At 36.1% G+C, this 118,253-nt stretch overlaps 1 protein-coding gene and 1 pseudogene across 1 annotated transcript; both read left to right on the top strand.

Moving 5' to 3' along the window:
- The first annotated feature begins 29,806 nt into the window (after positions 1 to 29,806).
- Positions 29,807 to 31,204, top strand: LOC114045685 (E3 ubiquitin-protein ligase TRIM11-like). Its single transcript, XM_027865777.1, has 2 exons — positions 29,807 to 30,315; positions 30,565 to 31,204. The coding sequence occupies exons 1-2, from the start codon at positions 29,807 to 29,809 to the stop codon at positions 31,202 to 31,204; spliced, it is 1,149 nt and encodes a 382-aa protein (XP_027721578.1).
- Positions 31,205 to 32,301: 1,097 nt separating this feature from the next.
- Positions 32,302 to 108,511, top strand: LOC114045810 (annotated as a pseudogene).
- The last annotated feature ends 9,742 nt before the right edge of the window (positions 108,512 to 118,253 follow it).

Genomic DNA, 118,253 nt, shown 5'->3' with positions numbered 1-118,253 from the left:
ATCTATCTATCTATCTATCTATCTATCTATCTATCTATCTATCTATCTATCTATCCACATATTTTTTCCCTCCAACTACCCTAATACTGACAAAGGTCTCATGAGTTACAAATATCATCTTTCCATGTAGGAATGTAAACAGTTCAACCTTAATAAGTCCCTTATGATTCCTCTTTCCTGTTTACCTCTTCAAGCTTCTCTTGAGTCTTGTATTTGAAAGTCAAATTTTCTATTCAGCTTTGGTCTTTTCATCAAGAATGCTTGAAAGTCCTCTATTTCACTGAGTGTCCTTTTTTTCCCTGCCGGATTATGCTCAGTTTTGCTGGGTAGGTGATTCTTGGTTGTAATCCTATCTTCTTTGACCTCTGGAATATTATATTCCAAGTCCTCTAGTCCCTCAATGTAGAACCTGCTAAATCTTGTGTTATCCTGATTGTGTTTCCACAATTGTTTCTTTCTGGCTGCTTGCAATATTTTCTCCTTGACCTGGGTAGTCTGGAATTTGGCTACAATATTTCTAGCAATTTTCCTTTGGGGATCTCTTTCAGGAGGTGATCAGTGCATTCTTTCCATTTCTATTTTACTTTCTGTTTCTAGAATATCAGGGCAGTTTTCCTTCATAATTTCTTGAAAGATGATGTCTAGGCTCTTTTTCTTTTTTGATCATGGCTTTCAGATAGTCTAATAATTTTTAAATTCTCTCTCATGGATCTATTTTCCAAGCCAGTTGTTTTTCCAATGAGATATTTCACATTGTCTTCAATTTTTTCATTCTTTTGGTTATATTTTACAATGTCTTGATTTCTCATAAAGTCACTAGCTTCCATTTGCTCCATTCTAATTTTTAAGGAAGTATTTTCTTCAGTGAGCTTTTGGACTTCCTTTTCCATCCGGTCAATTCTGTTTTTGAAGGCATTCTTCTGCTCATTGGCTTTTTGGATCTCTTTTGCCATTTGGGTTAGGCTATTTTTTAAGGTGTTATTTTCTTCAGTATTTTTGGGGTCTCCTTTAGCAAGCTTTTGAGTTGTTTTTCATGATTTTCTTGCATCATTCTCTTTTCTCTCCCCAGTTTTTCCTCTACTTCTCTTACTTGCTTCTCAAAATCCTTTTTGAGCTCTTCCATGTCCTGGGACCAATTCATATTTTTCTTGGAGGCTTTGAATATAAAATCTTTGACTTTATTGTCTTCTTCTGGTTGTATGTTTTGATCTTCTTTGTCACCAAAGAAAGATTCTATGGTCTGATTTTTTTGTGCAGTTTGCTCATATTCCCAGACAATTATTTAAGTTTTAAATGCTTTGTTAAGGTAGGGGTCTGCATCCAGTGTGGAGAATGTGCTGTCCCAAGCTTTGGGGGTTTTGTGCTGCTGTTTTCAGAGATACTTCTAGGGACCTGTAAATTTTCATTTCTTCCAAGGTGGAATGATCAAAGGTGAGGTGTTTACCCCTTTCCTGGACTGTACTCTGGTCTATGAGTGATAACAAGCACTCTTTTCTGCCTTGGAACTGTGAGGAAAATTCCCTCTCCACCACCACTACAAGCTCCACCACGCCAGCACTCCTCCTCACCCCAGGACTGCCACCTAGAATTTCCACCCAGATCCAAGCACAGGCAAAGCAAGAGAATCCTGCCTCAGCACCAGCAAAAAGATCCCTGCAATCCCCCTCTGATGAGCCATTTAATTCCCACTCCATCTGTGGGCTGAGAGCTCTGGAAGTAGCCGCTTCCCTGGGACTGTGCTAGGACTGGGGCTGGGACAGAGGCTGGGATTGGGCTTCCCTCTCACAATGGTCATAGACCTTTCCTACTGTCCTTCTAAGTTGTCTTTGGCATTTGTGGGTTGAGAAGTCTGGAAACAGCCACAGCTGCCTGTGATTCAGTCCTCTAAGGCCAGCTCCAGGTTCACTGAGGCCTGGTTTTTGCCTACGTGCCCGTGCTGAACTGCATTCCTCTCCCAGTCCTGCACAATAGACCTTTTTAATCAACCATCCAGGTTGTCTTGGGCTGGAAATTTGTTTCACTCTGTCCTTTTGTGGGTTCTGCTGCTGTATAATTTGTTTAGAGACATTTTTTAACACGTATTTGTAAGGCTTTGGGGGAGAGCTCAAGCAAGTCACTGTTTTCATTCTACCATCTTGTCTCTGCTCCCCATTGTTGCTTTCAAAACTAAGTCTTTGATGAAAATCTAGTTCACAAGGATTGTTGCTTCCTCTACTTTCTAAAGGATAAAATTCTCAGTAAAGCAAATCAGGTATTCCACAGCTCCTGTGATATTAGCAGAAATAGGTCTCCAGTAGATGTCTAGGCACTTAAATTCCCCCATCACTATTGTAACCTGCCTTCCTGTCAGCTTTGCATTTTGTTCCATTATTCACTCAATTTCTTCTTCTGCTAGGGCAGCTTTAATATACTTCCACAATAATCTCTTCCATTTCTCCATCCATTGAGCCCATTTTTCTCCTCAGAATTTCTTCACGTGTATGTTATGTTGTTACATAATGGTGTTCCATAATCCATTTTATTTTATCTGTTCATTTTAAATAAAATTAGATTTTTCTTTGCAATTGTCCAGTCATGATTCATATTTCTTCAAGTATTAGTTATACATACAAAATTATATTTATCTTCACACATTAAGATCTCTAGTTTAATTTATTTATAATATACCTATATCCATAATGTTCATTTGTTTATTGACATCTAAGGCCATTAGCATATTAAATTTCATAGAAAATATCTTTCATAAATAACTAACATCCTCACTGCTATTGTTTTACCATGTCATATCTGTGCTGTATCTGACTTTAGTAATATAGTTTTCCCCATCTTCCCTCCCCCCATTTTCAGTTTAAAATCCTCATTATGAAATTTGCTATTGTCCACGTGTTCTGGTATGGGACTAGTTCAGGCCAATGTAGTGATTCATGTTCAGAATTGGAAAGCAATAAAATACTTATGTACCATACAATTCAATAATAAAAGAAATATTTCCCCAAAGATTAAAACAATACAATTGACTAAAAATGAACACCAGTCACCTCTGCTTCTGCATTGTCAGGGCATCAACAGTATGTCAGAAAGATGTCCCACAGGGCAGTGGCCAAACCTCAGGAAAATCAGTCTCATAGTCTGGGCTCTTTAAGACTCAGATGACAAGGATGTCATAGCAATAGAACAAGCTTTAGTCCCTGGAACCAACTGAAACTCAAGGATGCCTTTTCTTTTTTAAAGAGAAACCAAAAGCCTATGTAAAACAGATCTTGCTCCCATGGAATAGTGGATAGGGCACTAGACTTGCCTTAATCAATTATTATCTCTGTGCCTCTTGCCATAATATTTAACCTTTTTAATGTGAGCTTCCTCATCTATAAAATGAGGGGGCTAGACTCAATGGCCCCTAAGGTCCCTTCCAGTTCTAATGTATAATCGTATGATCCCTGCTATATTCCTTATCTTTTTTGTTTCTTAGGTCTGATCCAGAAATCCCCACACCTATTATTTTATTTCATAATATTTCTAATTAATTTTTCAAATGAAATTCATCTTTGCTCCCTTTCTTCTCTCCCAATGAGAAAGCAAGAGAACAAAATTCCCCTTACAAATGCATCCAGTGGTGTTAAACTCAAATAGAGAGAGATCCCTGCAGGTTGCATCTATTGACTTAGAAACTCACAAATTCACATCATCTTTGTTGTATTATATTTTTGTATATTTGGTAAACATTTCCCAATTACATTTTAATCTGGTCTCTGCAGCACTTGGAAGTTTTGTGGGCAGCTTGCTGCTTGTCAGCCAAGAGTTTGACACCTCTGGGTAGTCAAGCAAAACAAATTCCCACAATGACCATGTACAAAGAAATATGCCTCAGTCTGAACTCTGAGTCCATCACTTCTCTATCAGGACATGGGTACTCTGTTCCATTGTGTGTCCTCTGGAATTCTTTTGGTTATTGTGTTGATCATAGCTCCTAAGACTTTGAAAGTTGATTATCTTTACAACTTTGTCATTGTATAGATTATTCTCTTGGTTCTGCTCACTTCACTCTGCCTCAGTTCAAACAAATCTTACAGGGTTACTTTCATGTCATCCCCTTCCTTTTTATAATAACATTACACCACATTCATATGTTATAACTTGTTCAGCCATTCCCTTTATGATGGAAACCCTTTCAGTTTCTAGTTCTTTGCCACATCAAAATGAGCTGCTGTAAATACTTTTGTACACGAGTCCATTTTCTCTTTCTTTGAATGCTTTGGGGTATAGCTCTAGTAGTAGTATCACTAGGTGAAAAGTATCAAAGTGGTGTCACTAGGTCACATTTAATAGCTTTTTGGTTATAGTTCCAAATTGCTTTCAGAACAGCTAGGCCAATTCACAATGCTACCAATATAAATGTATTTGTTTTCCACAGCTCTTTCAACATTCGTCATTTTCTTTTGTCAGCTTTGTTAATCTGATGCATGTGAGGTAGAGCCTCAGAGTTGTTTTAATAAGCATTTCCCTAACTATTTTTTAGAGATTTTTTTTTCATATGGCCATTGAAAGCTTGGATTTCTTCCTCTGATATTCCAATTTTAAACAGTGTCTAACTTCTCATGCTTTCTGTTCTTTTGTGAAGTTCCTAGCTTCAATCTTCAGCAATAATGAAAGTCCTCTGGTGGAGAGAAAACACCTCGCCCCTTATCACACCATCTTGGAAGAACTGAAAATTTACAGGTCCCTAGAAGTACCTCTGAAAACAGCTGTACAAACCCCCAAAGCTTGGGACAGTACACTCTTCATATTGGAAGCAAACTTTTACCTTAACAAAGAGTTTAAAACTCAAGTAATTGGTTGGGATTATGAATAAGCAGCACGAAAAGAATCAGACTATATTATCTTACTTTGGTGACAAAGAAGATCGAAACATACAACCAGAAGAAGACAACAAAGCCAAAGCTCCTACATCCAAAGCCTCCAAGAAAGAATCAGGCCCAGGCCTTGGAAGAGCTCAAAAGGGATTTTGAGAAGCAAGTAAGAGAAGTAGAGGAAAAACTGAGAGTTTTGCAAGAAAATCATGAAAAACAAGTCAACACCTTGCTAAAGGAGACCCCAAAAAAATACTGAAGAAAATAACACCTTAAAAAATAGCCTAACCCAAATGGCAAAGGAGGTCTGAAAAGCCAATGAAGAGAAAAATTCCCTAAAAAGCAAAATTGGGCAAATGGAAAAGGAACTCCAAAAGATTACTAAAGAAAATACTTCCTTAAAAATTAGAATAGAGCAATTGGAAGCTAGTGACTTTAGGAGAAATCAAGACACTGTAAAACAAATCCAAAAGAATGAAAAATTAGAAAACAATGTGAAATATCTCATTGGAAAAACAACTGACCTGGAAAATAGATCCAGGAGAGAGAATTTAAAAATTTTTGGACTATCTGAAAGCCATGATCAAAAAAAGAGCCTAGACATCCTCTTTCAAGAAATTATCAAGGAAAACTGTCCTGATATTTTAGAACCAGAGGGCCAAATAGAAATTTAAAGAATCCACCAATCTACTCTTGAAAGAAATCCCCAAAGGAAAACTCCTAGGAATATTGTAGCCAAATTCCAGAGTTCCCAGGTCAAGGAGAACACATTACAAGCAGCCAGAAAGAAACAATTTAAGTATTGTGGAAACACAATCAGGATAACACAAGATTTAGCTGCTTCTACATTAAGGGACCACAGGGCATGGAATATAATACTCCAGAGAGCAAAGGAGATAGGATTACAACCAAGAATCACCTACCCAGCAAAACTGAGCATAATCCTGCAGGGAAAAAAATGGTCATTCAGTGAAATAGAGGACTTTCAAGCATTCTTGATGGAAAGACCAGAGTTGAATAGAAAATTTGATTTTCAAATACAAGACTCGAGTGGAACATGAAGAGGTAAACAGGAAAGAGAAAATCATAAGAGACTTATTAAGGTTGAACTATTTACATTCCTGCATGGAAAGATGATATTTGTAACTTATGAGGCCTTTGTCAGTATTAGGGTAGTTGGAGAGGAAAAAATTATATGTACATATATAGAGATATAGATAGAGGGCACAGGGTGAGCTGAAAATGAAGGGGTCATATCTGGAGAATAAAATTAAGTGGTGAGAGAGGAATATACTAGGAGAAGGAGAAAGGGAGAGGTAGAACGGGGTAAATTATCCCACAAAAAAAACAACACAACAGAAAAGAAAAGGCTTTTATAGCGGAGGGGAAACGGGGGAAGGTGAGAGGGAATGCGTGAATCTTATTCTCATAGGATTTGACTTAAGGAGGGAATAACATACACACTCAATTGGGTGTGAAAATCTGTCTTACCCTACAGGAAAATGGGGGGTGGGAAGGGGATAAGAGAGTAGGGGAATGATAGAAAGGAGGGCAGATTGGGAAAAGGAGTAATCAGAAGCAAATCCTTCTGAGGAGGGACAGGGTCAAAAGAAAGAATAGAATAAATGGGGGGGGCGGGATAGGATTAAGGGAAATAGAGTTAGTTTTTCACAGCATGTCTATTATGGAAGTGTTTTGCATAACTGCACACATATAACCTATATTTAGTTGCTTGCCTTATCAATGAAGGTGGGTGGGGAGGGAAGAAGGGAGAAAATTTGGAACCCAAAGTTTTAAAAACACATGTTTAAAAAAAATGTTTTCACATGCAACTGGGAAATAAGAAATACAGGAAATGGGGTACAGAAATCCATCCTGCCCTACAGGAAAATTGAAGGGGAAGGGGATAAGAGAAGGGGGGGAGTGATAGAAGGGAAGGCAGACTAGGGGAGGGGGTATTTAGAATGCATGCCATCTTGGGGTACCGGGAGGGGCAAGATGGGGTGAAAATTTGAAACTCAAAATCTTGTGGAAGTAAATGTTGAAAACAAAAAAATAAATAAAAATTACCATTAAAAAATAAATAAATAATAAAATAAAGTAAAATTAAAAAAAACTTTAAAAAAATGTAAAAAAAAATAATGAAAGCCCTCCTTAGGACACTGGAATCTTCATTTTTCTGCCCAAGGTATCAGGAACCCTAGAGATTCTTTCTAGGTTCCATTTCGCAGTATCATTTGTCCTTATGTAGTTCAGCAGAATTGGTTTTCAGATCCATCAAATCTCTGGAGATACTTCATCATGTCCCAAATACATACCCCAGGAAAACGGTATACCTTTTTATTGTTCATAGCAGTTCAACACTTTGCTGGTTCTGTGACCCTCAGATGGAATATTTATTTATAAACAAGGCTTATTTTTTGCTTTTTAAAAGCTCTGTTCAAAAAGCTTCAGGGCACAAATACAGTAATGTACTCTAATGTAGTAGTGGAGAACTCTGTGTAGTCTTTACCTCACAGAGTGGATATATACTAAATTATGTCTGACAAAATCATGACAGAATAAAATCTAGCAATACAGAACACCATTTCACATTGTTTCTCCATTTGTAAAATGGTGTGTTTTGTACCTGGCCTTAAAAATCAAGAAAATTGAGTTTTTGTAGGCAAGTTATTATACATAGATAGGACTTCTATAGAGAGTTTGGGGTAGTTTTTTGCTAGATCATAAATTGGAAGCTTTCCAGGGTTGGGTGGGCTCAATTTACCTCAACACTTTGTCAATATTTCTCCAGGTTTTTTTTTAATTATTTCTTTGCTTATGCAAGGCAATGAAAAAATGTTAGTGAGGATACAGGTAGAGATATTCCTTCTGTGGAATTGATTTTAAGAATAGCACATTTACATAACTCGTTTTGTGGTCTGTTTTCTTGGTCTAATGCTTTTCCTCCCTATATTTCTCTATATATTCTAGAAGAGAGTTATTTTTGTCTCATGGTCATTATTTCCAGGCAAGAATAGAACTCTTAGAAATAATTTTCTAGGATTCATATGATATATTTCAGACATAAAAGAAAGAAATTTTAAAAAATTCTGATGTGCATTATGATTGAATCTTATACAAGTCCAGAAATGTGTGTTCTACAAATAGCAAAATATGGTGCGAGTTTGTTGTCAAGTAGTAATCTATAATTTAGATTGTTTGACAAAACATGTTGTACTTTTTGCAAATTATTAATTTCCTTTATTCAGAAAGCAGTTATTAGCAACACATTGTATGCAGAACACTGTGGTAAGATTAAAGGAAGGTACAAAGTTTAGAAAAATTATAATCCCTGCCTTCGTAGAGCTCAAAGAGAGGCAAAATAAAGTAATATGTGAGGTCTGGGGGAAAATATCATTTGCAATCAAAGATATCAAAGAATTTGTTGTGAAGGGTGAATAGAGAGCTATTGAAGATTTGGAGAAGAGTGTGACATGTTGAAAGTTACACTTTAAGACTATCCATTTGATACCTACGTAAAGGAATAGTCCAAGTAAGCAAAGATTGAAGTGGTCGATATTGGAGAGTTTGTGTGAAGCCTGAGACACTGATACTAACATTATTGGTGGAGATGTAAATTAGCCTCACAATTCTGGGGGGAAATGCAATTGTGAAGAAATAGGACTCAGCTGTTCATGCTATTTTGCCTAGTGATCTCAGCATTGATCCCAAGGTAGTCAAAGATGCTAAGAAAGGTCAACGTAATCCAAATATTTAGAGTAGTGATTTTGTAGAAACAAAGAACTGCAATCAGAATCCATCCATTGGAAAATGGCTGAAGAAACTTTGGTATATGAATATAATTGTCTATTGTGCAAGAAGACATGATAAACATGAGGAATTCAGAAAAAAATCAGATTTTATAAGAACTGCTGCAAAATTAAAGAAAAAAGAGCCAAAAGAACAATATTCGTGAAAATTACATTGATGTAAATGAAAACTAAGTGATAACCAAAATCTGAATAACTGTAAATTCTAATTTTAGTCCTGAAATAGGGATAATGGAATACACCTTCCTTCTTTTGGCAAGGGGCTATGGGAATAGAATGTTGCATATATTGATAGATATGGTCACTATTGATTATTTGAATTCAGCTGTTTTTATTTGCTGATGGGGCAATTTTGAGGGGAAATGATTGTGATATAAAAAAAGCATCAATGCATTTTTCAAAGTAGGTGAAGAAAGAGGTTATAAAGATATGAATTAGCATAGCAGGTGAGTGAATCAAAAGATAGGATGGAGTCAAGGTGTTTTGGAGGTTGGAACAGCCACACTTGGAAATGGATTGGATTTGGGGTTTAAGGGAAAGGATGGAGTCAAGACTGCCAAGTTTGTAGATCCGGATGAATAAAAGGCTGGTGGTATTATAAACAGAAACAGGGAAGTTTAAAGGAAGAATGAATTTAGTTTAATATAATACATTCTATTTTGACCATCTTGAGTGTCAGATGTTGACAGAATATTCAAGGATAAATATACAGGTACTGTGAAATTGCAGTGTAGCAAGTATTAGAGTTGCTATTTGAACTCAGGCCCCCATACTCCAGAATACTACCAGAATCATACTGGTGCTCTTTATACTTTTTCCTAGCCATCTTTCTTGATACTGCTCCTAAAGACATTAACCCAAATGGGTATGCAAGATAATTGATGGTATTTGATTATCAATTGATCTTCTCTAGGGCCAGTTGGGCTTCTCATATAGCTTCTGAAGAAGAGAGGAGAGAGAGAAGAGCTAAATTGAGACCAGAAGAGAGCTGCTACCAAATGTTATTTTGCTTCCCAGGAAAAAAAAAAAACAAAGTGTATTCTTAGGTCCATCCTACTACTTCTGGTTTAAACAGGTCAGGCATAATTATCTTCCACCTCATAGAATATCTGTACCCTATTCCTCTTTATTTCTTAAGAGTTAAAAACAAAATAATACCATCTGCATTTCAAGTTCTAGATTCTATGTTGAGGTCTTTGGTAGATAAAATCTGAGTTTGGAATCATAGCTCACCAATACTCTTAACCATACATTCTCAATTTAGTCGAGAGACTCATCACCTTCCTGATTTTCTGAAGCCTATTATTCTGGTTGAAACCAATGGATAAAGTGTAAGTTTATTATGTCCTTATTCCAAAAAGTGAGCTGGTAAATGAAAATGACAGTTTGTCAAGTATGCCAAGCAGGCAGGCTCCTAACAAGGGTCATTTATCAAAGAATGAAAAAACCAGTGTGTAGACTTTTATCTTATATAACTAATAATTGATCTTTGCTTCAACTTCCTCTAAACCCTTTGAAATGATGGTAGCAGTAGATTAAATTTTGGCTTTGGAGACAGGAAGTCAAATCCTACCTCAGACATTTACTAGCTGTGTGACCTTTGTCAAGTCAGCCTCAGGTGACACAGTGTATAGAGTACCTGGCCTGAAATTAGGAAGTCAGGCCTGACTTCAAATCTAGCCTTAGATGCTTACTGACTGCGTGACCCTGGGCAAGTCATAGAACCGGGTCTACCATAGTTCTCATCTTGTAAAATGAGGGAAATGTCAAACCAGTATCTTTGCCTAGAAAATCCTAAATAGGTCATGAAGAGTCAGACATGACTAAAAGAACTGAACAACAACAAAAAAGGAAGTGGTTGGAGTCATAAGTCTTTAAGGGCCCTCCCAGCTCTAAATCTATAACTATGAGATAAGATAAATGCTACCCTGTCAACTTAAGAGTAGTTTAATATATTTTTGGCTTAATATATTTTTACTTATTTTGTTAACTCTTTCTGAATTGTATGTAAAATTTTATTAACATTCATTTATAAAAAGTTTGAGTTTCAAATTCTCATCTTCCCTCCTAAAGCTTCCCCACCCTTTGAGAAGGCAAGCACTATGATATTGATTATTCTAGGGAAGTCATACAACACATATTTCCATATTGGAAAGAAAACATATAAACATAAAAACAAGAAAAACAAAGCAAGTAAAAACAAAGTATGTTTCAATCAGCACTCAGAAAGTTCATCAGGTTGCTCTCTGGAGGTGAAAAACATTTTTCATCATAGGTCTTTTGGAATTGTCTAAGATTATTGTCTCGATCAGAATAGCTAAATCTTTCACAGTTGGTTATCCTTACAATATTGCTGTTACTGTGTACAATATTCTTCTGGTTCTGCTAACTTGATTCTGCATCACTTCACATAAATCTTTCCAGGTTTTTCTGCAACTACCCAGATTATCATTTCTTATTTGTTGCTCTTTAGTCATTACAGTCACGTCTGACTTTCTGTGTCCCCATTTGGGGTTTTCTAGGTAGATATATTGGACTGGTTTCCATTTCCTTCTCAAGCTCATTTTACAAATGAGGAATGGAGGCAAAGGGTTAAGTGACTTGCCCAGAATCACACAGTTAGTACATGTCTAATGCTGGATTTGAAACAGGTCTTCCTGACTCCGGGCCCAATGCTCTATCCACTGGGTAGACTAGGTGCCTTATCATGTTTTTTTTTAATTTAAAAAAATTTTTTTCTATCATTTTTTAATAGAACAATAATATACCAGAACTTGTTCAGTCATTCTCTGAAGGATGGGCATCTCCTTTATTTCCAATTCTTTGACACCAAAAAGAGCTGCTACAAATATTTGTGTGCAAATAGATTCTTTTCTCTTTTCTTTGATCTTTTTGGGATATAAACCTATTAGTAATATTGCTGGAGCAAAGGGTATACATAGTTTTATAGCTCTTTGGGCATAGTTCCAAATTACTCTCCAGAATGGTTGGACTAGTTTACAACTCCATCAACAATGTATTATGCCTCAATTTTTCCATATCCCCTCCAGCATTTATCACTTTTATTTTTGGTTATATTAGCCAATCTAATAGGTTTGAGATGGCAACTCAGAGTTTTTTTAATGTGCATTTCTCTAATAAGTAGTGATTTAGAGTATTTTTTCATGTGACTACTGATAGCTTTTATTTCTTCTTCTGAAAACTGCCTGTTCATATCCTTTGACCATTTATGAATGGTGAATAGCTTTTTTTTTTATAAATTTGACTCAGTTCCCTATGAATTTGAGAAATGAGGCCTTTATCAGAGAAACTTTCTATAAATTCCAGTTTCTTGTTTTCCTTCTAATTTTGCCCACATTAGTTTTGTTTGTGCAAAAAACTTTTGAATTTCATGTAATCAAAAAGATTCATTTTACTTTTCATGATCTTCTCTATCTCTTATTTGGTCATGAAGTCTTCCCTTATCCATAGATCTGACAGTTATATTTTTATGCTCCCTTATTTATATTACCATTTCTGTTTAAATTACTTAACCATTTTGACATTATCTTGCTATACAGTGTGAGGTGTTGGTCTATGCCTAGTTTCTCCCAAACTGTTTTCTGGTTTTCCCAGCAATTTTTTTCAAATGGTAAGTTCTTACCCCCAAAACTTGAATCTTTAGGTTTATCAAACACTAGATTAGCATGGTCATTTACTACTGTGTATCATGTACATAATTTATTCCACTGATTCACCACTCTAGTTCTTAGCTAGTACCAGATTTTTTTTTCATAATTAACACTTTGTAATATTGTTTGAAATCTGGTACTGCTAGACTGCCATTTTCACATTTTTTAAATTGATTCCCTTGGTATTTTTGACCTTTTATTCTTCCAGATGAATATTATTATTTTTTCTAGCTCTATAAAATAATTCTTTGGTAGTTTACTTACTGAATAATTAACTTAGGCAGAATTGTCACTTTTATTATATTGGTTTAACCTATCCATGAGCAATTAATATTGTTTAGATCTGTTTTTATTTGTGTGAAAAGTATTTTTTATGTGTTCATATAGTCCCTTGGTTTGTCTTGGCAGGTAGACACTCTACTATTTTGTACGCCTGCAATTGTTTTAAATGGAATTTCTCTCTCTCTCTTTCAACTGGGTTTTGTTGGTAGTAAACAGAAATGCTGATGGTTTATGCGGGTTTTTTTTTTGCATCTTGCAATTTTGCTCATTGTTCATTGTTTTGATTAGTTTTTTCATTGATTCTCTAGGATTCTCTAAGTATGCCATCATATCATCTGCTGAGTGATAATTTTGTTTCCTCATTGCCTATTTTTATTCCTCCAATTTACTTTGCTTATTGCTGTGGCTAGCATTTCTAATACAATATTGAATAATAGTGGTGATAATGAACATCTTTAATTCACCTCTGATCTTATTGGGAAGGCTTTTAGAAAGGCTCCATTTAGACTTATACTTTCTAGTGTTTTTAATAGGAATGGGTGTTTGCATTTTGTCTAAAGCTTTTTCTGCGTCTATGAATATAATCATATGATTTTTCTTGTTTTGTTTTTCTTATTGATATGGTCAATTATGTTGGTACTTTTCCTAACATTAAATCATCCCTGCATTCCTAATATAAATCCCAGCTGTTGCTCATGTATGGTCTTTGTGATATATTGCTGTAATTTTCTTGCCAGTATTTTATTTAAAAATTTTACATCGATGTTCAGGAGATAAATTGGCCTATAGTTTTTTTCTCTGTTTTTTGCTCACTCTGATTTAGCTATCAAAACCATAATTGTGTCAGAAAAGGAATTTGGAAGGAGTTTTTATTTACTTATTTTTTTCAAATAGTTTATAGAGTATTGGGACTAATTGTTCCTTAAATATTTTGTAGAATTCACTTATAAATCTATGTGGTCTTGAGGATATTTTCTTAGGGAACCCATTGATGGCTTATTCAATTTCTTTTTTCTAAGATGGGATTTTTAAGTATTCTATTTACTCCTCTATTAATTTGGACAACTTATATTTTTGTAAATATTCATCCATTTCACTTAGATTGTCAATTTTCCTGGCTTATAATTGGGCAAAATAACTCCTACTAATTCCTTTAATTTCATCTTCATTGGTGATGCGCTCACCCTTCTTAATTTTGATACTGGTAATTTGATTTTCTTTTTTTTTAAATCAAAATAACCAATGTTTATCTATTTTTTTAATAAAACCAGCTTCTAGTTTTACTTATTTATTAAATGGTTTTCTTTACTTTCAATTTCATTAATATCTCCTTTTGTTTTTAGGATTTCCATTTTGTTATTTAATTTGGTATTTTAAATTTGTTCTTTTTCTAGTTTTTTTTGGTTACATATCCAATTCATTGATCTGCTTTTTTTTTTTATTGATGTTTTCATTTAGATATATACATTTTCCCCTAAGTAATGCTTTGGCTGCATCCCACAGATTTGGATATATTGTCTCATTGTTGTCATTCTCTTTAATGAAATTATTGATTATTCCTAGGATTTGTTCTTTGACTCATTCAGTCTTCAGGAGTGGATTTAATTTCCAATTAATTTCAGTGTATGCTTCTATGGCACTCTATTAAATGTAATTTTTCTTGCATTATGGTCTGAAACATTTGCATTTAATATTTCTGTTTTTCTGCATTTGGTTGTAAGGTCATATATCATAAAACATGGTCAATTTTTGTGAAGATGCCCTGTATAGCTGAGATAAAGGTATATTCCTTTCAATTCCCATTCAATTTTCTCCAGAGGTATATCATACCAAACTTTTCTAAGATTTTATTCATCTTTTTAAATTTTTCTCATTTATTTTATGGATAGCTTTATCTAGATCTGTGAGAGGAAATTTGAGGGCCCCAACTAGTATATTTTACTTTCTATTTCCTCCTGAAATTCATTTAACTTTTAAGAATTTGGATGCTATGCCATTTGGTACATATATGTTTCATACTGATATTACTTCATCATCTATGGTGCCTTTTAGCAAGATACAGTTTCCTTGCTTATCTCTTTGCTTTGTCTGAGATCATGATTGCTACCCTTGCCTTTTCTACTTCAGTTGGAACATAATAGATTTGGCTCCAGCCCCATAATTTAACTCTGTGTGTGTGTCTGTTTTAAGCATGTTTCTGATAAACAATATGCTATTGGATACTGATTTCTAATCCATTTTGATATCTGCTTCCATTTAATGGGTAAGTTCATCTCATTCATATTTATAGTTATGATTACTAACTGTGCATTTCCTTCCATTATGTTTTCTTCTGTGTCTTTGTGTCTCTCTTTCTGTCTGTCTCCTTGGCTCTGCCTTTCTTTTTATTCTGTTACTCCTCTAAAGTCTATTTTGCTTTTGACCATTGTCTTCTTTTATCCACCTTCCCTTTAATCACCCTCCCTTTCTTTTGTCCCTTTCCCCTCCTAATTCTTTGTTGGTTAAGGTAGATTTCTATGGTCATTTGAGTGTGTGTGTGTGTGTGTGTGTTTCCTTCTTTAAATTAGTTCCCCCTATTATTCCTCTCCCTTTCCAGGACAATCCTCTTTCTCAGACATCTATTTTTTTTTTTACATAATTATAATATAATCTACCCATTCCTGTGCCCTCTATCTATGTTGGTTGGTTGTTGTCCTTCTTTCTTGAAGAGGACCAAAATGACATCACTATGCTAGAGTCAAGTTTCAGTGTTTCCCTCTGTGGCTGATCAGACCAACATGAGCTCAGAATGCTCTACCACAGATCAGGCACAAATAGTTCACATGAACATTTGCATGTCCTGTATTTCCTTTGAGCTGTTACAATTCTGCTTTGCTCACAGAGCACAGCACCTTCTCTGATGTGGGCATGCCATTCTGAGCAGTCCTGTGCCACTCTCGCCCATGTCACACAATCAATTCCAAAGTTTTTAAGAGGGATCTTGAGAGTATCCTTGTATCACTTCTTTTGACCACCATGTGAATGCTTGCTCTGTGTGAGTTCTCCATTAAATAGTCTTTTTAGCAAGCATACATTTTGCATTCAAACAACATGGGCAGACTATCAGAGTTGTGCTCTCTGAAGCAGAGTTTGAATGCTTGGCAGTTTAGTTTGAGAAAAGACCTGTGTCTGGTATCTCATCCTGCTAGGTGATCTTCAGAATCTTCCTAAGACAATTCAAATGAAGGCGATTCGGTTTCCTGGCACGGTGCTGGTATACTGTCCAGGTTTCACAGGCATACAACAATGAGGTCAGCACAATGGCTCTGTAGACCTTCAGTCTGGCGGTCAGCCTAATACCGCTTCTCTCCTACACTTTCCTTAGGAACCTCCCAAAGACTGAACTAGCTCTGGCAATGTGTACATCAACCTCATTATCAATGTGTACATCCCTGGAAAGCATACTACCAAGATAAGTGAACTTATCCATAACATTCAAAACTTCTCCATTTGGTATAACCAATGGTTCCATGTTTGGATTGTGTGGTGTTGGCTGATGGAGCACTTGTGTTTTCTTGGTGTTAATTGTTGGGCCAAAATTAGCCCAAGCAGCAGAGAATCAATCAGTACTTTGTTGTGTCTCATCTTCAGAGGTTGCACTGAGTGCACAATCATCTGCAAACAGAAAATCATGTGCCAACACTCCTTCTATTTTGATCTTGGCTTGTAGTTTTTTCAATTTGAAGAATTTACCACCAGTGCGGTAGCTGATCTTGATGTTGTGTTCAACTTCATTGAACGCATTTGACAACATGGCTGAAAACATTATGCTAAAAAGCATGGGAGCAAGCACGCAGTCTTGTTTTACTCCATTGGTGACTGGGAAAGCAGGGAACCATTGTTCATTATCCAGAACCTGGGCAAGCACGCTGCCATGAAATTGATGTACAATGCTGATGACCTTCTCTGGGCAACCAAATTTTGACAATTTTCCATAATCCCTCATGACAAACAGTATCAAAAACCTTGGTCAGATAATATAATCTACCCACTCCTGTGCCCTCTATCTATGTAGATTCCTTATAGCTGCCCTAACATTAGCAAATTTCTTAGAAGTTGAATGTCTCTTCCCATATAGGAATATAAACTGTTTAACCTTATTGAATCCCTTATGATTTCTTTCATATTTACCTTTTTTTAAATGATTCTCTTGAGTCTTGTATTTAAAAGTAAATTTTTCTATCTAACTGATCTTTTCACCAAGGAATGCTGGAAAGTTCTCTATTTCATTAAATATCTCTTTTATCCTTAAGGGATTATACTCAGTTTGCTAGATAGTAATTATTCTTGGTTGTAATCTGAGCAATTTTGTCTTCTGGAATATCATATTCCAAGTCCTCCTTTAAAAAGGTTGTTGCAAAATCTTGTGTGATCCTAACTGTGGTTTCATGATATTAGAATCATTTCTTTCTGGTTACATGAAGTATTTTCTCTATGACCTAGAAGTTCTTGAATTTGGTTATAATATTTCTGGGAGAGATTTGGGGCCTCTTTCAGGAGGTGAGTTCTTTCAATTTCTATTTTACTGTTTGGTTCTAGGATATTGGAAGGTTTTCCTTTATAATTTCTTAAAATATGATGTCTATGCTCTTTCTTTGATGATGGCTTTCAAGTAGTTCAATAATTCTTAAATTATTTCTCCTTGATCTATTTTCCAGATTAGTTGTTTTTCTGATGAGATATTTCACATTTTCTTCTATTTTTCATTCTGTTGACTTTATTGTTATTTGATGTTTTATAAATTCATTAACTTCTGCTTGTTCAATTTTAATTTTGGAGGAATTTTTTTTCCCATGAGCTTTTGTAGCCCTTTTTCCATTTGGCTAATTCTGCTTGTTTAGCAATTATTTTCATCAGTGAAGTTTTGTACCTTGTTTCTCATTCAGCCAAATTTTTTAAAGTTTTTTTCAGTATTTCTTATTCTTTTGCCAAACTGTTAATTGTCTTTTCATAATTTTCTTCCCTTGCTGTCACTTCTTTACTCATTTTTCCTCTACCACTATTATTTGATTTCCAAAATAATTTTTATCTGAGTTTACATCTTGATCTTTCCTGTAACTCTAGTATCTTTTAATGGTCAGGTCCTTTTTTGTTGTTTACTCATTTTCCCAGCCTGTTTCTTAACTTTGAACTTTATGTTAAATTTGGGCTCTGTTTCCTGAATGGATGTGGAGGAGGATGGGTAATGTCTAAAGCTTCATGCTTTCTAGCCCTCTTGTTTTCAGAATTAGTTTTGGGGCTTTGGAAGTTCTGTGTTTCCAAGGCTGTGTGATCTGGGGAGGGGTGTGGTCACTGCTTTCTCAGTTTGTGCTCTGGTCCTAACCCAGTAAGGCCCCTGATTCATTGGGATTGCAATCAATACTTCTCCTCAGGGTTTCTGATCCCTTGTGTCTGAAAGAGATACTGTCCCTCAGGGTCCATTTTTCTCATGATAGGAAGTGTTCCTTTCTACCCTTGAACCCTGACCCAGAAGTGGGTATAGGTAATGAAGCTGCCAAACAGAGTCTAGTCCTGCATCCAATGTTAGCACAGGTGTCCCCTGTATCTCTTTCTGACCAGTTGACAGGTTGCCTTTCCATTTCTCGCTTGAGAGCTCCTGAAGCTATTGCTGCTTCTGTTGCTACCACCTACTCTGACTAATGGTGTTGCATCAATGTGGGGTCTGGGCCAGCCTCCATCCCTATGTCACAAATCTCTCCTTCCAACCTTCTAAGTTGTCTTGGACTAGATGAATGTGAGACCCAGACCTTTTGTTGGATCTGATATTCCAGAATCAACTTGAGGTGTTATTTTGAAGTTATTTGAAGGAGAATGTTGGGAAAGATCATCTGAGTAGTTCCTTTACTCCACCATCTTGGTTCTGCCCTTGGAAGTAAGAAACACATTATTGAACAATCCCAAAGCCTCATATATCAAACATTTGCCTACTGATCCTTTTGGCATCAGCTGTTTCATAGCAGTTATATGTATGATTCTAGGGGTAAGTTAATATTCTTCTATAGCACTTTCCAATTCATTGAGTACCAACTCTGTTTCAAAGGTCAAAAACAAGATTTGAATTCCTAATGGAGACAGAATTTTTTTCACTAGTTTTTGGCATTTGTCCAAAGTAAAAATAAATGTTTCATGGAATGCTTTTCTGTTTAATCCCTTCTTATCTCAAAATTATAACTTCTAGGCTGAAGATTTATTGTTAATGTTATTAACACTGTTTTTTCCTTGTTAAAATAAACAAAAATAGCTGAATTTTTTTTGGCTCAAACACAGGAAGGAAGAATAAGTACCATAGCTATCTATAAAACTGCTTAATTTGATGAATAATTTGGTACCAAAAAATGACTGTTCTAGGCTCTTAGTAAATACCTGCTGTTGAATACCTTAAGAAATTTAAAATCCTATTTCAAATGAAAGAATGAACTAATGATCTGACAAGGAATATTCACAGTATTGATTGATACCTACTACCTCAATCCTATAATATTTCTCCATTCAGTTGGATCTGGACCTTTTTCTCTATTACTTTCCTTTTCTTATTTTCTTTCATTCTCCCCCACCCAATACATTCAAAGTTATTTTCCTCTACCATATGTCCACTCTACCTTAAGTAATTTGAGGGTTAGCCACTGTATGTTTTTGTGGCTAATGCCACATCACTATATAGTAACATTAACAGATTACAACATTATATCATAACAGACATTTTAGCCATCTTAAGAAGTCATCACATGCCCTTTGGATAAAGAGACCAAACCTGATCTAAATTAATCACATCTCCTTTATGTTGCTCTGGTTATTTTGGTCTTATTGAAACAATCTATATCCACATAAGAGATAACAACATCTTTATTTCAATTCTATAGTTGTTTCTTTGAAATATAAGGTTTAATATGAACTAGTTATAAACTTACCTTTTGCCATGATGATGATGTTGTCTATTGTCTATTTTCTGAATAAGGTGGCTTTAAGTCACAGTATTGAAAACTGGCTTTCTCAACATATACTTTTGACCCTCAGGAGAAATCAAGTTTTAAGAGGATTTTTCACCAAATTTGAGGGTAGTGACAAGTACATAAACCAAATAGTTCTCTCTCCTATTTCACATTTTGATCTTTTTTGACATAAAATCAGAATGAGTCAACACATAATACAGATCTTAGATTAAAGGAACTGAAATTAACAATTCAAGGCAAAATGATACTTTGGTTCTATATGTTCTTAACTGTTTCCATCTAAAATTGTGTTGCGTCTAAAGAGTATGGCATCTCTGTTTGAATCCTTACTCTGCTACTAACCTTGGAAAAAGAGCAACATCTCCTGCCCCTGGGTTTCTCCTCTGTGAAATTAAGAGGTTGGATTAGATAATCTTTGAAAACCTTCGCAGCTTTAAATCTGAAATCCTGTGACCATATAACAAAGTGTAAAGGGTACATTCTACTTTGTCTTTAGTTATAGACCTTACTTACTTACAGAGGTATTCTTATACCTTACTTAGTTATAGATTTATTTTTTTTAATTACCAGCTTTCCTGAATTTAAATAGAAACATTCATTTTTAAACCCCTTTCAAAGACCTCTTTCTACAGAATTAAAATCAAATTGTTTCAAAGCATAAGCATAAAATTCTACAAATGGGGGTAAGAAATGCAGACAACTGTACATGGTGCAAAACACAGTAGAAGACAACCAGAGAAACTTTTAAAAATTAATCTTTCTAAATGTACATATTTTACCTACTAGAAAATTCTGTTCTTCATAGCAGTTAGGTAATTGTATTGGGAGTAGTCAAACTGAAAATGTTACAGGTAAGGATCAAAACCTCTGGTGGATCATAGCATACAGGTGGATGTAGTTTTCAGACCTTGCCTATAGCACAAAAATGCTGCATATTGGCTATATGCCTGAACCAGTGCACTTGCAGTGTGCATATGCGTGCACACAAAAATATTCATCATAAAATCAGCACAGGGCAGATAAAGTTTAATGCAACAAAACAACAGTGATGTTATAAAATATTGGGTGCTTGGAGACAGCATGTTGTAGAAGGAAATGTACAGGAGATGGGATTTGAACTACTACCTCTGCCAAAATTGCTTAATCATGCTAGGCTTCTGTTACCTTATTTGTAAAATAAAGGGATCGGATAAGGTGACTTCCAAAGTCCCTTTGAGATCTAGATCTATGATCCTAATATGCTATGAGTACTTAGTAGAGAAGAAAGATAGATAAATCATCATGAAACTCCAATGAGCTTTGATTTCAAACAATTAAATCAGTGAAGATTTGTAGTTACTTAAGATCCATCCCAGGAAATAAACAGTTCTTAGAGACAGAGATTGGAGAATTAAAAAAAAATTACAACTAATGGAGGAACCATTTATTACAAGTATTTAACTTGCCAAATTGGGTGACATCAAGACAGTGTTGTCGCAGCTGTGTATGTAATTGAATCTTTTTTTTATGAACCATAATTATAGGATTTGGGAAATGATAGAAAAGTTAACAGAATGACATTTATGTTTAGCTGGAAGGATAGCAGAAATTGATGTATGTGCTTCTTGGAAAAATCCCAGGTGTTGTCAGAATGCATTCTAGAATTATGTCAGGAAAGAACCAAAGCAAATGTCAGCTCTTTTCCTGGTAACTACAAAACATCTTTAGAGATAGCCATCTTCTAAGATCCTATTGTTTGGTGCAGCATGAATTATTTATTTTGATTGAGGTATAAGTATATTGTACAAATGAAATCATCTTTAAAGAGCTAAATTTTTTTCATATAATGAAAATTTGCAGATCCTTTAATCTGATCTATTTTAAAGGTAGTCTCATTGTGTGTTGAAGTATTTGTCCAGAAAACATAGTGTTCTTTAAACTAGGCTATTTTTTGTAGGCTGCTTGCAAAAACATTTTTAAGGGTAGTTCTTTAAAACTGTTTTTAGGTACTTTGGGGAGCCAAGATTATTGGGTAAGCAGTAAATTGCAGTAACTCTTCCATATGCACCTCCAAACAACCATAAAATAGCGCTCCAAAACAAATCCTAGAGCAGAAACAGAAAAAAGATGGGGTGAAATAATCTTTGAACCCAAGAAACTTGGAAGATAGTCAGGAAAAGTCTATTTCACTCAGGTGAAAGGGGAGCGAAGTCCAGGACAGGAGCATCCCATCAAGCTAGCAGCAAGCCCCACCTCAGCAAACAGTGGGAGATCCTGAGCCCTTGTGCAGTGGAGTAGGCAAATGCCAGGACTAGGAACCCCCACATGCCTCAGCATAACTAGGGGAACAGGCAGACTCCAGCTATGAGAAATGCCAAGTCCTTTAGCACAGCTCCAGGCAAATAAGCCACCCTCAGTGGCCAGACTCCATGTACTTCGGCGTAGCCCCTGGCAAACAGGGAGAGGCCATTGGGTGCCTAAGCAAACAGGCTGCTGTCAGAGTAAGGCCCTGCCAAGTGCTTCAGCTTAGCCCTAAACAGTCAGCCACCACCAGCCAGACCACCAGTGTATCCCTGGGTTAATGCAGAACTCTTCTCCCCCTCCTCTTCTCTCCCTCAGCATATACCAGAAACCAGCCCTCGACCCCAACTCACCACCACCCACGCACCCCTTCAGCACAGCTCCAGACACAGGGGTCCTCTGTTGACCTTAGGGAAACATCAAAACAGCACCGGGTAAACAACCAGGGCCTACAGCCCCTGGCACAAGAAGCCTGAGACAGTACCCCTTCTTCCATAGGAGCAGAGTTCAAATTTAAAAGAAAGGAAAAAGACCAAAACAGATGAGCAGGAAACAACAACAAAAAAATCTGACCATAGAAAGTTATTATAGTGACAGGGAAGATCAAGACACAAACTAAGAAGAGGATAACAATGTCAAAACATGTATGGGCAAAACCTCAAAGGAAAAATGGGAAGTGGCCTCAAGCCTGGAAAGAACTCATGGAAGAGCTCAAAAAGGAGCTATCCACATTCAGATAAAGAACGATGCAGATCAAAGCATTTTATTTTCACTTACTTCATTATTTTCATGTTTTTTTTCCTTTTGATCTGTTTCTTCTTTTACAACTATGACTAATATGGAAATGTTTTACATAATAGCACATGTATAACCTATATCAAATTGCCTACCATTCTCAGAAGAGGGGAGGGGAGGGAGGGAGAAAAATTTGGAACTCAATCTTATAAAAATGAATGCTAAAAATTATTTTGACATATAATTGGGAAAAATACTATTAAAAATAAAGCTGTATTTAAAATGTATCATTACTGATACTATTCTATTAGAAATTATTCATCATCCTAATTTCAAATAGAAGGGAACTGAACTGTCATCGTATTTATATAAGCATAAATACAGCCAATTTTACATTGTATGCATATGGATGATCTGTTTGAGGAATTAGCCTTCCCTAACTTCCCAATTAAGTATCTTTTCAGGTAAAAACAAAACTTGAAAGAAAAAATAAATCTGCTTTAGCCATCATAATATAACATATTTTAAGCCAAAATGTAAATGCTATTTAGGTTATTTGCTGTTCGAACTCATTTGCTTCAATGATCCCTTTTATTATCATAGATAATAAGGATTGGCCATAGCCACATATTGAGTCTGGAAAGATTCTACTTTACTTGAATTTTCTATAAGAGGTAGGGGAAACGAGAGGAATTTGAAATAAATAAATTTTAGGGAGACTAGAATTGTGATTTTGCTGGTTTAGGGAATTCTCAGTAAGGAAACTCTCTCTATCAATAGAAATAAACAACTGGTACACAATTAATGCTCTTAGAGAGTTGCTTTGGGCCATAGAGCTAGTATCTGTCAGAAGAGTGACTTAACTCAGGTCTTCCTGACAAACCATTCAATATTTGTCAAACCTCTATTTCAGTGTTTCTTCTATTTATCAGTCCATAAAGTTTCATTGTCCATTGTTCAACTGTAGCCAACTACTTTTTCCAGCTCCTTAACATGTATATGTATATGTATGTATGTATAGGTATATACACACATATATAGTCCCATAAAACACTAAGACACCTATTCTTCTTTTGGGATCATATGACTTGTCATTTGACCTTTCAGTTGCTATAAACTCAACAAATGTGAATCAAACTAGTCTCTCCAGGGAAAGAAAGTGAGCTTTCAACAAGAAGGGGAGAAGACTTTCTATTTCAATAAACCCTTGGTATAGGAACTGGGCTGTTTCCAGAAGCTAATTTCTGAAAGGAAACATTTGCTGGGGATCCTCTAAGGTCCAAGATAGGCCCATGATTATAAAGATTCTCTGAAGTCAATGATGGGAACATTGGGATACCCTCTGTAGTTCTTACGAGGCTTCATTGTCAAGCTACCAAAGTTGCATGCAACCCATTCTGCCTCAAAGAACCCTATGCCAATATCCCAAAAGAGTTCAAATAACTCTTGTAAAGCCTTTTAAAAGATTCCTTTGCCTTCCACGTGTCATTCTGTGGCTGCTAGTGCTTCTTTCAAATTATCATATATTATATATATATATATATATATGTGTTGACATATAAATATGTTTCTTTGAGAGAATATAAATTGCTTGAACGTAGGGTTTGTGTCTCTGTCACACAGTAATCACTTACCAAATGTTTTTTGATTTATTATCTTAAAACTAGATAGCTTGGCTAATGGAATAAGACTGTGCTTTGATGCATGGGAACATTGCCTTTACTTCAAAATGTTCTAAGGGAAAGTGTCAAAACACTTCCTTGATTCTAAAACCCAAACACATTCAATATCTAGGAGGTGCCTAGCCTCCCACCATGCTGCATTATTGAGATGCCCATAGCTTTCCATTTTAAAAGTTTTCCATTTAAAAAATACACACACAAGCACAAATCCTGCATCAGTTTCTATGGAAATTCAAAGAGAAAATTAGCCAAGTACCAACCATCCTCTTGAAAAGCTTATCACTATATGTACGTGATTTAAGAAGAACAACTTGATTAATTAGTTGAAACTCACTATTGATAGCTATGGTATGGACTAAACTCTATCAATAAAACACTTTCTCAAAGGTTAGGGAACAGACCTGTTATTTCACTGATATAGGTAACTGTCAGGTGAAGACATGTCCTATACCAATGCATTTTGGCATCCTTTACAACTTAAAGTCCTAGAGAATTTCTTAAAGCATTGAGAAGTAAAATGATTTGTCCAGGGTCACATAGTTCCAGTGCCAGAGGCAGGAGGTGAAACAGATATTCCTGATTTTGAGGTTGGATCTCTCCTCACTTACCACACAGATTTCTTCCATAAAGCCTGTTAAATTTCATTCAAAAAATTAAAGTTAGCTTTCTGTCCATATGGACTGTTTTGATTTTTAAAATCTAATTCTAATATTATGGGCACCAAAATGACTTCTTAATTTAAAAAAAAAACAAGAAGATGATTCTTTTGTGCTTCATATAAATGTTTTTCTCATTTGATTTCAAATAATAAAACCTTCAAATAGTTTCCATTAATATTCAATATTTTTAAAAGAACTATAGAGACAGCCAGGCGGCGCAGTGTATAAAGCTACAGCCTTGGAGTCAGGAGGTCCTGAGTTCAAATCTGGACTCAGACACTTGACATTTATTAACTGTGTGACCCTGGGCAAGACCCTTAATTTAAATTTTAAAAAATTATATATACACCATCATATGCATATTTTACGAATCTGTGATTTGTTTAGTTTGGAGATCCTCTGCTTCAGTGCTATTCACAGCCCTTTTAAGAGTTTACAGATTGTCTTTTCTGAGTTGTTGTGTCTTAAAAAAACAAAACAAAACCTTGTGGCTTGCCTTCTGTTGATTAGCTTCTCCAAACTTAGCAAGACTGATCTTTAGAAAACAGACATACAGTTCATGCCAGACCTTCACTTCAAGGCTACTCAGCTTAGCATTACCTTTCAGAAATTACAGTATTCTGACATTGCCTTTGAGAAGGCAATGTTGAGATTCATCACCTTGCTTGATGTAGCTGTGAATAAGCTCCACAACCTCTATGTGAGCATTGAAGAAATCCTCAGCTACCTTTATTCCTACTTCCTTGTGATCATGCTCTAACTTTTTACCTTGCATTTTATTATTTCTGGCCTTATTTCCATGGAAGTGGTATAGACTTTGAGTATTCTTGGTGAGTATTCCATGTGAAACTTGGGAATTCTGCAGTCATGGCAGCCCCTGGAAATTTTTTGTATCCTAATCTTTCTAATAACCACAGTGATCAAAGGTGTTGTATTACAACTAACTCAGAATGGAGAGATTGCAAATATAGTTTGCCTACCATATTGTACTATACTCAAGCTGAATGTGGGAAATTCAGAGAGGGAAAGGATAATTTATATGAATTAATATCAAATTAGGTAAGCAGAACCAGGAAAAGATATAGAGAATAAATGTAAACATAAACAGAAAGACTCACAACGAAATAAATTTAAGGTAGTAGAATTATAACGATCAACTCTAGCCCCAAAGAAGAGATGAAGAAATGTACTTCTCCTCCCTTCTTTAGAAAGGAAAGCAAAAATTGGCATGAAATGCTGAATGTATTTAGTGTGTATGTTAAATAGTTTTAAAGAACTATTTTCCCCCCTTGTTTCTCTTTTCTTTATTGTTTGCCTCCCAGGATCTCTCGTTGGATATTGAAAAGCAAGAATTACAGAAATTAAGGAGCTATAAAAATAAAAGTTATTAATGAATGTTATTCTTTCAAAAGAATCTTCATACTAAAAATTTTCAAAGAACATCCAGGGAAAATCTCTACTCTGCTACCCAGACATTCTCATATCCCTCTAAGCAAATGTGATTATTTTAGTTGTTAATAATTCTATTTGCAGAGCATTGGATTATATTATTTTTTCAAAAAACTTTTAAAACAGAGATGAAGATATGAAACTATGTGGAGACAAATGAGGTGAAAGGGCTAGGTGAGCAGTGTGAACTCTGACTCAATCCATGTGTTGAGGTTTAGAGTTGGGAGAGCTGGTTCAGGTGTGAAAGAATTTTTTTAGACCTTCTCTGTAACTATGGGAGCTTTATTTATACAAAAGCATCGGGCTAGCCCTGGAAAGAGGACTAGCAACTTTCAGAGGGATAGGGGCCTGTTTTATCTTACAAGATAAGGGGAATTTTCAGGACGTAGGATGAGGAAGATGGATGACAGGATAGGGGACCCACGATAAGGAAGACAGGGGAAATTTTATGTCTCAGGATGAGGGAGACAAAGAATTTTCATGATCCAGGATAGGGGGGACGTTTTATGGTATGTCAAGATAAGGGGAAGAGACTCTAGGACACCCTCAAGCTCATGAGGGGCCTCACAAGGTACTGGAAAAACAACTCTTAATTAATTTTTTTAAGTGTTTAGGGTATTTACATAATTTCCCCATTCAACCACGAGGCCGGAGAAATCTTTTGGGGCGGGGGAAGGGGTGAAGGTCATTGTCTTCAGTAGCTGTTTCCTGCTGAACAGGGGTAAAGAGTTCATTTCCAGGGCCCAGAAGAGGTTGAGAAGGGGTGGTCAGTGTGGGGTTGCAGAATGCAGTGCCAGCTGAATCCAGGGTGGAGAGAGGCAAACCATTCAGGGACATCAAGGGTAGTGGTTGATATCCTAAGAGTTGAAAGTGGAATTTCTGCAGGCGAGAAGACACAAATCAGACCAGGAGGTGAAACAAGCATGGACCAAATATAACAGCAAGTAAAATGATTAATAACTGAATCAGAATGGGGGAAAGAAGGGAAGAAACCATGAACCCCAGGAGGAGGTAGGGGGAGATATCAGGCTGGAGTGGATCTCACACACACACACACACACACACACACACACACACACACACACACACACACACACTAATCAATTACCATCTTTAGGTTTTAGCATTAAAACAATACAAATCTCATAAGTCATAACAAAATTTTTAGCCGTAACACAAAACAATAAACTTCAGAGGACAACAACTTCGTTTCCAGATCATATAAAAATTACTGATAGAATAGGCAGATCCTAGGAAAAACACAGGAGAACATGGCCTCTGGCACAGACTTGAGTAGACTTAACAAGTGCAGACGCTGATTGGCTTCTTTACCTTGACCCATCCCCCTTAACTCTCTCTCCACAGCTGTGTACTAGAACAGACTTCCAGTCTGTTACTGCTGCCCCTCCCCCTCCTTCCTTTCACCAGGTGGGGGAAGGTGAATTTGCAGGTGGGGGTGGAAGGGTGAAACTCTCTTTTCCTAATCTGATCTGGGATGAGAGGGGTTAACAGAAAAAACCCTGGGCTGTTAGGAGTCCCCTCCTTGAGATACCCTCTTGACTCAGGGGGAGGGAAGTGGCAAGATTGTAAGGAGTTTGTTACAAAATTCCTTAATGATCAATCTCAAAACTTCCAGAATCTGCTAAGATGTTTTAGCTAGACCTAGGTCTGCCTAGGTCTACCCCTTAAAAACTTAGAGTGGGGCACTGAGCCTTTCAGACCTACATTCATGAGACCAGTGTTCTTTCTTATGGTACCTGAAGCATGAACCATCTGTTTCTCTGAAAGCACCCATTTAAAGTCCATCCAAGGATACAACAAACCTCGGAATGAAACTTGGAAAATTCACAGTAGACTTGGACATAATTATTATCAATATCAAGGTACTATTGCAACAAATTAGCTTGCAAATGGAAATTTAGTAGGCCTTCTAAGAATCAAACAAAAAGATTTTGCAAAACATTTCTTTGTAAAAAGTATTTCCCTTTCTTAAAAAAAAAAGCTTACGATTTATCCTGATGTTAAAGAAATAATCACTAAACTTTCATGAAGTAAATTAGCTGGAAACCTTAAAGATTGGAATTTATCAAAACCAAGTTGGTGTAAAATGTCTTTTAAGTACCACAAATTCCCAAAGTGCCATAAAGCCAAAATTCTCCATAATCACAAATTCCTAAGTACCAAAAGGTGTTTACCTTAGGAAGTTCAGTTTTTTTCTGAGGTAAGAACTTACTAGCCTTATAACAGTAACAAAGTTTACCAGGCCTTTAAAAATTTACTCAGTAGGAATTCCAGTATAGAAGACTGCACAGTGTTGATGAGAATTTATGACTAGATAGTTCCAAAAATCTTTAGTCTTAGTTAACAACCTCATAATCTGATAGTACAATTCTTACAATACAATCTAGATTATAAGAGAAATTGCTTTTCTAACAACACAGGTGATGTAATTGTTAACCAAATTACACAATACAAGAAAATTTAGAAATATAGCCACACCACAAGCAATTATCGAGTATTTAAAATCTGAAACAAAACCAATTCATTACCAATCAAATGACCTTAATTTAGTTGTATGAGTAATTCAGATCTGGATTCGTAACCACTAAGGTAACATTTTAATTTCTAAAATCCAATACTCTTAGCACCATAAAGGGAAAGATTATTATAATCCATAGATCTACTTTTTTTAAAAGACACTTGGTGACAATTCCCAGCTCCAAATAACCTTTTACTTCCTTGAGTTAGAGTTCCCAGGAGTCTTGGGGTGTAGAGGGAAGGGAGTACTTGCAGTTTTCCCAATTCCCTAGTGCCAAGAGCATTTCCAGATGCAGACCTCCACCTGTAATAGTCACATTCTCTCTGAGTAGCTTGTGGCATTTTTCTCAGATGGTGGATTATTGACTATTGATTATGGATGGATTTTTTGTGATCCATCGGACAACTCAAAACACAATTTGTTGTGGTCCCATGAGCTTTTACATCAGATGGCAAGTTTCACTAATTAAAAATTTACCAGGACTCATATCTCAAATTTAAACTTGTACTTGTACAAAAGCCAATCACTAGAGATCATTTCTATATACTTGCAAATTCTCAGCCAGCTAAGTTTACTCTTTAGGAACTCCGTAACCCAAACAAGCTTCTTAGAGCTGCTGTGGGCTGTGAATCCCTTGGTTTTTGTCTCTACCACTTAGAACTTTGTAGGGTGTGAACACGTCTCAGAATCAAGAGAAGATCAAAAGAATTCACACCTTAAAGGAAGGAGGGGCTTCTGGGTGCCAGGCCCTATATAAACCTGGGTATAAGGCAGACTCAGATATTCCCCCTACTGAGAGCAGAGCTAAAGACTGAGAACTGTGAGACTGAAGAAAAAATCCCAGGAGAAACACAGGAGAACATGGCTTCTTGCACAGACTTGTATCAAGATCTCCAGGAGGAGCTCATCTGCCCCATCTGCAGGGAGTACTTCACAGACCCTGTGACCATTGAGTGTGGCCATAGTTTTTGTCAAAGTTGCCTTCTCAGGAACTGTCAGGAAGCTTTTCCCCTCTTCTACTGTTTAGAGTGCAGGAGTGTCTCCCAGCTGAAGGATTTCCAAGTCAATGTGTGTCTCGGGAAACTGGCAGCCATTGCCAAAAAATCAAGACCCCATTCCTTGCAGAACCCTGAAGGGCATGGCAAGTATGAGGTACATGAGGAAGTCCAGAAGCTGTTCTGTAGGGATGACCACAGCCCGATCTGTGTGTCCTGCTCTCAGTCCCAGAAGCATGAAGCTCACATACTCTCCTGTATTCATGAGGCTGCTGAGGACTTCAGGGGGAAACTCGACGAAACTGTGAATGATTTGTGGAGGAAAAGTGAGAAAGTTGCACAAAAGATGGCTAATGGGAAGGCCATATTCAAAATGTTGGAGGAAGAGATAGAGACTCAAAAGAAAAATATATTGTCTGAATTCCAGAAAGCACAACAGTTCCTGGATGAGGAGGAGAATGAGTGTCTGTCAACTGTGCAAACACAGGGAAGGGCCAATTTGGATGACCTGGAGAAGAGAATTAGAGGACTATCGAACCAGAGTCAAGAATTAAGGAAGAGAATCATAGAGTTAGAGGAGATGTGCGAGAAACCTGATGTAGATTTGCTCCAGAATGTGACAAGAGTATTAAAAAGAAACGAATCTGTGCTTAGTGAAGAAATAGAAAATTTCCACATCAGGAGGATTGCTTGTCCCATCCCTGGAATTATAGAAGCAATTTCCAATTTCAAAGTGGACATCACTCTAGATCCTAGCACAGCCAGTCCAGATCTCATCATATCTGAAGATTTGAAAAGTGTGAGCTATGGAGGAATAGAAGAGAAGGAGTCCAGCAGCAATAGGAGATTTGGAGAGTTGGTCCTTGTTCTTGGTACTCAGTTCTTCATTTCAAAGAGATACTATTGGGAGGTGAACGTGCCAGGCCATACTTGCTGGTGTGTTGGTGTCTGTAGAGTATCATCCCTGATAAATGGCTATTTTGCACTTATGGCTCTGCCTGAAAACAATCGCTACTATCTTTATGCCATATCTGAGAACCATATTCATCAAAAAATCCGTGTGAGATACCTCCAGATCAGTGAATTAAAAATGGTTGGGATTTTCCTCGACTATGATCATCGAGAGATATCATTTTATCATGTGAGAGAAAATTATCTTATTTATACTTTCCCTACTGTGTCATTCTTAGGACCTCTGAGGCCCTTATTCTCTCTTTCTAAGAAAGTTTTGATGAATGATGGCTCTCTAACAATCTGCCCCTAATTGAGAATTATCGAGAAATATGTACAGACTTATTGGCCAAATGGCCTTCAATCCCTGTGTACTTTGCTATATGAAAGTAATTGTACCTACTTGACCTACCTGTCAAAGATCATAATTATTCCTCTATCACATCTGTAATACTCACTGACTTTGGGCTAATATTGTTGTGAACTTTCCTCCATTAATTTATAAAAAAAAAATCATAAGATTTTAATGCTGCAAGTTTCCTGAGAGGATCCATAGTGTGATCCAAATATGCAGATAATATAACAATATAATTTTAGAGAGGTAAAAATTGCTAGCCTACCCTAATTATGGTTTCCTAAACCTTTCTCCCACCCCTAACTAAATTATATTGTATTTACATTGCATGAATTTTGTATTTGTTTAATTTGTGTATGTTTTCTTTGTATCCCAGTAAGCCATTTAAATCCAGGATCTTTTTCCTTTTTGTATCTATATCCCCAGAATCTAACTGGTCCTTAATAAATGTTGAAATGGAAAAAACAGAAGGCAATGTCATTTCAATGGTAGACAAATTTAATACTGGTGAATAAATATACAAAAATATTACTGCAAGTGTTTCCATTTACCTATTTATTTGCTGATATGTTGGAACATATAGTAGTAAGCAAGGTTTTTTCTTTCTTTATTCTTAGGTGGTAAAGTTTTGTTTTACAGTACTGTCACCAAAATAATGATTGCTATCATTATCAGTATTAGATAACAGTCCCATAATTTGAGGCATGCTTGCATCTTCTACATTTAATTAAAATATTTTACTTCTCCTATAAATTGCATGCTGCTTTCTTCAGGTTCTTAAAAGCTGTGTAATTGCATTGAACTAAAACCTCTAAGTAGTTTATTGGAGCATGTACTTTTTAGGATCAGTAAGTGGATCATAAGGGAGTGATAAAAGTTGACTTTGTATAAGCCTACATTCTAGGTAATCATAGAAGTTTTGAGTTGGAAGGACTTCAGGTATAATCTAGCAAAACCACTTCATTTTACAGAAGAAGAAACTGAGGTTTAGAGAGGGCAAGCAGCTTGCCCAGTGTTTTGTTACAGCTACATAATTAGCCTTTAGAGTTTTTGAAATGCCAATTAAAGAGAAGGTTCCTTGCACTGAGTGGGGCGTGGGGCGGCGGCTAGGTGGCAGACGGGATAGAGTACTGGGCCTGGAGTAAGGAAGATTCATCTTTTCCAGATAAAAAGTAAGGTTTCCTGTTATATCTCCCAGTATGTAACCTAGCATAGTGCTTTGTGCAATAACATTCCAGTTCAAAAGCTTTTGAGAACTTATTGTAAGGTCTGTATTCTAGGCTTTCTAGAACATCTCTGAGGAACAATAACCTGGGTAAGAAGGAGAGGTCTTGACCTTAGCCTTGATCAGGTCTTATCCTTTTCTAACCTCAAATTCTCCACCCCCACCCCAACACATTCCTTGGCAGGGGTTGGGGGGGACCTTTCAAACTTCAAGAAGTCTGGGAAATTTCAGACTTCCTGTTGTAAGGGACAAGGTATCACGCTCCCACAATTTATGATGACCTTTGACATCTTTCAACATCAGCAAAGAAGTTACATTGTTTTAACAAGCTTGTAAAACCTTGAAAGGGCAAGTCAATGAGAAGGGTCCCAAAGTTCTAGAGGGCAGATGCAGTTTTAACGAGCCCTAAGTAGGACAAAGGGCATGGGCTTTTGGATGAGGCGGGATGGGGGAGGCAGGTCAAGGGGACATGGGATGAGTGGATGTGTAAGATTGTAACCTGGCAAGGAACGGACCAATCTGGGCCTGGAAGGGAGGAGTCACAGCGTTCTAGCAGTATAAAACTTTTTCTTAATTCTGTAATCAGTGTAATCTCTTCCCAGAGGTTTTTCCCAGTTCTCCCAAGAACCGTAAAATAAATGAATCTCCACTCACTCCGAGCTTAGTTTCGTTTTTAACTAGAAGGCTTAATTTCTCTAAGGCCTTATTTCTAACACTGTTACTGTCCTCGTAGTATCCCCAGATTAACTATCTTCTGTCTCTACATTAGCAACCGAGGAAGATGAACTCAGATCTACTATACTTGAAAGGAACTTTGTGAGAAATCAAACCCCAGATGGGAGAAAAGGATTTCTAGCAACAATGATCCATGCGTCCTTTACCATATGTACTCTAAGTTTGAGCCCACTTCTCCCTCTATGTACTTGTAGGAGAATGTAGTCACATACTTTGGGGGGAGTATTTTTGTACACAAACTGTTCTTATTGTAACACCTTAATAAATATACTTTTCTAAAAACTTTCTAAGACTGGTTAACTAAAAGATACTCAACTTGGAGGCAAGCTGACTGGTATAGACTCAAGCCAGTAGCATCAGCGAATACTGAGAATCCTTGAGCCACTGGTATCCGGAGAATCCCTGATCCCTCAGGAGTTCTCTTAGAATGCTAAGAGAGAGGAGTAGCCAAGTTCTGGGAACCTGAATTGTAAGTAGGAGTGGCAGTTGGGATGAAAAGAGTTGATAAGCAGTTTATATGGAGTACAGTCTTTTCTATTCCTTTTTTAATTTGGGGCCCAACATTCTCTACATGTTCATACATACACACACACACATAGACACACACACACACATCTTGCCCACCAGTGTATGCATATATACATGTATATGTATATTTGCACATATACAGTATACATGAGTATATTATATCTATGTTACATATGTATATGCATGTACATACAAACTGTGTGTATGTGTAGAGATAGAGGCAGATACAGACACACACAGAAGTTATCTAGGTTATTCAACAGCCTTCAGACTGAAATTTCGGGCTGTAATCCAATCTACCCTTCAATACCTCAAGGAAGTTTCAAAATTCTTGCAGAGACTCCACAGATGCTTTAAAAACATAATCAATAAGCAGTCATCATAGTGGATTCATATGTTGTACATATTTTTAGCCAATTTTGTAATGGTAAAGATGTGATCTATTGTGGAATTTTGCTTGTGAAAACTGCCAGTTCCTTATTGTCATCAACAAGGTCTTTGATCTGTGTGTAGATATTCTTGTAAAATACCTAACATATAGGAAAATTGTCATAGTTCTGCAATTTTTATTCCCTTCTCACTTTTTGAGGTATTAATTAGGTACAGATTCCACCCCCCCCCCATGCTTTTAGTGTCTTCTCCTCCTTTATAACTTGTGAATTCATGCACAGTGCTTCACATTTGTGTCACTTTCAGCATGGATATTCTCTATCCTGTTTGTCTAATTCAATCTTTGTCATTTCTATTTTTCTATTTTTTGTATTTCTATTTTTCTTCTACTTTTTTGCTCTGCTTCCATTTTTTTTCTTAAATAACTTTGGGATGATCACCTTCTTTCTCAGTAAACTTTATTTAGACACTTTCCTCAACTGCTTCTCTCTCTTTTTATGAGGTTATACTTTTCGTGATTTTTCATGGGCCTCTTTTATCTAATTTTATAGATTAGATTATGATCTAAATTGGTAATATCCTTAGCTGCCATATCTCTCCACCGGACAAATAAATCAACTGTTTACTTTTGGTCACCTTGTAGCAATTAGTTTACATTTTTTAAACCTTCATATAAAATGTGAGAGATGATCTCTCAGAAGTGAAGCCTTCTCAAAGGGTTAATAGTTCTTGTTAATAGTTCTCACAAAGGGCAGCAATTAGGAGATCACTGGTCATTTGGAGAGAGAGAAGGTCAGAAGCCAGATAGTAAGAAGACTGGGAGGAGAGAAATTGGAGGCACCTGTTGTAGATGGCCTTCTCAAGGAATTTAATTATATTGTTGAAAGACACTCCCTTCTGACCTTGTCAAAACCCCCTCAGACCCTGTCTTTAAGCACAGTAGCAGAATAGCCCTAACCCCAACCTGCCCTTGTAAGAGTTTCTGCCTTTTCTTGTCTCTGGGCAAACTTGTATACTCTGCTGCTGGGGAAGATTTCCGTGAATAGATTGTGCCCCCTGAAGCCCAGCCAATGGGATAAGGGGAAGGGGGTTTTGGAAAGAGGAACTCGTGTTAGGGTATAAATAAGCCTTGCTTTCTTTAACCAACTTGTACTAGTATGTGTCCTCCCTGGCCAGTGCCATTAGGGTGACCAGGGGCGATACCCTTTCTCATGAGAAAGCAATAAGCTCCTTTCTGCTTTCAAGGTAACTAAGTCTTCATTTTGAATTTGAGTAGTGGTCTCTGTCCCACACATGAAATTAATGAAGTCTCTGTCTATATCTCTCCATCCATAGCTCATTATCATTAATACATGGTCTGAATAGGTTAAGACTGAGTAGTTTTAATATCTTTTTCTCATATTTATTCTTTTTTTAGCTTTATACAAATTTTTTTTATTTTATTTTTTTCAGCCAAAGACAAGGTTTATTAGAACATCAGTCATATTGGGCAGACTCTTAAGGAGTCTGAACATTAGTGAGCTTTGGCTAGATTATAAGAATCTAAGCAACTTAATGGAGAGAAGATGAACCTTATATACAGAAAGACTATGGGAGGGATCTAGGAGTGACCAAGTAGTCTATGAGGTATTAGAACTCCAGGGACCTGGATCCAGTGGCCCAGAGAGAATGGAGCCTAGATAGAATTAAGAGTGGAAAGTGGCCTGGGGCCATAGGGAGGTAAGACAATGGAGGGCTAGGCTAGGTTAAGGGTAACAGAATTGAGAAAGTGGGTGTAGCCACAATGAAAGGCCAGTTGATGTGATTATAACCTCAGAAGAAAGCCAGAGATTTGGCCATGTGGTAAAGTCTGGGTTTTTTTCCTATGGGGGGGGGGTTGGTCTAGATCCCAACCTCATCATTCCCCCCTCAAACAAATGAGACCCAAATTCTTTTGGGGTAAGGGGCAAAGGTTTTGACTTCTAAAACTGCTTCCTGTTTACAAGGAGCGTAGAGCTAACCCTGCCTGAGGGAGTCCCATAGAGGAGGTTGACTGGAACAGCACAGGCTGCATCCAGGGAATGATGGGTGGACATTGGCTGGTACTTGCTGTTTGCTACCAACTGTAGGTGAATGGCCTGTAGTCTGAAAGACACAAATCTGACAGAAAAGACTGCAGGGCCCAGATATAAAGCAGGGACTAGATTTAGGGCCCAACTCTGAGAGGATAAAACATCCTTAGTTCTGTTTGGATTCAGATAATTCAATTTTCAACTATGCAGTATCAAATCCACCTCATAGACATGTGGGTAATATTCCCTTTCAAAGAAGCATAATGAGGAAACTAAGCCAGGAGGATCCCATCTTAGGCTGAGGCTAAAATTGTCCTCTCAGCTTTTCCTGATGCTGACTTCCACCAGTATCACATTTTCTGAGTAGCTTGTGACATTTCTCTTAGATGGTGGATTATTAATTATCAGTTCTACCCAAGTCGTCTTTCAGCCAAAGACAAGGTTTATTAGAACATGCACCATATTGGGCAGACTCTTAAGGAGTCTGAACATTAGTGAGCTATTGGCTAGATTATAAGAATCTAAGCCAGCTTTATACAAATTTAGACTTTTGCTCTAGAAAGTTGGTGGTCAGACAGCTGATTCAGGAATGATTCTTCACAGCAATAATGGATCATTTCTGGTCTATTAAAAATATAAAGCATTTTAATTTTCTGATATTATTTGCTGCTTGCCATTTCCAATACCTTCTTATTCTTTTCTTGCAGAAAGTATTAATGATGTATGAGTATGAGGCTTCCATATAGTCAATTAATATTTCTCTTCCCTCATTCTAACTTTTATTTTCTAATAGATTTCTCATTATTCTTACCTATTTCTAGGTTTGTTCTAGGTTAGCTCTGATTCTAGGAAAGTAAATTTGATATGTTGCTAGAAAATAGTCAAAGGCTTTTCAGTAAGGATCTAGTCAGAGTTCAACCATACCTGGCAGAGTCACCTCCAAACCATGATGAAGCATAAGGATAGGAGTTTATTGAATTTTTATTATTATTTTACATAAAAAATATGTTATTCCTTGTGGTACAACTGGTTAGACTGGAGCTGTGTTTTGATCATTCAATCATGTGTTGGCACAAAGATGGGTAACAAACAATATGCCAGTTTAGCACACACTGAATTCTGTTAGAACTTGTGGTCCATGGAAATGGTATTTATTTAATTTCCTTTGTGACCTTTTGTTTGTTTTTAGAATTTTAAGTGCATCTAAATATGAATCAAAAATATTTCTGCCAACAAATGCTACCTGGAAGAGTCCTATCTATGTAGCTCAAGTGACATGCATTTTTGTAGAAAATATCTAGATAATTCAGTCACTTCTCTAATCTATTCCCACTTTAATAAGAACAAAATTCATTGGAACATAATCTATCAGAGCAATTATATCTTCCGAATCTGAACATTAAACTATGGAATTGGTTTAAAATGTTCCTGTTTATGTCATTATTGCATAGTAAAGGGAAGCCAAATGAGGTTGCCATATGTGATGTAATGATAATGAAAAATTCAATATGGGCTTAGAGGATGAAGTGCATATTTGACTAATTAAAAGAAAAATGATTAATTTATAGCTCAGAATTATTTGTTTTTGGCATGGATTCCAAGTACTTACTTATTGGACCTAAGAAGAGTAAGTTCCCTTCATATTAAAAAAAAAAAATCAAGTCATTACAGTAATCCAGCAGAAAGAACGGTGATTAATGACATTTTGACTAAATTGCTGTCCATCCTTGGTTTTTGAAGAGGACCAATGACATTATAGGTGATGTCTTGATTTGTGGAGGAACTGGATTTAAGTGATGTAGAGCTGCACACAGTTATCAGCCTAATTCTTCCAGCCTTATTATTCTAGTTATCGAAGTCCAGTGGCAAGACAGATATTAAGAGAACTGGCCATGGCTCAAGATGCAATGGATGACCATGGTGTCGTCGATGTCTATCTAATTTAACTAAGTAATATTAACAGCATTGGTAGCATTTATGCTGAATGGAAACTGTTTGGCTTTCAATTTCTAATTTTTGATAAGAACTAAAAATCACTTAAGACTTTGTTTAAAGCACTGACAGACAGTATGACAAGAGAGATGGTCAGGCATCAGACATAAGTCAAATTAAGAATGTGTTGGCCCTAAGTAGTCCATAAGCCACATCCAATGAAGATCAATGCTGTGAGTATTCCTGTATCTCAATGGCTTTTCTTGCCTTTTTCTACCTCTTTCTGGAGGAAACTCATCCAACAAGCATTTATTCAGTGATTATTTGCTAAGTATTGTATTAGGCACAAAACAGATAAAAAAAAAGTTTCTTTATTAAAGGAACTTACTTTCTATTGGTTATAGAAATGCAATATAGAGAAGATAGAGACAATTTCTGCAGATTGTAATTGGGAAATATGTATACATATATATTTCAATTACATATAATTTAATTCAAGTCCAAGATTTTTCCATAACCAGCTGCTAACTAGCAATTGGTTTGGACTATTAAGATCCTTGAAAGGTAGGGAAATCAAGGTCACTGGAAAAGAATTCTCTTTATTTTATACATAGACTATCATCCTAATAAGAATTCTCTATCAGCAGTCACAGTCTAACATTTTTGGCTTTGTACTAGATATGTACAGATAGGTCCCAATTGGTGCAGTTAATGAATCCTGTGAAATAGTAACATTATTTGAATTCTCCCTGTATACTTCCACTGGACTATAACCAATAACCATATTTTACAGAATTGTAACTTTGAAATGTAAAAATCTGAATGTATGTGACAACTTTGTGGGATTCATTGTTAGAATTAATTGGGACCTAGCTATACTCTAGAAGGCTATGGTTTAATGATACAACAACATTAATTCCCATTAACCTTTGAATCTGGTTAAGTGAGGACAGACCAATTTGCTGTAAAACTCAAACTATCTGACTAGTATTTTCTATTCAGCAGCAAGTTTTGCCTGAGGAAGCATTATCAGGATATTGAGGTTTAGAGTTGGGAGAGCTGGTTCAGGTGTGAAAGAATTCATTTAAACCTTCTCTGTAACCATTGGGAGTTTTACTGAGTGAAAGCTTCACAGTCCTGAGGTTAGCAAGGAGCTAAACAAAGGCCCCATATAGGAAGAGACCCAAGCTTATATAGACACAAAGCTGTACAGCCTGTAGGATGATGATGTATTTTTAGGGTTTCTTATGGGTGTTGGAGATTAGGGACACAGGATGAGGAAGATAAATGACAGGATAGGGAGCACAGAATAAGGGAAACAAAAGCAATTCTTTTGGTACAAGTTGTATGGCATTTCAAGATAAGGGGAAAAGGACTTGTGAAGCTCTCAAGTTCCTGGATCTCAAGGTACAGGATGGGCTACAGAGTGAGACCCAAACCCCCTCAAGGGGCCTTGAAAAGTAACCCTTAATATTATTTTTAATCCTAGGGCACCGTTTGTACCTACATCAAGAAGGCACTGATGATTAATTCTATTTTTGCTGTGGAACTTCCTTCAATACCTGGACCTCTTTATCCTGGAAGAGCCTATTATTTCTTAAGCCCACTTATCATAGATTATGTTTCCACAAGGCTTGCTCCCCTTCTCCTTTTGGTGAATTCCTCTTGGGGCCTCCATTTTTTGGAGGGGCCTATGATGGCTTTCCTTCCTATCATCTTTATTCCTCTATTATCCCTATTCCTACTTTCCTCTGGATTGTTATGCTACCATGTTGGGAACTTTCATTCCAGTGGTCTGATAGAGGCAGCTTGTACTGACTTGAGGCAATTGATTGTTAAATTTTCAGTATGAGCATTTATGCCTTGGAAATTGTCTCATGTTACACATAGGGCTAAACTTTTTGTGCTGTTGATTGTGTATACTTAAGAAAATGTTAATAATTTAGATTAAACTTAAAAGTGTAGAATGTATACTTTTTTTTGTAGATGCTGATGTTAAACATTTAGTAGCAAACCTCTGCTTTCTTCCTCTCCTTCCTCTACTTTGATACTTTTCAGCTCCCTTTTATGTATTGTCTTCCCCTATTAGAAAGAAAACTCCTTGAGGGTAGAGACCGTCTTTCTTTTTACTTTTATTTGTATTCCTAGTGCTTAGCGCAGTGACTGGCACATAATATTTCTAATAAACACTTTTTTCTCTTTCCTTTTACTGAAAGTAATCTCAATTTTATGACAAAGTCCCATGTTTCTTTGTTATTTGGAAGAAACTTGGCATACAGCATCCTCTCCACTAAGAGTTCTTTACTTTTTTCATTTTAGGTATAATTGCAGTCATGTATGCTGCCAGCAATGTAATAACAAAGTAAAATACATCCTAACTGGCATCTGTAATGGCGATCTAATACACTTACTAGAACTAGCTAGGTAGAATAAATATGGGCCAGGGAGTCATTCTTTTAAAGAGTTCATAGTGTATATTTTCATTGTGTGGATGGGGTGTTATAACTGAAAAGTCTCCAAGTAGGTCAACAAAGTAAAAAGTGGAAAACCACATTGGGAGTGGGGGAGGATTAACAATGTCATTTGAATATGATGAATATGATTGTCTAAATTGAGAAATGTGTCTTTTAAGAAATGAAATAATACTCAAATTATCATTTTATATTTAAACGTGATGAATTAGGCTTTTATCTTCAATTTTCAACACTTTGTGAATCCATGCTTTGTACCGTACTGACCATTGCACTTCAAGAAATATATAACTGTGAGGGGATAGTGGGTAAGGAATTTCTGAGGAGGAATATAAGCTCTCAAAGGATCATGAGTCAGGAAGTTGATTTTTTACAGCATGTGGCTAACTTGCCCTATGATCCCATGGGCACATGACAGTGATGGTTTGGGAGTACAGTTGGATGTGTTTCCTGATCAAGATTTCTTCCATTATGTTTGATTATTGTTGCTGGGCTTATTTACTAGGACTGAGTGGAAAGGGGACTTCAGGTGAAGCCAATCAGTAGGTGGTCTGGACTAGGGGTGTGGTGGAGGTGAACTTGGTGGGGGGGGGGCATCAACCACAAGAACACTGTGATTAGTGATGTTTGCTAACCTTACCTACCTAGATTAGATGAAGCTTGCTAAAGTGATAGTTTGGTAACCAATCATCCTCAGCCCTAAATTTAGCTGCTCAAACTAATTGTTTGGTACATAGGAACTTCTCAGTATATAGTCAAGTCAATCACTGGTCAAACATGGAGTCACTTTTGTTAGCTAGGACCTAGTAATAGGGAAATCCTCACAATAACAGAGCTAGAAAAGATCCATAGAAAGGCAAATAAATTCAGTTTAGTGGAAAAAATTATTAGGAAGTAGAGCCAAGATGGTAAAGCAGTGACTTGCTTGAGCTCTCCCCCAAATCCCTCCAAATACCTGTACAAAAATGGTTCTAAACAAATTGTAGAGCAGCAGAACCCACAAAAAGACAGAGTGAAACAAATGGATATTCAGTGAAATAGAGGACTTTCAAGAATTCTTGATGAAAAGATCAAAGCTGAATAGAAAATTTGACTTTCAAATATAAGACTCAAGAGAAGCATGAAGAGGTAAACAGGAAAGAGAAATAAGGGACTTATTAAGATTGAGCTGTTTACATTTCTATATGGAAAGATAACATTTGTAACTCATGAGACCTTTGTCAGTATTAGAGTAGTTGGAGGGAAAAAAATATATGTATATGTATATGTTTTTGTATATGTTTTTGTATATGTATATGTATAAGTATATGTATATGTATATGTATATACACACACACACATACATACATATACACACACACACATATATGTATATATATATTTATATATATACATATACTATATATAGATAGAGGGCACAGGATGAGTTGAAGATGAAGGGGGTGATATCTGGAGAATAAAATTAAGGGGTGAGAGAGAAATACAAGAAGAAGGAGAAAGGGAGAAGTAGAATGGGGTAAATTATCTCACATAAAACAGACAAGAAAAAGCTTTTACAGTGGAGGGGAAGTGGGGGGAGGTGAAAAGGAATGAGTGAATCTTATTCTCATTGGATTTGGCTTAAGGAGGGAATACATTACATACTCAATTGGGTATGGAAAGCTAACTTATCTTACAGGAAAATGGGGGGAGAGAATAAGCGAGCAGGGGAATGATAAAGAGGAGGGCAGATTGGGGGAAGAGGTAATCAGAAGCAAACACTTCTGAGGAGGGACAGGGTCAAAAGAGAGAATAGAATAAATGGGGGGGCAAAATAGGATGAAGGGAAATATAGTTAGTTTGTCACAACATGACCACTATGGAAGTGTTTTGCATGACTACACATGTATAACCTGTATTGTGTTACTTGCCTTCTCAATGAGGATTGGTGGGGAGGGAGGAAGGGAGAGAATTTGGAACCCAAAGTTTTAAAAACAAATGTTAAAAATTGTTTTCACATGCAACTGGGAAATAAGATATACAAGCAATGGGGTACAGAAATCTATCCTGCCCTACAGGAAAAAAGAAGGGGAAGGGTATAAGAGAGGGAGAGAGGGGAGGGCAGATTAGGGGAAGGGGTATTCAGAATTCAGCTATCCTGGGTTGGGGGGAGGGGAGAGATAGGGAGAAAATTTGGAACTCAAAATCTTGTGGAAGTGAATGTTGAAAACTAAAAATAAATAAATTAATAAAAAAAAACAACAAAAAATGATTAATCACCAGACTATTACCTTTCGAATAAAATACAAATTTCTCTCTTTGCCATTTAAAAAGTCCTTTAAAGCTTAGCTCTAATCTATTCTTCCAGATTTATGAAAAATTACTGGGAGAAATGATAATTAATAACCAATAATTTGGGGAGATCAAGAGTTCTTCCCTTTTTCTAAAGTCCTAATTTTAAAAAGTAAAAAATTCAGTAACATTACTGATAAAGAGAATGAATTAACTTCTCCCCTATCTGACCCAACCCAACCCTATAAAGAATCTCTAGCCTCAGGTGAATTCTATTCAATCAAGCTTGGGTGGAGACTTATCCTTTTGATAGAAGGCTGGGTGTGATCTAAGTGTAGAAATATTTTCCCTATCAAATGGTGAAGTGACATTACTCTCAGTACCTCATTTTAATATAGCTCACCTCCTATTGTGTAAACTAGAGTTGATTGCCACTCATATTCCAAAAGAACATGTAAGAGCCTGTGCCCGTGATTGTCTTTGGTCTAAGAGAGATGGCCAAATGACCATCTTTTTATTAAGCTGTTGGCATTATTAATAAAATGATTAAATTGCCCAGAAGCTATGTCTCTCAAAATTATTTTAATCACCTTGTTTAGGCTAACCAGAAAGGGATGAGAGCTTTGCACTGTAGATTCTTAACAAGGAACTCCCCCTCTATTGGCCCGATTGTGGAGAGTTCTCCACAAGCAGAATTCTGTTAGTACTCTGGCTGTGATTTGACTTTCCCTTTGACCAGTAAGTAAATTTTATCGGGGTGAGTTTATATGTTTGGTTTCTATCTATCTGTTTTTAAGAATGCAGCTCTGTAATTTTCACTATCACCAGCAGATGAATCATCAGTAGAATTTGGTAAAGGTCTATGGATAAAACCCTCTCAAACCAGGCTAATGGGGGCATATTGGTTATATTGAGGTGTGCACAAATTGTGGGAAGTCTCTGCTGAAGATCTGGGGAAGTGGCTGTATGGGAAGTCCTGAGTACATTTGGGGGGCATGGTCTGGGTACCCCAGTCTTATGTCTAAAATAGGCACGATCTGGAAGCTTTCTGCAGGTCAAAGTTTCATTAAGTTTCATTAAGATGAAACAGACAAGCTGTGAGAATACCAGCTTTTCTAAAAAACTCTGATATCTTGGGGAGCAAATTAAGATGGAGCAATATTAGGTTAAAATTGTGCCCAAGGGGGAGAGGTTTTCTTAGGGTTGTCTGTATGTTAAAGAAATTCGACTAAAGGTAGGATTGGGTGTGGGGGTGTGGGGGAAGGGAAACGACTTTGGCTTTGAGCGGAAGCGGGAGGTACACCAGGAAGTAAAAACGCAGGATGAAAAGCTTTCTCAAGCAAGTAGTTTTTAATTTCAATTTTGAATTCTGGGTCACTAAGGCTCTGTTTGGTTTGTCTCCGTGTCTGTGTGAGCTAAGATTAGCTTGTTAAGGAAAGGAACTGAAAAAGCAGACTGAGACTCTCTCAGGAATTAGTTTGGGAGGTAAAATCAGAGAAGGGAATTCTCTCTTACTAAAAAAAAATACATTTTTTTTTTCTTTGGTTAGGCTTTAAATTGTAGCTCCAAGCTGATAACATCTCCGACCAAGCAGCTCACAGCTTGGCTGTGGCCTGCAAAGGCAGATTCTTAGAACCAAGACCTCCATCTCCAGTGATGTTAATTAATGAGCCACTTACAGCACTTGGATTATGTTTAAATTAAATCTAGAGAATTTTCTTTTCCCCCTCCCTCCATATATATCTGGCATCAGGGCAATAGGTTTAAAACTGCAAAAATAAGGGTTTTTTTTTTTGTCTTCTAAAACATTTTGATCAGGGTTTTTATATCATTAGCCTTAAATGCAATTACTTTAAGATTTTAGTAATTTGTTCGAAATGTATATTAACAATGTAAAGGCTATTTTTTTATAAGTAACGTTTGTGAAAATTGTGAGAGAAAATACAGCTCCCTTGATCTGTAAATTATTGTAACTTTCTCTAGATTCTAAAACGTGAAGAGTAGCAAGACAAAAAGGAGGGTGAGTATGACTTTTGATTTGGAATTTGAAAAAAAAGTTTCTGTCAAGTAGGCTGTCAATTCTTTTGTAATTAATATTTTAGGAGCCAAAATGGAGGACACTGTGTGTTCTAAGCCCCTCTTGTTCCATGTGGCAGTTTTTGTTAATGGGGGTGATGAGGAATGCATGATCCTCTCCCTTTTTCCAAAATGAATTGCCTACTTCTTGAAGGGGGAGATGATGAGATTCACATAGAAATGCTGAGGTTCAGGGGTACCCCAAAATGTTGAGGTACAGCAGGGTATGTGTGGCAGTGTCTTTTCAAAAGAATTCGCTCAGGCTGTCTCCAAATCAAGTAAAAGAGTTTATTCTGGGTAATACAACATACCAAGACGGTTACTCTATCCCTTAAAGGAGACCAAGCTAAGGTATGGGGGAAGCTCCTTAATGGAGACAGCACTACTTAAGAGAGACAGGCCCCCTCCCCCTCCTCCCTAGATGTCCACTAACCAGGAGAAGTTAGGGATTCTTATAGAGGAAAACCTGCCATTGTCAGGGAGATGAAGCAATCAGGGACAGAAAAGTGGACAGGAAGGTGAGGTATCCAGGGACACATAGGCAAGGTTGTAGGCCTAGTTCAGAGTTTTGAGAATATCTAGGCACATCTTTATTCCATTGTTCAGCCCATTTGTCCATGAGGGAGGGGCCCCAGCTAAGTTTCTCTATATCCTAGACCTGGATATTGGAACCTCATTATCTCCTAAAGTGGCTTTAAATGGTACTTGAGATACTGGATTTTTCAGTGACCAGTCTATTTGAATCTCATCATCTCCTTAAGAAGTAGGCACCCAAATTCATTTATCAGTTCTTTATCTGGATATGGATAGCGTTTTTTTTCTTGAGTCCTTTGTACTTGTCTTGGATCATTGTGTTATTGAGAAGAGCTGAATGATTCATAGTTGATCATCACACCACATTACTGATACTGTGCACAATGTTTTCTTGATTCTGCTCATTTTACTTTGCATCGGTTCATACAAGTCTTTCCAGGTTTTTCTGAAATCTGCCTATTCATCTTATTGCACAATAGCATTCCATTACATTCATATACCACAGCTTGTTCAGCCAATTCCCAATTGATGGACATCTCAACTTCCAATGTTTTGCCATCACAAAAAGGGCTGTTATAAATATTTTTGCACACATAAGGCCTTTTCCATTTTTTTATGATCTCCTTGGAATATAGACCTAGTAGTGGCATTGCTGGATCCAAGAGTTTGCACAGTTTGATTGCCTTTTTGGTGAGAGTTCCAAATTGTTCTCCAGAATGGTTGGATCACTTCTGCTTACTCCACCTTCTTGGATCCTGGAAGTGTCTTGATCAACAAATTTCTCTCATAATTTAGATGTTGTTAGATTAAAAATTGTACTCTTAAAAAATGAATGGGTTAGGAAGCTGTTAGGTCATTCTATCAGTCCTACTAATCATGTGTTCTAATATTCCAAAGCACTGTTTTGTCTATATTTAAGAGGAGGTTTCATCTAAAATTATTTGTATCACTTGTGAAAATTATAAGATTTGTTAACTCAGCTATTTGGAATTATTCTTATAATGTTAAAACCTATAAAGTATTTATATAGGTATTTTAAATTGCACAAAGAAAAGATCTTGTAAAATTTTTGTAAACCTACAAGGTTTCTTAGATCCATCTAGTCATAAATTCTTATCAATCTCGTGCAAGTGTTTTCTGTGTTGTGAAATTCCTTCTGAGTAAATGGAAATCCTTCCACAGGTATGATTGGCTGGCACAAATGAATAGAGGTGGGAAACAGAATGCCAAGTTTGAGGAGCAACTACAAGTTTAATTTACTAGGCAGAATATAGAATATGGCAAGATGAATAATGTGAAAAGGAAATGAAGGGTAAGTTGAGGAGAAATTGGAGAGGGCAAGGTGAGGGATTTATATTGATTGTATCCTCTAGACAACAGGGAGCCACTGAAATATTTTGAAAAGGAAGTGACATAGTCAATCTGCCCTTCCAGAATATTATTTTGACAACTGTGTGAAGGACACACAGCTACAAAGCATTCTGATGGTATTTTGATGTATTATCATGGAATAAAGATAGCCTTGGGGTTTTCAAGGCTATGCCAGCAAGCTCTGGAAAGCTCTGTGATGCTGGAAAGGCATTCAGTATGGTCCAAGTGGCATACTAGATCTTGCTTCCCAAGATCCAACCTATAGACCATTTTCAAGAAACAGACAATTTAATTACAGGGAAGCTCATCTCCAATAGAGTAGCAATCAAACAGTGAATTCTTTGGCTCAATTTTGTGGGTACACCATTTCATGGCAATCTATTAAAAAAAAAAACAGGCCGGTACTCACGCCTGTTAATGGTGGCAAAGCAGCAAAAAGGGAGCAAAAGGTGCTGAAATTCTCAGTTTTTAGACTATATGAGTTTAGCATCTGTGGCAATCCCTTCCCTTATATAGGATCCCCAGAAATATCCTGGTTTCAAGATACTTTGTGGGCCCATATTCACTCAGAGTTATAGTACATAAGTCCCATTCAACTAGTTTATTTTTACTAGGCAGCCAGAGAATATAATTATTTCAAAGCAGTCATTTAATGAAATAGAATAATAGAAGAAATAGCAATTTTTCCTTCATAGAACTGAAGCTCATTTTCCCATAAATACAAATGCCATTGGTGGGAGGAATGGACACACATAAAGAACTGATGTAGCCAAAGCAAGCGCAGATAAAGACAATTTATGCTTCTGATGTTTCCGGATCACCAATATTTTCTGGTCATATCATAGCATGTTCTTACTGGGCCTTTTCCTCTTTGGTCTTTGTGTGTAGTATAAGAGGTGTATAATCTTTACTGGGTACATGGACATATCACACTGTCTCTGCCAACTGCTGCTTTCTGCTGGTTTTGTGTGGTTGCTACTAGGCAACGCTCTGTTGATCTTATGGTCATGGGCTTCTATTATCTGAAAAGAGGTGAGAAAACCAAAGACTTGAAAAAAATGTGAGCAATCATGGCTCCTTTAGGAAGGCAAATAAGAAAATAGCATTAACTACTGAACCATATGCCATCTTTACAAAATCTTACAAGAATAATGTTTACCTGTATTGAGGGTGTTCTTTAAGAAAGTTTAAAAAGTAAACAGGCAGGCTTTCACAAATGATATTCTACAGTAGACCACATCTTTATAGACACACAGATTACTGAAAGGCACTAGGAATATTAAATCACTATACTTATCATTTTTGAGTATTAAAAAATCATTTGATACCATAGCACAAAATGGTCCCTTAAAGATTCTTCCTTAACAGGGTATCTCCTGTGCATATGATAAAATCCTGCAATATGCCTTGGAAGAAGTTACAACATAAATGTTGTTCAATTATGTTCTAAATACTAAAATCAAATGAGGCATAAAGGAGGGAGACATATAATAAAATTATAGTTGATATTGATAGAGTACATTTAGGTTTACAAAGCACTTTATATACTTTTTGTAGTGAATTTTCCATAGGCTTTTTCTTATGAATAACATTAATTATATCAAGTCCTAGAACATTTTAAAGTTTCTCTAATCACCCATAATCACTCAAATGTATTTAGTATACATAGGAAAAATAAATACATTTTTAAAAGTCAATAATGTTTCTTGTCCATAATAAGCCTTACAACTGGTAAAACAAGACTTGGAGTTGATCCATCAGGACCAGCTTATTGGATAAGAAACTAGGCCCACAAGAAGATGGGAGGGAGAGAGCAGGTCAGATTGCTTTCGAGCAATTGTGCAATGCTTTTCAGAACCTCGACATCACATTTCAAAAAACTATAAAGAAAAACTGCCCCAATATCTTAGATCCTGAGGATAAATAGAAATTGAAAGAATCTACCAATCACCTCCTGAAAGAGATCCCAAAAATGAAAACTCCCAGGAATATTATATCTAAATTTCAAAGCTCCCAGGTCAAGTTGAAATTATTACAAGCAGCTAGAAACAATTCAAATATGGAGCCATAGTCAGGTAACCCAGAATTTAGCAGCTTACATGTTAAGGGTGTGAAGAGCTTTGAACATGATATTTCAGAAGGCAAATAGCTAAGAATAAAACCGAGAATAATCTACTTAGCAAATTCATGTATAATCCTCCTGTTTTTAGAGCTAATTCTGGGGGTCTTCAAGTTTTTAGAGCTTCCAAGGTGGTGTGTTCTGGGGAAAGATGTGGTCCCTGCTTTCCTGGTCTGTATCCAGATCTTTACCAAGGAATGGCCCTTGTTCTCCCCAAGGCTGAAAGCACTAATGATCATCTCTACCCTGTCTTCTTGGCTCCCTCCTTCAACCAATACAAAAATTTAGGATATTTAAGAAAACTAGGCCATTTTGATGTATCATTAACCTTTAGGTCTAGCATTATAATCATGTCTTCCTAGGGCATGGTGACACATACTTATGATGACAAGTAGCAGGGATGTTGAAGATGGTGAATCTTTACATGTCATCATCAGTCCCTTTAAGACATAGTAACAATGTCTTAGTGCCATAGATTTTTTTGGTATCACTGACAGAAGCAATATACTAAAATTATGTACTATATTATGAATCTGACCCAGTACTGTAATTCTTAAGTTTTGCTATGGCCCAGAAATAAGTAGCAGATGGTTCGCTTCCTTATTTAACCAGTTCATAAAGTTAACATCTAATAAAATGTAATGTACACTGTACCACTGTGCTTTTAAAATAATAGGAATTTAATTAATATTTTTAAGTTGAATGGAATGGAATAGGGACGGTGTTGAGGAAGTATTCATAGTAATAGCAGATGGAAAAACTAGGCCCCAATTAGTACAAATAATGTGTTTAAAGAAGTGATTGCGTATGTTCAAATTTGCGCTTGTAGGAGGGACAGTTATTTAAAATATGGTAATTTATTCTCCAACAAGGAACACACACATGTGTACACATACATATACATATGTGTGTGTGAATTCTAATAATGTGAACACTTCACAGGATTACTTATTCTTTTTAATTAAGACCTAGCTGTATATTAATCATCCTTCTAAGTGTTTTTATTCTGATAGCATTATGGTATATAGTAAATATCTATTTATTAAGAAGGCTAAACAACCAGAAAGTTGGAATGACTAGGTATGAAATAAAATTCTATCATTCATTTTCATGAAAAAAAAAAATATGGCAAGGAAAAGGAGGGGAAAACCCTAACCCACAAAACATGCCTACTACCTCTACTGCAACACAAGCAATATTAGAGATATATGAGAGATTTACTTTCAAGGAACAACTTCTAGGGTCATGGAATCAATGCAGATTCAGACTAGTCTCCATATTGTCTGCTATAATCCATTAAATTGTAAGTTCCTTGCGATCAGGGACTATTTTTTTTTTTTTTTATTTCTAGTGCTTAGCGCAGTACTTTGCACATGGTATCCACTTAATAGATGTTTATTGAATTTTATTATCTAATTGAATCCACAATCTAATTATACAATTAGAATTGCTGCTTTTATTGAGATATTAACAATATTGTGACACTTTTTGAATCCTCAAAGAAAGACTAAATTATCACCATTTTGGTTTTAAGATTGTGTAATATTGTTCAGTCATTTTCAGTTGTGTTTGACCCTTCTGCAATCCCATTTGGGGTTTTCTTGGCAAAGTTACTGGAATGATTTTCCATTTCCTTCTCCAATTCATTTTACAGATGAAGAAACTGAGGCAAACAGGTTTAATTGACTTGCCCAGGGTCTCACAACTAGTAAGTGTCTGAGGCCAGAGTTGAACTCAGGAGGATGAGTCTTCCTGACTCCAGGTCTGGCACTTTATTCAAGGCACCACCTAGCTGCCCTAAGATATATACATCTTAATTTGAAAATCAGTAATTCATATGTATGTTCTTAGTTGAACAGATTTTTCACTTTAACATAAAACTTCATCCTTTGACCACTTTAATGCTAGTGGGGGAAAAATAAAAACAAAAGCATTGGTCTTAGAATCAGAATACTTGGATTCAAGTCACAGGTCCCCCCCCCTCCCCCCAGCATGTATTAGTTAGGTGACTTTGGGTAAGTTACAAAATCTCTAAACCTTTGTTAAATGGAGACCATGCTGTGGAAAGGATATTGGCTCTGGAGTCAGAGGATCTTGGTTTAAATCTTGACTCTGGTAATTGTTTTGTGTGATCTTGGGCAAATCACATAACATTCCTGGGCCTCAGTGTTTTCATATTTTAGATGAAGAATTTGGCTTAGACTACCTCTAGAGCACATTGTGGCCCTAAATCTGTTAATCTACTTACTCCTGCCCTGCCCTAAATTAATAATTCATTTAGGATGATCAAAAAGTGTATTATATATTTGAAAATCCTTTGTAAACTGTATAGAACTATACAAATATGAGGCACTATTACTATTATCATTATAATAAAGTTATCATCATTATAATAAAAAATAGTAATTTAATTGACATGACATTGCTCAAGTTACTTTATAAAAAGAGAATTATATAAGCCTAATTCCAATAATATACAAGGTAAGACCAATGCTGATAGAAATAAATGACCATGTGAAAGCATGTTTTTCAACCTCAAATATAGTAAGAACTAGGAAGACAGATTTTCTATTGACTATAGCCCTGAACTATTTTGTTTAATCACATAGGCCTTCAGTTGCTATCAGCATGAGTACCAAGAATTAGGAGGGAATAGTAGGATGTGAGAAGCAAAATGGTAGGTGAGACAGAGCCAATTTATATTCAAGATAGAAGCCAACAGCCAGTTACCACGGCTTCAATCCTCATTCAATCCTCAGCTCTTCCCCTTCCTTTCTTTTCCTTTCTTCACTGGTTATTACCCTAATCAGAGGCATACTGGTAAATATTTAACAACTGACTCTCCAATAGGGCAGCACACTTTAAAGTTTAATCTACATTATTAATATTTTTTCCATTACTGTCATTAAGTCCAGCCAGTCAACAAAATAATAAACCAAGCTCCGATTTGGAGAGTTTGCCAATTTCCAAGGCATAAATATTTATACTGAAAATTTAACAATCTGCTTATAGCAGTTGGTGACACCACAGCCCTGACCCTAATTCATTTTCAAACATAAACATTCCCTTCATTTTTGGGGAGAAGAAAGGGGATATAACCCAGGTATATTATAAGATATATAACAAAAAACTTTGTTATTAAAAATTTAGAGTACAGATAAAATTTCACAATAAACAGACTGGTGACCCATGAATATGCTAGTTTAGGAGGCAAAAAGACAATAACATAGAAATATTCAACAAGTTCTTAAAGGAACTGTAAGATATTTAAATCTCAATACAGGTCACAGTTCAGGGAACAGTATGTTCCTTGAGGAAGTGGAAGCATAAACATAGAGATCGAGGAGAGGAAACCCTGAGATTTCCACTTCATTTGTAGTTTCATTGCATCACTTAAGGTTATCTTAGCCCTTCATTCTAGTGGTTGTTTAAGCTCAATAAAGAATACATTGTCCTCCTCTTCCTCCACCAACACCATCACTATTACCGCAGCTCCAGTCTGATAATTTTACTGAACATTCCATTGAACTCCTGCTGAGCTCAAGTGATATTTATAGAGCAAAAAAGGAGTGTGCTATTAAATGTTTAACAACTAGGCTCTACAGAACACACACACACACAACACACACACAGATACACTTAAATTTATCTGCATTATTAACATTTTCTTGAGTCTAAACAATCAACAAAACAATAAACCAAGTCAGACTTTATAGCATTTGCCAATTTCTGAGAGATAAATGCTCACATTGAAAATTTAACAAGTGGCTTTTGGAAAACCCATTAGAGCAGGCTCTGGTGATATGATAGTCAAGAAGGTTAATACAGTCTTAGGCTGCATTGAGAGAAGCTTATTGGCAAGGATAAGAGAGCAACACAATAATTTTGCTGTAATTTGTTCTCTTCAAACCACATCTGGATGATTGTGTTCAGTTCTGGGTGCCAAACTTTAAGAATGCCATTGATAAATTTGTGAGGCATGTTCAGATAAGAATAATAGAAAAACAAATGTAAGAAGAGGGTCAGGAATTTTAATACTTGCAATGAACTGAAGCCAATGAGAAAACGAAGGATGAGAAAGAATATTTTTTTCAAAGTTATGTTGGGTGAAAAAAGATGGCCAAAGAAGGGATTAGAGTGGTGATGCAATGGTGGTAACAGAAGACAGACAGAAGGCAAAAAAAAACCCTCAATTTATTTTGTTTCCATTTTTTTTCTGTCAAGAAAAATGATCTTTGAGGTTAGAAAATCAGAACAAAAATGCTTAGTAAAGAACCGATACTCAGGGTATATCAGAAGGTAGTAAAAGAAAGCTTTCTTCTCTTAATGGATAGAGTTTGCATCACTTGGCCTAATCAAACTATCCTATGGCACTGAAAGAATTAGAAGCTATGATTGGCAGTTTGATGATCTGAAAGATTCTGGAAAATGTAAAGTGTAGCCCAGGGTAGGAGAGGGGGAAATGTTGGTATAACTTTCAGAAAGGGAAGAGATTTGAGTCTGTGTACTGTGAGGCTGTTGAGCTTAACCTTAACTCCTAGCAAAATTCTAGAATGTAGTAGTGAATATCTGGAAAAGAAAATACTGATCACAAAGAGCCATCATTGCTTCATTAAGAACAGTCCATGATAGATAAACCCAATTTCCTTTGTTGATGCTGCTACTGAGCTAATTAATCCAGGAAATGCTATGGGTCTACCTAGATTTTGATGAAGCATTTGGCCAAATCTCTCATACTATTCTCCTGGAAAAGGTGGAGAAATGTGAATTGGAAATAGTACATTTAGATGAATTTGGAACTGGTTAGATGGCTAGATCCAAAGAATGGCCATTAATAAATAGTTCAATGTCAATTTAAAAAGAGGACCTCATCAGAATATGCCAGTGATCTGCAGTTGGCACTGTGCTATTTAATATTTTTTATGAGTGGCAGGGATAAAAGTATAGATGGTGTGCTTATTGAATTTTCAAATGAAACACACCTAGGATGGATATCTACTATATCGAATGAAAGAGTCAGAACTCAAAGAGATCTTGACAGAATGGAACCTTTGGCTGAATCTAAGAAGGTAAAATCAAATAGGGATAAATGTAAAATCTTACACTTGGGTCCACAAAATGAACTTCACAAATATAGAATGGGGGAAGAGTGACCAGAAAGAAGTTCTTCTGAAAAGGACATGGAGGTCTTAGTGAACTGCAGTCTCAATAAGCATAAATAGTGCACATAGAAACCAAGAAAACTAACAAGAAAGCTTAGCCTGAATTAAGAGAGAGTCATAGAGTCCTACAGTAGAGAACTGATAGTTACTTTGTTCTTGTCAGATTATATTCAGAGGATTTTCAGTTCTTTGTGTCACATTTTGTGAAGGGCATGGTTAAGATGAAAAATGTCCAGAGGTGGACCATCATGATGGCTAAGAGTCTCAGGTTCATGATATAAGAACACCATACTTAAGTCACTGAGAACAACCATGCTTTTCCATAAAACATGTCTTGATGTTACTATCAGAGAGAAATGAAAAGGCTAAATGGAATATCACTTTACTATTTTTGCATCTTTCTGTTTTCCCGTTCCTTTTTTTTTTTTTCAGTAATAGTATTTAGGTCAGGATGTTCTCTGTCTCAACAGCTACTCTTCTATCTGTAACAATAACATTGACTAAGTAAGATATGTGCTTTAAAATCCCCCAACATGACCTGAGACTCTGTTATTCTATTGTTCTAATTTAATAGAGCCAAGAAATGGAAGTCTTCTTTCCTCTGCCTCCCACCCCAATTTCTCAAGAAGAGATGCTCCTTGAAAGTCTCACCCTTTCAGAGGGATAGAGAGAAACAAACTCAAAATACAAGACTTTGGAAACTTAGGTAGAGAATTGCTTTAATTCATGGAGTGAAGAAGGACCCAGGAGTGCAAGAGCTCAATATATTCAAGTACCAGATTTTGGGAGCAACTTCCTATGAGGCCATCCTGCTATAGTCTGAAATGGATTATGCTTAAGGCTCCTTAGTAATACCCCCCATTATATTCTTTCTTAGACTTTCTTGCTTAATAGGTATCAGTCCTAGACCCAGAATTCTGGGTTGATCGGTTACTCCAGCTTGGGAGGTGTCAGCTGCTTCATTTTAGCAAAGAGGAAACTTTCTAGTACTTGTTCCTCATTGCCTCTCTCTCTTGTCCTCCTTTGAGTGTCTTCATTTTGGTCATCCAGCTTAAATGTTTCAAATAAAAAGGACTTTTTCTCTCAGCATTAAAAATAATTGGGTTTTCCCATCCAATTTTTAGTCTTGTGGAATAAATACCTTTTTATTGATAATTTCTAAATCATAGTTTTTTGTTAATTTTCCCTTTTTCTTCATCTTCAAATAATCCATTCTTCAAACTTCCTTATTTTTTGTTGAGTGGAGCACCATGTTTTCTCTTTCTGTCTCTCGGTCTCTTTCCCCCTCTGCCCCCATGTATCTCTCTCTCTCTCTTTTTCTCTCTCCCTCTCCCTCCCCCTCCCTCCCTTTCTCCCTCTCTCCCTCTCTCTTCATTCTTCCCTTAACAACTCCTGTGGGTTCAATGATAATTTCTATGCAGATGCTTCACAAATCTAGCCCTATCCCCTCCTTTATTCTAGTACTGCATCACAAACTGCCTATTGGACTTTTTAAACTGGGAGTCCTATGCCTGGTATACACTTCTTCTTCACTTCCATCTCCTAGAATATTAATTCTCACCCACGTCTCAGTCCTAGTGCCAATTTTCCTTTGAAGTGGTCCCCACAATTATTACTCTTTCTCTCTACATATAAATTACTTTTTATTTATCTGTGTATATGTTGCATAGCCTATGCCTACCCTGTCTCAGTAGAAGTTCTTTGAGGTCAAGGGCTATTTTTGTTGTTGTTGTTGTTATAGCCGTAGAACCTAACACAATGCCTTGTTCATGGGAGGCACTTTTTTTTTTTTCAAATTGAATTGGGCACTTTCTAAAAAGGAGTCTAGTTTTTTAAATTAAGGCAATCAGTCAATCAGCCAGGCACTGTGCTAAAACTCTGAGAGTATAAAGAATGGTAAAAAACAGTTCCTGCTCTCAAGGAGCTCATGGTCTAATGGGGGAGACAACATGCAAACAACTACGTTTATTGGTGCGTAACCAGAATAAATTTTATAATCAAGAAAGGAGAGGTTCTAGATTTAAGGGGGATTAGGAAAGGCTTCCTGCAGAAGATAAGATTTCACATATCTAATGTTACTGCTATTCTGCCATCTATTATTAACTGGTTTCCCCCCTGTATTCAACATTGAAATGTCAGTCCTACTGAGGCTTTGTTTATCCTACTCAAACAATTCTAATAAAACAGTTTTATTTCAATTGTATTTCCTTATAAAATATGTATTTTCTAATGATTTGTATGTTTAGCAATGTAATACATGAATAAGGAGCATCATAATTCAGGACAGAGAGAAAATACAAGAACAAAAGCCTGTGTCAGAAATTCAAAATAATCACTGATCCGAAAGTAATTTTTGGAGAAAACATTGTGGGTGTGTTTAACTTGGTACAGTGACACATTATGTATTGACTCGTTAATGAAATATGACAAGGCTCATTTTCCCACTATCTGTCTTTTAAAAAGTGATAGTGAAATATTCACATTATGTGTTCATTTTAGCAAACACATTTTTAATGTTGCTATTTTCCCCCTGCAGCCACTGATTTGGCACATACTGAGAAGCACATGGAAACTCTACATGTAATTTATAGCAGTAACTGATGCAGAGCCATTTTTCAAGGTAGCAAACCTTTAGGGGAGCTTATGCTAACCATCTATAAAATCTCTATTTTCTACTCTAATAAAGAAGAGATGGTTATTTATTATCTGCTTGCTCATACAAATATATCTTCATCCTCTAAACCATGCTCTTATTTATTCCTGCAAAAGAAAGTTCTTGCTACTTATCTCAGATTCTACAGCCCTATCCAAGATAGGAGAAATAAACAAATGCTTTCTCTCCTTATTAGAAATGCCTTTGTTAAAGAAGTAATTTAATTTTGTAATATTGTATCATATATTCTAGTTTTAGAGGATGTATCCATTCACTGAACAAATACAGATTTATTCAATTTTAAAATTTGATTAAGAAAGTAATTTAATTAGAGGTCTTTTCTAACTAACTTACATTCATTCAGCTCTATCATTAGTAGATGCCATTACAGAACTAGATCTTAACAAGGATTTCATAAAGCAAAAACTACAGAGCAACTCCAAAAGAAATGCCTATAGAACTGTAATTGGTTATCTACTATAATAGTAGCAAACCCCAAACATTTTGAAATATGAAAGAGAGTTAAAGTGAAGCATGTGCAGTTGTCAACTATACTATACCATTAAAAGATTCCTGGAAGCCTTTCAACCTAAACAATGAAGAACTTAATAATTCTTGCTTGGCAATAGCTCTCAAAGAGGTCCTTTATGGACTGAGCTAGTACCAGAGTCCTGCATAATGCTCGGGACAAAAAGGTAAAATAATCTAGAGGTTCTTCTAGATATTCCAATCATACCTTGGAGTGTACTATCCTGGAAAGCAGGAAATCTGAATCTTTCAGAACTTTCATCATCTCCATGGGAAATCCTTACATAAGGCTTCCAGAAGAAGAAATGGTTGCACTCAGTATGGGACCTACCATGGTTTTTTATTTATTTATTTTTTTAGAACCCAGAGGTTCTTTACATGTGGTCCACAAACCCTTTAGTGGGTCCATGGATAGATTTCAGGGAGTCCATGACATGGATGGAATAATTATGTCATTATTTTCATTAATCTTCAGTTTCAGTAGAACCCAATAACCTAGTTTTCAATAAACTAGAAGACATAAATAACTTACGAGAGGAATACCTATATGATAAAAAAAACTGCAGCAAAAACTGGAAAACAGTCTTGGAGAAATTAGGCTTAGACCAACATCTTATACTATATTCCATGATGCATTTAAATGGATATGTGACCTTCATATAACAGGATCATACCCTAAAAAAAATAGAAGAGAAGGCCATATACCTTCTACATCTACCTTCCACATGGGTGGGAGATGGATAAAGGTGATTAAAACAATAAAATAGATAACTTTTACTTAACCTTAAATAACGTTGAACAAATAAAATTAATATATCTATGATAAGAAAGGAAACAGTCAAATGGGGAAAATGATAAACTAATGGTGTACAAAATGGTATACCGAGTTCTACATGCTCTTACCAATGGAAACTATCCATTGTTCAACCATCAGCCAAGCAAAACATAGAGAAGCTCATTACCATAACTTTGTCCACTTGGTACCAACTATTTATACCAAGGCAATCCATAAAATAGATCATCTCCTATGTTCTGAAAGTAGTAGTAGAAGGATGCTAGAAAAGCAGATAAAAGATGCTAATTATTTTGCTTATAAAGTCATTTATAAATGTGAACTGTTAATGTGCTAAATATGCAGTATTTGTTCAACATCCAATAAATGAGTACATTACTAGGGTAGTATAATTATACCTGTATTTTAAATATTTCTATTTGGCTGTCCAAATTAAAAGTTCAGCTCAATAAATCTAAAACTGAACTCACACACTTTTCCTGAAATGTGTTTTCCCTTATCCAAACTCCCTCTTTTTGACTTGATTCTCCAAAGAGTATCACCTTGTATCTACTCTGTACGGGTTTTGTACCTATGTATATTCATGCTGTCTCCCTAAAATGCGGGCAGGAACTGTTTCTCATTTGTCTTTGTAGCCTAACACAGTACCTGACACATAATAAGTGCTTAATCAATGCTTTTTGACTGATTGATAGAATAACTGAATCAGTTTCATATTGCATTCTCAGTACAAGGGAAACCAGAAGACACAAAGTTATAGTTAAATGGAATGATGGTTCATAGGCTCTTCTCAGATAATTGAATAAAGAAGTTGGAGGACTCTTTCATCTTGGGACAGAGGTAATACGAAAATATAATTTCATGGGAAATTTGGACATTGGTAACAAATTTCCACTGAGCATAAGCAAAGAGTCTCACAAAGATAATTGCAGTTTATGTGCTAATAATTGGTGAAGATAATAAAAATAAAAATTCAATTAACTTGGCAAAAATTTTCCAATCCAAATCAACATTTATCTATCTCTTTGGAGACTTCAATGAAAAGGTGGCATTAGGAAGAGAGAATGTTATGTTGCAAAATCTGGTTTGGGATCAAGAAATGAAAGAGGCTCAAGGCTTATTCTCACACTTTTATTTCAGGAGTTTAAAAAGAAAATAAGAAGCTTTTGGATATTACAAGCACCAAATAATGTCACACAAAGTGAAATGGAAATGAAAATGTTTGGTTACCAATTTATGAGCTGTTTCAGGACCAGTTCCGCTTGTGCACTCAGAAAAAAAAATAGTGCTAAATTAGAAGTACTAGAATACACTGTATGAATTTATGGCATTTACAAATCAAACCACTCACATATGGGAAGTCCAAGACATTGACTCTAATCACTATTTCTTAAAGAAGCTTAAATGTAAAATAGTCACCAAAATGTGAAGGCAGAAAGATCTCAGAAACTATGTTGGTCAGGAAATACTCTCTTTGCTAAACAGAAAGACTTTACAGCTAACTGGTTTAGAGTATAGGTTCATTTCCAAAAGAATATAGAAGAAGATCAGAGAAGATTGTTGTGTCACAAAACAGACACAATGATTGAGGGGAAAACAAGCTGGCATGGAACTTGGCAATAGACTCAGTTAAGTCTTGTATTCCTAGATGCATTTGAAGACAAAACTAGAAGAAAAAAATGAATATATGGGAAATGAAATGAATCTTCAAGTGTTTCTATGGTGACTTAATCTTGTCACATCCAGAGAGGCAACATGTCATAGAGTACTGCACTTGGAATCAGGGAGACCGCAGATTGTATTCTGCCTCAGTCACGTATAGCCGCTTGACCTCAGTTTCCCTATATGTAAAATAGAGATAATAATATCTAACTCATGAGACTTCTTTGAGATCAAATGAGATAATACACACCAAATACTTTGGAAACCTTACGGTAGAATGTAATGTGAGTTTTAACTATGACATTTGGAATCCACCACCTACTGTATGCACCTGATATAAAGTGGGAGGAAGAAACAACCACCACAGAAAAGTCTATCAGGAGGAGCACCTGGACCTGATTAAATGCATAAAAAAGAAATCTGTGCAGAGGTTAGTTAACATGATTTCAAAAGCATTTGGAGATTAATTTTCAATATAAGTCTTTGCTGGGAATTAGCTGGATTTTCAATATAAGTCTTTGCTGGGAATTAGCTGGATGAGTGGGACTCAACTAAGACTTTCCACTCTATCATCTTAATTAGGAACATATTAATGTTGGGAAAAATGATACTTTTCTATTTCTTTTTAAGATCAATACTTTTTAGGAGGCAGTTAGGTGGCATAGTGGTTAGAGAACTGGACTTGGAGTCAGAAAGATCAGAATTTAAATATGGCCTTAGATAGTTACTAGGTGGGTGATCCCAGGCAAGACATTTAACCTCTATCTACTTCAATTTCCACATCTATAAAATGAGGATAGAAGGATAAAATGAGATAATATTTGTAAAACACATTCTAAAACTTAAACTATTACATGGTAATGATGATGATGATGATGATGATGATGAAAATCTTTGTGACAAGATTCTTTCCTCCAAAGACCAGCATTTATTCCACATCTACATGGAGCAATAATTTCCCCAAAATACTGTATTATAGAACATGAGACAATTGTTTCATAGGATTCAAATAAATTCACAGATTGAAGTCACCTTAAAGGTCATTTAGTTCAACCTCCTTATTTTGTATATGAGGAATCAAAAATTCTGAAACGTTAAATAACTTCTGCAGAGTAGTAGGAGAGGTGGAATTAGAATCCATTTCTTCTAGTTCAAAATCCATTACTCTTTTCAGTACATTTTCTCCCCTATGGATTTTTCTAGAATTTTCTGCTTGCTGAAATAACTTGAGCCAGATAAGTAAATACGACTTTTTTTTTTTCTAATTGTATCCTGTGGCTAACTATTCCAAGTGAATAAATTAGTTGGGGCTCATGAGTTACAGTTTTAAGTGGATAAAAAAATCAAAAAGTATCATGAACCTGTGGTAGATTTTCTGGGAACTCCCACATGTGAGAGTGAGATGTCCCATGTGCTACACTACTGCTAAACAGAAACTTTTGGAAAGTACTAATGAGGTATGCAAGCTTGGAGAACTTGGTCAGTGAAATTTTGAAAGGCAGTGAAGGGAAAAGTTACCAATTCAACTTATGGACAAGTTTTTGGTTGTTTTATTTTTCTTGAGGTATTTATGATTGATTTATTATTAGCTTGCTTTGTGACAACTATCCTATTGAAGAAATTGAACCTATAGATTGACCCTATGGATCACCATGAACAACATTCTGAATAGTCACCATGTTATTCAGTGTTGGAAACTTATACAGATATTTCTTAAGAAACTAATCCTCCCAACTTTTCTCAATTTTGTGGCCAATTAAGGGGTTGAAAGAGGGGGATGTGTCTTGTCCAAGTGTTCTAGCTTCATTGGGCAATTATCATAGGTCTTGAGTTTTAAGATAGAATGGAGCTTATAGATTATGTCACAGAACTACATTTTTTTTGGAGAGATTAAAATTATATTCATTATTATGAAAAGTAATGCCTTAGTGGGCAAACTCATTTTATGTATGTTTTAGGTGTTATTTTTCCACTATTTATACCTTTCATATTGAAGGAAGTCTTAAAAACCAAGAAAGTCGATTATAGTGCCGTAACTAGATTTTAAAAAGAGGTATTATGCATTGGAGAGAGGGAGAACTGTCTTTGGAGTCAGGAAAACTTTGTTTCAAGTCACTACCTTGACACAAACTATAGGTGTGATCCTGAGCAAGTCACTTAACCTCTTAGTATCTCAAGCAGATCAGTAAGATGAGGAGTTTACAATCTGAATCAAATAAGGGAGTTTCCACAATGAGAATTTCTCACACCGATGAAATCATGGGTCTGGGTGAAAAGATACAACAACAACAAAATCTCAAAACAAAACATAAACATAAATCAAAAGCCCAAGGTCAAGGGTCATATTTTATTTTTCTTTGCATCTCTAGTATCTTGTTACATAGTAGAAGGTTAATAAATGTTAGTTAAGGATGATGATAGCATTGAGTCAAGTTTTCATTTTATATCAGTCCTACTGTAGTAGGTTCAATCTGAGTTAGCATAGAATAGTAGAAGGAACATAGTACTGTTAGTCCAGAGATTTGAGGTCTACTCTAAATTGTGTCACAAACCAACAGTATTGGGATCTTAGGAAAATTGCTTCTCTTTTCTGGACCCAAACTTCTTCAGTAGTAAAATAAAGGGAGGAGGTGGGTCTTAACTAGATAATTTTCCTTCCAGGTTTCCAATCCCATGCTTCTATTCTGTTTCTTCCTTCCTGTATTGAAGATAGAGTAAGCAGGGGCAGCAACAACTAATAAAAAAGTAATAGACCTGATAATGTCCTAGTTGCTCACCTTGAAGAGATAGTCCTAGACATTGTATTGATTCATTCCTGGTTAAAAAAAAAATAAAAAGCCTTGAGATATTCATTTCATATCTCACTAAATGGTGGATTTTGTAAAACCCAGGTTTTTAAGGATTTGGGAGGGATATACTTTTGAAAAATTTGTAGTCTGATCCATATATTTATTTTGAATCTAAGCCTCGATTTAGAGCCTTACATGTTAGAGCAGTGGTTCACAAAGTATGCTCATAGACCAATTGATTTCAGCCTATGGAATCTAAAATACATCTTGATATTACAAATGTTTTGACTATTTTTGGGTTTCAGAAAAATAATATTTGTATTTGATTCTTAAAAGCAGATACCACTTATTTGCCATTTTGTTTATAATGACACTTGTCTCATTTAGTCTAATGGGTTGTAAGCAGGAGTGTGCTGGTACATTTAACAACCAGCCCTCCAAAAAGAAGCACACATGACATTTTAAAGTTTTATCTGAATTACTAATATTTTTCCCATCACTTTCTTAGGACTAGACAATCAACTAAAAAAACAAACCAAGCCTTGCTTTATAGAGTTTGTTGATTTCTGGGGTGGAAATGCTTAAACTGAAAAATTAGAGCCAATACTTGCTGGAGCCAGTATACCCCTTGTTGTAGGTATTTTGGTCACAGGCAAAAGCTAGTGGGCTAAATGCTCTTTGGAGGCTTTTGCTGCCCTGGCACTATGTGTAGCCAGAAAAAGCTCACAGTCATGGGATCATAGATTTAAAGCAGAAAAGGATTTTAGTGATCCACTAGGTCTGGTCTCTCCTTTTACAAATAGAGAAAGTGAGGGTCTGAAAGATGACATACTTTGCCCCAGGTCACATAGCTAGTAAGTCACTGAGCCAGGGTTTGAAACTAGAGAACTCAGGTTCTCTGACTACCAATTCAGGACCCTATTTAACCACATCATGATTCAAAATCCCTGTTTTAGAAGAGACAATTAGAGTTAACTGAAAATGTAACAAATTGCTAATGACCAGAAGGTAATGAAATAAACAAAGAAGATTACTCATGTGTTCATTGAGTATCTACTGCCTAGTTCTGTATACTAATAAAGGAAAATGTATGGTCCCTGTCTCAAGGATCTTATAACCTAACAAGGGAGACAAAACTAACACATAAGAAACAGAAAACAAAGTGTAAAATTGTATGTTGACTGTAAGTGCGAAAATGAATGGAGATAATGAAGAAAGCAGGGCTACAGTCATCAGAAGAACCTTCATTAATAGGCCATTAGAAGATAATGGAGGGGCAGCTAGGTGGCATACCAGCCTTGGAATCAGGAGGACCTGAATTCAAATTTGACTTCAGACACTAAATAGCTGCATGACCCTGGGCAAGTCACTTAACCCTGATTGCTTCAAAAAAAAAAAGATGATGATAATGGATAGAAGTATATACAACTATTTACATGGTATATGCACAAGACAGCGAGGATACTGATATGACTCAATGAGTCTTGTAAGAAATAAAATTGTCTAGATAGAGATAAGATTATAGATGATCTTCAAAAGTCAGTAAAGGAGTATAGACTAGAAAATACAAAAAGCAGCATTCAGGCTGCAAAGATCTATAAATGATGCCTTATAGCCTCCTGATGCAATTTCATAAAATACTTAGCTTTGTACTTTTACAATGATTTCATGAATATAGAAAAAGAAAGAAAAGTTCTCCATTCTTACTATTTTAGTGCCCAAGTGCAATTTCACCACAATCAGGGACAGAAGAAAAACTTGTTTTCAGTTTATTTATTTTATTCTGTGACAAAGGTCTTAAACCAGTACAGGCCAAGAAGCTACATTCAATGTGTGCAGAGATAGTCCTTTTCCATTAAGGGAGAAAAACTACCATTGGTTTCCATGGCAACTGCTTTCCATCTAGTCCAATTAGGAATAGTCAGTTCTCAAGTGAAAACCAGTCATGTAGATATATTTTCTCCTCTGAATCTATATAGAGTCTAGATTTCTACATAGACTACAGTATCTTTCTATTAGCTATGGCTAAGACACATAGCAATGTATAAGATTGCTTTGTTTAAGTGTCCCTGTATGGCACTGTCTGGGTCAATGCTGATATTTAGGGCATGGTAAAACAAATCAATGGTGCTTTATGAGCATAATAAGCTTTCTTTGAGCCTTAGGCCTGGTTGCCCAAGTTGATCAGAAATGTAGTACCTCAGTGAGTTTTGCTTACACACTTAAAATCTCTTACAAATTTCTTATACTTACCCATGAACAACTACCTATTATGGCCCATGATTTGTTCTTGTGTTGGTATGGGTCCATATGTCCTGTTACTGGCTTCTGCTGGCCTTAAATTCATTGTTTCTCTGAATACATCAAAGTACTGTGAGATGCTCAGGTGATAACTCTCTGTCTTCAGGGGACCTTGTTCTCAATGTTACTCACTTAGATGAAGTCAAGGGATAAACAGAATGTGACAAAGGAAGGATCTCACTATATGACTTGTTCTAACGTTCTTAACAAAAAGTGGGCCTGCAGCATGGTTCCAGAATCCCATAGCTATCTTGTAGCTCGACTAAGATGGCCTTTTGTGGCTTACTATGGCCAATCTCTAATCAACATGGGGATTTAGGAAAAGTTTTCCTGATGAAGAGATAAGTCCTCTTGAGTCAGTCTTATACCCTGGTCTTCCTTCTCAAGCCCTATGGCCATTTCTCTTGGAAAGAAACTCCACTGTTTCTATTCAAGCCTAATTATGACTATACTCTATTTTTTTTTGTAACCGTGAAATTGTAAAAATCCAGACTATCATTACTTTTAGCTTTAATATATAAGTAGACACTAGTCATTTAGTCAGTCATCAAGCATTTGTTAAATATATATACATATACACATATGGGCATATTTATGTATATGCATATGTATATATTAAATATTTGATGACTGACTAAATGACTAGTGTCTGTATATTATATACACATATGTGTGTACATGTATTTATGTATATATTTATATGTATAAGTGCATATGTTTAATAAATGCTTGAGGTATGTGTGTGTATGTATGTGTGTATGTAAGTGTGGGTATGTGCATGTGGAGCACTGTGCAAAGTAGTGAGGTTACAAAGAAAGGAAAAAAAACGCAACCAAACAGTTCCTGCTCTCAAGAAGTTCATAGGCTAAGCTGAGACAACCTGTAAACAAGCTATATACAAACAATGTATGTACAGCATATATTGGGGATACTCTTAGAGGAAAGACACTAAGGTTAAGGAGGACAGGGAAAAACTTCCTGCAGAAGCGGGGGTGTTAGCTGGGACTTGAATGAAGCCCGGGAAACTAGGAGGCAGAAATGAAGATTCCACTACAACTTTACCTAGGCTACTCATCTATTATCTGCCAACAGCGCAGATATAATTATCTTCATCCAAAAAATCAAAGCACCATGAGATGAAGGGAGAGATTGTTTCCTTTTTGTCTTTGCATTATTAGCACCTAGCACAGTGTGTGGCAGTGAATGAATGGAATGAAACCAAATTTGTTGAAATATTGGCAGAAATCTAAGCAGGTAAGACTAAGCAGGTAAAAGCCATGAGATGCTTTATTAAAAGTCATCCAAGCATTTTAAAAAAAAGATTTTATTAAGATGCAATAAATGAGCAAGAAGGAAAATGTGAAGTAACTCAGATGACCACCTACAATGCAAGTCGGGCTCTCCAAGTTGTTTTCAGATTGTTACACTTAAGGAATGCCAGACTGCATCATTTCATACTGTAATGTTTAAAATAGATGCCTTTTCTGTTTTCCTACTTCCTCTACTGGTTTGGGCAGTAGGTATGGAGATACCTTAAGTGGCCAGGGTTTCCTCAAATGGATTTATAGAAAGTGAGCTATGTCTGCTAATTAATAGAAGAATTGTATCTCATTGAATATGAGGCATTTATCTCTCTAGCAAAACTAAAAAGACTTGGGAAGTTGTTCCCTGTTATTATTTCTTTACCTTGAACTTCATCATGATTTGCATTTGGAAATCACTTTCATTCTTTCCATTTGCTTTATATTTGATTATATTTTACCTCATAGGATTCTTTGGGAGATGAGATATCATACATAAAAGTATGAAGAATATAAAAGCACTATACAAGTGTTACGCATTATATTCCCATAGGATAGCTCAGAGGGTTTTACTAAAACTTTTTGCCTGATGAAATAGATCATTTTATGTAATGGAAACAATGGTCTGGAAGGTTCTCCATGGTCAGTATTTCTGAACAATGCAGTTCAAAACTTCTGTATTTCCTTTGTGAAGGCAATCTGTCATTAAGAAACCAATTAATGGTCCTAGTGCATTTTACCCATGCTGTGATCTTTTGTCTTTTATTTATTTATTTTTTTTTTGTAGACACAAATTCTTTAGGTCTCTCCTTTTCTCATGATAATCAAGTCACAAGGAAATTAGTTTGGCAGAGAAGAGAAAAAAATGGAAAGTATTAGTTTGCCATTGTACAATCAGGGTTACAATAGTGCCTTATTATGACATGGAGATGGCTCTGGGTACAATTTTTAAAGACCCAAATGAGACAGAAAACTGGACAAGTTTGGGGTAAGGATTCAGTGATCAATGATATGTGTTATGTCTGAAAACCAGCCTGGATAAGTTTGGCTTTAGTTTTATTTTGGGCTTGCTTCTTCAAGTTTAGAATGCAATAAGTAGTTGGGAACCATAAAATGCAATAAAAACAGCTTTATTAGTGACCATGGATAAAAATAATACAATTTCTAAGGTTAAAAAGACAATAATTCAGCTTTCAGTAGGGCAACATTCCATAGTGGTCAAGGAGGCCTTCTCTTTAGGGCCATAGGAGTGCCAAGAAAACTTCTCAACTCATATTCCTATAAGCTGGGTCTTTTTTAAAAATTATTTTTCTGTTTTCTTTTTTTTCTTTTTTCTTTATTAATTTATTTTTAGTTTTCACCATTCACTTCCACAAGATTTTGAGTTCCAAATTTTCTTCCCATCTCATCCCTCCCTCTACCCGAAGATCACATGCATTCTGAATGCCCCTTCCCCTAATCTGCCCTCTCTTCTATTCTTCCCCCCCCCTTCTCTTATCCCCTTCCCTTCTTTTTCCCTATAGGGCATGATAGATTTCTACACCCCATTGCCTATATATCTTATTTCCCAGTTGTATATGAAAACAATTTTTAATGTTTTTAAAACTTTAGGTTCCAAATTTTTTCCCTCCCCACCCACCTTCATTGAGAAGGCAAGCAACTCAATAGAAATTATACATGTCCAGTCAAGCAAAATACTTCCACAGTAGTCATGCTGTGGAAAATTATATTTCCCTTCATCCTATCCTGCTTCCCATTTATTCTATTCTCTCTTTTGACCCTGTCCCTCCTTAGAAGTATTTGCTTCTGATTACCTCTTCCCCCAATCTACTCTCCCCTTTAATATCCCCCTGCTCTCTTATCCCTTCCCCCTCATTTTCCTTTGGGAAAGATAGATTTCCATACCCAATTCAGTGTGTATGGTATTCCCTCCTAAAGCCAAATCCAATGAAAATTAGATTTACTAGTTCCCTCTCACCTTCCCCCACTTCCCCTCCACTGTAAAAGCCTTTTCTTGTCTGTTTTATGTGAGATAATTTACTCCATTCTACCTCTCCCTTTCCCCTTCTCCAAGTATAATACTCTCTCACCACTTAATTTTATTCTCCAGATATCACCCCTTTGTCTTCAACTCATCCTGTGCCCTCTATCTATCTATCTATCTATCTATCTATCTATCTATCTATCTATCTATCTATCTATCTATCTATCTATCTATCTATCTATACAAAGGTCTCATAAGTTACAAATATCACCTTTCTATGCAGAAATGTAAACATTTCAACCTTGATAAGTCCCTTATGATTTCTCTTTCTTGTTTACCTCTTCATGCTTCTCTTGAGTCTTGTATTGAAAGTCAAATTTTCTATTCAGCTCTGGTCTTTTCATCAAGAATGCTTGAAAGTCCTCTATTTCACCGAATGTCCATTTTCCACCCGAAGGATTTTATTCAGTTTTGCTGGGTAGGTGATTCTTGGCTGTAATCCTATCTTCTTTGACCTCCAGGATACTATATTCCAAGTCCTCCAGTTATTTAATATAGAAACTTTTATATCTTGTGTAATCCTGATTGTGTTTCCACAATACTTGAATTGTTTCTTTCTGGCTGTTTGCAATATTTTCTCCTTGATCTGGGGACTCTGGAATTTGGCTTCAATATTCCTAGGAGTTTTCCTTTGGGGGTCTCTTTCAGGAGGTGATCGATGGATTCTTTCAATTTCTATTTTACTCTCTGGTTCTAGAATATCAGGGCAGTTTTCCTTGTTAATTTCTTGAAAGATGTTGTCTAGGCTCTTTTTTTTTTTTGATCATGGCTTTCAGATAGTCCAATGATTTTTAAATTATCTCTCCTGGATCCATTTCCCAGGTCAGTTGTTTTTCCAATGAGAGATTTCACATTGTCTTCTATTTTTTCATTCTTTTGGTTTTGTTTTATAATGTCTTGATTTCTCATAAAGTCACTAGCATCCAATTGCTCCATTCTAATTTTTAAGGAAATATTTTCATCAGTAAGCTTTTGTACTTCCTTTTCCATTTGGCCAATTCTGCTTTTTAAGGCATTCTTCTCCTCCTTGGCTTTTTGGACCTCTTTTGCCATTTGGGTTAGGCTATTTTTTTAAGATGTTATTTTCTTCAGTATTTTTTTGGTCTCTTTTAGCAAACTGTTGACTTGTTTTTCATGCATCACTCTCATTTCTCTTCCCAGTTTTTCCTCTTCTTCTCTTATTTGCTTCTCAAAATCCTTTTTGATCTCTCCCATGGCCTGGGACTGATTCATATTTTTCTTGGAGGCTTTGGATGTAAGAACTCTGACTTTGTTGTCTTCTTCTGGTTGTATGTTTTGATCTTCTTTGTCACTAAGGAAAGATTCTATGGTCTGACTTTTTTGCTCAGTTTGCTCATGTTCCCAGCTAATGACTTGAATTTTAAACTCTTTGTTAAGGTAGGGGTCTGCTTCCAGTGTGGAGAATGTACTGTTCCAAGCTTTGGAGGTTTTCTGCAGCTGTTTTCAGAGATACGTCTAGGGACTTGTAAAATTCCAGTTCTTCCAAGGTGGTGTGATCAAGGGCGAGGTGTTTATGCATTTCCTGGCCTGTGCTCTGGTCTATGAGAGACCACAAGCACTCTTTTCTGCCTTGTAACTGTGAGGAGGAATCCTTCTCCACTGCCAGCACAAGTTCCACCATGCCAGCACTCCTTCTAGCCCCAGGACCACCACCAAGAACTGTGACCCAGATCCAAGCATAGGCAAAGCAAGAGAATCCTGTCTCAGCCCCAGCAGAGAAATCCTTGCAATCCCCCTCTGATCAGCCTCTCAATTCCCCCTTGGTCTGTGAGCCAAGAACTCTGAAAGCAGCCACCACCCTGGGGCTGCGCGGGTACTGGGGCTGGGACCAAGCTTCTCTCTCACTGCAGTCACAGATCTTTCCTACTGACCTGGTAAGTTGTCTTTGGTGTTTGTGGGTTGAGAAGTATGGAAATAGCCACAGCTGTCTGTGATGTCAGTCCTTTGAGGCCTGCTCCAGGTTCACTGAGGCCTGGTCTTTGCCTGGGTGCCCATGCTGAACTGTGCTCCTCTCCCAACCCTGTGCAATAGACCTTTCCAATCAACCATCCAGGTTGTCTTGGGCTGGAAATTTATTTCACTCTTATTTGGGGTTCTGCTGCTCTGGAATTTGTTTACAGACGTTTTGTGCAGGTATTTGGAGGGCTTTGGGGGACAGCTCAGGCATTGGAGTTTTCACTCCACCATCTTGGCTCCACGCTGGCTGGGTCTTTTATGCCTCAGGAAACAGGAAGGTTAAAGAGCCTTTCGAGTTCCTTTAACAGATTAGCCCAGGCTACATAAAACAATTTGCTCCTCCAACAGTATTGATATGGTTCTTTTTGGTTGGTTTGTTTATTGATCATAGCAAGCTAGAGAACCCATTTGGTACATTTCTTTTTCCAGAGTGAAGATTTGGCTTCCAGACTTGGCTAAACCTAATAAAAGGTTTAATTTGCATTAATGGAAGGGGATAGCTGGGCATAGAGGATAGAAAGCCAAAGTTGGAGAGAGGAAGACTGAGTTTTAATCCTGCCTCAGACACTTACTAGATATGTGACCCTGAATAAGCCACTTTACGTCTCTATGATTCAATTTTCTCCTCTGTAAAATTAAGGGTTTGATGTGATGGTCTCTAATAGCTAAATCCTTACCCTATGATCCTGGTCTTCCAGCACTAAATCCATTAGCCTATGATCTACAAAATCACCAATCCATGAACTATTGAATACATACCAATAACTATGCATTCCCATCATTGTATTTTGAGAAGTATCATTATTGTTTTGACAGTATAATTTTTTAAAAGCATTTATGTTCATGTTTCTACCCAAATATTTTGAAGATGTACTATATTTACCTTATTTCCCAATTGTGATAGGCAAGCACTAGGCTCTGTACCAAATATAGTAAGGATAAAACTAGCCCAGGGAGGAGAGAGATAAGTGTCATTTGGAGCAATGTGGGAATTCTTCATAAATACATGGCACTAAATCTAAGCCTAGAAAGATGGATAGGATTGGGAAAAGCAGAAATTAACAGGGAAAATTACCAAAATGGTAAGCAAAAATGAGAATGATATGCTGAAGAAAGAGTGGGCAAACAGGTTTGACTGTTGAGTAGGGGAATGGAAGAATAAACATTTATATGATGCCTACTACAGGCCAGACACTGTGCTAAGTGTTTTTTATAAATTTAATCACATGGTATTGATGGGGCCAGATTCTGTAAGAACTTGAATTCTAATATATGGATTTAAAATTTGATCCTCCAAATAATTCTTTGCTTTTAATGATTTTTGAGATCATATTTCCCAGCTCAACTTGATACTGACCTAAAATGCCCAATTGGTTTCCAAACCTCCCGCAGACCCTCTGGCATGCTTACTGACAGACAATTGGGGAATGTCTATTAACAACCATAAGCTACAAAATGATTCATAAGTGCAAAGCCCTATCAAGAATTATTCCAGAGAGCTAAAATAGATTTGTAAACATTTTAAATTGCTTTTTGAGGACATTGCTATATTTTGTTTCCCAGGAATTTCTTAATCTAAGAGTGGTGAGGAGTATGAAATGACCTAGAGAAATGCCAGCCAATAAAAAGGGAGATTTATTATCTGAACACCAGGGTGATAAGATGATCAGTCACATCAATTAGGCACGTAAACTGAATTATGGACTGTATTGCCAAAATAATGTGGAAAGCCAAGAGGATCGTGATAGAAATCTGGGGCAAAAGTGAGCCTAAACACCTTGAAAATATTATAGAGAGAATACTAATCTTCTGAATGCAGATGATAGTATGCCATCAGAACAGAAATATGAAACAATTGTCTTACTTTATATGGATATATAGCATACACTAAAAATCTCTCCTCCTGGAATAACATCATTATCTAGGCTTACTCAACTTTTAAAAGCAGCATTCCCACAAGAGAGCTTGACACATGTTTAATCCCAATGGCAATCTGTGCATAACTATTTTTTCAGCCTAAAACCAGCCATTTAAAAAAAACAAAGAAAAGCAAGACTAGCCACAGGACTGATTTCTCAAAGAAACAAGTCACCAAATATAATTCATACAAATTCTTGTGTGTGTGTGTGTGTGTGTATAGTTGTTTCACATGTTTTCATATGGATTTCAAGCATTTTTTCCACAATGAAACAAACCTAATGGCAGCAATAAATGCTTGAGTATTTTTCATAACTGACACATTGCTTACCTAGTTGCCTTTCAAATTACTCTAGGATGACAGGAGTGGTATGACTTTTTGCTTTCATTTTTCTCAGCTGCAGTACAATGCTGTATATTCAAATTCTCAAGTAGAATTTGGTCTTAAAATGGGTGCTAAAAAAAAGCCAATACTTGTTAACACCATACAAGTTACACACATCAGCTTTTTTTTGAAAAAAATAGCAAGTTATGTCCTACCTATGCACTATATGAGAATGTGTATGTTTAACCATTACTGTCTATATGTGTAGTCAAGGAGGATTTCAATCCTATCCTTTTTTCTTTTTCATTCATTACTTCAAGTATGATCAACATCTAATGAAAACAAATTCTCCATTATAATGACCTACTTTGACTTCAAAGAAGAGGTGAGAAAAAATGTACTTCCCTCACTTCTCTGTAGAGATAGGAGAACATGGATTTGGAAAATTACATATTCTTTTAGATTCAGTAGATGAATTACTTAGTTCATTGAACTCCCCTTTTCCTCTTTAAAATCTTGTTACAAAAGATAAATTAGTGAGCAGGGATAGGGGACAGATATATTTTGATATGAAATGTACAAAAAACACTAAGAGATGTCAACAAAATATTTTTAAAATTAACTTAACTTAGCTCCAACTTTGTCCCTGTGTCATGTAACATGGTTTTCAACCACCTAACATCATTTACAAAGAAAATACCATCAAGAGAACAACATATTTTGATAGCTGCAAGCAGGAGAATGAGGGAACATCAATGATACAGTACTTATTTAACATGATTTGCATGTGTAAAAACTATGTCTGATTCTACATTTTACTCAATACTATGTTCTAATCTGATCAATATTTGATGATCTATTCAGGTGAAAATTTCAGTCAAACAACATAGTTTGATGAGTTTGGATTTAGTCTAGTTCTAATTGTGGCTAAACTATTGACTCAAGCTGAGAAACTAGGAAAATATAAACATTGACTTCCTGTGCATATTTGAGATGAGAATGAGTAAGAAGAATAGAAATAAATATCAAATACCATCCTATTCTATTCTCTTTTATAATTACCTGTAGGTTACAGAATCTCAGAATTGGAAGGGGCCTCAGAGTCCACCTGAATACCTAAAAGAGAATCTTGTCTATATCATACTCCATGATTATCACAATTCTTCTGGAAGATCTCAGGAACATTGCCAAGTGTTCTTAAACAAGTGTTGCTTCTGAATACAGATTAAGGTCAGTTGGGGAAATTGCAATAGAATTGCTGAGACCTAAAGAACTTTGAGAAGTCAGTGAGTTTTGTGATCCTGAAACTTTAAGAGACTGCTTTGGACAGCAAAAGATACTGAGGACCACCTCATCCAACTCTCATTTGCAAGAGAAAACATAATACACCTTATTATAATAAATTAAAAGGATGACATTACTTTAACAAACACATGAACCATTAAGAGGAATGTAATAAGTAAATTTTTAATTCATGTTAGAAGAGATTTTAATACATGTTATATAATTCTATCAAATTATAAACAGAAATCACTCAATATATTACCTCACAATGGTCAATGGATTTCTGGGACATTTAAAGTGCCACGGATAATAGTTCATCATCAAGTCACATTAGACAGATAAGTATTTGTCCTTATAAAATAAACACAAAAATAAATAAATTGGCTTTCCAGAAGATATTCCATAGCCTTCTCCTATAATTGATTGAGGACCATTTAATAGCCTTAATTGCATTCCAATAAACATTTTGCTAAGTATTGACTATGTGCAAAGCATGATGGAAAGATAAAAAAAATCTTTCACTCATGGGTAAAAAAAATCCCTGCCCTCAAGCAGGAGTACAACATGTGTACAGAAAAACATAAGGTGGGAAATAGTAGACCAAAGGAGATATCCAAAGTGCTCTAGGAAAATTTGGAAAGGGTAATTCCAACATTATTATTCTATAGATATCTAGGTGGTACTATGAATACAATGCTTGGAGTCAGGAAGATCTGAGTCAAATCTAACTTCAGACACTAGTTTTGTGACTGTGAGCAAGTCATTTTACCTCTGTCTGCCTTAGTTTCCTCAACTACAAAATGGGGATAATAATCTAACTATTAAGAGTTATGAGGATTAATGAGATATTTATAAAGTGCTTACCACAGTCTGGCACATAATAGGTGCTTAATAAATGTTTATTTACTTCTTTTACTATGGGAAGTAATTTAAATTTTTTTCTACCAAGGTAAAAACAAAACAGATTCTTGAATTTTATAGATTACAGCATCATAGAATTAAAGCTGGAATTTCTCTAACAATAATGATTTAGAACATTTTTTTCATATAACTATAGATAGCTTTGATTTCTTCAACTGAAAACTTCTTGTTCATGCTCTTTGACTATTTATAAAATTGGGAATGACTTGTATTCTTGGAAATTTAAATCACTTTTCTGCATATTTGAGAAATGAGGCCTTTTTTGAGATACTTTCTGTAAAAAACAACAACAAAAACAGCAACAACAACAACAACAACAAAACCACCTCTCTTCTTTCCTCCTAATCTTGGCTACATTGATTTTGTTTGTGCAAACCCTTTTTAATTTAATATAATCAAAATTATCTATTTTACATTTGTAATACTCTCCATGTTTTGTTTGGTAATAAATTCTTCTCTTATCATTAGCTATAACAGGTAAACTATATTATACTCCCCTAATTTGCTTATGGTAGCACCCTTTATATCTAAATCATGTAACCATTTTGACCTTATCTTGGCATATGGTGTGAGATGTGGGTCTATACCTAGTATCTGCCAAAGTGCTTTCCAGTTTTCCTGGCAGTTTTTGTCAAATAATGAGTTCTTGTCCCCAAAATTGATTTGAATTTTTTTTTGACTTATCAAACACACTATAACTATGGTTATTTGTTACTATTAATTGTGTCACTAATATATTTCAATGATCCACCACTCTATTTCTTAGTCAGCATTGGATTATTTTAATGATTACTGTTTTACAATACAGTTTGAGATCTGGTACAGCTAGGCTACCTTCTTTCACATTTTAAAAATTAATTTCCTTGATATTTTTGATCTTTTTTTATTCTTCCAGATGAAATTTGTTTTTATTTTTTCTAGCTCTGTAAAATGAATTTTTGGTAGTTTGATTGGTATAGTAATGAATAAATAAATTGGTTTAGATAGAATTATCATTTTTGTTATATTGACTCAGCCTACCTGTGAGCAATTCATATTTTCCAACTATTCAGATCTGAATTATTTGTGAGAAATGTTTCTCATCTTTTTTATGTGTGTGTGTGTGTGTGTGTGTTTTTGTGTATGATCATAGTCAATTCACCCATGCCCTCTGTCAATCTATACCCCTTAATGAAAACTTCTTAGGAGTGACAAGTATTATATTCCCATGTAGGGATATAAACAGTCTAACCTTAGTGAATTCCTAATGATTTCTTTTTCCTGTTTACCTTTTTTATACTTTTCTTGAGTCTTATGCTTGAATTTCTTTTCAGTTCTGATCTTTTCATCAGGAATACTTGAAAGTTCTCTATGTCATTACATGCCATCTTTTCCCCTGAAGGAAATAAAGTCAACAAGTTGAAAATATTTACTATATTCCAAGCATTGTGCTAAACATTGGGGGAAAAAAAAAACAAAAACAGAAAGATGGATAGTTCCTGCCTTCAAAGAGCTTGCATTCTATCTATTAATCAACAAACATTTATAAAACACTGTGGTCCATGTATTCTGTAAAGCACTGGAAATTTGAAAGAAGAAAGATAACACATAAAAGAAAGATAAACAGGACGGGGTTCAGTGGGTAGAGTGTGGAATTCAGAGGGTCAAGAGTGCCACCTGAAGAATGAAAAAATGGATGGCATGGGCATCCTCTATAAAATGAAATAATGATAAAAGCTCACATTTATGTAGTGCTTTAAGGTTTGCAAAATATTTTTAATATTATATCTTATTTCATCCTTACAACAAGCCTGTGAAGTGGGTACTATTATTATCCTCATTTTACAGAAACAGGAAGCTAAAATTCCATACAGGCAGCTTTCTAAAACTAGGTTGCAAATGAGTTACTGAAATGCAGTGGTGGAGGATTGTTCCTTATTTTGATCCCTACAGGTATGGACTATACATTTATCTTGTTTCAAAAGAGAGGCATCATTGTAAAGGCGGACTTTAACAATCTAGTTTTGTAAGTCTCTTTATTACAGAAGAATATCTGAAAAAAATGTTTTATTTGGGTAGCCCAACATTTCTTCCATCTATCCAGGTGTTATCCATTATACTCCCATCCACCCCATTTTTGAGACAAAATAAATGTCTCTGAAATATAGAGGTTTAATGGTTGGCTTGAATTCACACAATTATTTATAGAACAGGGATTGGAATATAGGCATTTCGAGTTCCAATTGTGGATGTGTGTAGAATATATATTTAATGATTGAAAGAAATGACTGATTCCCCTGGAGTCTCTCAGGCCACCTAGTTTCTCTTATATTTTACATTTAATCATGTTCTAACTTGAATTTTCAGTAATTTGTAGGCATTTGTATTTTTATTCTTCAAGTTTTTGCTACCTATTTTGGTGAATTACCCTAACATACCTAATGCTTTAAAGTCTGTAAAATGCTTTACATATGTTATCTCATTTGATCCTTGTGACAACCCCATGACATACTATAAGCTTCATTATCTCCATTTTAATATCTTCCAACTGAATTGTTTACAAAGTGCTTTCATAGTTATTATTTCATTTAATCCTCATAATAAAGTTAGGAGGGAAGGTATGATTAGCTTCATTTTATAGGGAAGATGACTGAACTTCAAAGAAGTAAAAGGAGTCACAGAGTTAGCAAGTACTAGAATCAGAAAAAGAGCCCAGAGTGAGGCAGTGTGGTCTAGAGGATAAAGCCCTGAATTTGGAGACAGGAAGATCTGAGTTCAGGTCTCCCCTCTGATTATACACTAGCTGAGTCTGCATGAGTAAGTCACTTCACCTCTCTAAATCTTGCTTTCCTTGTCTGTAACATAAACAAGTTGCACTAGATGATCTCCCAAGAATGCCCAGTTCTAAATCACTTTTTCCACTCCACCACATTGTCTCTCCAGCATTTTATTCAGTTATGATCATCTTTGTACAGCTCAATCCTGCTTGATACAAACAATGAATTTTGTAAAATTTTGTACTCTTCCAAGTTATAATTATGCAAACTATGGCAATTGTTTCCAAATCAATGGAAATATGCAGTGCAAATTCACATAATGTGACTACTTTATAGGGATCATCATTATTAGCACTGATAGTGACCTAGCTATATATAACATTCCTAGAAACCAGAGAGTACAGGACAGTGGAAAGTGCTGAATTTGAACTCAGAGGAACAGAGAGTTAAATCTCAGCTCTCCAGTTTACTATATGTATGATTTTGGTCAACTCATTTAATGTCTTTAGATTTCATTTCCTTATCTATAAAATGAAGGAATTGGACTAGTGGCCTCAGAGGCCCTCTCTACTTCTAAATCTATATAATTAATTAGACACATTTTCAATTGACCACAAAATATTACAACAGCATAATAGAAAAAAATACATTTGCTTGTATGTGCATGTGCATAGGGGTAGGACAGAATGGAAAAAATCAATCTAGCATAACAAAATCATAGCCAGGAGATTTATGGTCCGGGATTTAGTGAAAACCAAATCAATCATGAGATAGAACCAATTACAAAAGAAACAGCCTATATGAAAGGAATTTTAATGGAAACAGTTTCATTTTTTTTAGTTCTCATAACTTAGCCAAATAAATAATTCCACTCTTTTATATTTTCCACTTTATTAAGTTGTTAGTGATTTATTAGAAAATAGAAATAAATTCCATTCCTTCATGGTGACTAATAGATGAGGGTTAAGTGAGTCTCTCAGCTGCAGTTTTCATTCACACTCTGATGTGTGAATGTGGGTCACAGGACTGTTGCTAAAAAGCACTGTGGGATATTGAATGAGCTTGACAATATAACGAGATCTTATTTTTATAGACTTCTAATGTCATCTTGATTTGCATGCTACTGTGTAATCTACAGGGAAAAGATGAGAAGGTTATGTAAAATATCTTGGGATTAGAAAAATATGGTTCAGTACATTGATATTTAAGCTAATGCTTAGGTAACTTTACCTTCTCCTTAAGCTATCAAATATTTCTATTCTGTCATTAAGCACAGGCAAATGGGACGGACCCAGTTCTGGGTCAGTTGTAGTGATGTCAAGGTGGATTAATGAATATGCAGAGGTCACCAGAGGTCCATGGATCTTGGTGTAGATATGCTACTATGTCATTGTCATAAATGGCTAGAATTGGAATAACTAGTATGTAGGAACAAGAGACTATAGACCAATAGAGAGCAGTCATTTGCCAAGAATCCCATACCAAGCTGTAATTATTGGTGTATATCAAGAGAAGTGCCAACAATCCATTGATACTGGTGATTATCAGACTACCAGCCCATTGTTCTGAAAAACTGGGGTAATTACAGTTTAAATGGTATGTATTTCTGGGAAAACAACATATCACAGGGCTGATACCATTAAGTGGCTTTCATCCTGTGGGGCCATTGGGTTCCATTACTCCCTTACACTTGTGTGTGACACCGGAATCTCTCTCTCTGGCTTCCTTTTGTGGAAATTAGCTGTATAGAATTATTCCTCAGATGTCTGTGTATTTGTGGGGTTGTGTTAGTACCAGGATATATGTTATGGGCAGAGACATGACCTGGAATTTGCTTGTGATAATAATTAAATCAGGTTCTGTTGGCTGGCATTTACTTGAGGGCTTCAGTTTCCTTTTCTTCAGCTAACTGGAGTCTGGATCTATCTTCCTTTTTAGAGTCTCGGGCCAGTAGATCATAATAGTTTTTTTTTCTGAACTTCTTGAAATCCACTTTCCTAAAACTTAAAATACACTTCTAGCATTGCCTATTATTCTTCTTGACTGTCATAGACTCTAGGATGATGTTTAGCCTCGTCCAGTGGACTGGGAATGAGCAAATCCTGATTTGGTATCAATCTCTTACACTTATTGGCCATCTGACCATGGAAAAATCACTTACCCTCTCAGTGCTCCAGGCAGTTTTCTAAAACTAGGTTGCAAATGAGTTACTGAAATGCAGTGGTGGAGAAGTGTTCCTTATATTGATTCCTACAGGTATGGACTATGCATTTATCTTGTTTCAAAAGACAGGCATCATTCTAAAGGGGGACTTTAACAATCTAGTTTTGAAAGTCTCTTTATTACAGAAGAATATCTGAAAAAAATATTTTATTTGGATAGCCCAACATTTCTTCCATCTATCCAGGTGTTATCCATTATATTCCCATCCACCCCATTTTTGAGACAAAATAAATGTCTCTGAAATATAGAGGTTTAATGGTTGGCTTGAATTCACACAATTATTTATAGAATAGGGATTGGAATATAGGCATTTTGAGTTCCAATTGTGGATGTGTGTACAATATATTTTTAATGATTGAAAGAAAAGGATCGGAGGAAAAGGGAAGAAAGATAAAAAAGTGGTATGTCATACTTGAAGGAGTCCTGGATTTGAAGTTAAAGGACATGGGTTTAGAATCCTGGCTCTTTAACTTACTACCCATATAACCTTTGGCATGTCAATTCACATTGCTAGATCTGTTTCCTCATATGTAAAATACTAATGTTGGGCTAAACAATCTTTAAGTTTGCATTCAAATCTAAATCTATGATCATATAAAATACATGTGAAATATATGTGAATAAATATGGTGTTTAATTCTGAGCGTCACAACTGTATTGGGTCCTATGTGCGGCATTAAAACACCCTATTAGAAAATTAGACATGATGAAGAGTTAGAACACACTGGAAAAAATAAAAGGCCATGATGTGTCAATGGCATTGATTTAATGCGTTTTCCTTGAATATGTTTACTCCATAAAATTATAGATGCGCATGTATCAGAATGAGATTTGGGAAAAGTACAACTGATTAGATGCTTTCAACTGAAAATTGGTTATCGTTTTACTATCCAACACAACAGTGTTGCCAAAACTAGAAATGGTTTATGGAATGATTTACTAATTTTAACAAAACCTGTGCACTTGTAATGTCTCCTTCCCCACCCCCACCTTTAATAATGGGAGGAATATTTCATGACCAATGCTTTTTATTTGAGTAAACAGACAATTAAAATGTTTTAAAGTCATTATGACATGATTTCTTCTCCTTGGTATAGTGGAAAGACTGTTAGATTTGGAATCAGAAGATAATAATAATAACTAACACGTATAATGCTTACTATGTGCCTGGCACTATACTAAATATTTTATAATTATTATCTCATTTGATCCTAACAACAACCCTGGGAAGAAGTATTAGTTAAGACAAATCCTAAAACCTGAAATAGTTTTAGAAAGAATTTTATTAGGTCATTTGGCATAGGAGAGAGTCAGAACAAGGTATGGCTCCCTTCCAAATCTTTGTGAGGTTACATTATATAGAATTCATACAAGGGCATAAGGACATTTGCCTAATTAGCCACAAATAGTAAGTAGTTTGCAGGGAAGTTGGATAAGTAGCTAAGTATAAACATTCAATCTAATTTGAGCAACCCAAAATACAAACATTGAGTGGACCCAAAATAAGCCCCGGGTGGGATCTAAGAATTTGTTATACCTACCCAATTTTATTTATTTATTTAATAATTTTAATTTCATTAGTTAATTTAATTTAATTAATTTTTAAATTTTTATTAACTGATTTAATTTATTATTTATTTACATAGACATGATAATTGAACCCATATGAGCTGATAAGAGAAGACAGACAGAAACAAAAACAGAGACAGAGACAGAAGAGAGAGACAAAGACAGAGACAGACAGAAACATAGAGGAGAAAGAGAATGTAGAAAGAGAAAAGGGCCCAGTACTAAACTTTGGAGTAACCTCATAGTTGAAGAGTAACATGAATGATGAATCAACAAAAGAAGTGCAAAAGAGCACTTATTCAGGTAGGAGAATAGTGTCCTAAAAACCCAGAAAACAAAGAGTATCCAGAAGAAGAGGGTATGTAAAAGTTTCAAATGCTGTGGAGATCAGGAAAGGTAAGTGTACCGGCCGCGCCGACCTTGTATCGACCGCGCCGTACCCTCCTCCTATAAGGAGCAGGCTGCCAGAGTCATACTCACTCTCGAGTCTTCGGTGTTCAGCCGGATAAACACACAGAGACGAGCCATCGGGAGGCGCCAACACCAGAGCTTTATTCAGAGGCCATCACAGCAAGCCCAAGCAGCAAGGCCAGAGCAACAGAGCAGGAGCCAAGAGAGAGCGCGTGATCTGACCACGCTAGTCCTTAAGTACCTACTTAGCCCCTCCTCCCCAGCCCACTTACCAGCCAATGATTGTAGGGTCAGATACCGGAAGGGGCTGTCTGAGTTTAGCACACCAAGGGAGAGGGAGTGACGTAGGAGGCTAGGACCGGATACAGGAAGGAGGCGTCTGGGATTAGTGCATAGACAGAGTACGTGACCGTAGGAAGTCAGGAAGGACACAGGAAGGAGGAGTCTGGGGTCAGTGCTACACAAAGGGACCCAGGAAGTCAGGAAGGTCACAGGAGGTGTCTGGAGTTGACATTGCATATAGGGAGGGGACTAAGCAAAGGGAACTCAGTCCTCTGCCGTCCCACTCCCACGTGGCCCCACCCCTTGCCTCAGGAGCACAAGCTCTGCTACTTCCTTGTACCCAGCTTATCTCACATAGCACTGCCCACTGCCTCAGGGCTTCTCCGTACCCAACCCATCCCAGTTCACCACGACTCTGCCTACCACAGCCCCTGCCTCGACTTCCAAAATACCCAGATTCTACCCTAATCTTGCCACAGCGCCCAACTGGCAACTGCCAACATCGGACAGTCCCTCACAGGTAAGGATTCATATTCTTTCAAAAGAAGAATCAATGTGCTCCATTGCTGTGAAACCTAGCTTGTAGATTCCAAGGAAATGAACAAAAGTTATGCCTCAGTTTGCTATTTCTGTTCCTAGGACAGAGATGAAATTGACAAGAGAAACTCTAAGAGTGACTTATACAGGAGTCTATCATTGTCATCATTGTATTCCATGTATACACATATCCTTGCCTTGTAGCCTGCAGATTCCAAGCAGTTCTTGCACTATATCCCTCTTATCAGCTGAGTGTACATTTGTTGTGTTAACAAATGCCACCATCAACCATTCCCTCTCCCAACACAGTCTAAACTGCATTGATGTGTGAAGCTCCAGAATGGACCAAGAAGGTTGAAAGTTATTTGCTAAATGATGCCTGTAATCTGCTTTCCCTCACCTGCTTTTCTTCTGAGAAAAAAAAAAATTATAGCTAATATTTATAGCTGCCACCTGCTATGGAAGTAACAAAATAAAAGAACACCTTGCTAAACTAAAATTAGAATTGCTTAAATTTATATTGTTTTATATACAATTTCTGAGGAACTTACCAGCTCTAGAGAGCTTATACTGGTGATACTCATATTGTCTTGTCTATATATTGAAGTCTATTATTCATATTAATGTACATATAATTATTGAGCACTGTTTGTTATTTCTTTTTGTATATTTAAGCACTGTTATTTCCTATTGTTTTCCCTCTATATTCTTAAGTTGCTGAAAGGACCTTACTCTACCTCCAACAAAGTTTTGTTCAGTCATTTAAGTTGAGTACAACTCTGTAAACCCATTTGTCTTGTTTTGTTTGGTTTGGTTTTCTTTGGTAACAATACTGGAGTGGTTTGCCACTGCCTTCTCCAGATCATTTTACGTACGAGGAAACTGAGGCAAGCAGGGTTAAATGATTTGCCTAGGGTCACACAGCTAATAAGTGTCTGAGGCTGGATTTAAACTCAGAAAGATGATTCTTCCTAACTTCAATCCTAGAACTCTATTCATTGTACCACCTAGCTGCCCTTGTTACATAACAATGTCATATATAGCCTTAATTCAGGGTATACCTTGGAGATGTTGTGGTTTCAATTCCAGACCACTGCAATAAAGTGAATATTGCAATAAAGCAAGTCACATGAATTTTTTGGTTTCCCATGAATAGAAAAGTTATGTTTTCACTATACTGTAGTCTTTTAAGTGTTCAATAGTATTATGTCTAAAAACTCAATATATATGCTTTAAAAATACTTTATTGTTAAAAAATGCTAGCCATCATTTGAACCTTCATCATGTTATAATGTTTTTGCCTCGATGTTAGTGGCTGCTGACAGATAAAGGTGGTGGCTGCTGAAGTTTGGGGTGGCTGTGGCAATTTCTTAAAATAAGACAACATTGAAGTTTGCCTCATTGATTGACTCTTCCTTTCCCTTGAACACTTAGAGGCCATTGTAGGGTTATTAATTAGCCTAATTTCAATATTATTGTGTCTCAGGGAATAGAAGGCCCAAGGAAAGGGAGAGAGATGAGGAATGGCCCACATGAGGAGCAATGAGAACACACATTTATCAATTATGGTCATTGTCTTATATGGGCACAGTTTGTGGTGCTCCAAAATAGTTATAATAGTAACATCAATCTCTGCTCACAGGTCACCATAACAGATAATAATAATGATAAGTTTGAAGCATTGCAAGAATTACTAGAATGTGAAATGGAGACATGATGTGAACACATACTGTTGGAAAAATGGCACCAATAGACTTGCTTGACACAGGATTGCTACAAACCTTCAATTTGTAAAATTGCAGTATCTGCAAAGTGTGATAAAATGAGGTTTGCCTGTATATAACTGACACCTGGAAGGATGGGAGTCATTTTATGTCTCCTCGATCCTGGAAAAGTATAAATAAAATAATACCACTGACCCAGACTAAAGGCCTTAACTAAAGATAATGGTTAAATATTACATCCTAGCTCTTGATGCTCCTGTCTTAGCTAATCACTGCCTTAAGATCCCTAACAAAGGAGAAAACTGATAAGGCTTTATATATCAAAGATGTGGCTTTTTCTCTCAATATGGGGGAGGGTGAATGCACCATTTGTATTGCTATGATCTTCTGAGCTAATTTCTATATACTGACATGAGTGTGGTTGCCAGTCATTGCCATCAGTAGATATGAAACTTCATTATTGGTGCAGACAAGAAAATACTGTCTTCTTAAAAAATAGCTTCTTAAAAAAATGCAGGTGCTAACCTGCATTATAAGCTTTCATTTTCACCTGAGATCTGGTCAGATATATCTATAAATTTCAATAAATTTCTCTTGGATATATAAATTTTGTTCCCTGGTTGGTTGTATTTTTTCCTTTCTCTAGTGTACTGGGAGACATATTTTAATTAACCATTTACAGAACGCTTACTGCTAAATGGTGAGGAATGGTCAAGAAAGTCTGATCATTTCCCTGGTTTCTGAAAATAAGGTCCTCAGATTCAGAACTTTGAGGTACTTGGGATATGAACATGAAATGCAATGTGAGCTCCTGCCCTCTGGGAGTTTACAACATAATGGACAGTTTACATGAAAATGGCTATGATATGAGGCATAATATTATAAGTATGAAGGAGGGATCTATAAAAGTTATTAGGAGAAATGTGGGATAGAAAGGATAAGTGAAAATTTTCATTTTAATCTCCTATCAGAGGCTTATGTTTAAGAATTCTTGGTTCTTTCTCTCATATTTCTGCTTCTCTCAGCATACAGAGAAATGGGAAAAGACCTTTAAGGTAACTCACAGAACCAGCAGTATTGTTCTTTATATCTAGGTTAGTTGCACTTTCCATAATGTTTCGCTTTAGAAGATTAGATCAAGGCAAGTTTTACTTTTCAGATTCCTATCAACAATACACATGGCCCAATTTGTGTGCATATGTGAATGATGTTTTTTGTGTGTGTTTGTGGATAGGTAGGTTATATCAATAGGTAGAAGTACTAACAATGCAGTGATCCATTTAAAATTCCCTTTCATTAATAAAAATATTTAGACTTCATTTTTGACATAGGCTTTTGCTCTTTTACTGAGTACATATACATTATTGTACAAGTATCAGGAATAATTTTTTGGGTAAAAACATCATTGTAATAGTATTTTTTATAAACAATACCTTCCAATTAAAGATCAAGAAACAACAGAATTCCTCCATTAAAATAAATTGTATACATTTCTTCTAGCAGCCAATTTTTATTCTCATGATAAATACCTATCCACTTAATTACAGTATCAGTTGATTTTCAATTCAATCATTTTACTGGGCTCAGTGTCCTTTTCCTATAAAAGTAACTGAGAAATTGATGACGTAACTAATCATATTATTTCATGGAAATAACCAAAATAACATTTATTCATTCAATAATTTTTATACACTTACTGTGTACAAATTACTATGCCATGAGAACTGTATTCAGATTAAAATGGTGCATATTAAAGTAAAAAATAATACTGTATAATGTAGCTTATCCATTAATGATGCTATAAAAATGGTAATTCCTACACAACTGAGGGCTTTCCATGAGGTAGCATGAAAAATGTAGCTCAATATCTTGTATGTATGTTGTAGATACTTAAAAGAGCCAGAAATAAGTTTTTATTTTTCTTCTGTATCAGGCATTTCAAGCAAGGACAAGTGCAATGACTTTTCAGTCATTCCTGGGGAATGGAGTTGGAGGTTGTGGACCCTCCAATTTGGAAGACAGAGACCCCAGGCTGACACAAAGCTTCTGCTGGAAGGTCTCCCAATCTCTCCTAAGGAATCTAGGTGTTTGTTAGCAAGCTATTTAAGCTATATCAGTTCATGCTTCAGCTTGAAGTCACCCCCTTCCCACCTCTCCACCCCAATAACACCTCAAAATATTATGATAGAGCTAGAACAGAGATAAAAGATCATTGTTATAAAACTATGCCTGATGATTTTGAGACTACCATGAGAGTCTCTTCTTAAGGGAGACTGTAAGCTTATAGAACATACTCATGGAAAAATACCAACAATAACATTTTTCTAAGGTTAATACATCTGAGTCCCCCAAATATTTTTCTACCAGCAGCTTATTTTTCTTTCTGTTGACATCCCCAAATATTTTGTCTACTCTCAGCTTATTTTTCTCCCTGATTACAACCCCCCCAAAATATTATTTTGCCCTGACCCCTGATATGCAACTTAGCCAGCTCCAGGCAAAGGGAAGGCACCTAGAAACAGAATCTTAAAAGTCCACCCTTGGAAGGATACTTAAGAGCACCCTTTCCTGCTGAATGGGCCCAGTTCTCTGTGCTCTCCAATGCAGCGCTGCCCTGACATGAGTTGTACTCTATATTACTATGTATGCCTGAGTTGTACGTTGTATCCCTTTTCTCTCTCTCTCTTTCTCTCCTTTCCCCCTGTTCTCTTTGCTTGCAATAAAGGTTTCATCTCTAGCTGGCCCACAGTCCTTTCCTTAGATATAAACTGGGTATCTGGACAAGGACTTAGCCTACACTACAGATACACTAAGGAACTAGGGCACTGTGAGCCCAGTTGTAGAAAACAAAGCTCAAGAGGAACCCTATGTCCTTCTAGGAGGAGTTCCCTTATGCCACAAGACTGTCACAAAACAATCAGCTACTCAAACTCCTTGATTTTACAGAAGAAATAACTGAGGTCCCAGAGAGGGTACTGACTTGCCTGAGTTCAGAGGGGAAGGCTCATTCAAATCCTGCTAGAATTGAAGGTGAGCTAAATTTCAAATCAATAAATCTCATAAACATTTACTAAGAACCTACTATATGCCAAGCTCTGTACTGAGCACTGGGGATAAACATAAGAAAAAGAAAGACCATCTCTTCCCTCAAGAAGCTTACAATCTAATGGGAGAAAACCACACACAAATGAAGCTGAAAGTGGTGGGAGGGAGGGGAGGAGCTGACTGTATACCAATATTATTCAATTGTATTGGAAACCCTAGCAATAGCTATAAGAGAAGAAAAGAAAGAAGAAATCAGAATAAGGAATGAGGTAATAAAGTTATTTGTTTTTGCAGATGATATGATGATATATTTGGAAAATCCCAGACTCAACTAAAAAGTTGAAAGAATTAATAATTTAAACAAAGTAGCAGGATATAAAGTAAATCCACAAAAATCATCAGTATTCCTATATGTCACAAACACTCTGCAAGAAGAGATAATAAAAAATGCCCCATTTAAAATAACTGTAGACAGTATAAAATATCTGGGAGTATACCTGTCAAAGCAAATCCAGGAACTATATAAACAAAATCATATAAATAACAACTTTTTATACAAATAAAATCAGATTTAAATAATTGGAGAAATATTAATTGTTCATGGATGGGCAGGGCCAATATAATAAGAATAACAATTTTACCCAAAGTAATTTATATATTCAATGCCACCTTAATTAAATTACCAATGTTTTTTACTAAATTGGAAAAAATAATAAAATTCATTTGGAAAAAACAAGAAATCAAGAATATAAAAGGAAATAATGAAAAAAAATGTAAAGGAAGGAGGTTTATCAGTACCTGATCTTAAACTATATTATAAGGCAGTTATTATCAAAATTATCTGATAGTGGCTAAGGAATAGAAAGGTAGAGCAATGGAATAGAGTAGACATACTATTTACAGAAGCAAATAAACATAATCTTATATTTGACAAATGTAAAGACAAGATTTTAGGATAAGAATTCATTATTGGCTAAAAATTATTGGGAAAACTGAAAAACAGTATGGCAGAAACTGGGAATAGATCAATATCTTACACCATTTACCAAGATATGGTCAAAATGGATACATAGCCTAGATATAAAGAACGATTTTACAAGAAAATTAGAACATGGAACATATTACCTATTAGACTTATGGATGGGTGAGCAATTTATGAATAAAGAAGAGATAGAGCAAAGTTAGGCATAAAAGGGATAATTTCAATTACACTAAATTTAATCAAGTTTTGTACAAATAAATGTATTCAAAATCAGAAGGAAAGAAGAACATTGGGGAAAAATTTTTATAGACAGTTTATCAGATAAAGGTCTCACATCTCAAATATATAAAAAAAATTATCAAATCTATAAGAATGAGCCATTCTCCAAGGGATACATTGTCAAAGGATGTGAATAGGCAGTTTTCCAATGAAGAAATTAAAATAATTTATAGTCATATAAAAAATGTTCTAAACCATTATTGATGACAGAAATGCAAATTAAAGTAATCTTGAGATATCATTTTACACCTACCAGACTCATGAAAATGATAGCAAGGGAAAGTGACAAATGTTGAAGGGGATGTGGAAAAATTGAGACACTAATTCATTGTTGGTGGAATTGTGAATTGATCTAACCATTTTGGAGAGCAACCTGGAATTATGCCCAAAGAGCTATTTAACTATCTATACCCTTTGACTCAGCAATACCACTAACTGGTCTATTTCTGAAGATAATCAGGGAAAAATGAAAAGAACCTGTATGTTCTAAAATGCATAGCAGCTTTCTTTGTGGTGTCAAAGAACTGGAAATTGCAGGGATGACCATAAATTGGGCAATGGCTGAACAAGTTGAGGCATATGATTGTGATGGAATACTACTGTGCTATAAGAAATGATGAGCTCGATGATTTTAGAAAAATATGGAAAGACTTGCATGAAATAATGAAGAGTGAAATACCAGAACCAAGAGAACATTATACACAGTAACAGCAACATGATTTTAAGAAAGACTTTGAACGAATAAGTCATTTTGACTATTATAAATATTCAAATTAACTATAAAGGACATATGAAAAAAGATGTTATCGGCATCCAGAGAAAGAACTTACAAACAGAAGTATGTATAGAGTAATTTTACCCCTTTGACCCAGCAATAGCACTTCTAGGGCTGTATCCCAAAGAGATCATACAAATGGGAAAAGGACCCACATCTACAAACATTTATAGCAGCTCTTTTTGTGGTGGCAAAGAATTGGAAATTGAGGGAATGCCCATCAATTGGGGAATGGCTGAACAAGTTATGGTATATGAATGTAATGGAATACTATTGTGCTATAAGAAATGATGAACGGTGACACTTCAGAAACACCTGGAAAGACTTGTATGGACGGATGCTGAGTGAAGTGAGCAGAACCAGGAGGATGTTGTACACAGTAACAGCCACATTGTGCAATGACTAACATTGATAGACTTAGCTCTTCTCAGCAATGCAGATCAAAGCATACTATTTGTTATTTTTTCTTCTGTTATGTTTTGTTTCCTCCTTCTGATGGTTCCTCCTATTGTTTCTAATTCTTCCTTATAATATCACTAATGTGAAAATATGTTTAATAGGAATGTATATGTGTAGCCTGTATCAGATTGCATGCCATCTTGGGGAAGGAGGTAGGAAGGGAAGGGAAGAAAAATTTAAAACTCAAAAGCTTATGGAAATGATTGTTAATAAATCAAAATAAATTAATTAAAAAAAGAATAATTTTACACATATACCTATTTATGTCTAATGGTAACTAACTCTAGGGTGGGGGGGGAGAAAAAAATAAATTTACATGATAATTTTATTATATAAGTAATAGCAAGTTGTGCATAATAGATTTGCAGTTTCATGTGCAATCATCTTTTTATTGTACTATGTTACAGAAATGCTTATTTTATTCCATAAATTAAAAATAAAATTTAATAATGAGAAAAATTATTATTGAGAAACTTAACAGAGAGTGTAAATACAAATAACTCACCTTGATAGTAACTACTTATATGTAAATTCATTTCAATGTTTAAAAAATTTATCTGAAGTACTTGGCACATAGCAGGTGGGAAGGAAATAAGCATTTATGTAATAAATGCTTGTTGATTGATGACATTATTTCACTTAATACCTCTTCGTCAGGTTTATTCATTCATTTGTTTCTTCCTTAGCAGGCACCCATTCATTGCCTGCTCCATGTGAGTATGCTTCTGTAGCACTTTCACACCCCCTCACTCAGGTGAGGCCTCTCTCTTCCAATCCCCTGGACTAAATAATACCCCTCCTCTACCTCTCCTACTCTCTTTTGCCGCATTTATTCTCTCCTTCTTGCCGAGACTATAGCAATTACAATTCTTAACTTAGCTACTCAAACATGGACTTGGTAGGTGTGTATCACACATTTACCTCTGTCCACAAATTCTCCTCTCTCCATTTTTGCAACTTCCCACTTTACAAATCTGTCCCACAAAAGATATTCACTTATAATGGGGTCAGGATATTCCATCCATCATGCTTCAGTTTAGCTTTTCCAACTTTGTTTCTCCTAATTTTTAAATTATTTGAATCTTTAATTTCTTGTGCCACTTTAAAAGCCTTCAATGATCCTTCTTTGTTCTTTTTTTAAACCCTAGATAAAATTTTCCTTTTGTAAACAATATTGTCCTAAACGTGAGATAATGTGTCTCATTGATTAATCTTTGATAGCTGTACTTATTTAATTTTTCTATGTTTCTGATGTTTGGAGTATTTGCAAATCTAATATTCTGCTAGTTTCTTTTTTTCCAGAATGTTTCAAATGCCTCTTTTGTTGATCATACATCTTTTTTCATTGATGATTAGGCTCATGGTTACACATCATATCATTATGGATTGTAGTTTGTGATCCTTTGTCTTGTGGAATATAGTATTCCATATCTTCAAAGATTTCTTGTGTCTATGTTATACTCTTATGTTAGTTGAATTTTCACCACTTCACATTTGAAGGCCTCTCTCTTGGCCTCTTGCAAATTTTGTAAAATTTAACTACAATATGTTTTGGAGTGTGAAGGGATTTTTTTTTCTGACAATAATCTGAATATTCTGTATCTCAATGCTTTTTTTGTCTAGGTTCAGTAGTTCTGCACAGTTTTTGTCTACCTTCCCCCCTACATTGTAGTATCTAGGTTTTTAAAAAATGTCATATTCTTCTAGGAGACCTATCCCTAAACATTCAATATTCAAGTTAAGTCTTTGGTTTATACAGGCTGCAACTGTTCTTTCACATTGTTTCATCTTGCCTCTTTTTGGCAAGCTTTCCTTCATTTCAGTGTTTTTGTATTCCAAATCTATTAAACTCTATTGCATAGATTCAGTTTTTTCTAATATGTTAACTTAAAAAAAATTTTGTGTTATAATTCTCATTTTTGACCTATGGTCTTCCCTAATTTCTTCTTGTATGTATTTCATTTCTCTTTTCAACAATCATGGAGGTTTTTTATTTGTTTATTGTTGTTCCATTCTATCTAGGGTATCCATATGATTCTGACTTTCAGAAGTTATTAATTGCCTTTCCTTCAAATTATAGTATTTGTCAAAAGAATTTTGTGTTCTCTTTGAAATTTTACTCTTTCATTCTGGTTTTAGAATCTTCTTTATTGATTTACCCACTGTTTCCTGGATTTTTATTGAGGCCTCTTTTGATATATTTGGTGTTTTGAGCTTTCTTTATTCCTCTTCAGTGAAGAATTATGGCCTAAGACTCTTTGCTAGGAGATGGATTCTTGAACCCTGGCTGCAAAGTTTCCTTACTTCCTTCCACTGGGGGATGTAGGATTCTTTTCCTGAGTCTTTCATTTGACATCCTCTGGAGGGTACAGGATTAACCCCCATTGAGTTTCAGTACCCTTCCTTTATGGCCAGCACTCTCTCCTATACTGGCTCTACACCTGATTTTACCCTCTGAGTTTCTCCTTCCCTTAATTTGGCTGTACAGAGACAGTATGTGATATTTCTTGGAAAGGAGAGGGTACAGGTCTTCATGAAGAGTCACTGTAGAGAAGTCCTTGCCCTAATTTCTAGTCCTGTGGAAGCCTGTGAATTTGTTTGTGTTTCTGACATGGACACAATGATTATGGTGAATAAGAGATGATAAATGAGTACTCTAAGTGTTATAGTTCTCAAGTGTTAATTAATAAAGCATTTTACCTTGTCAAGGTCAATCACTTTCCTCATAGATTTAGCTGTGATTACTCTACAATTGTTTCATAATTCCTTGGGATGTGGTTGAAGTGCTCTGGAGAAAGTAACTAATATACTAGCTTGCTGGTTAAGTGATCTGGAAGTCTATAAGTATTCATTATCTTTCACTTTTGTGCTTATATGGTAATAGTGAGTTCTCCATCATTCTAATTTTATTTTCTTGTTTTGAATGTATCCTGAAGATCCCTTCATATTACTTTATATCCTCCTTACTTTTTTGAAATGGGAATTTCATTATTACTTTGTAATTACAACTTTTTTATATATCAGACTTGTGATTTCATTGACATAGGAAACTTTCAGTCAGGAAATTTTCTCTACCAATGTTTATTGTTATGGCCTTCATAACTTAAAATCTCATATAAACCTTGACAAGTAAACAGACTCCTGGAGAATTAGAATGGATCAAACAGAAATAAATGACTCTATGAGACAGCAAGAAATATTAGAACAAAATCAAGACTGAAAAAAAGAAAAAATGTAAAATGTTTTATAAAAAAAAAACAACAACAACCTAGAAACAGGGCAAGAAGAGATAATTTGAGAATCATAAGTCTCCTGAAAAACATAATTTTAAAATGCCTGGACACTTTATTTTAAAAAGTCTTTAATGAAAACTGCCCAGATATATTTGGATTAGAATGCAAAGTAAAGAATAGAATAGAAAGAATCATCTGATCACCTCCTAAAAAAAGAAAGAAAAAAAGAAAGAAAATGTCCCAGGAGTTAAATGACCAAAGTCCAGACTTCCTATGTCAAAGAAACAGTACTATAAACATCCAGAAGAAACAGTCTGAATGCCAAAAAACCATAGTGAGGATCTCAAAAATTCTAACAGCTTCTATCATAACTGAAAAGAGATCTTGAAATATAATATTCCAAAATTCAAAAAAAAATCCATTTACAACCAAAAATAACATACCTGCCAGGCTGGATTTCCCTCCTCTAAGAGGGAAATGGAGCTCTGATAGTACAGAAAATTTTTAAATATTTCCAATGAAAAAGACTGTAAATAAGAAGGAACTTTGAAATAGAAGTGAGAGAGTTGAGAGAAACATTGAAAGGTAAATTTACTTGATCATTTGGAAGGGACCTTAAGATAATGAAGTGATAAAATTCTAGTAGAGGGAAAAGGAACATATTCCTTTTCAGAACTTTAATAATTTGAAATGGTATTGAGGGGATTAAGTAAGAAAAACAGAGACCTAGAGTTGGATTGGTTCTGTTTGAAGAACTTTAAAAGGATAAATTTAAGAGGATATGAGGAAAACAGTAGTACAGAAAGGAAGAAGGGTATGGAACTTAGTATTTCTTATAATTTGTGTGCATGACAAGAATATATATATACATATATGTATATATATATGAAACTAGGGAGGAAGGAAGAGGGGTCATCAGGTAAAGCCACTCATGTGAATCAGATAAAGAAGGGTTGAACATGTGTGTGCACATGAGCACACACATACAAACACAGAATTGGGGATAGAAATATACCAAACCCAACAGGGAAATAGGCAGGGATGTAGAGAGTTGTTGCCCTCCCTGCCCCCTTCCCCCACATAGACCAAGTAAAATTCCAGAGCAGCTATAGATGCAAATAGAACAAACTTCTTAATCCTGAAAGGAGAATTAGAAAAAAATAGAAACAAGAGAAAGGAAAAGAAGAAAGAATAGGAAAAGAAGGAGAAAAAAGGAAAGGAAAAGAAAGAAAAAAGATCTAGAAAACAAGCAAATGTCCATTAAGTAGATAATACTGAACAAACCATGGTCTATGAATCAAATGAAATAGAATGACAAAAGAGACTGTTTCAGAAAACACTGGTAAACATTGATTGATACAGAGCAAAATGAGCAGAACCTATAGAACAATTGATATAATGAAAAATATATATAGAAAAACAACTTAACAAATCTTTTTGGGAAAATCTACAAGAATAGGAGTCATCCTCTGATTTGATAAATGGGTTATGATAAATGGATATATGATGAAAGGTATGAACAGGTAGTTTTCCAATGAAGAAATCAAAACAGTTTTTAGTCATATGAAAAAAATGCTCTAAATCATTATTGATTATAGAAAGGCAAATTAAAACAACCTTGAGGTAGCATTTTACACCTATCATATTAGCTAAAATAATTGAAGGGAAAAGCAACACATGTTGGAGGGGATGCAGAAAAATTGGGGCACTAATTCATTGTTGGTGGAATTGTGAACTGATCCAACCATTTTGGAGAGCAATCTGGAATTGTGCCCAAAGAGTTATTAAACTGCCAAACCCTTTGACCCAGCACCATTAGATCTATTTCCTTGTACTCTCCTGCAGATACCTGATGCATCACAGAACACTGCTATGGGGCTGGTCACTGAAGGTCCAGCATACTCTGCTGCCTGGAGCCTGGATCTCCACAACACTGAAAAGAGGAAGGGGGGAAACTGCAGTGTTCAGATGTTGTGAATTCATGATAGACATCAGTTCATTTTCTTAAAGTTTCTTTTGGGTTTCAGGCATCCTAGAGTTTGATACACACACACACACACACACACACACACACATAAAACATGAATTCATAACAGATCAATTGCTCTTGTTCTCTGATAATACAAAACATTTTGTATTATTAGAATGGGAATCTGTTTTTAAAAATTCCAAATATAAAATTAAATCATTACAAAGTGTCTCCTAATCTCCAGGAATCTGTTGTAGCAACCATAGAACATGTTAGATAAGTATTTTTTTAAAGATACTGAATTCACCACTATGATGTCATCTGTTTGTCACATATAGAGACTTCTTCACTGCATCTATATGTGAAAACAAGGAGGAAGTGCTGTCAAACTTTGCCCTTTTGCTTTCCTGGAAGGGCAGGTTCTGCCAAAGCAATTCATGCATCCATTTGCGCAGCAATTTGTGCCCAAATAGGGAAATCACAGCTGAAGGCAGTAAGAAAAGTAGTTTTGATGCCACCAGGTGTACAGATCCAGTCTCTGTATGGTGGGAACAAGTGTCAGAATGGAGTCTGTTGGTCAGTAATTTTCCTCTTGAGGAAAAACCTGTTCAGAAAGAACAATAGCAGAATTTAAACTCCAGCATCATTACAGTCTTGGAGAAAAAAAATGATTCACTGAGCCTTTTTCCAGAAATAATGGGATCTTTTTTACATATGGTTTTTCTTCAGGGAAACCATGAATCCACATGTATCTTGTAGTTCAAGAAGGCTGTCAATAGGCTTTAAAAAATTCAGTAGTTGTGTCACTAATACATTGCTCAAATCCATTCAATTTAATTCAACAAACTTATTTAAGACTTACTATGGAAATGAGGATGAAGGTTGGGAAGTTTCCATATAGATAGGAGGAAGCACATTCTAGATATACTGTGTGTGTGTGTGTGTGTGTATGTGTATGTGTGTGCATGCATGCATATGCCCACGTGTGTGCACATGTCCACATATGTGTGTGCATTTGCATAAATGTGCTAAGAAAAAAGGTAGAAAGGGGGAGTATTGATACTAGGAATGGTGAGTATAAAGTACCCTAAAAGTAATCATAGAAGACTGGAGAAGAAGGTTGGTGCCATGTTATGGAAGGAACAAAATGCCAGACTGAGCAGCTTCTCCTTTATTCCAGAGGTAACAGGATGACACTGGAGGGTTTTAGTCAGCTAAGTGACAAATGGATAGAGTGGAATTGGGTTTAGGAAGACATGAGTTTCAATCCTATCTCAGTCACTAACTAGCTGTGTGACCCTGGCCAAGTCATTAACCTGCATTCTACTTGGTTTTCTCTTCTGAAAAATAAAGATAAGATCACCTATTTCCCCGGATTTCTGTAAGGATAAAATGATATAACATTTGTCAAGCTTTTTACAAACCTTAAAGCACTATATGAATGCTGGCTATAACAACAATATAATAATAAAATATCCATGTCATATTATGTTATACAATATATGCTATAATAATACTTATTATATTGTTATCATTATTAATCAGAAGGATAACATTATCTTAGTGCTATAAGGAGAAATTTTAAAAAACTGAGCTGCAATCTTTGTATTCTAACCAAGAAGGGAGAAGACCATATCTCTTTCCTGATGGCTCTGCATAGGTCCCGGAGACTCTGTGCTATCTTAAGATGTGGAGGATATTCTAACACTAAGACAAATTAGAACTCCACAATGATTTCAGCAATGGTATCAGTAGGATGACTTGACATTTAAAATAATTAAATGTATACTTACGGGAAAGAAGTCTTGTTTTATAATCACAGAAGGTCCAATGCACTAGGTTATTGACATGATGCAGGAAGACAATAAAGAACCTTAGAATTTCAATTAAAATAATTTTCTATACATTGAAACATCTAGATAATTAACTAAATGTTTTATATTTCAAATTTCAGTCATGTATTTGGTGTAGATTCAGCCTGACTTGAATTAAATGAAAAGTAAAATTTTTTACCATTCTATTGCCTTCCTAGTTATGTTTCAGTATAGTCTGTTTTAACAATTATATGAAGTGTAGAAACAATGAATTCTGCCTGTACGGCACAGTACACATAGGAGGTGGCTCAAAGATTTAAGATACATTACAGCATGTTTATTTCATCACTTGCTTGGTTAAAATAATGGCTTGGTGGCAGGATGAGTCCTAAAGCACAAAATTAGCTTGATCGATTAAATCCATTGTCTATGTAATGATGACAGGTGAAAAGGGACCTTCAACTGTCAGGCTGAAATTTTTTACTTCATGGTACTGCCCTTAATGATTTGCATGTCAGAAAGTTTGTCCACAGTTATGAAGGATGCAAGTTTTTGGCCACCCAGAACACAATGGAAGGAATGAAGGAGAAAATCTTTCTGCACAATAACTTGACAAATAAAGAATCCCACTCTAGAATGGGGATGGCAGCCATATTGGAAGCAGTTGATTATATTAAAAGCTGCTGTATGGTAATAAAGGCAAAGAGCAGTAAGACCCCCATCCCCAATATCCTAGATCCCATGGGACCACAAATGGCTGACCAAGAGTATGAAATCTAGGTATAATAAAGCCAATGATGTCATTGTTGCACCAGAAATGGAAATAGCAAGAGTAAACTTGTTAATTCTGGTGCTGGGTGCATCTGCACTCCGAATATTGTAGTGACCATAGAACAGAATTGTTACAAGGGATCACTCCTTGGGAGGTGGTAAGAGAAGGAGACAAGTAGAAATCTAGGTTATGCAAAACCAAATATCGATAAAATCTACTATTTTTAAAAGAAATAAAAGGTTACAGAATGTTTGAGTTAAAGTCTTCGAGTACTTTTGAAATATACTTTTATTGTAGACCATTTCATATGACTGGCACATAAAAGTGCTAAATAAATGTTTGTTGACTGACTGACTAATGAGATGGAATAATCTATTTAAAGTTCTATGATTACTTAAAAAAATTTTAAAAAGTCTTTAAAATGTGCCTTACATTACTAAACAGAATTAGTTTTTCTATGATGAAATGTCTTCATTTGCTGAAATGAAATACAATCTTTTTTTATGAACACACTGCTAGGTTAGCTATGTTAATCAAAGATAGATTTATGATTCTTACTTCTTGGACTTATGTTCCTCTTTACCTGAGGGTTCAGGTTATTGGCATTCCATGAGCAAAGCTTGTGAACTCCTAAAAGTCATCCATAACACTAGGTCTATATATATGTGTGGACAGAATTGAGTCAACCATCCTTACATATTACTCTATCTCATTTGGTACCAATTAATATTTTCCCAAAATATTTGTTACAAAGAAAGATAGAATGGCATTGCGGATCAGGGGCTGGCTGTGGAGTTGTGAATATCCAAGTTCAATTTGCCACTGACACATTCTGACTGTGTCACCCTGCTCAAATCATTCAGTTCCTAGATAACTTTCTTATAATATCCATTGTGGAGAAGATGTAGATCTTTCTTGGTAAAAGAAATTTACCAGGAGTTGAGAGGTGTCAAACCTGCTGTAGACTGCTGCATTGCAACACTCCTGAATGCTGCCCAAATTAAATTGAGATGTAATTAAAAACCACTTAACAAAATAAATAAAATACAATAGAATATAGGTAATGTTAATATGTGATTTTCTAAGTCAATATGTTGCCAAGAGGGATCATCACTGTATTTTAGTGACCTTGTTTCTATTGGAGTTTGACACCATTGATTTACATCAATAGACTTCCAGTTCTGTACAAACTCACAAAATCATTATGGAATCTGAGTGTTGGCAGTTAACTTAGGAGCCACATAGTCTAACTCATATCTGAATGAAGAGTAGCACTTGAAATGGGGCTGTCTCCAAGCATGTCTTGCCTATATAGCTACTAGATACTATTTGTAAGGATCCTTGTGTTCAGGATGTGGGGATTGGTCCACCTGAATTCTGTTACTTCTAAACTTCCCTGGATTTTGTAGATGCTGGAGCATTTCAGCTTATAATGTAATTTTCAACAACACCCCGCCCCCCACCATTACTTGATGAAACTTTATTTTCTTTTTGCTATTTTAATTATTTTACTTTTACTTCATTTGATGCATTTCTTACTTTTTTATATGGTGGAGGGAGCTGTGTTTAACCAAAAAAAAATAACTAGTAGGTTGCCACAATTATGTTGTTCATTGATATAAACAATTTGGGAAACAAAAAGTAAAGGCCCTGTGACATACTGGAAAGACCAATGAACTGAGAGTCAGAAATGTCATTCTAGGAAATGTCTAATTATAATAAAGTTACATAGTCCTTTAGTCTCTCTGGAGTAAAAAGAAATAAAAATCTTATAAGAAAATGTGAGAAGTAGGTCAGATGACCTCTAAGGTCCCCTGAAATTCTAAGATTCTATTAATTTTTTGGTTGTTTTTGAATTAATTAGTTCATTTGTTTTTAGCTTTCATCATTCATTTCCACAAGATTTTAAGTTCCAAATTTTCTCCCCATCTCTCCCCTCCCCCACCCCAAGACAGCATGCATTCTGAATACCCCTTCCCCTAATCTGACCTCCCTTCTATCACCCCTCCCTTCCCTTATCCCTTTCCCCTTCTATTTTCCTGTAGGTTAGGATAGATTTATATACACCCCATTGCCTATATATCTTATTTCCTAGTTGCAAGTAAAAACAATTTTTAACATTTGTTTTTAGAGCTTTGGATTCCAAATTCTCTCCCTCCCTCCCTCCCCACCCACCTTCATTGAGATGGCAAGCAACTTTACACAGGTTATACATGTGTAGTCATGCAAAACACTTCCATAGTAGTCATGTTGTGAAAAACTAACTATATTTCCCTTCATCCTATCCCACCCCCCCACTAATTCTATTCTCTCCTTTGACCCTGTCCCTCCTCAAAAGTGTATGCTTCTGATTGCCTACTCTCTCAATCTGCCCTCCTCTCTATCATCCTCCCCCTCATCCTCTTCCCCCCTATTTTCCTGTAGGGTAAGATAGATTTCCATACCAAATTGAGTGTGTATGTTATTCCCTCCTTAAGCCAAATCCAATGAGAATAAGATTCACTCATTCCCTCTCACCTTCCCCCACTTCCCCTCCACTGTAAAAGCCTCTTGTTGTCTGATAATTTACCCAATTCTACCTCTCCCTTTCTCCTTCTCCCAGTATAATCCTCTCTCAGCACTTAATTTTATTCTCCAGATATCACCCCTTTATCTTCAACTCACCCTGTGCCCTCTACCTACCTACCTATCTATCTATCCATATATATTTTTCCTTCCACCTACCTTCATAATGACAAAGGTCACATGAGTTACAAATATCATCTTTCCATGTAGGAATGTAAACAATTCAACTTTAATAAGTCCCTTATGATTTCTCTTTCCTGTTTGTCTTTTCATGCTTCTCTTGAGTCTTGTATTTGAAAATCATGTTTTGTATTCAGCTTTGGTCTTTTCATCAAGAATGTTAGAAAGTTCTCTATTTCATTGAATGTTTATTTTCCCCCCTGAAAGATTAAACTCAGTTTTGCTTGGTTATAATCCTATCTCCTTTGCCCTCTGGAATATCATATTCCAAGCCTTCTGGTCCCTTAATGTAGAAGCTGCTAAATCTTGTGTTATCCTGATTGTGTTTCCATAACACTTGAATTGTTTCTTTCTGACTTTTTGCAATATTTTCTCCTTGATTTGTGAACTCTGGAATTTGGCTATAATATTTGTAGGTGTTTTCCTTTGGGGATCTCTTTCAGGAGGTGATTGGTGGATTCTTTCCATTTCTATTTTACCCTCTGGTTCTAGAATATCAGGACAATTTTCCTTGCTAATTTCTTAAAAGATGATGTCTAGGCTTTTTTTTTTTTTTGATCATGGCTTTCAGATAGTCCAATAATTTTTAGATTCTCTCTCCTAGATCTATTTTCCAGATCAGTTGTTTTTTCAAAGACATTGTCTTCTATTTTTTCATTCTTTTGGTTTTGTTTTACAATGTCTTGGTTTCTCATAAAGTCACTAGCTTCCATTTGCTCCATTCTAATTTTTAAGGAAGTATTTTCTTCAGTGAGCTTTTGGACTTCCTTTTCCTTTTGACCAATTCTGCTTTTTAAGGCATTCTTTTTGTCACTGGCTTTTTGGACCTCTTTTGCCATTTGGGTTAGGCTATTTTTTAAGGTGTTATTTTTTTCAGTATTTTTTTGGTCTCTTTTAGCAAGCTGTTGACTTGTTTTTCATTTTTTTTCTTGCATCACTCTCATTTCTCTTTCTAGTTTTTCTTCTACTTCTCATATTTGCTTCTCAAAATCCTTTTTGGGCTCTTCCATGTCCTGGGACCAATTCATATTTTTCTTGGAGGCTTTGGATATAGGAGCTTTGATTTTGTTGTCTTCTTCTGGTTGTATGTTTTGATCTTCTTTGTCACCAAAGAAAGATTCTATGGTCTGACTTTTTTATTTGCTGTTTATTCGTGATCTCAGCCAATTACTTGGGTTTTAAACTCTTTGTTAAGGTAGGGGGGGCTGCTTCCAGTGTGAAGAATGCACTGTCCCAAGCTTTGGGGGTTTTGTGCAGCTGTTTTCAGAGATACTTCTAAGGACCTGTAAAATTTCAGTTCTTCCAAGATGATATGATCAAAGAAGAGGTGTTTACTCCTTTCCTGGCCTGTGCTCTGGTCTATGAGAGACCATAAGCACTCTTTTCTGCATTGGAACTGTGAGGAGGATTCCCTCTCCACCACCACCACAAGCTAAACCATGCCAATACTCGTCTTAGCCCCAGGACCGTCACCTAGAACTGTGACCCAGATCTAAGCACAGGCAAAGTAAGAGAATCCTGCCTCAGCTCTAGCAAAAAGATCCCTGCAATCCCCCTCTGATCAGCCATATGATACCTTCCCTCTCCAATCTGTGGGCCAAGAGCTCTAGAAGCAGCCCCCACCTCAGGGTTGTGTTGGGACTAGGGTTGGGACTGATCTTCTCTCTCACTATACTCACAGACCTTTCCTATTGACCTTCTAAGTTGTCTTTGGTGTTTATGGGTTGAGAAGTGCAGAAACTTCCAAAGCTGCCCATGATTCAGGCCCCTGAGGCCTGCTCCAGTTTTGCCGAGGCCTGGTTTTTGCCTGGGTGTCCATGCTGAACTGTATTCCTCTCACTGCCCTGAGCAACAGACCTTTCCAATCAACCATCCAGGTTGTCTTGGGCTGGAAATTTGTTTCACTTTGTCTTTTTGTGGATTCTACTGCTCTACAATTTGTTTAGAACCATTTTTTTTACAAGTATTTGGAGGGATTTGGGAGAGAGCTCAACAAATCACTGTTTTACTCCACCATCTTGGCTCTCCTCCCACATTCTATTAATTTAAGCTTAATGTGGGAAGTGCACTGGCTCTGAAACCAGAGAACTTGGGTTTAAATCCCACCTTTGATGCTTATTATTTATTATAGGTAAATAATTTAACTTCCCTGAGTCTTAGATTTTTTATCTGTAAAATTCGTTCGTTATTGTCCTTCATTTTCAAAAAGGACCAAAATGACATCCCTATCTTGGGATCAAGGTACAATGTGTCTGACTGTGGCTGTCAGACCAATGTGAGCTCAGCATGCTCTGCGACAGGTTGGGCACAAGTAGTTTATAAGAACATTTGGAATGGAGATATCTCTCAATTTGCACATCTCACATTTCCTTTGAGCTACTACAATTCTGCCTTGTTCATATAGTACAGCACCTTCTTTGATGGGGGCACACCATGCTGGCAGTCCTGGGTCAGAGTCTTCCATGTACCATGATCAATTCCAAATTTTTTAAGACACCTTGTATCACATCTTCTGACTTCCATGCGAACGCTTGCCTTGTGTGAGTTCTCTGTAAAATAGTCTTTTAGGCAAATATACTTTTGGCATTTGAACAATGAGGCTAGCCCATCTGGAATTGCACTCTCTGCAGTAGATTTTGAATGCTTGGCAGTTTAGCTCAAGAAGGGACCTCAGTATCCTGTACCTTATCTTGCCAGATGATCTTCAAAATCTTCCCAAAACAATTCAAATGGAAATGATTCAGTTTCCTGGCATAGCATTGGTATACTATCCAGGTTTCACAGGTATACAACAATGAGGTCAGCAGAACAGCTCTGTAGACCTTCAGTTTGGTAGGCAATCTAATGCTTCTCTCCCACACTTTCCTTCAGAGCCTCCCGATTACATACCTACTGCTGGCAATGTGTGTGTCAACCTTATTATCAATGTGTACATCCCTAGAAAGTATACCACCAGAGTAAGTGAACTTATCTGCAGTATTCAAAACTTCTCCATTTGCAGTAATCAATGATTCCACATATGGATGGTGTGGTGCTGGCTGATGGAGCACCTGTGTTTTCCACATACACCATGCTAGCACCTCACATTGGACTAGGGACTCTGAACTTATTGAAATAACAAGGATGCCTTGTGATTTGTGACATGTCTACCTCAAGTTTAATGCTCAATCACTACTTAAGGAAGGAACCACAAGCAGAAATGGTCATCAGGGCCCTAACACCAGCTCATGTAGTTGAATCCGTCTTCAACAAAAGAGAAGTTGCAGGGTGGGAGAAAAAAGAGGTGAGCTCATTCCCCAAACTCACTTCACAGGGAGTTTGGGGACAGAGGACACTACTTGCTACACAGGAAAGTTGAAGAAACTATATCTTCTTTTATCTTATGCAGGCAGCCTAACACTCTGCTGCCATTACACATCAGTGGGAGCAATAAGTGAACACTTACAATTTACCATGTCATATTCAAATGTTCTTCCAGTCTTTTTGGTACTGGAAGCACTGGGGAGTTTGTCACGTTTGTCTTGACAATAAACTGAGTCACATATGTGACCTGGAAGCAGGCAGGGAATATCTTTGTATGTATATCCCACATTATATTTCCACAAATCTGAAAGAAGAGCTCTTCCTTGCTTCTCTAATATAATTAAGATGTTACTTTTTATGTTGAAGTCATCTATCTACTTGGAATTTTTCTTGTTATATGATACGAGATGTTATCAACCTCATTATTTTTACAGGTGATGAAACCGAGGCCCATAAAGATTCTTACCTGTCCAAAGCAATTGATGTAGGGAGGAGGAGGAAACAACAAGACTAGTAATGATACCATTATCCTTACCTTGACAGTACAGAACTTTAGAAGTGAATTTATATCTCCTCCCTTTCTTGGCTAAACTCTTTGAGAAATCCAAACTAAGTCCTGACTAAAATCTCATCTTCTACAGGAAGCCTTTTTCATTCTGTCTTAGTTCTAGGGCCTTCCCTCTTTAATATCTTGCATATAGCATGTTTGTATATGTTTGTTTACTTACTGTCTCTCCCACTAAATTGTGAACTCTTTGACTCTTTGTATCTCTACCATATCACAGAGTGCCTGACACATAGTAGATATTTGCTTATCAAATACTTATTGAATATTGACTGATTTACACTTACCTCTACTTCCTTTCCTCTCAGTCACTTCTAAAACTTCTGTAATCCAGCTTACAAGCTTATCATTTAACTGAAAAGGCTTTCTTCAAAGTTACCAATGAACACTTAATTGCTAAATAGAATGATTTTTTCTGAATCTTCAACCCTTTTGACATCTCTGCAGCATTTGACATTTGATCTTTTCATGAATCCTCTCACCTTTCAATCTTTTCATATTTTTTTACTCCCTCCTACTACCTCTTCTAGGTACTTAGATGGTTCAGTGAATAGAGTGCGTGGGCCTGGAGTCAAGAAGACTGTTCAAATCCAGCCTCAAAGGCTAGTTATGGGACCCTGGGCAAGTCACTTAACCTTTGTTTATCTTAATCCACTGGAGAAGGAAATGGCAAACCATGCCAATATCTTTGCCAAGAAAACCCCATGGACAGTATTGGCAATCTATGGTTCATAGAGTCATAAGGGGTTGGACACAACTGAACAACAACAACAACAACAACAACAACAATTTCCCCTTCTGTCTCTCTGACAACTCCTCAAACTTCTTTACTGATTCTTCACCTATATCATGCCCATTAAGCATGGGCTATGTCCTGGGTCTTCCTTTTTCCCTCTATTCTATCTCACTTCATGATCTCATCATCTCCTTTGGGTTCAGTTATCATATCTATGCAGATTATTCATATATATATACATATATATGTATATATATGTATATATCTCCAGCCTTCATCTCTCTTCTGATTTTGAGTCCTAAATAACCAACTGCCTTTTGGACATTCTGAATTGGATATCCATAATCATGTAAAATTAAAAAAAATCTAAAAAGAATCTCATTATCTTTCCTAAAACACCCTCCCCTGTTTGAATTTTCCCTATTACTGCTGAGGACACTACCATCTTCCAATAACCTATTAGAGTGGTTGATTTAGAGTCAGATGACTTAGGTTTACTCTTGGTCTGTCCCTTAATAGCCATGTGAACTTGGGAAAGTCACATTTGGTTTCATTTTTTTGACCCTGATACCTTTGCTCTCTCTTCACAAGTATAAATCATCTAATTAAGAACTTTGGTCATTTTACTATTTTCTGTCTTCTCTTTATTCACAGATGGGGCAGTGATAGTAATTATTATCTGAGTCTTAGCAATGTTGAAAAAAAACAATGGTCCTTTTTCCATATGAGAAGCCTGCCCTAAGCAGCTATTTCAGCTGTGAGGCCAACTGGAATAGTATCCTGTCCCTGTTTGTCTCATAGGCTGCATGATGCCTGTGCTCAAGAAAGCTGCCTAGGCTCTGATTGCTTCCCATCAAGCAGCTATATCTCCCTCTGTCTCTTAGCAATCCACAACATGATTGTCTGATTGCAAAGTCCACACCTGAAATCTGTCACACTAGAGAGGGAAGACATTTCCCAGAGAAACTAATCTGACCTTTGCTCAGTGAGGCATTGTTAACAATTCCCTCTCAACTGGTACAGCTCTTTATATATGACAATTGATTTCCTCTGGATCCAAAGGCTAATAATGACTTTGTATTAAGCAATTTTCCTTAGTTTGTCACCACAGAAGTAAACCTCCAACTCTGTTACTACTTGTGAACACATTTGGCATTTCCTCTGACAGACTGGCACGTGATCCCTATTGCCTTACTATAACTTGACTTATCAATTCACCGAATGCTGCCTTTTTTTTTTTTTTTTAAAGATGTGATTTCTTTCTGGGTATGAGTTAATCACATAGCATGGTCAATAGGAAATAGAGCACAGTATTGTAGATTCTTAACAAAAACTATTGTAAATACATAGATTAGGAAGCGAAAGGGAATTTAGAGTCCATCTAGATCAGCTTTCTCATTTTAGAAATAAGAAAACTAAAACCTGGGAAGTTTGAGTGATTTATCCAAGGTAACAAAAGTAATAAGAAGCAGATCTGGAATTGGAGCCCAGAGCTGGAATTGGAGTCCAGGGTCTCTAGCTTCATATCCACTTTTTTTCCCCCACAACACCATGCTAGAAATCCTTTTTCTTGGCAGTGGTACAATCACTAAATTTTTATCATAAGCTTTGAGGAAGAAAGTAAAGGATATGGTAAGCAAAGCCCTATGGGGAGGGAGAGGGAGGGAATTTTTCTAGTTCTCCCTGATATTCTAGTTTTTCAGCTTAAGGATTCTGTTTGGGAATTAATCAACAGAAGCAAGGGAAAGAACATGACTGACATACAGCTGGAAGATACATTTAATAAAATGCAGCAATTTAGAACTGGAAAGTATAGTCCTCTTCATATATAGCTCTGTGTTATTTGCTGGGTGTTTGTGTTTTATGGACAGGGTAAAAAACAAAAATAAAGTGGTGATGACAAGTATTTTTAGAGGTGCTCCTTGTTTGAGGATCTTGTCTTTTACACTTAGAAAATATAGATTCATCTGAGGAGGAGAGGTGCTGTTTAGATAGTAGGTGGGGAAAGTTGGAATAGATCACAGTGCTAAGTGAAAACTGCAGTACTAACTTTTACGTATTCCCAAGGTCTGCCATATCCCTCTTCTAACACACAGTCACACACACTGGCAAAAGAGGAGAAAAATGAGCAGGATGAGGAGAGGCAGGAAACAAAAACTTAAGTTTTTTTTTTTTTTGGTTTTGTTTCACTTTTAGGAGAGAATAAAACTGGAATTGTTTTGCTGTTTAACCGGAATGCCTGCTCATCCACTCTATTTGATAGAGAAGTGAAAGTGTTCTGGAACAAGCTGTCCTGGACTTAAGTGTGCCAGCCTTGAGCTCACCAGAATTTCTGGAGATTGGTACCTCTTTGCTCCAAGGTCTGGGAGGGCTATGGGGACCCACACTAGCACCCTCTGTAGTAAATCAGGAAAAGTGGGGATAAGGATAACATCAGTTCCAGAAAGAGGTTCATGAGAAGACAGCTTCTACCTTTTAATCCCTTTCCCTCCACTGGCTCACCTTTTCCCGAATCCAGGTGCATATTACCCATTCTATCTTGTTTCCCCGTGGAGTTGGCCATGGTATGTGTGACTGTGGTTAAACTGAAGGTAACCGGCTGCGCTGGTTGCCTTGGGTCTAAAATCTGGCGACTTGGGGTGTGGTGTTCATTAGTTTCTTCCCCACCTCTATCTTCCCTCCTTTTCTTGCCATCCCTTTCCATCCCAGTTTAAGTCTAAGGACAGGAGCTGGTGGGGGACAAACGAACAGAGACACAGGTTGGGGTTGGGAGAGGGTTTAAAAGGGCATATCAGCCTTGGCCTGCTCAAGTAGTTTGCGAGGGTATTTTTTTACCTCGTTATTTGAATGTAATTTGGGGGTGCATCTGGAAAGGTGGCGCGAAGAAAAGAAATAGAAGGCGGAGACGGTCCGAGGGAAAGCATTAAGAGAAGAGCTGGGCGCAGAAGTAAATCCAGATTGTGAGGTTCGGCTTCACTTCTGCTGTTAAGCACCTGACCACACTTCCACACTTCTCCCCCTACCTCTTCTCAGGACTGCCCCAGGACTCTTAAGAGAAAGAAAGTATCTTTTTCAGATAGGTGAAAAGGAGAAGGGTAAGAAGAGGAGGAAGGAAATGGAATTATGTACCTGGGTTCTCTTGTCATTTCCTAACCCACCCTCCCCAGTTGGCATTGGTTTGCAGCGCTTCGCTCTTGCGCCTCCTTCCTTTTTGAATCTGGCCCGCTCCCCTGTATTACGTCTGTGCTCCGCAGGAAATTTGGGGACGATTACCAGGTAGTGACCACTTCGTCCAGCAGCGCGGGCTTGCAGGGCCAGGGGCCTCAGCAGCAGCAGCAGCAGCAGCAGCAGCAGCAGCAGCTGGTCCCCAGGAAGAAGCAGTAGCAGTTCGTAGATAAGAACGGGAGGTGCAATGTGCAGCACGGCAACCTGGGCAGTGAGACTAGTCTCTACCTCTCGGATCTCTTCACCACCCTGGTGGACCTCAAGTGACGCTGGAACCTGTTCATCTTCATCCTCACCTACACCGTGGCGTGGCTCTTCATGGCGTCCATGTGGTGGGTGATCGCCTACACCCGGGGAGACCTGAACAAAGCCCACGGCAACTACACGCCCTGTGTGGCCAATGTCTACAACTTCCCCTCTGCTTTCCTCTTCTTTATCGAGACCGAAGCCGCCACCATCATGGCACTTTTGGCTCCAGACATCCAGGGCACCATCTATTAGAACAAGCAAGAGATGCCATCTGAGTCAGTGTAGTCGCCTGATACCCCCACCACACCAGTCCCCAAATCCCTTACTGACAAACTCATAGGACTTTGAGGAATAGAGAGTAGAAGTAAGTTTCGTTTTTTAAAATTTACAATTTAAAGGTTTTTCCAGAGTTAAAATCCATTTTATGATCATTTGACTTCCGTTGGTGTTTCAGTTAGATGAAGAATCAAGTGATTCTGTTTCTTAGAATCCACATTATTTTTGAAGCTTACAATATCCCTTAAAGGTTTCCTAACCTCAGAAGTTTAAAGGAATAAAAAAATTGTGTGTGTAATGGCAGGCAGTCTTAGTTGTTAGGTCAGAAGGCTTGGATTCATTTCCCATCTCTTAAAGTTGTGAGTGGGTCAAGTCACTTAACAACCCTGAGCTTCAGTTCCCGCATCTCTAAAATGAGTTGGTTGGTCTAGATGGCCTCTGAGGTCCCTTTCAGTTCTGAGTCTATGGTCTTTTGATAATGACCATATTCATCTAGTATTTGTAAAAAAAAATCATATATATTATACACTTTTTTTATAATTTTATTTTTTCCATTATCTATTATTTATTTTTTCTCCCTCCCTCTCCACTTACCACTGAAAAGAAATGCTAAAGCTATGTTCATTTAAGCATAGCCAGGCAGAACAAACGTCCATTATTTATCATGAAGTGGGCATCATTCCTCTTCATCAGTCTTCCGAAATTATGGTTGATTAGATCAGAGTTCTTAAATTTTTCAGAATTGTTAGTTTTTTCCCCCCAATATTGATGTTATAGTATATATAGTTCTTCTGCCTCTGCTTATTTCACTTTGTATCAGTTCATACAAGGCTTCCCAGGTTTCTTTGAAACAGTCTCTTCATTTCTTATAGCACAATAGTATTGCATTATATTCATATATCATAATTTGTTCAACTACCACAAATTCATGAGGATGTGTGTGTGTGTGTGTGTGTGTGTGTGTATCCATCTTAGAATAACTAAACATTTCAGCTGCCCTTGTTGGGGTAGAATGACCCTTTTGGGGAGGGTTTAGGTAACTTTCACTTATCTAAATGTTAAATGATAAAGCTGAAGAGATAATCTGGAGTGCAATATTAAATATTCTTTGTAAGAAACATAGCTGGAACCAGATTCAGAATTCAATATGATAAAGTAAAACCTACAATCCCCTAATTTGAGACTGAATCATCCCCATGTATCCAATGATATACTGTTGTAAAAAATTTATCTGGTATTTAAGATTACTACTTGCTTGTGTGACCTTGACCAAATCACTTCATTTTACACACACACACACACACACACATTTGTATCTCAGACTCTTCATCTGTAAAATGAGAAGTTTTGACTGAAATGACTTTTAAGGTTCCTCTTCAAATCTTTGATCCTATGACGTACTTGTAAATTATAGTACCTAAAATCTGAATATGCAGCTCATTCAAATGTGTTAGAATTAAAGTCATATAATCATTATTCCAGATCACATGCAAGTCAGTATGCTATATGCCATGTGAACAATTATTTATTTATAATATTATAGATGATTATTTTATCACATCAAGAAAGTATAACAAACATCATGATAATTAGTTTGTCAGTCAACAAGCATTTATTAAGCATTTACTATGTGACAGACTGTATAGGTCAAGTTATTCTTCAGTGAATTCCTAGAATTCACATTATTTTTACTTGTCTTAGAATTTTATTTTATTGACTACTGCTTAAAATAAGTGGTTAATTGGTTCATTCTGAGAGCCTTTTTTGTTATAAAGGCATATTTTTTTCTTAAAAGCAAACTTAGACTTACATATGTGTGAGTATATATTAATGTATAGATATATATATTATATACTCATATACACATGTAAGCCAAATGGACCTCTATGCTTGTATACCCATATATCCTCTTTAAAGGAGGTGAGTAATGGGAGTGTCTACCCCAAGCACGTGAAGACTTCCCATTGGCATGGGTAGATGCAGCCAGAAGCAGGTGCTGTGGAACTCTTAGAGCTTGGTCAGAAACCACAAATACCAGTCATTCACTGCCTTCAGAGCCATTGTTAGTCACCTTTATTTTTATCTTGCCATTAGGCTCTGATTACTCTGGAAGGGAGAATGAAGCTAATGACTTTGTGCAACTTTGGCTTACTTAAATCTAGTTTATGAGCAAGTCAAAAGACATCACCTATACCATTTTTTACCATTTCATTATTTTATTCAATGATTTTAGAATTTTATCATTTTATTTTACATGATCAGCCACAGCCAGACACACTATACATTGACCTAGATATCATGATGTCATTTTGGTCCTCTTAGAGCACAAAGGATTAACAAGAATAATCCTCTTTAAAGAATCATAGACAAGTTATGGAGATGTCAGAAATGTGAAGGAGCCCTGGGAATGTCAGTACCCCTGAACTAAGTTCTGCTTCCAGCCCAACCTTCATATTCATCATGTGGGGAAGCAGTTCCTTGGGAGAAGGTCCCAACCATCCCCACTGCTGGTCAGCCATATATCACTCACAGGGAATACAAACTAGCCTAGCTGAAATTTCAACCTCCCTTCAGTATACCATTCTCCCTGTGCCCACATTGTCTGCCTCTGTATTCCTACTTTTCATTGCTTGTCTTTGTATTTCCTTTGCTATTTGTCCTTACACACATTGTGGTTATTAAAGAGTAATTGCTGCTCCATTTCCGACTGCTAATCAGTCATGGTCTTTCCCAGAAAGTACCTAAAGATCCAGGTATGCTTGCCCTTACTTCATAATCTCATATATCTTAAATTATTAATTCAGCAGTATCTTTTTACCTTTGATATTCTGGCAGATTTACCAAATAAACACTCATTTAAAGACCATTTGTTTTCTCTTCTCTGAGGACACACATCACCTTTTCGGCCTCCAAAAAAAAAGTTGCTTAGCCTTTTGAGATTCATGTCAGTGAAGTTGTTATGGACAGAAGCCAGATTGTAAGAGGTTGAGAGCAGGAAGTAAGGAAGTAATAGTATTTTCAGGTTTGCGGATTCTCAAATATTCTTAATAATTGTTGAAGAGAGAAGATGTTAGTTGTCAACTCCATTTGCAAATCTTTCATTACCCAAGGGTGCTACCTTTCCCGTAAATGAATTTAAGCTCTAGGTTCAAGTAGAACTGAGTACAGTCCAGGGCAGCCTGACCTCTAAAAGAGAGCAAAACAGGCTTTTTTTATTCTCTCTAGTTCCTCATGCCCCCATCCTGGAATCCCAGGAAAAAAAAAATCCTTAAACAAAGCTTAGATATGGCTCATGTCTAGGATTTTTCCAAAAGGAATTAACAGGGACCCTTCCAGAAATGTAGTCACAATACAAAGTAATAAGTATCACTTATCCTTTAGGAGAGTTATTTACTTTCTCCATCATAAAAGAAATGCTTAAAACACAAAAGAAATATGCATACATTAACACTTGCTTCAAACATGAAACAGTAACCCAATACTCCTACTTTCCTCCACTGGGAAACAAAAAGTTTGTAGGAGTGTGCGACAGATATGTCACTTTCCCCTCTGAGCCAGAGAATGGCTTGACTTAAGTCCTTTAACTGCAGAGTCCTCCTTGTGGTTTCTCTGAGTGGTGGTGTATCTTCAAAAAAGTTGTTGGAAAGATCACCTGTGCTTAGGGAGAGAGACTAACTGACCCACCACCTCCAAAAGAGAAGGCAGAAAGCAATTTTTAATTGCTCTCTCCCCACCCCATTATGCTGGCAGAATGGTCACGGGATCTCAATGAGGATCTCCCTGATGCTGACACCTTCAGTAAAGTACTTTATCTCCTTAAAATAACAAACTTTTTCTTTGGTCAAAATTCCCCTTCATTTCTGCCAACAAGTGTTCCTGAAAAAACACAGAAGAAAACAAAAAGTATAGAAGTATAGAAGGGGTTACAAAAATGAGAAATTCTGTTACTTCCTTTTAGACTTAATATAATAGGATATTCATGCATACAAATCTTTTAAAAAATAAACAAGTTCCCAGTTTTTTAAAATAATCTTTCTTGTTCTTATTTGTATATTAAAATGTTTGTGCTTGTTGATAATTAATAAGATCACAGTAAAGTAGAGAAAAAGAGAAAAAATGGCCAAATCCAATTTTTTAATTGGAAGGTCTTTTTTATGAATATGATCTTAGATTTAAAGCTGGAACAGATCTCAGGGATCATCAATTCCATCCCTTTTCATTTTAACATTTTACCAGATGAGGACACTAAGGTCCAGAGGTTAAGTGACTTGCCTAGTGTCAAAAGTGTCAGAGGTAGAATCCCAATGAAAAAGTTTAATGGGTTTCTGGACAAGTGAAGCATTTTATCCACTTGGAGGTTGATCACAGTATGTTTTCAAAAATTGATACTTGGCAAAACTTGGATGACTTTTGCTCAGAGAATAAAACTGCAACACAAAAGAAATGAGAATCTATGGTTCCACCACAAGAGTTAAGATGGGAAGTAGGTAAAAAGGCAAAGGAGAGAGTCAATTACAGAAAGACAGAGCTTGTCTTTTATTATGTCTATGTGTGTGTATATTTATACACATATATTTATATACACATATGTATATATACATACATACATTTTATAAAAATACACACACACACACACATATATATAGAGAGAGTTGTTAATGGAATTTTTCTTAACATTTCAACATGTAATCATGTTGTAAACATGTAATGCATTACAACCTATGGTACATATTTGCTTAATCAATACTCAATTACCATATGTATTTGACTTGGCATGATAAGTACAAATCCAACATTGGTTTTGGTCTCAGTGTTATTCTTTGGATTAAATCTACTATGAGGCCTATCTCTACTTTTCTACATACCATCAAGAACATGTCTCTGTCTTTATAACTATTCTTGTCCTAAGTTTAGTGTTCATGCTTAACATCAGACCCAAATTCTTCTTTCCTAACCTAACTTCTCCCTGCACTTTTAAAATATTTATATAGTGAAAAATATTGGGGAAACCAACAGAGGTAACATCAAGATTTCTCTGCTCAATTCTTGTAGGGTCCTATAATCTATTTTCAAACCAATCCTTAAATAGAGCCCTAAATAGTCTGTCCTGACTCTCCCATTCACTAGTAGGTTGAATGTGAGTACCAAGTAAATTAACCTATTTCCTCATATTTTTAATATATGCTTTAGAATTATTGATCATCATTTTGAACTGGAAGGGAGCTAGACCGATCACCTTAATCTATAGATACAAGAAAACTAAGCTTTGGAGATGTTTAGTGACTTGCCCATAGTCATATGAATATCAAATACCAGGCCCAGGATATCTTCCCCACCTCCCCCTGCCCCAATCCCTTTACCATATTAGTTATATTGAAAAAGAAAATACAAAGAAAATAAAACAAAAATAAAGTTGTTTTTTTTTAAAGTATGCTTTAAAAAAGTTTGCATTAAGAGTTTATCAATTCGCTTTCTGGAGGTGAACAGCATTTTTCACCATGGATCCTTTGGAATTGTCTTGGATAAGTCTTGATCAGAGTAGCTAAACCTTTCATTTTCAAGTTGATCATTGTTATAATATTGCTGTACTGTGCTCAATGATCTAGTTCTGCTCACTTCACTTTGCATGAGTTCATATAAGTCTTCCTAGTTTTTCTGAGACCAGACTGCTTATCATTTCTTATTGCACAATAGTATTCCATCACAATCATATACCAAAACTTGTTCTTCAATTGATGGGTATCCTCTCAATTTTAATTGTTTGCCACTACAAAAAGATTTACTATAAATATTTTGAACAAATATGTCCTTTCCCCTTTTCTTTGATCTTTTTGGGATATAGACTTAGTAGTGGTATTACTAGGTCTAAGAATATGCACAATTTTATAGCCCCTTGGGTGTAGTTCCAAATTACTGTCCAGAATGGTTAGATCAGTTCACAACTCCACCAACAGAGCATTAGTTTCTCAATTTTTCCAAGTCCCCTCCAGCATTTGTCATTTTTCTTTTATGTCGTGTTAGTCAATCTGGTATATGCGAGTTGGTATCGCAGAGTTATTTTAATTTTCATTTCTCTAATCAGTAGTGATTTAGAGGATTTTTTCATATGGTTATTGATAACTGTGATTTCTTTTGATGAAATCTCAGGGCCAGGATTTCAATCTAGTTCTTCTGACTCCAAATTTAGCAATTTTTCCACTTTAGCACATTTAAAATTAAATGACATATTTGAAAGTTCTTTGTAACAGTAAGATCTCATATAAATATGAACTAGTCTTATTATATAAGATGTAGTGATGGTTTGAAATTATTATTGCTACTACTAGTTAGAAAACCTCTGTGTCGTTGTGGAAGGACTCTTCTTTGGTTACGTTTATTACCTTTTCAATTTATTTTGCTGATGACGAGGGAGTCACTTGGAAAGTTGAGGAAGATCAGAATTAAGTCTACTTCCTCCTAACTAGAAAGACAAATTAGAACTTTAACAAGTCTTCTATCATATAGACTAGATTTGTAAATAGTCCACAATGATAGATGGATAGATAGATAGATAGATAGATAGATAGATAGATAGATACATGGATAGATAGATAGATAGATAGATAGATGGATAGTAAAGAGATGGTTAGAGAGATAGATGAATATAATAGTCAAAGACAGAGTAGATCTGAAATTCTCTTTGGTTTGTAAAATTTTCATTGGTTTCACAGCAACACTGTTCCTTGCCGCCTTTTCTTTATCATTTTGTTTCACAAAAGATTCTGCTGTTAGCTACCCTCTCCTATCCAACAAATAACAAATATGAAAATGAAATGTAAAGAAAATTAAAAAAAATTAAAATGCATCCTAAAGGTGTGACATTGACTAAGTCATTTAACCCTTCTGAATTAAATTTTTTTATAATTTACTAAATAGGGGAGTTACACTAGGTTTTCTCTTAGATCTTTCTTGTGTTTAAATCTATGATTTAAACTTATGATTTCATTCTGTTGTGTTAACTGCCTGATTTATATTTACTTATTTTAGGCTTTCCCTGATTTGTTTTAGAGTCTTCAGCTTTTCATATATACCTTTTAGTAGTATGATAATACCCTTTATTTATTAACAAAGCATACAATTTTTTTGTATAAAAATTAGTATAAAATTTATTCAATGAAGATTTTATAAAAGTAAATATTGATCAAGCAAAGTTTACTACTAAATTTCTGTTGTGGCAGTTTTTAAGTAGTTAAGTTGAAATCTCTGAAAAAAATTTGTAATTAGGATGTTGACAAAATTTAGTAAATCTTATGGGTCATTTATTTATATTGGATGGACTATTGGGGACCTAATACAACTCTTAAGAGAAAAATAACTTTACCTATTTTTTCATTACTATTTAACACTTTATTAACATTTCATTACTACTTAATACCCTATTACAACTTAGCATTATTATTTTAACACCTTTGAACATCATTGTTAATTTTCAAGTGTTTTGAAAAATCCATTAGTGTGTTTTGGTTTCTAATTCATTCTCTTATTCTGCCTTCTGACTGCTTAGTAATTTTTGTTAAATTTTATGGCATTCATATTTAATTCATTAGTTTTAATATATGTAATTCTTTGCTTTATTGCATGAGAATCATATGTTTTCCAAAATATTGGTATCACAATGGGTCACTGTATTATTCTTTATTTTATTTTATTTTTTTTCTGTTATGCTTTATTACATGTACATACCTGCTTTTTCAGTTTGTATTCACAACCATATTTGGACCCAGGCAGTTTCCCAAAGCTCGTGAATTAGGAGCTGCAATTACAGTGAGTTATAGAAAATAAATAATTAATGCATATTCTGTATGAGTAATATGGGGATTCTGCCCATTTGCTTTGTTTGGATTGTGCTGCAGATGATTAATAGTATAAAATCTTGGCAGTGATTTGAATTGCTGCCAGGTGGTCTTGAAGATTGAAATACAAATGGAGATTTCTTGTGTTTTTCTTCCTACTTATCTGGTTGTAGCAGATACCTGAGGGAAGTTCCCCTATTTCAACAAACTTGAAATAGATGAAGGCTTCTTCTTTTTAACATGCTATGAGTTTGATACCTGGACACTCACCCCCAGGGGCCAGCTCTGTGCCAATGTCAATTGTGCACACTGGACCTAGTGCAACAAAATTAAGACAACTTAGAAAATTCACATCCATAGTTGCTTGCTCCCCTCATTCCTGGTTGTCTCTGTCACTCCCCTTACTCCATGTACACCTCTGAGCCCCACTCCCAACCACAAAAATCTAAACCATTAAAGATGAAAAGGACAAGGAAAATACCATTATTAAAATATGTCAAATGATTTTATTTATTCATGGAGGAAGAACTAAGCCTATAAATACCTTTAGTTTGTATGTTTTTTGTTTATTCTTTTATGTTATAAAAACCCAGGTAAATTTTATGGAGATTGACTTTTCCCAGGAAAGACTACACATTATAATTCTGCTATATCCTTGGGTTTTGTAGGTTGCTAAAGCTGGAAGGGACCTTATAAATTATTTCTTCCAATTACCTCATTTTTAAGATGTGGAAGCTGAGTCTGAGAGATTAAAAGACTTGTTCAAGTTCATACAGCTAGTTTGTCACCAAACCAACCAAATCAAGAACCTAATGCTCCTGCCTCTGATTCTAATGCTTCTCTCCTGCCAGCACCTTATATTAAGATATATCTTCCAGAGACCAGGAAAATATTGACTTCTGCTTTCCAATTCCACTTCTCTCTTTACTTTCTAACGTCCCATGTGCCTTTGGAAGTTACCTCAACCCCTCCCAGAAAAAGAAAAGTCAGAAACAGCTGAAGGAGATGCTCACTCTGACATGGTTTCCTTAGTCAGATCAGAAGTCCTTAGGGACATAGTTAGTTTTTGGGAAGGTCATGGTAGGAACTATTGGACAGGAGGGGAAAAGTAAATCCTATGACCACTGAATCCGTATACTTGAATGGTATGACCCATGGAGTACTCTTTCCCAAGGTCTGATCTGTCTCCATCAGCAAATTCCAGAGCTAAAATTGTTTGTACTCCATTCTATCTTCTTGTTGCCACCACCTCTTTTATTTACAGTAGACTTCCACCATTTAATTTAGCATACAAGAGAACCAAGGTCCTTTCCTTTTTTTTTTCTTTGCCTTGTTCATTGGAAGCAGAAGATAGCATAATCTTGAATGGATTGCAATACCCAAGCATTCATCCCTTAGAAGTCAAACTTCTGGTGATGAGTCCCTTCATACTTTAATTATAGACTAAGTATTCAAATTCAAATTCACACTATTCAAAGTTATTATGCAAAATATAGTCATCGATTCCAGTTCATTGGAAATATGAAGTGTGAATTCAGATAATATGATCAGGGACCTACTTGTATCATTCTCTTCAGAAGAGGTTCTGAGTAGTCTTTTGCCAGGACCACACTATACTTTGCACAGTAGACACTTCATACATAACACTTCTTGAACCGAATTCTGTTCAACCTGTTCCTCAGCACTTTGGACATACTGATATGGGAATAAAATTTTTTTTAAGAGTAACTTCTTAAATAAATAGGCATCTGCAATGTAATGTCTATGGCCCCTTTGACACAAATATATATATATATATATGTGTGTGTGTGTAGGTATATGTATATGTATATGTATATATATATGTATATGTATATGTATATGTATATGTATATGTATATGTATAT

Source organism: Vombatus ursinus, unplaced genomic scaffold (genome assembly GCF_900497805.2).
Source record: "Vombatus ursinus unplaced genomic scaffold, bare-nosed wombat genome assembly UNPS02014779.1, whole genome shotgun sequence".
Classification (NCBI taxonomy): domain Eukaryota; kingdom Metazoa; phylum Chordata; class Mammalia; order Diprotodontia; family Vombatidae; genus Vombatus; species Vombatus ursinus.
This window is presented reverse-complemented; position numbering and strand designations above follow the sequence as displayed.

Excerpts from the sequence above, each read along its gene's own strand:
- LOC114045685 (XM_027865777.1), top strand. The coding sequence starts at position 29,807 with ATGGCTTCTTGCACAGACTTGTATCAAGATCTCCAGGAGGAGCTCATC. Across the intron at positions 30,316-30,564 it reads GGGAAGGCCATATTCAAAAT|AGTATTAAAAAGAAACGAAT; the intron begins GTTGGAGGAAGA and ends GAATGTGACAAG.